Source organism: Caloenas nicobarica, chromosome Z, assembly GCF_036013445.1.
Source record: "Caloenas nicobarica isolate bCalNic1 chromosome Z, bCalNic1.hap1, whole genome shotgun sequence".
Classification (NCBI taxonomy): domain Eukaryota; kingdom Metazoa; phylum Chordata; class Aves; order Columbiformes; family Columbidae; genus Caloenas; species Caloenas nicobarica.
Window position 1 is genome coordinate 52,516,383 of NC_088284.1, and position 144,179 is coordinate 52,660,561.

Consider the following 144,179-nt stretch of genomic DNA (forward strand, 5'->3'; position numbering starts at 1 on the left):
CTTTACCGTAATAACACTGAAGAGAAAGAGACGGATTTCCCCAGTTTAAGTTGCTCATAGCATCAAGATTTTTTGCATATTCATACCTCTAGGTTGCCTGTGATAGTCTAGCTGTGAAGTGAGAGGAAGCTCAGAGGTTTATCAAGCTCTGTTTTAACTCTCATTTAATAACATTGTGATTAGTGTTGTGTCATGTAGCAATTACAGAATTGCTACAACATTTTCAGCCCCTTCTGTGCTGTCACCTCAGACCTTATGAATCCAAGATACTCCAGCATTGTCTTCCTGAAAGGCTTGCACTGACCTGCATATTTTTTGAATTTGTCCCAATTTCCAGCAGTTTCTTCAAGGTTTGCTCAAACGAATAAGCATTTGCATTGTGAGGCTGTTTCCCACAACAAAAGGAGACAGTCTCTGAATGTGGTCTTTGTGCTTTCTCTTTGACCCCAGTTATTTGTTGCACAGACGACATGTCGCTGTTGCAGTTCCCTGGCATCTGTAGTTACTGTCACCACTAATCCAGTAATTTCTAGTGCACATTTTTGGGCCAAGCCAGCCAATCGCTGTTTTGTAATTTCCTCCTTTTGCACACCACACACTAACCAAGCCTGCAAAACAACACTGAAACTCAAGCTCTACACAGCTACATTTTCTTAATTGAATCATAGCAGTTAGAATTTCCTTTGTTTCATTTGCTCTCCATTTGGAGACATTTTTTACTAGTAGTACATATAAACTACATAGATGCAACACCATCTTTGATAATTGCAAATATACAGCCTCCTGTAGATTGGCTTTATACTGGTTACCTCATCTAGCTTCTCAAGTGGGACACAGCAAGCGTCAATAGTCATTCAGATAATTTTAAAAGTTCTCACAAAATGTTTATATGTCACTACACTACACTTCAGTCTTTGAACCTGATTGCTTCCCATATGTGCTGAAGAGTACATACAAATTTTGATAAGTAACTCAATTTGTGGTACTTTGGTGATGTATCTGCAGAACAGCACAGAGAAGGAATGAGAGAAAATCTTTCCACTGGAGGCAGGCACGCTGGATTGATGTGGGATCTTTTGTTTTTTCCACACAAGACTGGAAGCCTAGCCTTCCTGATGTCAAAATGAATTTTGCTGTAGCTTACAGCTGCAGGTCTTGATTATTACAGCATTTTTCTTCCCTCAGGGTTCTACTAGAATAAGGCTTAACAGAAGCAAATCCCATGACAGATGTGTGTCCTACCGCAGAGGCCCTACTTGACTTTTCACTGCACCCAATAATATTTCCCATACATGGTTAAATGTTGCAAAGGACTTTGTGGGAAAAACTGGTCAACAAGTATGTTAACTTAAACAGTAAAATAGCCTTTGAGATCAGGATGGTCTCTAGACAAGGCACCTCCCTACAATGAATGCCCCTGATAGTCACCTCAAAGAGAAAAGGAGAAGCTAATATAAGCATATTCTACAATTGCCATATCATTAGGCACAGACACAAACTAAAAATTAATTTGAGTTGGAGTCCAGTGAGCCGACCTCACTGCAAGTGCAAAACTGACAATTGGGAGGTGATGGAGTTATCCTGAGGAGACACAAGACATTGCAATTGGGAGAGAACTGGCCGTCAGGAGTGGAGGTAAAGGGCCAGGATGGAGCTGAGGACCTGGAAGATGTACACTGTTGGTGCTGGATAAAGGGTATAGATGAGTTTAGAGCAGTAACTGAGGCCTTCCCATAGAAGTACCAAGATGCCTGCTGTTCTCTGAAGTTACAGAAAGGTGTACTTTAAACATTAAGAATACAGGTACTTAATACTGAACAAAGCCACAACATTCCCTGAAAGCAGTTACTGCTTACAGACCATTACATACCTGTGGCAGAAAATCGTCAACCTTTCGGTTCAGTGTTTTTCTCAGATTTAATACATATATTCTGAAAAAAATAACAAAAGGTGGGGTCTGGGAATGAAGTAGAAAATAGAGCAAACCCTTGCAGTGAGTAGAGAAGCAGAATGCACAAAAAGCCAAGGAAGATGAGCTGTCTTTCAGGGATTTCAAACTTGTGATGGTTTTTGGTGGTGGTGGTTTTGAGTTTTTTTCTTTCATGATGCAGTTATGTTTTCCAGTGAACATGACTGGATTCATGAGAGTTATTCTCAGTGTTTAGGAGATTTTAAATTATGGATATACAGTGTACATAGAACACTGTCTTCTCTTTTCAGCACTTCTCTCTTTCACTCACCCCTCTGGCACATTTTCCTCAGAGCTTCTCACTTCAGCAGTTGAAAGGCGTTTATTGCCAGGATCTTCTACCCTTCTTTATTTGAGCAGAAGAAACACACCTTACATCTGTTGCCCAGAGAGAAGGAAAACCACGGATGTGAAAAACGTGTTTCCAAAGGGCTACAAAGCCTCACTGCTTAAAAGTCTTGCAAACCAGAAAATAACTACCTGGCATGAAGATCGAAGAGCAGGCAGTAACGCTTAAAATCCCTAGGTTACTGCTTCAGCCTGTGTATAAATTATCCCTCTAGAGGCCAGCAGAGTATCAAAAAACGGTTAGCATGAACTAGACTGTAATACCACTGTAGACCTAACTTTTCCCCAAATTATTGACATTTAAAACTTCTTCCAGTGGTCCAGAGGCTGCCTTTTGCATTGAGACTGCACTGTCCTGGAATTAGAGTAGGAATGTAAAAAAGCATGCCATAGTGTTGCCTTTATCATGGATCTAAATTCCTTACGTGGTGTCACGGATATTAGAAGAATGCTCACTAAAACAGATGCGTTGCCTTCATTCGTATAGGGAAGATCTGCTCATTTAAGCGCTTTGTTTGAGATTAGCACATACTTAGCAGAAACAGCGTGTATTGTGGTCAGACCCAGGAATGGGACTCTACCATACTCCTGCATTGATTTGCTGTCTCTGAACTTTATGTCTCAGTTTTGACATCTGTAAAACCGATACTGCATAACTTACAGTGCACAGCTGACCTGGGAGAAACACCTCCTGCCTCACAGAAGTGATGGCAAGATTAGTCGCTGTAATCAATTACATGGAAAAGCCTCAATAAAAAGTGCAATGGGAATGCAAAGCAATGAGACATTCGGCAAACGAAGCAGGTATACACATGCCTTAGTGTTTTTTTCTAATGAGTGCACTGATCTGATGGTTTCACTTTGAGTAGGTCTTACATTAAGGTTTGTTCCTGCAGCCCTTACGCAGCCACATTCCCACACAAGTTTGCTTGAGGAAGTCCTCAAGATTCAGCTTTGTGTGTTTTGTCTTGGTGCCAGGAAATATTATCCTTTTAATTAGCAGGTCCATTTCTTTGATAAGTGTTTAAGTGGCTTCACTGCATTTCATCTCTTCAGTTGTCATCCAGCACCTGGGAGGTAAGGAAAAAGGAAGCAAGCCCTGAATTTTTCCATCATTTCTACAGAGGGATATTTGTGAGACACTCTGCTTGTGTGGGTGGGCGGATGGATGGATAGACAGACGGAAAAGGGAGTTTCCTTTATGGGATTCCAATAATTGGTATGTGGTTTACATTCCATTCATCTGAAGGACTCTTATTTTAATCAGAAACAGGCTTGGGCTACTAAACTACCTCTAGTGTTCAAAACATGCCCTTGCTTTCAGCCAGTGACTTTTCTCACATGCATCTTTGCTTTGACACCCGCAGGCCCCAAGGAGTAATGTGGTCATTTACCATCAAGAAGTCAGCATCAGGTCCTATAACAGGAGTTGGTTCAGAGCCCTCTTCCAGGCAGAGGTTTTCTGATTGCTGGCTTCACAAGCAGAAGCACTTTGCAGTGCATTATTTGAAATTGGCATTGATTTCTCAAAGAGGGTTTTGTTTTGGTTTTGTTTTGTTTTTTTTCCTAGGCTCATCCAAGTCTGGGAAAGCCTTGTCTGGACAGTGTCATGGAGGTCTGGCAGCACAGCTTGGTCTTAGTAGCCAGACGCTAATGCAGACAACTGCGGAGAAAAGCCCCATATCCAGCAGCTGGACTCACTGCTGTGCATTAAGCACAAATGAATGAGGGGCTAACACCTTGTCCAGAACTAGTCAGACTAAATAAACAACAACACAAGACAAATTTCAGCTTTGGAGCTATTGAGAATGTGGAGAATTTCAACATCAACTGCTGTGATCAAAGGGCACAGAAAACATTGATGACTTTTGTAGTGCATTGGTATGCTGTTATTCAGAATTCTCTCTGGACCATTTGTGATAGGCCTGTAGTAAACCCTAAAAATTTCTTCAAATCTCACCTTTGCTTATCAGCTAAGTTCTTCTGCTGCCCAGATTTGTTTACCCTTAACTTTTAATTACGCATGCCCAGACACATATATCTTTTCTGGGCCTATGTTGACTAACCTGTCTAGATTGTAACTGCATGCACTTTGGATATTTCTATACCATCCATCCTTGACCACAAAACGTGCTTCATGCCACAGCCCCCTCCAGGGCGCACCATTCAGGCAGGTCTGTCAACCAGCCCAGCGGAAGATCTGCTGCAGGATGCTACACAATGTAAGAAAGGAAGAACAGTTTCGCAGCTCATGTCCACAGCAACCTGGGTCCATCACAGATGTTTTGCATGCGCCATTTACCTGCCTTATGCCTCGGTTTCCCCATGGGGAGAGGGTAACTAGGGACAGATGCAGATCCAGCATGAAAGGGAAGGCTAAGCACACCCTCTCCTTCTCACAGGGAAGATGTGATGAGGGAGGTATGTGGCACTGGGCTGTGGACAGAGACAAGAACTGCACAGTCTCACCAGTTCATTCTGGCTCCGTGCATCCTGAAAGGACATGGCTTTGGCAATTTATCAGTCTTTGGCCTGCACTGGGCAAGTAAGAATTGCTAATGTCATGAAGAGAGCAAAACAATCAAATTCCTCTTACTTCTCCATTGTGATTCAGTAGCCTCTTGGCAACATTCATTTATCCACTGTTTATTCACAATGTGAGACTCTTGGGACCCAGTTTAACATTGGCATTGGCAGGTAAGAAGTACTCGAAGTTGCATTCTGGGTTGCAAAGGTCTCAGCAAAATCTTCCATCTACAAGATGAGTGTTCCTTCTCTCACACTACAATGAAGCAGGAACGTCTTTCCTTGGGCAAAGGCCTTTAGCCCTGCACTCTGCTAGACCTCCAAGAGGTGTGTGTCCATTCTGTGCATGCCTGTCACAGGATGCCTTAACCAAATTACGTTACTGCATTTTGCCCTGCCTAGGCTTTCACACCTCCTGATCTCTCAGGCTCTGAGATTTCTGTCCGAGATTCACTTTGAAAAAGATCCTTCCATCTTGATTTAGCAATAACAAAGTTAATCTTGTAAATACATGGGTTGGACAGTTGGGGTGTTGGCTTCATTGCTAATTTGGAGTAAATCTATCAAGATCGGTGATATTCTCATCACTGAACTCTGGATTGAAAACAGAATTCGCTGTAACTCAACCCTGTTCTGGCCACATCATTTCCAACTAGATGAACAGATGAATAGCAACATTTTGTAAGGCTCCCTAGTGCTGTCCTGTCATTTGGGTTTCACCCACAGTTGCTGGTTTGGTTTATTAACATCCTGACTGCATTCTGCGATATTTTTTTTTCCTGCCATGAAATGAACCATAATTTATTTTGGATGCTGAGATTCAGTACAGAGATAGCATTTGCTACAATAATGCTTTGCTGCTGGACACTGATGGTTTTCCAGGGTAGAGCCATTTACTTATGTTGGACATCAAAACAGCTTGATACAAGAAGTCTTTAGATAATCTTTTTGAGGGTGACTATAATGAGTTTGCACCACATTCGATTAAAGGAAGATGAAATGCTGAATAAACTATGACTAGCACACCGCGGGGGACTCCGAGCAGCACAGTCAGTTCATTTAAGCATTCCCCAGTGTTCTCCCTGAACTGATCAGACAGCACCTTCACACACCAACAGCTATAATCCAGCCTTTAATGTTAATTAAGGTGTGACTGCTTAAACTTCTGTGTGTTTTGTTGGGGTTTTTTTTCCCCTTCTCTTCCCTTGGCTGGCCACAACTGTTCAAGTGTTGCTGAAGGTTATTCTGTTTAAGTATTAAAAAATGCTTAACTAAATAGGTTAGCTTATTTGCTTTTGCTGATAGTAGCAGTCCACCCACAGAGCTCTTTCAAATCTCTTCAGTGTTTTGGAAACTGGATAAGGGACTTATTCAGTGACGTGCAAGTTTTGCCTGAGCCAGGAATGAAGCGTGCATTTCATGAAATGAGAAATAACCTCAGACCACACACACAGTGTAATTTCTGAACTCCAGCTCAGGCTCTCTTCCCCTTGTCCCTGCACACACATACACACGCTCCTGCTAAAAAACAAGATGATGACTGACATCCCTTAATCCTTTAAGCATTCTTTTACAGCTAAGAGCAGAGGCAGGTTTTCAGAGCTTAGGTGGCTCATTATTAGCAATAAGCTGATGAAAAAATGGATTACTACAGTATGTGCATACCATGCCAAAGAGAAATAGCAAAAAGCCTATGCCATCTAAACACAGCTTTTGAGGGAAGAAAATGCTGATGCAAACATATTAAAGCTATTTTTACTGCACAGGGAGATGTGGAAAAGCCCTCCCCACAATTTTCCTAAAGAATAACGTTGGTTTTGTCACTCCTTGTTTAGTTAAGCTAAAATCACTGAGTGTTTCAAATATTATTTGCCATTATAATCCAGTGAAGTAAAAGAGACAGGTAAGTTAAGTGCATATACAAAACTCATATCCTTCTCTCTCCCAAGCACAGGAATTATGCCGCATGGCTGGTGAGAACAAACTACACTCAGAATAGGCAAAGGGCAACCTTTTCCATAGCTGTAACTCCATTGCTTCAGTATCACCTCCAGAGCTTAATTCTCACAACCTTACAGCAAGTGAGTGCACTTAAACACTGAGACACTCCTGCTCAGCTCTCCTTAAATAGTTCCTTTATGCTGGTCTAAAAGAAGTAGCTTCATTGCATTCAACAGGTAAAGAAGTTCTCCTGCATTGCAATTGTAGCACCTTTGCTGAACTGCTCCTGCAGAGCTTAAAATGAGCAAGTAAAGGTGCTTACAAATTAACTTCTGTACCTCATTCATGGCTTTGCACCTGATCAATAATACCATCATCCAACTGAGACACTGATATCTACCATCCTGTATACGCTATACCTGCTAATGCATACAAATGTACATCTATGCTTGTATTATAGGCACTGCTGTTACTTCCACCAATAGTTAAGCTTGCTTAACACTTTCCATTATAAGACCTTGTTTTCAGTTGTTTATAACTTTGCCAAACTCTAAGTGCTCAAGCTGAAATTTTCCATGCTGAATGTATGCGTCAGGCTGAATTTTTCTGGTAAGTTTAAACTAAAATAGTACAGCTGTTCTGAATATGGGGTTAAAGGAGAGCAATCTCCCTTTTCTCTGTTTTTTTCTTACAGCCATTTCCCTGAGGATCTGTTTTGTCTGTATGCTTTGGGAGAGATATTGGGGGTGAGAAAAGGGGTTAACTTACTGTAAAGGATAGCCTGTCAGGGTTGTGCCTGGTACTAGCCAAATTCTGAACAAGTTATAAAGTTCTAAAAACTGTGTTTTATCCATGCTCCGTGTAAGTCCCCTAGAGAGTAATACCATTATTTTCTGAACACTCCAATGAAATAGAAGATGACCTTGACCTTCCACACCCCCTCTACGTCCATCACCAGACCGTGTGCACATCCTTCCCACAGATGCACTGAGCATCCTCCCAGTTAAAAAAGGGTCTTTTGGCAGTTTGGGACTTTTAATGCACTTTCTGGTCCTGGCCCCCAGGAGTTGCTGTGACACCAGAACTGACTGCTGAGAAATTCTGCCCTTTGTACCATCACTACTCGTTGATGCTGCCCATGAAGTACACTAGAGAAAGCTTGTTAGCTTGGAGACAAGACAAAGAGTTTGGAGTAACAAGAAAGAATTGGAAAAGCAGAGCAGATTCCAAAAGACAGATGCGACAGACCCATGGCATAAAGATCCATTGTGTTAAATACACAAACACTATCCCCACGCTGTAGAACAGAACCAAGAATTCACAGAGGCCAGAACTCTCTTGTTTTCAACCAGTTTCTGTGACATGTACAAGCAACTACACCTTTCTTCACCTAACTGGCTGCTCCACAAAAGAGACTGTAACCTATTGCTTCCTGCTATTGCACTCCAGTCTGTCAAGTAACAGAAATCGTGATCCTAAATGTTGATGATGATCTATATGAGGATCAATCACTTCCAAGAGAATTCCTTTTACTTCTTGGTTTTATATGGAAGTTCTCAAAAAGCACATCGCCAAAACAACACTAGAAATATGTAAGTTATAAAAATACTCAAAATTTAGAAAATACCAACATTAAAAACACTAATGCAAACTGGTATAAAAACATTATTTTATCGTCTCCAACTACATGCTCACTGATACTAACTTTTTCCCAAGGACATTGCCCTTCTTCTGTGCAGAGGACACCACATTTCTGGAAAGATCCCTTTATTTCTTTCCCTTTCAGATTTGCAGTTTTCCCTATGACTGTTCAAGCACAAAGCCAAAAATTAAGAAATTCAGGTCGCACCCCAGATCATCTGCAGCCTTTGTGGCTGTGAAGAGGCCACAGCTGCACAGGGGCTGCCACTTCAACTCATCCAAAACAAGCTACTGGGCAGCTATAGTCCCTTCTAGTTAATTTCCAGTTCCCTGCCGGAACAAAAACAAAAGGTGAAGCCAGACACATATCACAGACTTCATGTTTGTTACTCTGTAATCCTGCAAGGCTAAAAATGGAAGCTGTCTGCCACCAGGAGGAATGAACTCACTGCAGCTTCCCAGAGGTTCTGAGCACCCATGTCTCACCTCTGAAAGAATAAACCAACAAAAGATAAACCAGTGACATGCTTAAATGATTGTAATTCAATTACAGAGGGTTTTATTGCTCACTCCAAGTCTTAAACACAAAGTCTTCTACTAGGATGACTCTTGGGATTTCCTTGATAACGAAAGTAAAATAAAACTGTGTCATTCTATTTTTTTAAGCTCTCTTTATGTTTCTAAAAGTATTTTCTTACCACAATATTTTTTCCCAGACATATCATTCCCAAGACTACCAGGAGACAGCTGTCTCTTCTCATGGTAGAGGCTAGGACTTCATGTATGAGATCAAAAAACTGTAACCACACTGAACCTACCACCACAGTCTAAATACCTAACCATGCAGAGAAAACACTGGAGCAATGCAAAAAGGCTTAAACTTTTACTTTTCTTGGGGTAATGGTGGCAGAAGTCTGACATTCTAGACATCAGTGTTCTCCAGTTGCAAACAAGTTCCATGTGGCTTTTTCAGTCACTAACTAGGATATTTCTGCTTTTACTGGTGTTCACAAATGTAAGGTACCTGAACCAAAGGGTAAAGGAAAAAAAATTCTAAAAAAACAACTTTAAACAGCTTTCCTCATTATTACTGAGGATTTTAAGCCCTCCATTACATAAGCAATAGCAAGAGCAACTTTTCTCTCCGAGTGCCTTCCTACACCTTCTATCTCTTTTAATGAAGTGGAATTTTTTGAGATAATCCCTTCGTGCATATCCAGAAATGTTTCAAAAGAAATACTACAGTCTAGGCCAAGCATATTTGCCTATTTAACCTCTTCTTCCTTCTTCGTGTGTGCCGCTTACAAAGAATCAGAGACATCACAAAATCATAGAACAGTCTGGGTTGGAAGGCACTTTCAAAGTTCATCTAGTCCCCCCGCCCTGCGATGAGCAGGGACATCTTCAACTAGATCAGGTTGCTCAGAGTCCTGTCTGACCCGGGCTTGAATGTCACCAGGGACGGAGCATCTACCACCTCTCTGGGCAACCTGTTCTACTGTTTCACCACTCTCAGTGTAAAGATTTTTTTTTCCTCCTGTCTAGTCTGAATCTCCCCTCCTTTAATTTAAAACCATTACCCCTTCTCCTGTCACTACAGACCCTGCTAATAAAGTCTGTCCCCATCTTTCTCATAGGCTGAAAGGCTGCAATAAGGTCTGCCCCAACTTTCTCAGCCTGGCCTCACAGCAGAGCTGTTCCAGCCCTCTGATCGTTTTTGTGGCCTCTTCTGGACCCTCTCCAACAGGTCCGTGCCTTTCCTGTGCTGAGGGCTCCAGAGCTGGACACAGGACTCCAGGTGGGGTCTCACCAGAGCAGAGCAGAGGGGCAGAATCACCTCCCTCGACCTGCTGGCCACGCTGCTTTTGATGCAGCCCAGGATATGATTGGACTTCTGGGCTGCAAGTGAACATTGCCAGCTCATGTCCAATCTTTCATCCACCAGTACTCCCAAGTCCTTCTCGGCAGGGCTGCTCTCAATCCCTTCATCCCCCAGCCTGTATTGATACTGGGGGTTGCCCCGACCCAGGTACAGGACCTTGCACTTGGCCTTGTTGAACCTCATGAGCTTTGCATGGGCCCACTTCTCGAGCTTGTCCAGGTCCCTCTGGATGGCACCTTGTCCCTCAGGCATGTCAACTGCACCACTCAGCTTGGTGTCATCCACAAACTTGCTGAGGGTTCACTTAATCCCACTGTCTTCGTCATTGATGAAGATATTAAACAGTACTGGCCCCAGTAAGGACCCCTGAGGGACACCACTTGTCACTGCTGTCCATCCAGATATTTTGTCATTGACCACTACCCTCTGGGTACAACCACCCAGCCAATTCCTCATCCACTGAACAGACCACTCCTCAAACTAACATATCTCTCCAATTTAGAGAGAAGGATGTTGGGGAGGACTCTGTCAAAGGCTTTACAGAAGTCCAGATGGACATCGTCCATAGCTCTTCATTTGTCCACTGATGCAGTTACTCCATTGTGGAAGGCCACTAGGTTGGTCAGGCAGGACTTGCCCTTGGTGAAGCCATGCTGGCTGTCTCAAATCACCTCCCTGTCCTCCATGTGCCTTAGCAGAGCTTCTAGGAGGATCTGTTCCATGATCTTCCCAAGCACAGAGTGGGCCTGACAGGTTGGTAGTTCCCGGGGTCTTCCTTTCTACCCTTTCAAAAATGGGTGCCATATTTCCCTTTTTCCAGTCACCAGGGACTTCACTTGACTGCCGTGACTTCTCAAATATCATGGAGAGTGGCTTGGCAGCTACATCAGCCAATTGCCTCAGGACTCTGGGATGTGTATGATCACGTCCCATATACTTATGTGTGTTCAGGTTTCTCAGATGGTCACAAACCTGATCTTCTCTTACACTGGGATGGACTTTGCTCCCTCAGTCCCTGTCTTGTAGTTCATTCACTGGAGAGGTGTGGGAAGGGAGCTTGCCAGTGAAGACTGAGGCAGAGATGTTACCAAGTACCTCAGCCTTCTCACCGTCTGTTGTTACCAGTTTACCAGTCTTGCTCATCTGGGCGGTTACACTTCCTTTGACCTTTTCTGGTTGACACACCTGTAGAAGCCCTTCTTGTTATTCTTTGTCAAGTTCAGCTCCAGCTGCACCTTGGCCTTCCTGACCCCACCTCTGCACAACCGGGCAGTGTCTCTATGCTTTTCCCAGGACACCTGTCCCTGCATCCACCGCCTTTGCGTTTCCTTCTTGCTCTTTAGTTTGACCAGCAGGTCTCCACTCAGCCATGTCGGCCTCTTGCCCTCCTTACCCCATGTCTTACACCTGGGGATCGAGAGCTCTTGTGCTCGACGGAAAGCAATGAATACTCTATAAAAGCAATGATGAATGCTGCTGATTTCTGGCATATGCTGTGGACGGAAGTTACAATTTTTCAGTGTTTTCTTAGCAGCCTAAGGTTTCTGAGTTTGAAACGAAGTGCCATCAGATGGTGAATTACCCAATTACAACAATTTGATAGAACCACAAAATTCTAAGCTACAAAACTATTCGACGTTGCCAAGGTTTAACCAACACTATGTCAAGTATGTAGGTAAAATACCTACTATTTGTTTTGCCACAGGCCTAAAATATGTATTTCATACAATCATAATTTCTTTCCATATATGCTAGAAGTCAATTATATTGTATAGATAATCTACAATACAACTCTAATTTATACTATATATATATAACATTATAGTATATAATATAGAGTATATATATTACATATAAGTGTATATATAAGTGTAGATATAGGTCAGTATATTATCTACCTCTAATGATTAGGACATGTAGTAATGTAAAGTAAAAATGTCCATTACAGAGTAACTTAGATTCTGGTTTTCTCAAATACTGCATAGAGTGTCACATCAAAAGCAGAACAAAACATTAATATTTGATTAAAGATAAGATATTGCTCAATATTCCCTCCAAGTATAAGACTCTTAAATTAGACGTAGTGTGTTGTAATCCAGCAATATATATAACCACAGCTACAGAACAGTGGAGGGCAGAGATGAGGAGTCTGAATTACTCTAGCTATGCTGGTGCGGCATCTGCATATAGAAGGACCAAGCCAAGTTCACATCTGAGTCTACTGCGGATGTGATGAGACCAAAGCACAAAAGAGAAGTTTTAAGAAAACTGCTTTCTCAGCAGTACTTAAATTACATTCCCAATTAGACCACAGTATGAGTTTGTTTTCTTTGCCATTGAATTATAAGCCAGAAGGACTAGGAACGGTGCTGGCACTTCCATCACTGCCTGAATCATGGAGAGGCCAGTGCTGCCGACGGTTGTGAGCATTTAGCTCAAACAATATAAATAGACATCTGGTATTTGTTTTTAAAGTAATTGGCACGGAATGATTTTCAGGGTGATATAGGAGATCATGTTTACATGAGTGTTCACTTGGTGGAAACAACCTAATATCAAACCATAGGGGAAGAAAATCCCTTTAGTATAAACAGTTCCGTTGAAGTAAAACACAGATTCATTCTGAGTTGAGCTGGTATTTGTTTAGCATCCAAGCTATCCCCACTGCTTTGCCATAGTCTTTAATGGGTGCAGCATCAGGGACTGCTAATGTTGATATCAGATATACAGCCAATGTTCATCCATTGGAACATGCTACAACAGACCAGTGCAAATTATAACATAATTATGCCGTGTGTGTGCATTTTCAGAACACAATGCTTTAGTGCAGCAGGCCTGCTTATGCTCCAGTTTCTGTCAGTTATGTGTGCAATCTCAACTCAGCCATATTGCATGTGGACACACAGACACAAGGTCAGGTTCTGACTGTTCGATTCCATCCTCTCAGCTCAAGCAAACTCAAAGAACAACTGAGATAATTTGTCCTCAACTATCACGCATATAAAACATACCTACACTCAATTACTTCTTTCATTTTAGACCACAGCCTTCACCAAGCAAACAACTCTGAAGCTCTCCAATCATCCTGCTTGGATGTACTTTCCTTCCCTTTCAGAATTACCTGACAGAGTCACAGAGGAGACACAGACACATTTAGCATCACAAGGACCCTCCTATGATCCACATGATATCTATAGCAAAAGCAGTATACCTCTTAAATACTCTGAATCATTGCCTACCTTTCTCTTCTGCACATCTAGATGTCCAGTTTAGATAGTATACGTTTAGTTTCCTGACTTACCTTAAGCCAGTTATCTACTTTTCAGGTGCCTTAATCAGGATGGTAGATTCTGGCACAATGTCTGCTTGGATGATCATTACTCTTTTTCTATAGGATGCACTCAGTCAGGATGTACTGAATTGTGGAATGGGCAAACACAAAGAGAGAGAGTTTTCGTAAGGATATTACCTCATTTGTTGCATAAGCTGGAAGGTATGCAGTGAATAAAATATGCAGGGCACTGTAGGAGCAGAAAAATATGTAGCAGCAAAGGCACTTAAGTGTTTCCTTGGAAGAACATAATTTTCTCCTTCTACTGCTGTTAAGATTCATAAGGAAGTAACTTAAACCATTTTTTTCATACATAGTAGCTGTATTATCATCTTTAGAGTATCCACTGATACTTTGATTATGCTGTTACCAATTTCCCTTGCCTCCTATTAATGCTGCAGCCATGGCACTGGCGTCAGTCTGCCTTCCAGTGCTTGAAGTCATGACCTGCTAAAGCTGAGCCAATACATCCTTTCAAACTGCCTTATTGTGTTCACAAAATATTTGTATGCACACTCTGACTTTCTCAAACATAGTCATTATCTGAAATTATTCATTCTCTCTCCTCCAGACCAAATATTAAATCTGTGTACCACATGGCTACTTCCAAATGTAGTTATAAGCATAGCTCCAGTTTGCAAAACATGCTTAAGATTCTAACTACACTGCAAATCAGAGCCAGGACACACACAGTGTTTTTAACTAGGTCTGGTGACAGTTTTGTAAACAGGTTGCTGACAGAGCCACATTTGTTAGTGTAGGCAGGGTCAGATTTCTTACTATTTCACTGGCAACCTATTTTTTTTTCCAGTCAAAGAATTTCCACTGAGGGCAACAGGAACTGGTGGTACCCCCTGTTAGGTCAGGGACCCAGAGCCGGACCCATAGGAACCCCATTGAGTAAAAGAACAAGGAAACTGCAGTAGGGAACAGTAAAAACCTAGCAAGCCATTTCCAGCTGAAAGCAATGACAAAAGAGACACCCTTCTCCTCCTGGCTGATTTATAGTGAGATTAGGTGATAACTACCACGAAGCTATTCCCCTATGCTGGGAGGCTCTTACGGTTTTCCTGTAGCCTGTATCTCCCTGCAACCATGCAGGAACCTGCGTGCAGAAGCTGTATGAACTCCACTCTCCCACAATCCTAAATACAGCATACCCCAGAGCCTCCTTCATTAGCAAAGCTAATTTGAAGCATATGCCTTCAAATATAGGTCAAATAATTCCTTTTTGAATTTGTTCAGGTTTTTTTTTTTTTTTAAATCATACAGACATCTTCTTAATGACAATAATACCTTATACACAGATCCCTAGGGCACTAAGTTGTGCTATTTATGTCTTAGGTGATATTCCCTAGTAAAATACATTAAATTTGCCCAGGAAGCTATGGAGTGACATAAATCTCACTTCAAGACATCTTCCTGTAGCTCAGTTCAATTGCAGATAACAAATGTTTCCACAAAGATATCACCAGTACTTGGCATACATGTGAATAAAACATGCACTTCTATGGAGGTTTTGATTTATGCACATCATCACCTTACAGATGAGAAACATAATTTCCTGATTACTTCAGGAAAATGATGAAGGTTTCATACTTGGCTACCAGCCCTGCAGTTCAGCATTCTATCCACACAGTTCCACTGTTCTGAGGTTCTTCTAAAAGAAGTAAAATGAGAAATCTTAGCTATCTCAATCAGATTTTGCCCTCCCCGGTATCTACTGATTCAGACCATGACTGACAAACTAGTGGTACCTCCCTCTAGTGCCCTGATATCAGCTGAATTCAACAAGGGTATTTAGCCCCTTCTGGCCCTCAGATGAGAAATTACCAGTCCCTCCTTCTGGCCTGAAAAATGGTCAGTTTTACCTATGCAACTTCCAACAGATAGTTGTCTCTCCTGTTCTTGATGATGTCCAACATTGGTGCTACCCAACCTATTACACAACACTTATCCTTTCGGTGTTTCCCTGTTATCTAACTTCAATTATCTTTGGTGCAGTTTAACTCTTCTGGTTTTGCTGTGGACATGAAGGGACTATTCCCTTTCTCAATGCAGCAGCCTTTTAGTGTATTTGGTGACTATATTCTTTATTCCACCAAATCTTCTCTTCTTTAGCTAAGCAGCAGCTTGCTTCTCTAAGCAGAAGAATGCTAATCTGTACATGAAATAAGTACTGATGCCACTGACAAAAGGCCATAATTTATGCCCTATTTATTAACATCAACAAGAAACGTGCAGATGTTCCCTGTTTTAAGTTGACTTCCTTCAGCTGTACACAATTCAAATGTACCAATAACTAAGAGCTTATGCTTCTTCTATTTTCTTAGTAGGGTATTTTTTTAAAAGCTGCTCCAACTGACTGTCCTAAATTTCACTTCGTATTTTAAATATCATTTAGTATACTACTGTGGCAACAGCATAGATTCAGGGTGACAAAAACAGCTAGGGAACATACTTATTTTACTTACGTTATCTGCCTGTAAGGACCAAAGCTCTTACTATTTTATCATATATGTTAAATACTGAGCTCCTTGTTCCAGGTAGTTAAGTTAGATTTCCCAGTTAGGTTTTTAGATAGCTTCCACTTACAAAAAGCACATAATGGTTAACACAGAGACAAAGCAAAGTCTACAACAGCTTCCCATGACCTAAAGTAGAATCTGCTCCAGATCAAATTTAAGCTTATTTTCCAATGGGCAGTCATCCAGACCACAAAAACTACCACCATTCACAGGCTGCTGCTGTACAGCTTCAGCATCCAAGGTTTTAAAATTTCATAACATTTACTCTTCACATTAAACAATTTATACAATATACTCAATGTAAAACCCTATACTAATACAGTACTACATCTGAGATGTCGAAGCTTGCAAAAATCAAAGATTAAGGGTTCAGGTTTCCAGAGCAACAGGAAGCCCTGGCCTCTTTTGATTATGTGTTATGATAAGGTACTCCTTTGTGTGATCTCATAGCATTGAGAAATACGACAGATTATTTGGCAAATGAGATATGACGTTCCTTGTCTTATAACCACTCCTCCAATCTGTGAAGAACAGTTTTCATATGGAAATTTCATTACAGCCAGCATTTCAGGAATAAGATGATAACTTGTCAGTTTGTAGAAATTCCTTATTCCATACGTATGGGATTGCATATTCCCAACAACTGACAAAGTGAACTGTTCCTTTCTGAAATACTCGTAGTATATTAAGTATTAGAATAAAAATGAGATCCAGTAGCTTTTTTTTTGCCCCCTCAAGTACACCTTGGCAAGTATTTATTATGTTCTCAGAGATGCCTAGATTTATCTATGTTTTGCGACCAAAATGCTAAGTAGAACCCTGAGGTCATATTCCTCACCATCTTAAGAGGAAGAATGAATGTGTCCCGTTACAGAAGTAGTTGAATGCGGTGCAGCCTGTGTATATTCACAACTGGGTAAAAAGCAACATTATTCTCTGTCATTTTATTTGATAACCACATGTATTTGATACCTGCATCAGAGAGGAGTTATGGTTATATTACAAATTTGATGTTCTGAGAAATGCTATGATCATAACCAGGCCCATTCCAGCTCCAGTCATGAGGATAAAGTCAAATGTGGAGGACACATGCAAACACATTTGTTTTGGCTGCAACACAGCAGCCAGAACAGGCACCCAGCAGCTGTCATGCCAAAACCAGAGGAACACACGATACCCGGTGCTGCAGACAGAAATCTGCCTTCGTAGCATAAAGCAGGGACTGGCATCACAGGTCTCCTCAAGCACAGACTGCTGGATGCACAGGTTCAAAGGGCAATGGAGTGAAATAGTTGGGACCAGGAACACAGATCATGTGTTCAATGGTAAAAGGATGCATGGTGCGCACATTCAGTGGGCTTATACAGCCATAGAATCATAGAATGTCCTGAGCTGGAAGGGACTCACAAGGATCATCAAGTCCAACTCCTGTCCCTGTATAGACCAACACCAAAGTTCACACTGTATATCTGAGGGGGTTGTCTAAATGCTTCTTGAACACTGTCGGGCTTGGGGCCATGACTGCCTCCCTGGGGAGCCTGTTCCAGTGCTACACCATCGTGGTGGAGGTGAAGAACTTTTTCCTAATGTCCAACCTGAACCTCCCCGGCACATCTTCCCGCCATTGCCTCGGGTTCTGTTATTGGTCACTAGAGAGCGCTTGTCCCTCCTCCTCCCCTTGTGAGGAAGCTGTAGCCACCATGAGGTCTCCCCTCAGCCTCCTCTTCTCCAGGCTGAACAAACTGAGTGACTTTAGCCGCTTCTCACACAGCTTCCCCTCCAAACCCTTCACCAACTTCATGCCCTCTTCTGGACACACTCCAGTAGCTTTATATCCTTTTTATGCTGTGTTGCCCAGAACTGCACGCAGTGCTCCAGGTGAGGCCGCACCAGTGCAGAGCAGAGCGGGACAATCACCTCCCTGCCCGGCTGGCCATGCTGTGCTGGATGCACCCAGGACACGGGTGGCCCTCTTGGCTGACAGGGCACTGCTGGCTCACGTTCAACCAGGACCCCCAGACCCCTCTCCACAGAGCTGCTCTCCAGCCTCTTGATCCACAGTCTGTATGTACAGCCAGAGTTGCCATGTCCCAGGTGTAAAATCCAGCACTTGCCCTTGCTAAGCTTCATGCAGTTGGTGATGGCCCAGTCCTCCAATTTGTCCAGATCCCTCTGCAGGGCCTCTCTGCCTTCGAGAGTGTCAACAGCTCCTTCCAATTGGGTCATTTATTCCTTGAACTACTGGCCATCTGCACAGATGAGATAATGGAGTGGCTTGAGGCAACGGCCTGACTTGAAAATGGGTGATGAACTGAACCTTCACAATTAAGTGTGACTGATTGCTACAGGAGTCCTCTAGCTGGCAATTTGGGATAGCAACCCTCTTCCTGCACTCCGCTCTCAGCAAGACCCTGGAGCACTGCAGCCAGATCTGGGGTCCCCAGTACAAGACATGCACCTGTTGGAGCAAATCCAGAGCAAGGCCACAAAAATGATCAGAGGGCTGGACTGAGAGTTGTGTTTGTTCAGCCTGGAGAAGAGAAGGCTCTGGGGAGACCTCATTGCGGGCTTTCAATACTTAAAGGGTGTTTATAAGCCTGAGAAAGACATTTTACCAGGTCCTGTAGTGACAGGACAAGGGGTAATGGTTTTAAACTGAGGATAGATTTAGATTAGACATGAGGAGGAATTTTTGTGTTTTTATGATGAGGGTGGTGAGACACTGGTACAGGTTGCCCAGGGACAGGGCAACCTGGGGCAGGTTGTAGATGCTCCAGCCCTGGAAGTATTCAAGGCCAGGTTAGACAGGGCTTTGAGCAAACCTGATCTATGGAAATAAATCCCTGGCGACAGCAGGTGGGTTGGACTAGATGATCTTCAAAGGTCCCTTCCAACTCAAACCATTCCATGATTCTATGATCCTACAGTTCTAGAAATTCCCTCAGGCAGCTAACTGCTGTATCTGGTCTAATTTGTGTACTTCAAATGCGGCAAACAAAATCCTCAGTGAAATGACCCTAAGACACTCGTAGCTTGTTCCTGCTGCAGAAACAACTGAAGTATCACACTGGAGCAAACTCATGTAGCACAGTAAGAATTACAATTATGTAAGTCTAATATGGCTTGACAAACCTTTTGACTATCAGCAAAAGCTTAATTCAAGCTGCAATATACTCAACAGTAATACTCTGTCAATAGCAGACTAATTCAACAGAAGATTACAGTTGATTTCCTCAAAAAGTTATGTCACTGGATTTTAAGATAAATTATGTCTGAGTTTCAAAAAATGTGGCCACACAAACGCCCATAAAATTGCTCATACTATGTATTCATGTTTTAAATAACTAAAGAAAAAGAAACAGCAATCTGCACATGCAATTGCATGATATCTTCTAAGTGCACATGCAATAATTCATTTGATTTTTTTTCAGACTACAATGCTCATAAAACTTTTTAAAATTTCTTAAGCCAAGCAAGAAATAAGTTTTCCCAGTATAAACCATATATTTTTTTCCTATCAGGTACTCAAAAGAATGAAATAAATTGAGACAATAGTGACTCTGAATTACAGAATGGCATTAGGTTCTTCCTGAAATTCACTAGAAAACAGTCTATATATTTTTTTTTTTTTTATTTTAAAAGACTATTCCCCCTCTTCTTTCCTTGCATAGAAAAGTGAATAATACAAATGTATTGTCCAGACCACATCATCTCAGAGACATGACAGAAGTCTATAAAAATAAAAAAAGGCAGATGAAAGCGTAATGAGAGATTAAATTTGACACCTAGCATCATTTAATGTGCTATAGGTCTTGCACTGAAAAAGAGCGGACAAACAAAAATTGGTGATTCTTCACATCAACCAAGCTGAGAAACTCACTGCCACAGGATACTGAAGATAATTGGAAGCTCCACAGCAAAACCACAGAGGTGGAAAAAAGTCGCCGTCAAAGGCTACTAGACACAAGACACCATCCCTGCTTCATGAAGTCCTTGAGTCTCTAGTAGCTCAAAAAATAAGTGGAATATCACTGTCAAATTCTGTTTGTATCATTAGGTTCTGCCAAGATGACTGAGGGTGTCCAAATCTAAGTAAAGGGGAAAAATGACTTGGTACTCCTACTGAGTCCAGGAATATAATCAGAATTCAAGACAGCAAAGTACACTGAGAACATTTTAAAAAGTTTAATTTAAAATTAATACATCATAGCTTACAATATATAGTACTTATGCACTATCATGCACATATGTACTATATATTACATACATAATTACATATTCACATCTGTAAAATGTAAATCTGTATCATCATAAATATGAATTCATCCCTTTGCCTTAATTTCATGGAGGTATCACATTTTGCTGCATACTGCTGTAGAAATTTTAATGTTCAACAACAATAACTACAGTGCAATCGATGTATAAAACATTCATTTTACTACATTACAAGATGTAGTAGTGGATGGTTCATCTGAATCATCTGGACTGTATTTTTTCCATAGAAAATTTTCATTTTTTTTCCAAAGAGAACTTTCACATACTTCTCTCTCTCCTGTCACTTGGGGATGAGCTGCTCGTTCACACAGCTTCTCTATGACTGCTACATCTGTGAGCTTTCTGAGGCTCTCCTGACTCTGCTCGTTCAGTATGTCCCAGAAATCTTTTGGTCTCTCCTTTGATTTTTCTACTTGCCCTGAAGTGAATCTCCTTGGTGATTCTGTAGACCCACTTCCATCATTTCTGAAGAGGTCATTGAGAATAGAGGTATCTCCAAGTAAGTCCACAAAAGACTTTTTCTTATAAGTCTGAGCTTTTCTCTCCCCATTTTCTGACTGAGACAGGGCTCTTTTTCTTGGCAGTTGTGTTCCTTCCGAGTCCTGCTGCCCTTCACAATCTTTTACAGGCAGCACCTCAATTATTTCTGATTTACTGCTTACTGACCCAGATGCCATAAAATCTTTGAATGCCTGACTGTTTCTCCTTTCAATATGTTGAGTAGCAACAGTGGGTGATTGTTTATATTTTGCATCAACACACACATCTTGCAAGTAGGAGTCATTGTGAAGCTGCTCTACTTCTCCTCTACAGCTTTGCCGGCTCTGTGTTTCTGTAGTTGCACTCAGAAGCAGCAGTCCTTTAGGTGGTGAAGATCTAGACTGAGATTTTCTGAAATTAACAACGGGTTTTCTTTTTCTGGAGTGTGTTGTACCCATTTCTCTTTCCTCATAGTCATGTGAAGCTTGTGCTGGCATTTCAACCGGGAAGAAAGGCTCCATCTCCGGATGCTTGGAAACGTAGAATGCCTTCAACATCTTCTGCCTTGTTTCTGATGTAGCTCTTGTAATATGTTCTGCAAGTTCTTCCACTGATCTCATGTTAAAGTGGGATACCATTTCCTCAAATTGTCTCCTGTAATTATCAGGAAGGAAAATTGTGTTATTTTGACACCTTTAACTGGAAACAAAAGCAGATTTCAAGCAATTCATTCAATTCACGTGCTTCACATATCCCAAAAAGTAATCACTAAAAGTAACTTCCTTATTAGGAATGCTGGGGTTTTTACTAGCAAAGAGAAGAAAGAATAGTGACCTTAGAATAACGGGAGTGACTTCTGAATCCCAAACTCCAGTGTGATTTCCTCAGCTTATGATCCAAAAACTTACTGCCTTTCAGTGTAGGTAAGATATTGTACCAAAGGAACAGATTTCAAAAGGTATTTAGCTACCAAAAAGATACAGATGGACAGATGGCAGAATATTTCTCTGTTTGGTTGGGGTTTTTTATTTTTATTTTTTTTAAAAAAAGATTGTTCAAACTCCTTTTAAAAGAAATACTAAACAAGAGCTGGATAAACATATTCACAGTAGACATGGACTCACCCTGCCATCCTATCCAGTAAATTATGGAATATTTTTTTTCTGCTAAGAGGCTGTCCTGGTTTTGGCTGGGATAGAGTTAATTTCCATTCTAGTGGCTGGTATAGTGCTGTATTTTGGGTTTTGTGTGAGAAGAATGTTGATAATACACACACATTGTGGTTGTTGTTAAGCAACCTTTATACCAAATCAAGGACTTTTCAGTAGAGAAGGCTGGACATACACAAGAACCTGGGAAGGACACCGCCTGGACAGTTTGGGTCAGCTGTCCTAAGGGGATATTCTGAACCATATGATGTCATGGTCAGTATATAAACTAGGAAAAAAATTATCCAGGGGATCACTGCCTGGGGACAGGCTGGGCATTGATCTGCAGGTGGAGAGCAATTGCACCGCACATCACTTGTTTTGTATATTCTATTATTATTATGATTATTACTGTAATTTTCTCTTCCTTTGCTCAACGTTTTTTACCTCTGCCCATGAGTTTTGTGCTTTTTTTTTTTCCCAATTCTCCTCCCCATCCCACTGGGAGCAGGGAGGAGTGAGTGAGCAGCTGCATGGTGCTTAGTTGCCAGCTGGGGTTAAACCATGACATAAAGCCAAGCTCTAACTAAAGAAGATCACCCTGAGTTAGCCACAGTCTGTGGTCAGGTAACCTATCTGGAAGGCAGGAGAGATGGGTTTATGCTCCCTTTGCAGAGAGAGGATGTGAAATGTGTTGACTTTCCTGTATGAGGACTCCAACAGGCAGCAAGATTTAACCCTATTTGGCCTCAAATGCCGCTTAACTGGTTAGCTCCAACTATACCCTTTCTGTGTGGTGGCTGCAGACATCTTCTCACTCCACCTTACAGCAACGCAGAGGCACCTCATCATCCTCATTCAATGCACAGCACATCCAGATGTACTACAAAGCCTAACTGTGAGCCAGGTGCTAAGAGATGACCTGCTTAACATTTAAGAGTGAATGTGCTTAAGCTTTTTCCTAGATACGGCTTTAGGATCTTCAAATAACATTCTTTATCACTTCATTGCCTTTGAAAATTTTACCTCAACAAATTACTGATAACTATGATTACTATCTTTGAACTTTTTTAGCATGAAGGCTTCCCCTTTACCTGCCTCTTTAATACTTAGAATTTTCAGTACCTATAATAGTCAGCAAGTGTGGCACTTCAACAATAACAGTTTGGATAGCTGAGGCCAGCTGGCTAACATGACAGATGCTGAACAGTTACAGGTATTACCTACACACCAACTCTCACATAGTAACTTAATTGCCTCAACCAGTAGGCAGTCAGAAGCTCACACATTAAAATTTCTTGTTTCTAAACAGTTTAAACAAGGGTTTGTAGTACTGCATGATGCACATACCATGAATACTTGTGGTGATGACATCTGCACAGTTATGTAATACATGACACATTGAATCAACATGTTAAAGTAATTTGTGGGTTTAATCCATTTCATTAATCAATTATGGTACACTTTGCATAGTGTGAGTGGAAATTTCCCATTAGTTCTGCTCTTGACATGAAAAATAATCAGTATTCCCTGAGTATGGCTGAAACAAAGACAAAAGCAACTGCCCAGAGGGATATTCATTTCAACCTTAGAATTTTACTTCCATCTCACCAAAAACAGTCTCACCTGCGGATTCCTTTTGGTGTCTTTCCAACTAAGAAGGTGGTTGAACCTACTCTGTGCACTTTTTTGCTTTTCTGGGTCACAGGATGCGTAACATACAGGTAATGTTGATTCCTGCTCACTGATACTTCTTGACCTCCCTTAATGTTCTTCTCTGCTGTGTCATCTTCTGGGTTTTCTTCATTTTTCTAGTAAAATGAAAAGTGGAAATTGTCAACAAAGCTGTGTCTGACATAATTCTATCACTCTTAGCTAGCACTCAAAGGTTTGAATGCTAAAGACTGGGATTCAGAGCTGCAGTGTAGACCCCCTACTTGGTCACAGGAACAGAAAAAAAAAGTAATTACGCGTTTCACTTTCATTATAATACTGATGGGATTAAAACACTAAACAATCACGATGCTTCATAAATGGAGAAACACAATTTTAAATGTAACAGTCATAAAAAGCTAATGTTTTAATGAAACTCAAGAAGATTGTGCTATGATCAACACATCATGCACTGACCATCAATGTTTTGCACAAAAATACAATCCTATTTACACCTTAGTTATTTTTCAGAAATCCTAACAAATTCTCACCAAAATTTCCCCTTTGCCAAAAGGCAAGCCAAGGGAAATATGAAAATGAAAGAACATGTTTGAAGAGTGGGGAAGAATAGAAAAACAAACAAACTAAAAACAGAAAGGCAACATTACCATTTTTTTCCCCAAGTGAGATCAGTAAAAAGAATAACCGCTTAGTGATGTCCTCAGTCCCCCTACTAATACCACTTCAGAGATGAAAACACAAACTGTGTTCACACCTTGTCATCTGCAGCTCAAAATTTGGTTTTGGATCTACAGTGTTTCTTCCCAATGTGTTTCTATTTGATCCATGCCCACTTCCTCTATTTCCATGGGCTGTTCACAACATTCTCAAGCTTTAGGATCTCACATCTGTTCTCAATCCATTACTTTGGCAAGTAACCTCAAACTAGCAAGCAGAGAGAGATGTTAATATTAAGGGACCTACAGGCATATATTTTCACTCCTTAAGCTAAATGCACAACTCTAAAGAATAAAATTTCACTGGACTATTAAAACTTACACTATACGAAACTGAAAACAAGGCCCCAATTAACATAAAAATGCTATTCTCCCAATAATGTTATGATGATAGTAACAAAATTAATGCTGAATTAGCAGATGTTATCTACAGCATAAATATTCTACAGTTATCTTGCTAATTTTGTATACATTTGTTTACATTTTTAAAAAAATATACATGGATAATACAGAACTTTACTTGGAAAACGTGTTTTAAAAGAAGAAAGCAATGCTAGTTTTAAAATATATTTATCTTGATGGAATTTTTGCATGAAAAATATTCATAGTATTCAGATCTCACTATGATAAGACCTAGTGTATTTGTCACTCTGTCAGGAAATCAGGATTGTATAATTTAATTTAAGCAAGCATAACTTGCATAGAATACAAGCCTAACCATGTCAATGCCTGTCTTAAAAGTATTTAAAACCCCCATAAATGTGCATCCATTTACCTCTTATTAAACAAGACCAAAGTATATAAGGCAGCAATACTTTGGTTTACACATCTGTTCAAACACAGAAGATTAAAAATCTTTTTGGGAAAAAAGCCAAATGTTGTAAACACACTGAAAGTCGTAAAATTGCTTGTCTTTGCAGAGAACTAGAATTAATGTAAAAAGTCCTGCTAATTGCAAATAAGCTCACAAATGGCATATTTAGTTCTGGAAGTACAAATCTTTAACTACATTGACCCACATTGCCAAATCCAGAAGAAGAACTCCAAAATACCACCATATACACACAAAGAGCTCCCTTTCTTCTGCCTAAATTAGCTGCTCAAAGTTTTTTCCTTATGGTTAAACGAGTTACCCCAAGAGCTGCAGAAGCTAATGCCAGTGAAACCTCATAGACACTTTGAGTTACTCCTGAAAACCCAGCTCCCTGGAGCAAAGCCAATTGGTTAAATGGCACCCAGTTAGGCTGAAACACAATAACTGGCTCTGTTGAAGTTGTGAACATTTTTGAAAGTTTGCCAACTTAAATTCAGCCCCCAACTCCCAAATCTACTGATTTTTTTTTTTTAAAAAAAAGATAAACATTTTGTGAGTAAAACTGAAACACTTACTTCAGTTTTTCTTAGTATACCTCCATGTTTGCTGAAGGTCAAATCTGAAGTTTGTTACTCTGAGTGATACATGGGTGAGACTCTAGGTAGAGGCAAGCTTTACATGCATAGATGAAAATATTCTCTGTATCTTTTTACTGGCATTACCATGAAAAAAAGTGAAAACTTCAGTCAACATTCCAGCACTGTCAACACTCCACACTATTTTGCTTTCTTTTGAATTTCACTTCATGCATTACTCTCCTTCACTCTTCCCTCTCTCAGCTGATTTCCTTCTGATTCTCTTTCAATGTTTGTCTACTAACTCACTGATTGAGATCTATTTCATTATGAAAATTTCCTTTCAGCAACTTTCTGTTTTCTGTTTCACAAACACTTTCTCTACCAAACTATTATGCGTGTCCCCCCATTATTTGCTCTTACATGAAATCCCAAGTTGACTTTACAGCACTGATCTTATTCACCCAAGTTATCATTTATATCATATGCATAAGACAGTCTCGCAAAGCAGATTGAAATGAATAAAATTTGATTCAGCTAGGAACCTGACTCTTGTTCATACGCTAGTGATACAAGCACATTTAATCTATTTATACTATTGCAAGTCAGACCCTTTATGAATTAATAAACGTTACAACCAAAAGAATTGAATAAGACGGGAAACCAAAGTCCTCCAACACAAGAAGTATTCTGTGCACTTTATCTTTGTTTAACTTAAAGTACTTTGTATTAATTAATGCACTTAGGGAAGTACAAGTGTTGCTGAACTTCTGGAAAGAACATTTTAATGATATAAGCTCTGACTACAGTATTTTCAAATCACTGTTGGACAACTGGAAAGACAATAGTGATGAGTCCATACAGATATCACTGTTTCTTTATAGTCCTGAGATTCAACAGAAAAGGGAGGGAGGGAGGAAGGAAAGGAAGGGAGGGAGGAAGGAACGGAAGGGAGGGAGGAAGGAACGGAAGGGAGGGAGGAAGGAACGGAAGGGAGGAAGGGAAGGAAGGAAGGAAGAAAGGGAAGGAAGGAAGGAAGGAAGGGAGGGAAGGAAAGGAAGGGAGGGAAGGAAAGGAAGGGAGGGAGGGAAGGGAGGAAGGATCAATTTTTTGTCAAAAAAATCCAACTATTTTGCCAAATAGCAAATTTGCCTTTGTTTTATGGCTCACCCATGTAACTACTGAAAAATGTTAACTAATTTAACATAGGGAGGAGAAAAATAATTAAAACCACTCAAATGGCACAAATAGCAGCACAAGTTATTTCTCCTGGAATTAAGATTCCACCCAACACCTAAATAAGTAATAGCACGAGGTTTTTTTCTGATGCTAAAATGTAAATATGCTTAAAAGTTTCAAATACATTTTTATGGGCAAGTTATTCAGACTGATAACTAAAATCACAGCATATAAATCCAAAAGGATTCTTGCCAAACATTATACCGTCATATACACACATCATGTCTGTTAAAACATATTCTTCACATACTGCAAAGCATATCTTCTGATCAGCCTTCTGATATACATGACACAAAGCTAAAGAAATACAGCATAAAGTATTGGCTATGTGTATTTTAAAATAATTTTTACAAAAAAACTTGACAGCAATCATGAAAACAGTTAGTCTTTACTAAATGTTTACTTTAATATAAAAACAATATGCATTTGAAGTGCATGTTATGAAATTTTCACTGTTCAAAGCAGAAAATTTTCATTAATCTTGACCACATACTTATCAGTTGTCTGATAAATTAAGTGCACCTATATTGAATTATTTGTAACACTATTAATGTATTCTTCACATTTTTTCCTTTCTCAAACCAGTAACTTAGCAGGAGAAAGGGTGCAGCAAAATAATTCCTTTGACATCAGAGACAAAAAAATTTCAATTTAATTATTCAATGTGACATTTTTATTACTGTATTAAACTTTGTGCACTTCCAATTTGGGAAGAAAATCTTCACACAAAGTTCAAAAGAAACAATTTATTTTCAAACACATACATATAAGACAAAGGCCACAGATGCAGGCTGTTTAGTAGAAGGCAACATTTTTTGTATTTAAAAAAAATATGAGACAAGGTTACACTAATTCCAGTAAATTGAAAGAAATAAAGTTCATGAAATACAGTAAAATGAAATTGTGAGAAGCTATTGCAAACTAGGGAAAATAATGTGCAGAAGTGTACCCATTCCTCCCTGTTTTATACTTGTTTTCTTACCCTATCCCCCCTTCATTTACTGCACTTACTCTGAAGAGGCTTCTCATATATTGCAACAGGAAAGACGAGGGCTTATTATGTAGTTGTACAGAAAAGAGCTTTTAAAGTATTCAGAAATTCCAGGGACTCTTGTCACACATGAAAAAATATTTTCCTAGCACAGATATCTTCCTCCATTCGTTTTTTGTTGTTGTTGTTGTTGTTGTTTGTTTGTTTTTTTCTTTTGGGTGGGGCGGGGTGTTGTTGTTATGTATGTCTCTTGTTCTTAAAAGTATATATCAAGTTCTGGATACCAATAATGAGTTTCCATTTCTTTGGGTTACATGTTATGGACAGGCCATAATAATGAGTCCAGCAAAAATGGAAGCATCTGCACATTTACAGTCCCACACAGTTCACATTTAAGGGTAATGCACTTTAAGAACAATGAGGACACGCAGCTAAGCATCAAACAAAAATTTAAGTGCCGCAATGCAGCCACCACTTCTGCTTAGAGACACCATCTTTAACCCGCAACAACTCTTGAATCTGTTAGCTCTGTGTGACAATGTCTCCTGCTGCATAGTTACAGAAGCTTTAAAAATAGTATATCCCTACCAAACCCAATTTTTTTCTGTCTTTGATGGTACAAAACTTCAGTATGTGTTCTTCCTACAACAAGCATAAAGAAGTGGCTCTACACTCTGGAGCAATGAATGCTAGTCCATGTATCTTATACATTCTCAGACATGACTGCGATGATTGGCCACCTTAAGCCTGTGATTTTCCTCTTCCCCTCTTTAGCCCCTTCAAGTAAGGCAAAAGAGAACAAAGTTCATCTTTTTTAAGTACAGCAAGATGAAAATGTACGGGAGGGTAAGTGAACACAAGCTAGGAGTAGGATGAGTAGAGAAAAAAAGATAAAAAGATTCAGGGACACTTATTTTTTTAATCTGTTTCACATTTGTGGCAATTGCTCAAGTCATCAGACTTTGAAGATAATGATCGTCCTTCAAAAGCCTGAATCTGAAGTTGAAAATATGTTTGCATAATTATTCTTCAGCCATAGTTGTACTGTGCCTGAGCATCTTCCTCTCTTTTATTGTCTGACTACCCAAAATCTCACTATATAAGTGTCTTGCCAGATACTGAGCTCTAGTCAGCAATAACCCTTTCTCACTTCTCCACTCACAGCTGAAACTGTTAACAGGCTTTTTCTCTTCGGGTATGCATGAAACCACTGCTGCCAGATATCCAGGATACTTTCCATTGCACAGTTTCATTGTTTATTTTCATTTCTAAAACAAACAAAAAAGGCATTCTCAAACCTCTAGCTGCCTTGCAGTCACTCAAATCATACAAAAGCATGAAACACAGTGAATTCAGTATGACTGTCCTCTTAAAACACAGCTTGGAAGCAAATAACAAACTCTTATAACATCTTCTACTTTATATTTTTCCCCTCCCCTCAACACCTGAGAATACACATGACTTTCCAGATATATTGTGAGTTGCAGCTGGTTTTGGCTGATTGTTTTTATTTAGATAAGGTGATACTTACTGCATTCCAGAGAATTTATCTACTTCAATTACAACTCTAGACTATTTCAGCTCATCTTTTTTCCCTTTGTAGTTTTTCTTGCTTTTCCCTGGGAGCTTTTCCCATAATATGTATGAATTACTATGACCTTTCTATATGCTTTTCTTGAACATATGCTATTCCTAGATTTTTTTATCTTACCTGTGTCTTCTCTACTTGTCAGGACATACATAAATACTCTGAAATGTTTGCTGCCCGACTGTGTGTTCTTGGTCTTGTTTCCTTTTCTCTTCTACACTTATACACGTAGACATGTCAAACAACAATTTCTTCCAATTTATTCTGCATGCCAAGGAAGACAAAGTATAATAGTAACTACATAAAACTTCATTGTTTTCTCTAAAATTGAGGCCCACATGGTCAAGATAGTTAAAAAGTTATCAAATAGTGAGACTGTCTCTACTTTCATTTAATTCTTAAATAAACCAGAATGGCTTTTCGACTTGCAGAGGACACACTACTGAACAAACTATGTATTTCAGAGAGTTATGGTGAGTTACACATTACATAGTTTGAAATAAGCCTGAATCTTATCGTATTTTAGAATGATTTCTGATGTGGATATTAATTTTCCCTCTGACTTTAACTTTCTTAATTGAAAAGACTCACTCAGACAGTATTTGTCTACTGCACCCAGCTCTGGAGCCCTCAGTAAAGACATGGACCTGTTGGAAAGGGTCCAGAGGGGCCACAAAAATGGTCAGAGGGCTGGAACACCTTTGCTGTGAGGACAGGCTGAGAGAGCTGGGGTTGTTCAGCCTGGAGAAGAGAAGGTTCTGGGGAGACCTTACTGTGGCCTTTCAGTACTTAAAAGGGGCCTATGAGAAAGATGGGGACAGACAGTTTAGCAGGGCCTTTTACGACAGGACAAGGGGTGATGGTTTTAAACTAAAGGAGGGGAGACTCAGGCTAGGCGTGAGGAATAAATTTTTACACTGAGGGTGGTCAAACAGTAGAACAGGTTGCCCAGAGATGTGCTAGATGCCCCATCCCTGGAAACATTCAAAGTCAGGCTGGATGGGGCTCTCAGCAACCTGATCTAGTCGAAGATGTCCCTGCTTATTGCAGGGGGATTAGATTGGTGACCTTTGAAGATCCCTTTCAGCCAAACTATTCTATGATTCTATGATGCTGTTCTAACAAAACAGGACTGTAGAATGAGAATTAGAGGCAACTGTACATCTAACAGTCAGTAGAAAACGAAGCTAACCAGCTTAAAATTTTAGGATACTCTAGGACAACCACATTTATATTCAAACTTTCTGAACTAAACAAAGCTACTGAGGATGTCAGCTATGACTACAAAGGCATCTAATATTTGATAGTATCACAGCAGACCAATATTCTTCAAGCTATGAGAAGTGTTAGACTTATTTTGGACTCTCCAAAATACTCTGCCAACAACAAGAGACCAGTATTTAGCTATACCTGCTGCTAAAAAGCAAAGAAATTTTACCAGAGTTATATGTTATCATTTTCCTCTGGTTGTCATACCTAGATTTTCTGCTTGTATAATCTGAGACCAAAGACATTCCTTAAACTCTAATATTTTGCTTGGTAGCAGAGAATTGACTACTAAGTCAATTGAGGACAGCTTGTGTTCTCTCTGTTTCGACTTTTGAGTCTGTTTCTTCCGCGATCAGGTAACAGAGCAAGAATTCCTCACTGGGATCAGTTTTATTTCATTTGTAGACTCTTTAACAAAAAGAATTTGTATAAGCCACATCACTGTACCAAAAACCTGAACATAAGTCAATATAGTTATTACCACAGTTGAGAATGAGGGAAGATAATCAGCCTGTGTCAGAATTCAGTGGTAAGGGAACTGCTTATTCCAGTGGAAGCCTGTGGACTGGCACCTACCTTCTTTCACTCTCTCACCCCTCCATCTGTAGGAGCAAAACCAAAAGCCATGCACGTACACCATAATGAAAATACAATGGAAAGCCATACTGAAATGGTTAATTACACTGCAAACTGAAACAGTAAACTCAATAAAGCATCATTACAGGCTAATCATTTGGGAACTATTATTTTAAAGCTGAATAGCATTCCCCATCCTAGAAGAGCAAGGATAATAGAACGTTATCTCCCAAAAGCCTACTCTTTGTAAGCAGCTATCTAAACTTGTTGAATCTGAAAGCTGTGCGAACACAATTCGATCAGAGTTACTATAACTGATAGAAAGTCTTTGTTTAAATAATCTACAAAATGTCAATGTAATACAAATAAGATAAAGAGGAGTTCTTAATGACACAACTTTTGTATTTACAGTATTCTCAACACCCCTTAAATCTGCATTGGAGATACAAAGGGTACGTTTTTTCCTAGGCTGACAGCATGCTTAGTTCTCTCATTTACACCACATTGCAATAACATAAAGAGGGGTTTACCATTAATCCAGGTTTTACTACAAAGCATCCCGTTATTTCTCTGTCAAACACCGGCAAGAGTGCCAAATGTCTGTCATCCAATTCAGAAGATTAAGTCTTCTTTTATAGTGTAATTCTTGTACAAATTTATAAAAATACAGATACAGTTTCTTAGAGCTGGTCACAGTCTATATTTTGGCCTGAATTCATGCCACAGAGGTTGAATATGACAGCTGGCAGGAAGCTGAGGGGAGAATACATCCTCCCCCTTTTCAGTCACCACATTTCTGTTGCCATAGTGATTAATCCTCAATTGAATGGCTGTCTTTGTACATTTCTTTTCAGTAAAACTTTAAGTAAACTTAAGTTGAAAACATGCAGCTGACTAAAAAAAAAAAAGACTCCATATATTCAACAGGTACAGTACAAGTTCTTGCGACTAATACTTTGCCACGTATTAAAATGTGCAAATTAGCTCTAATGTGGGACATTATCAGTTTTTCAAATTATTTATTATGTCCTGTTCCCATTTTTTGTATTTTTTGGTGAAACCTCGAACCCTTCTACAAAGTCTTCCTCATGCTCCAACTCCCCCACCAAGAGTTTTATTGAAGAAACACTACACAAATTCGGCTTTAAAGGAACTAGAGAAAGCCTATTGCAGACTTCTGTACTTGTGTAAGATGTCTCACATAGGCCCTTTTTGCCAATTAACACAGAAATTAATTAGAAAATTAATTAAGGAATGCAGTCATTTAATTCAGAATAGACTAGAAACATTAGAAGAAGATATTTAATCTTGCCTCTGGGAGGCTTCTATTTCTTATGGTAGCTAAGAAAAACCTTCACAAATAACAGTGCAAGTTATCCAAAAACCAAAGTAAAAAGCTCCTGCACTGAAAATCAGCCAGGTTGCTTTGAAACTTGGAATCCACAGGAAAAAAGAAGGATCAAAAAAATCAAAAACTCTAAAAATACTTAGGTGATTAAGGTCTTAGAGAAGTTGTTAACACTTTCATTTTTTCCCCCACATTAACCATGTCAGAATAATTTTGAGCAAAATATTACGTGAATGACTCAAGACTCATTTTTTTCCCCCCTGAAAGGCTGTAGGTCTGTTCAGAAAATTATAGTCTGGCTTTATACATCCACCATATCCAGTTTACAGGTTCATTTCACATGTTTTCTTTTACAAGCTTTTGTTTTCAATATCCTTCTTTCTGTATTTACACAAGAGAGTACTTCATTTTGTTATTCAGCTATCTTCTTAACATATTGTGATGGATTAATAGAGAAAATAATCTTCCATTTGTTTCATTAAAACAACAGTGAATTTTTAATCAAGTCTACTTGCATGCACATGTAAACAGAAGACTTGAATTGAAACTAAAATGCAGAACACAGATAACTCAATGTCATTAAAACAGGCTAAACCCAACAAAATAGTGCAGGAAAAAGCAAGTTATTTATTCCAGCAGAGTAACTTTTAATATAATCTTCTCTTGCAGTTGTACATGAAAGACCAGAAAACCCTTCTTACAAATAATCTTCCATGAAATAGCGTATCAAGTGTATTTTGTGGTCATATGCATAAGGAAGCAACAAAGACCAGCCCTCAGCAATTTATGCTGGAGTGGATATGTGCCACACTAAATCATGTCCATTTTCTACCCTCAGATTTTTAGAATACAGAAGCCTGGTGTGATCCTCCCTGCATCATGGCATCACAGATCTGACTGCAGTTTCTACCTTAACACTTATGACTTGCTATGAGAGATTAGAGAGATCCAGAGATCTTTAATTGCATAGAGACATGTGACTGCCTGAAACACTTAGGTTCTAGGATGTACAATATATTTTTAGAACTACAGAGGAGGTTGAGATGTATTATTAACCTATAATACAGTATAATCTGGATCTGCAAAATTTCTTCAAGAACAGCTGTCTGACACACTTCTGCATGGAACTACAATCCATGGCTTTGCTTTGATTACTGAGGCTCCTAAACACCTCTAATTATTGACCCTTCAGTGCATTCTACATAAGCAGCACTATCAGAAACATCAACTGTTTGAGGGAAGGTTATCATACTGCTCTTATGTCCTTTCTTCTCAAAATCTACATTGATCTGGCACTGCCAGTTGTGGTCAATGGTCAGAATATGGACAATCTTCAAACATAAGGTAATATGTGCAATTCAGGAACTGTCGGTAGTAAGTTAAACTATTTTTACTGTTACCCTAAATATTCTACATTTAAGGCATATCAAGTATATAAATGCCATGTCTATCTAAAAAAAAAAAGTTTAAGTACCTCTCTGGTTATACCTGCAAAATAAAGCGTAACCAGATCTCCACTGCTGTAGATGACTATGAAAGCCCCCTCCATAACAAGACAACAGTATTTCTTTTAATTGGAAATGGTACTCCAGCACACCTAACACCTACAAAATGTTCTTTTACTTTTATGCAATCCCATGTACTTCCGTGATAAAGGGAATATGTTCCCCCAAACACAGTTTATTTTCCTCTTTTCAGGATCACGTGATAAAAAACGTTTCACATTTGTTTGCTTCTACTATTCTCATATACAATCTTCAATCTTTCTTTTAATTCAGATACTGCAACAGATTTGGACTAACAATATTCAAGCAAAATATGGTTTATTCTCTTGCTTGTACAATTAATGCATACTTTATACTGCTACTTTTGCTGCTTTTAGATTTCATCTCACATTTCATAGCTGAAAAGTTGTGAGAAAGCTCTCATGATGCCTTGTTTTTATTTCTTGACAACCGACTTCATATTCTGGTTGCTGTTATTGAACTGTATTTTCAATAGTCATATAGAATTTATGGAAATACACACTAAACAAGCATTCAGCACTATAAATGAACATTTTAGCTGCACTAGTCAGTTTTCGCAATTACTTTTAAAACAGAGTATGACTGCTCTCACTACTGCCTCTGGAGAAAGAAGAGTCAAAGGATTTGGAGCAGTCTTGAAGTCAAGTACCAGGACTGTCACGGAACCTGGAGCACAAAGCATGTAAGAGCAGACAAAACAGTAGCAAGGCCTATTCCTCATAAAGAGAAGCAAGATTTTGATCCCTCAAGTCTTTGAAGGTACAGAATAATAGCAGGTTAAAATAATTTGTTCTATGAATTCAGAGAAAAAGTAGCTGGGGAATATGAATGCAAGCACAGGTAACACTAAGGACAGAACGACTACTCACTACTGAATAAAAAAATAGGCTTGATTGAAACCTACAGTTTAAAACGTTAAGAGAGATTTGACTGTGAATTACATCGTGCCAACCATCCAGATCCAATACAGACCTTCTGAACTCAAATTGAGGAAAGAAATTACCATCAAGACAAACACCTTTTCTTATACCAAAGTTCAAAGTTTACACTCTCTATAACCAACTTATCTCCAAGCTTATTTATTTGTTTAAGAACAGGAGTAACTAACAAGATGTTCTACATACCTTTAAAGTTCTCTTTTGAGGAATAAAGCTCCCTGCTCCCTGTCCCTTCTACCTTGGCTCTCAAGAATCTCCTTTCCACACAACCTCTCACTTTGAAGGCAGAGTCCTCACAGGTTTTACAGTCTGCTCCAGCTTTAAGCAATTTCTACAACTTAAGTGACTATATCAGTCTCCATGCTTCAGCAATAAAGGAAAGACTAATACACCTAATTTATACTCCTTTTAGCTTCTGCAGGCAGAAAACCAGGAAGAAGACATTTTTTTTATATTGCTTTCTAGTAACTTATTTTTGCTGTTACTCATATTCACCTAATTTCCATAAATTAGCTACTGAAACTAAAGAGCTTAACCTGACACGCGAAAGTTCATGAGAATTTAGTAAAGCCAAAATGTGTTTAGATGACTAGTCAATAGCAACAAATCAACAAAATGCCAGTGTTCTCACAAGGGGTTGTCTTAATTGATTACTTTTGCTTATTGTTTGTTACATTTTCCTTACATCTTATTGCTTATTATAACATTGTTTTTTATGCCCATCGTTCCAGATTCATATGTAAGCAGGAAGCAAAAACATTTCAATCAGTCTTCAACCAAGATTTGCAGGAAAAGCTGTATTTCCCAACTTACAACTCATCCACTTCAAAAGAATACTTTGTTAGTTTTTAAGTATTCTTGCATCCCTTTCCCAGAGATATTAGTAATTTATTGAAAAATGTACTTGAACTTCATTAAGTCATAAATGTGTTATTACAGACAGATCACAGAGCAAACCTGCAAAACAGGAAGACAGATTTGGCATAGGGAAGATGAACAAAGGATATTTTACTTTTGCCCTAAGAAGTCTATCTATGAAATGAAAAGAAGAGATTCTTTTTTGATCACTCCTACTTAGAAATAAGACAATTCGATTGTGTGCTTGAAAAGTAACATAAATATTATCAGGGCATTATTCAGAAGCCTTCATAATGCAATCAAATAAAGCTTCAATATAGGTACACCATTAAAAAAAGCTTCTAATTAAGAATGTGATAATTGATACCCAGAGTGAATAGAAACAGCTACATGACAATTTCTGAGAAACACTGTTAGACCAACAATGCTAAAAAGCAACATCAGTGCGAAATAGCAGCTGACAAAATTTTTTTTTTTTTTTTTTCAATGGCTATCAGTTTACAATTAACATTGCAGGATTTAATACTACTATTTACCTAAAATATGATGGAAATTTAAACTGTTCAGTTGTGTTTTTAAAATTACTCAGAATACTACTTCAATCTGTTGAGCACAAAAAATTCAAAGCTCCACATTTAAGAATAGGCAGCCATCTAGAGATTATTTCTAGATTAGTGCCTCTATGTAAAAGGAAGAATAGGAAGCAAAGGAAGAGGCAGTCTTCTCACAATTATTGATGTTTTTCTTCCTACTTGGATCTCCAAGGGAACTGATGCTACTGTTGCTTCTGAGTGAAAAATAGATACCTTAGAAAAACAGACTCACAAGTTAATAAAGATAAATTCATTTGTAATACTTGCCGTCACACAAACTCTAAATAATGAGAGGTAAGTTACATGAACAACACTAATGAACTCCCACAAACTAGTTTTGAACATAGGTGAATCAACAGACATTTACTCAAAGTGCCCTCTTCAAAAATTTCTGTCATGTAGATTTAGTTCCAATAACGTGGTCAGCCACTGCCATTAAATAACTACCTTTCTACAGTATTCTTGAGTATTTTTGACCAACTTTTCTGTTAAAAAATGACATTCTAATGTAAATACGTTAGAATTGAAAAGACCTCACTTTTACTGGTTGTCCTGGTTTGATCTTAACAATGTAAAATGTCTTTGGCATCCCTGGTAATGCTTTGATTAAATAGAGTACATCAACAACACTGTAAGAAACTCTTCTAGCCAGTGAGGGTGTTCAACATCCCAGAACAACATAGTCTGATGTCTACAATTTCTATAGTGATTGCTAAAATGTTTGTAAAGACTAAACTGCACATTCACCAATTACTTACTCTATGCGTGTGGTTTAACTTAAGAATTGGTCTAGGAAACTGCACGTTTATTACAAGGCAAACAACACAGTGTCCAGATAATCAGAATAGATTAAAACCACTGTGTAATAAAAACAAAAATCTGGAAGCTGTACCTGAATTTGTTCCAGATTTGTATGTATTCCAAATGTAATTAAACAAGATGCATGACCAACAAAGGCATAAAACATACCTGTTGCTGCAAATGAGCACTCCCAATAAACTCTAATTTCATGTTTCAGACATTAAGCATAGACAATTTAACTCATTATAGTGACTGCATGTGTCCACCTCCAAAAAAAAAAAAAATATCTGTAAACTGATGTATGTTTGACCTTTTACACTACAGAGATTCCAGCAACTGGATTTTTCTTAACTGGATCCAGGACAAGTTGAAGTTTTTTCAAGCCTCAAATGAGAAAAACATGGCACAGAATTTGGTTTCAAACACCCAATCTTTAATCTTACCTTTTCCCTCACAGAAAAATCCCAAAGAGGGTGCTGCAGTGCTTAATTCCTAACTCTTTCAGAACTGGCCAATGTAAAAACTACCCCAAAAAACAAAACACAAAAGTAATTTATTAGACCTCCATTTGAGCCTCCTCCTCCCATCCTCAGCAGCTTTGATCATTCATGGTGGCCATTAGCAGAAAAACAAGTTTGTTAGAGCTTTTTAAGATGAAAAATGAGGATTAAAAAAAGTAAAGACAACATTTCCCAAACATTTCTCTTTACCTTGGCACTACAGACTGCTACATTAGCAGGGAGCTGGGAAAACTGCTTCAACTCAAATACATCTCGCACCGCCCATCGGCTCAAGCGATTCTCAGCCTTGCTGGATCCAACCACATTCTGATTCGAATGAATATATGCCACTTCTTGAACACCATCTGAAATAACAAAAGAAAGATATAACCAAAGATGTTGGTTACTTCAAAATCCTGAAGGTACACAGTTGCACTGAAGGATATTTTAATTTTTAAAAAAAGTTTTATATGAAAGTTGTAAAATTTGTTAAGATTTCACTCAACATCAAGTTTCTCAACTCTATGAAATTAACAACAATCATTAGACTTATTCAGATTTATCCAGACAGTTTAATACTGCTTCGTTTTTTTTTTTCCAGACAGACAAAGAAGTTTCAAAGCACCTATGATTTAATGCCTGCAATATTAACGTTTAAAGTTAACTCTCTAACAGAATTAAATCTTCTACATGGTATTTCAACATCCCAGATCACATATTTTTTTCATGTACCTACATTTTTATTTAACAGCTGTGTCAAGACTTTTAAGGTTTTACAGTTCAAATATTTAGATTCGTGAATTCTTAACAAATTCTTCATTCTTAGCATTTTTCAAAAGAAACTGTTTAACAAAATATTACAAAGCAGCCAATCACCCCAGAAGACAGGACAGCAAGGCTAATAGGTAAAAAGAGAGATGCAGAAGGACATGACTAAATAATTTAACAGAGCATTTATTAGTATCTTGTAACAAAAACATGTACAGCAGGAGGGACTCAAAACCTGCCAACAATGATAAATTAAACATATATTACTACTTCAGCTGCAATAAAATCAAAGAAATTAAATTAATAGCTACCTAAATATCTGTCCATTGATTCCACTTCTCGTTCTTGATGTTCAAATTCAGTTTTACTTGCAGAAGTGCTATGCACAGCATAACTGCTAGACTTCATTTGTGCAACAGAGGTATCTTTAACAGGATGAAATATTTTAGGCCCAAAACGAACTCTGACTCTCTGGCTTTTACACTTATATCTTTGCTTTCTGGCATGATTTTTCTCAACTGGTACGTTATCTTCAGAGGATGAAAATTCATCTATATTCTGAGAATCACTTTCCTTTTCTTTTTTATTGGTCTTCTTTGCTTGTAGCAGAGATTTGGAGACATTACCCAGTCCATTGTTATGCACATGTCTTTCTTTCCATTTTGGAAAGTTGAAAGTTCTTAACTTTTTTGTTTCAGAATTGTGGGAAATTTCAATATCATCAGACTCATCACTTACGTCGTTTGCTTCTTTTAAATCTTTTGTGCTTTTCTTGATATCTTCAAAAGACCTGACTGCGCTGGAATTTGACTCAGCGCTATGGAATCCAAATTGCCTACTGTCTCCCTTAAATACAAACCCATCTTTTTCTTTTGCTAACTCTTCACAATTTTCAGATGTTGACCTGTATATTTCAACTTCTTTACTAAGCATTGGTTGATGGCATGATGGAACTTGGGTAGGAAAGATGATGTCATCATCCTCTTCAGAACTGCTTTCAGTTTCCATTACTATATCACTCTGCTTTGAAACACCTTGATCCTCACTTTCTCTGTCCTTTTCCTCCTCAGAGTCTGATAAAATGAGCCAGTCTGTCCTAGGCATATTTTGTTTATCAGTTACATCTGTTGACTGAGCAGCTTTTCCATGCTGCAAATCAGGCAGGTGGCTTTGACAGTTCTGAAAATCACTGCGCCTGCTATTTATATTTGTTCTTATATTCTCGTCATCAGAACTTGAATGATTAGAGTTATAACTATTGCGTCCTTCCTTCATAGTTTTAGTTTCTTTCTGCAACAACTTAGAGAATCCACATTGCATTAGGGAAAGCTGTCCCTTTGTTAACATTAAATTATTTGCATTGGAAGGCTTCCTTCTGTCACATTTTTTCACAGAAGCTTCCAGAATATCATCATCACTAAAGTCCTCACAAAAATCCATTTCTTCTTTCTTCACTTGTGCCTGAATGCTTTGGGGATCTCTATCTTCTTTACAGTCTGTTTGTTCACACTAAAAATAAAGGTATTTAAAACATAAATACTACACGAAACACACCTAATTTCAAAGCTATATGAAAAGATGGGTTTTCACTATGTTAGCCAATCAAAAAATATACAAAATAATATTACAACACAAAAATAGAAAGCAAATACAAAACACATCATAAAGAGAAATTATATTAAAGTGTTTGGCAGAACAAAATTTTTAGCAGAATAACAATAATAACTAAAAATATTACATATTTGAGACAAGATATGCTGCGTGATGCTAAAACAATCTATGGCTTCACAATACATACCCATGGGTTTTTTTGTTGCAACTTTTCATCTTTCAAAAGTAGTTTGAAAAGCAACTTCATGATTCAAACCTTAAGACTGTGTTAAAAAAATCTCACAGCAGTGGTCAACCTCCTTGTATATGGGGGCTAACACAGTTTCAAAGAGCTATGAGTACATAACATTCTGCTCTAAAACTAGTTGAGGCCTACTGTAATCAAACAAATTAACCCCAGACAAACTTAAAACATTCTGAAGATACAGAATTCCAGGATATATCTCCAAAACTGCGTACTACTGCGGTAAGTATTATGACAATATGTAAATGGAAAGTCAGAAGGGTAAACATAAGCTAAAAAAGTTACTGTCTGTCACCAAGTCCAATGTGAGATCATGATCATACAGTGAAGTTTCAGCAATGTGAGGTTATGACCAATGTGATGGCATACTCATTTAAATTAATACCGTCATTTACCCACAAAAATCTCCAAAAAGCATAAGACAGAGTGGCTAATTTTCAGTGCCATTCAGTGTGATCTAATCTAATGATATTTTCATACTTAGAGACCATATTGTACACCTAACTGTTGATTTCCCAAATCACCTGAATACAGTGTTAAGTCGAAAACATTCTTAAAAATGCTCCCATTAAACACAAGCTCTTCAGGGAAAAGAAAATATTCTAGAAGAAAACATTAGCTACATTATTTAAAAAAACAAACAAAAAAAGAGCGTTGAACAGACCATTGATGTGGTGGGAATCACTGTCTGATTACAGGGAATAAATACCCCATGTCTTCCGCAGAGGTCCACAAAACCTGAAGCAAATTTTCGATCCTCTAAACCAGGGGTGTCAAACTCATTCTCACTGGGGGCCATATCAGCCTCACGAATGTAATTTTAGGGCTGTATTCGGCCCTTTGAAGGCAACCACGAGGCTGATGTGGCCCCCAGTGAAAATGAGTTTGACACCCAAGCTCTAAACCAATGGCACTCCTTTCCACCATTTACTAATCAAAATCATCTAAACAACAGTAGGTGTCTGATTCTCAACTGACTTCTTGATCAGAAAGCTGTCATATCATATAATGTCATATATTATATCATATCATAAGGCTGTCACTCTTAAGACACTACAGAGCAATGCTTCAGTAAACAACATTGCTCTGTAATAAAAGCATGGTACTAATAGCAAGTGTTGCAAAGGTCATAGAATACCATATTACCAGGTGTTCAAAATCTTGCATTTTAAATACAGAAATACTTACAGTATGACATTAACTAATGCTTTATTGTATGTAAAACCTGGGGCAAGCAGACAATAAAAGACAGCAATTGCAACTATGGTAAAAGTATTCTATTATCACGCTAACAAAATACTGTCCATATTTGCCACTGTAGTATCAGGAACTAGAGGGACAGTCATGCTTTAGTCTGTAGTTCACAAAGACACCTCACCTTTTCTGAGTTGCATGGAAGAGTCTCTTCCTTTAGCCATGTAGCTGCTGTCATGACTCCTGCTTCTACTCGCCCTTCCCTCTAAAACAATAAAGACCGTATGTAATAAAAACTGTATCTGTTCAAGTTAACAAATGCAAGCCCAGAAAAAAATAGTTTTTCTTTCTACCTACAGAGGTGTAAGCACCAGATATACAGCCAGCCAAATCCAAACCAAGACTTACATTTTGGCAATACACTTAACTGCTCTTTAATCTAAGGCATAACCTGCAAGAAAAGTAACATACTGCATAAGTTGGGAAGATCTTATGCATACACTGTTTCAATAATTTTAAACTTTTTCAAAAGCAGAATAACTTGTACAGTGTTCAAATTACACACCATGTTTTAATTTAATTTAGAGAAGTTTTGAGCTTAATATGCCCAAAATACATGTTCTTACACCACATTACTCTTTTGGCTATGCAACCTTTATACTTCACATTCAGTAGCCTCTTCCTAGCATCAGCAAAATAACGAAATAAAGGAAAATACAGAAAGAAACCTAGAATAAAGCTGCAATAAATTCCAAGATGCAAGTTGTCTGCAGCAAACATGCTGGACAGAAAAAAGTGTAATACTGCATATACGTAAAATCAGTTTGCACTATAAGCTATGGAACTGGGCCAACAGTCTTTTTAGAGTAACTAAGAAATTAATCTTAAAATATGAAGTGTCAGTGATTTTCTCCCACCCTGTAACATTTTTAAATACAGCATTATAAAGTATATTTTATTAAACTGTTTTGATATCTCAAAATGTACTATAAAAGGTTTACTATGATCATAAAAGACATTTTTATGATCAGAATTCTGGCTTTAAAAAGTCACTCTAAGCTAGTGATGAATAAACGGTGCACAAAGTTGACAATACATTAAAGTATCACAAACATAAGCTACAGCATTTTTATTAGGAAAATAAATACACTAGCAAACTTTTGAAAATTGTAATCCAAACTCTTCCCAGTTTTTTGTTTGACTTAAGGAAATTTATCTGGTCTACATCAGAGTGATAAATTAGCATGCCTGTTTCATTTAAGGCACTTCATAGACAGGTATTTCCTAAGTTCTATCATTCTGTTTTATAAAGTGATTCCATTCAAAATTATGACAAAATTTCTCATGAGGAAAGGAAAAATGTAAAATTCATATCCAAAAGTAAAAGGGTAGGACTTCACACCTCCAGGATCTCTTTGGTAAGACAGGACCCATGAGTCCTAAGTTTGAAAAGGTTATGGATCCCAAAAAGCTCTCCTTGATGTTCCTTTGATCCTTGCACTGCCTCAAAATACCGCTTGGCATTTTCACTTCCAACCACCGCACAGTGAAGTTGCTAAAACAGAACAACACAAGAGATTTCAGAAGTGTTTTCTTGAACAACATGTCAGAATTTCCTGGCATCTACATTATATAAACAGCTTTAGTTGGAGCAGGCAGAAATTCCTAAGGGAGGATATTTTGTTTTTGTTTCCTCAGCAGATGTTGATATAATAGATTGTGGCACAATATGAACTTGCTTGGGTTTACTGGATATAAAAAAAAATATTCAAGACTTTTACTTCATTGTTGTCTAACATCAGGCACCTACTACACATGCTACTGACACTCTTCTGTATTTTGACTGCTCATCTTTCCTCAGTATTCAAATATTACTATTCATATGTCTTTGCATTGTATGTTTACTCAGTCAGGACAAAATAAAGCCACAAGATTACTCCTACTGATCTCTGAATATTTTAATTATCATGCACTCTTGCTAAGAAGACTTAGCAAAAGTGATTTAAAAATCTTCCAGGTGAAAAGGAGAGTAAAGAGTCAGGCAGAATTAAAACATTTTTGAAGTCAAGCAGGTTTAGCTGCATTCCAATGACTGCAAATTTTCAATATTTATACAATTGGTCTATTTGACTTTAAGTGGAAGAATGTGAAAATCATGGTTTTATGGATACCAGACCTGTAATAGTTTTTGTAACTGTCTCTAAGCAGTTCGTAGCTCTTCAGTTCTATTCACGACCAGTTCTAGCACTGAACAGGCAAGTTCCTAGAAAGCACATCTCTTGAATTATGTAGGTCAGTAACTATACAGTCATATTCTAGTTTAACTATAGCTAAACACAGTTTACATCTTCCTTGACTTATACATGGTATTTACAAAAGTATACTTCGGGATACATACAGAACTTATAGAGGCTGCTATTATGTTAGATTTCAATTTTATTTATATCAGATTATTCAATCATGTATGAGTAGGTCAGACACCCAAACACTACTAATTCAAAAAAAAAAAAAAAATTGGCAATTTTAAAATCAAATAGATCCTTCAATAAGAATGCACTACAAATATCATAAAGCATTTTCACATAAATGAGTTTCACGAAAAGTATGGATGACAACATTTAGCTCTCTGAGAGCACATTTGTATAGATCTTTACCTGCTTATAAACCTGCCGCAAGTACATCATCTCCTCCACAGTTCCCAAGGATATCAATCTAAACACTTTAACAGCTTTGTATTGGCCAATCCTGTAAGCTCTGCAAGGACAGTGGCATATTAAAAACATTTTTTAACAGTAAAAAAAAAAGAGAGCGCTTTTAGGGATGTAAAACAAATAAATAAAAGCATTCCAATAAAACAGGAGTACTCTAAATCATTATTGCTTGGGTTTTGATTTTTGTTTTGATTTTTACTTTCCAAAATTTTCCTCAGTATTTCTCTCTCTTTTTGTTTACCCTTAGTTTTCTATGTTTCTTCCCAGGCCAATACAGTAGAAAAATCTTTCTCCTCAGTTTGTATCACAAGGCCTGTCTCCCATCTCTCTGGAAAACACATCTCCCACTATGTTTTCTATGTTTTTGTTTCCCTCTCTGTCTCTATCTGCTCTCACACAAGACATTCTCCTATTTGCATTATTTAGGAGTTAGATCATGGATTACTTGGGGCAGTCTGTTCTTTCCTAACTTTATAAAGTACTTTGGAAGTTACAACATCATAAAAACAACTCATGAACAAGCAATGTTCTACCTAAGTGGTAAATTCTGAGACTTCAAATAGATTATATTCCAAAAATTCAGGAGAGGTCAAACCAATTTATAGAAATGTGATCTTACGAAGATTTTTAAAAGACAGTTCCTTTCAACGATACACATTCCTGACACATATTTCTCTAGAACAGGTGCACATAAACACATTTTAGAAGTCAGAAAGACCCTTAAAATAGAGGTACATAATTGGATGGGACAACAGATACAAGTTAATTTCTGCTCATGAAAATACATAAATCGACTGAATTTTGAAGGCTTCCGATATTCTTTACGTCAGCTATTGAAAAATCTGTCCTGAATTCCCAGGGAAACATCCTATGGTCAAAAAGCCTTGAAAGAAAAATCCAGATTCCTGGAAATACTCCAATAGCAAAATATCAGAGATGGAACTGAGTGCTGAAAAGACACTAATCTCCACAAGGGTGAAGCAGAAAAAGAACATAAATGTTTTTCTTTAAGGATCCTGGAATTCAAAACATCACTTGAACTAGGGTCAACTACAACATAGCGTGTCCTCATAAACACAGGAAAAATGCCATCCAGCTACACACACACACACGTGCCAGAGATCATAAAAAGCTGCAGTAATTATGTGTATGTTTGTTTGTTTTTTAATGAGCCCACCATAAAAATAAAATGGAAAATAAGAATTAAAATTCTGGGTTAAAAATAAGAACGTCAAAACTACAAAATAATTTAGCTGGACATTTCTTACTGTCCTGTGGACAAGTCAGACTACGTAAAAAATTTCTTCCCCGAGGAAAATTTTAGTTGGACAATCATATTACAGATTCAAAGCAAAAGAAGAGTACAACATGGATCAAGGTCTGTGTTTTGAGAGTGTACCTGTCAATAGCTTGAAGATCATTTGCTGGGTTCCATGTAGGATCAAACAGTATAACAACATTGGCACCAACAAAATTAAGACCCAGTCCACCAGCCCTAAAAATGAAAAACGAGAACAGTTAGAAAAACATAATTTTTAATTTTTTTTTTAGTGTATTAGGTCCATATCGGTATACCCTTCACCAATAAAATAATAATAAAAAAGACCACAATAGTGATACTGAAAACAGCTGGGTACAGCTTTATGTTACTGTTGTTTTACTAACTACCAAGAACTCAAATAACCACTGTGTAAAATGTAGTCTTGTCACCTAAGTATCAAGATTACAAACTGTATAAGGAACTGCTATCACCTTACTATAGTAAAAATTCCAATAGCTACTTCATACCCACTAAGCCTTACACAGGTCAACTCCCCCAACGACGATACTGAAATTCATAATCACCTTTATACCATTTAGCATTACAGAAACAGGAAAACCGTAAATAAAGAGTCTGCATTAAGTTTTACTTCCTCTAATCCCAGTACATGGTTTTGACAACAATGCTAAGCAGCTTCCACTAAAATGGTTACAGTTTAGGATAAGTCATATCTGTAAGAATTAACAACTATCACAAGTATATTTGTACAGCATGTAAGTCAACTGTTAAAAATACAGTTGGCCACACGACTGCATATGAGCAGCATTTATACTGCTCGTTACAAGGAAAAACGTCAATGTAAGAAAATTGTCTACTGTGGAGGTTAGGAGTCACAGTGGTACCAGTTATATCATCTTAAAATATTTAACAGCTCTAGTGTGCTTTCAGGTACAGCTGTAGTGTGCTGTCAGGTAAAGCCTGCAAGTCAGTAAAGAATTTGAGCATTTGCCTGACGTGAGGTAGCTAATGCCCTGCTGAATCCAACAAAACCGCTCAGTTACTTGGAGTTTGGCATGTGCATAGCTGAATGATCTGATGGGAACAAAAGTGAGGAAAAATTCACTTCTCATTCAGCTGCAAAACAAGGAAATACTGAAAATTCTTTTCAGCTGGCTTAACCAACATTCCTACAAAAAGAGACAAGTTCCTATACAAGCACATGCTAAGTACTATTATTAATTAAACTATTAAAACAATCATTCACATTGGCATAGGCAACACGGATTTCAAGTGTGTCTTCTTCCTGAAAAATTGCAAATTGAAGAAGTTAATACCACTTAACTTACCAAGCACCTCATTTTAACAGATTCCTTTATATTCTGCTGGTTTAAAGCAGTGGGAAAGGTAAAGTTGCCAGGTATAAGAATGAATGGGACAGAAACCAAGAGCTTATGGAACCCCACCACTTTTTGGTCGTTATGGAATCCTTGTCAATGTAAATACAGTTGTGGCCTCTTCCAGGTGTGGTGTGGTGTGGTGGTGGGTTAGTTAAATCTGGAAAGGGAAAGGATGCGGGGAACCTGCCAATATTAACAGAGGTTTCTGGAGGATGAGCGTTCTCAAAGTTTGAAATGCTGAATAAAAATCTTTGTATTTTTCAGAATACCTTACTGTATTTTGGAACTTTAGTGTATTTCTTTTTTGCGAAGACAGAAATCAGCCTCTCATCTTACCAAACCAACACTGCAGTCAGACTGAACCATAAGTCAGTATGTTTTTCCAAATGCTTTCTCACAAAAAATTGCAATATTTGGAACTGAAATATGAATTAAACCTCAGTGCAAAGCCTTAGTGCAAGTAAACCAGACTGACTATAAAAACTAACTAAACAGGATACTTAGCTTTATAAAGATTTTACTTTTCAATATTTTTAGGTATGCCACAAAAATTCAGATACTCCAAAACAGAAAAAGAATGACTCCTATATCCTTCATGGACAGAATGAATGCAGCAGTTAGTTTGTGTACTGTAAAGAATACCTTCCTTTTAAATATAATTTTAAAGAGTATTTAGTCAATACTGCAAAATGGTCAACGCAAATGAAGAGCCCTGCATGAAAAGCCTTATTATAGTTCTGTTACAAACAGTTTTCAAAATATCATCTCATTTAAAACTGTACACTGTGTTAAATAGATAGCTTGTTATTACATCCTGTTGCAGACAACTTAATACTTCAATGTTCAGAAGTTACAAAGCAATAGTGCATTAGGAAAGTTTCCAAGAAAGCTTTGACTACGTAATTTTATTTACTGAGGTAAGTTTTTTATAGTTTATTAAGTTCTCTGTTTCAGTCAGAGCTTGTGACTGAGAGTTCCTTGAATATGATTACATGCACATTAAAAATTATTTGCAACATAAGTTCTGAATAATTCAAGTTAAATGAAGCCCTGTAAAAATAAAAAGTAATAGGCAATAGTCCAGTAATGGAGAGTAATAGAGAATGCTGCAGGTAGAATAGAAGTGCATATGGTAACCTTTCACGATAAAAAACTGTCTACGTATTTCTGCAACCATCATCTCTTGATCACCTAAGCACTTCTCTTTACATGATAAACTGAGAAGCAGAAATAGATTTTCATTTATAACTATTCTGAAGGAATAAATCTAGAAAAAGACTGGTGTGGAAAACCCAAATCCAGTGATTTAGCTCTAAAGGTGGGAATACTCACTGCTCTTATTTCTTCCAGGACAGTACAATGGAACGGGACTGCACAGACTTCAGTATTGTACATGTAAAGTTCCCCTTCTTTTTGCTAAGCAGCATCAATGAAGTTGCAAGCTCTGACATTTTCCTATCAAGTTATAGCAACTCCAACAATCATTTTAATGTTTCTAAGCATGTGCAAAAATCCCCCTCTCTTCTTCCAAATAACTATACATTTTCCCAGCAACCCCAGCACAGGACTGAAGGATTCTGAAACAGATTTTACTTCATGAGCCTTAGAAGTTCCAAGAGATGTATAGCTATTTTTCCATAGAGTTCAAGGCTGCAATTCATGATGTATACCTAGTAGTTCTGGGGCACAGAAGGAGAAGGGTCTCTGCTGTGACTACCCCACCTTTCCAAGTTCCCCTGCAAAATAGGTATGAGGTTCTGCAAGTGGAACCAAACAACAGTATTGAGGAAGGTGATTTAACCAAGTCGGAGGTGACCCAGAGGATAAGTCAACCTGCACCCCACATCAAAATAGCTCCCACAAAGAAAAAAAGGCAGGTCATGGTAATAAGAGACTCCCTTCCAAAGCGAACAGAAGGCCCTATATGCAGGCCTGATCCACTTAGGGCAGTCTGCTGCCTCCCTGGGGCCAGGGTTAAAGAGGCAAAAACCTCCTGCCCTGGTTAGGCCCTCAGATTATAATCCTCTAGCAATTTTTCAGGTAGGCATTGATGAGCTTGAAAAGGGAAATCCGAAAGTAATCAAAAGGGACTTCGGAGCCTTGGTATGACTGGTTAAGGGATCAGGAGCACAAGCAGTGTTCTCCTCTGTCCCCTCAGTTGCAGAGTATGATGAGGGAAAATACAGGAAGACCCAGCAGATCAATACTTGGCTGTGGTGTCACCAGCAGAATTTGAGGTTTTTTGATCATGGGTCAGCTTACATGACACCTGGCCTGCTAGCAACAAATACAACATACCTTTCTCAAAAGGGGAAAAGGATCCTTGGGCAGGAGTTAGCAGGACTCATTGAAAGAGCTTTAAACTGGATTTGAAGGGGGAAGGGAAGAAAACCAGGTGCAGCAGAGACAAACCCAAGGGTGGCACACCAGCCTTTGAGGGAAGGGGTGTTAGCGAGGCCCTTTGGTCTGCTGTCTCTGTGGAGGCAGGGGATGGAGAGCCATGTGGTAGAAGAGACACAAAAGTTATAGATGTGCTAGAAACTGTCGAAGCTCCTGAGAATGTCCACAAAGGAATTGGGGCTTCTCACTGCAAAAAGATTAAGTGCATCTATAGGAATGCAGCAGCATGGACAACAAACAGGAGGAACTGGAAGCCATTGTGCAGCAGAAAAACTATGATCTGGTTACCATCACTGAAACACAGTGGGATGACTCTCATAACTGGAGTGTTGCATTGGATGGCATCAACTCTTCAGAAGGGATAAGCAAGGAAGGAGAGGAGGTGGGGTAGCCCTGTATGAGAGCAAGTGTTTTCATTGTCTGCAGCTTGATGAGGGTGATGATAGGGTCGAGTGTTTATGGGGAAGAACCAAGGGGAAGGCCAACAAGGCGGACATCCTGGTGGGGTTCTGTTACAGACCACCCAACCAGGATGAAGAGGTAGATGAAATATTTTGCAGGCAGCTCCAGAGAAGTCTCACAATCGCTAGCCCTTGTGGGGGACCTCAATCTACCAGATGTCTGCTAGAAATACAACAGAAGAGAGGAAACAGTCTAGGAGGCTCCTGGAGTGTATGGAAGACAACTTCTTGACACAGCTGGTCAGTGAACTGACTAGGGAAGGTGCCCCACTGGATCTGTTGTTTGTGAATAAAGAAGGACTCGTGGGCAGCATGTTGGGTGGAGGTTGCCTTGGGCATAACTATCACGAAATGACAGAGTTTTCGATTCTTGGACAAGTAAGGGAAGTGGTCTGCAGAACTGATACTTTGGACTTCCAAAGGGTGGACTTTGATCTGTTTAGAAGGTTATTTGGCAGAGTCCAATGGGAGGCAGTCCTGAAGGACAAAGGAGTCCAGGAGGGCTGGTCACTCTTCAAGAAGGTAATCTTAGAGGTGCAGGAGCGGCTGTCCCCACATGCTGAAAGACAAGCCAGCAGGGAAGAAGACCAGCCTAGTTGAATAGAGGGCTTCGGCTGGAACTCTAGAATAAAGGGAGAATTTATAACCTTTGAAAGAAGGGGCAGGTAAGTCAGGAGGACTACAAGGATGCCGTGAAGTTATGCAGGGAGAAACTTATAAAGGCCAAAGCCTAACTAGAGCTGTGCCTGCCTACTGCTGTAAAAGGGAACAAAAAATGCTTGTATAAATAAATTAGCAACAAAAGGAGGGCTAATGAGAATCTCCACCCTCTCGTGGATGCGGGGGGAAACAGAGTGACAGAGGATGAGGGAAAGGCTGATGTACTAAATGCCTTCTTTGCCTCAGCCTTTAACAGTCAGAACAGTTGTGTTCCAGGTACACAGACCTCTGATGTGGAAGACAGGGATGGGGAGCAAAATGAAGTCCAAATAATTCAAGAGGAAATGGTTAGTCACCTGCTACACCACTTGGACACCCACAAGTCTATGGGGCCAGATGGGATCCATTCAAGGGTGCTGAGGGAGCTGGCAGGGATGCTCACCAAACCACTTTCTATTATTTATCAGCAGTTCTGGATAACTGGAGAGGTCCCAGTTGATTGGAAGTTGACAAATGTTACACCCATCTTCAACAAAGGCCAGAAGAAGGATCTGGAGACTTACAGGCCTGTCAGTCTGACCTCAGTGCTGGGGAAAGCCATGGCGCAGATCATCCTGAGTGACATCACATGGCACATACAACACAACGAAGTGATCAGGACAGTCAGCATGGGTTTATGAAAGGCAGGTCCCGCTTGACCAAACTTGATCTCCTTCTATGACAAGGTGGCCCACTTAGTGGATGAGGGAAAGGCTGTGGATGTTGTGTACTTAGACTTCAGTAAAGTCTTTGACACCGCATCCCACAGCATTCTCCTGGAGAAGGTGGCAGCTCATGGCTTAGATGGGTGTACTCTTCGCTGAGTTGAGAACTGTCTGGATGGACAAGACCAACGAGTTGTGGGGAATGGAGTAAAATCCAGTTGGCAGCCAGTCATGAGTGGTGTTCCCCAGGGCTCAGTACCGGGGCCAGTTCTGTTTAATCTCTTTATCAATGATCTGGACAAGGGGATTGAGTGCACCCTCAGTAAGTCTGTAGATGACACTGAGTTAGGTGAGAGTGTTGATCTGCCTGAGGGCAGGAAGGCCATACAGAGGGATCTGGACTGGCTGGATCACTGGGCTGAGGCCAATTGTATGAGTTCAATAAGGCCAAGTGCTGCATCCTGCACTTGGGTCCCAACAACCGCAGGCAGCGCTACAGGCTCAGGGAAGAGTGGCTGGAAAGCTGCCTGGGAGAAAAGGATCTGGGGGTGTTGATTGACAGCCGGCTGAACATGAACCAGCAGTGTGCCCAGGTAGCTGAAGAGGCCAACAGCATCCTGGCTTGTATCAGCAACACTGGCCAGCAGGCCTGAGGAAGTGATTGTCGCCCGGTACCCAGCACTGGTGAGGCCCCACCTTGAATCCTGTGTTCAGTTTTGGGCCCCTCAGTATAAGAAAGCCATTGAGCTGCTGGAGAGAGTTCAGAGAAGGGCAATGAAGCTGGTGAGGGGCCTGGAACACAAGTCTGACGAGGAGTAGTTGAGGGAACTGGGGCTGTTTGGCCTGGAGAAAAGGAGGCTGAGGGGAGACCTCATCGCTCTCTACAACTACCTGAAAGGAGGTTGTAGCATGGTGGGTGTTGGTCTCCTCTCCTAAGTAACAAGTGATAGGATGAGAGGAAATGGGCTCAGGTTGCGCCAGGGGAGGTTTAGGTTGCATATTAGGAAAAATTTCTTAATGGAAAGCGTTGGCAAGCACTGGAACAGGCTGCCCAGGGTACTGGTTGAGGTACCATCCCTGGAGGTGTTTAAAAGACATATAGATGAGGTTCTTAGGGACATGGTTTAGTGCCAGGGTTAGGTTATGGTTGGACTTAGTTGAGTCTTGAGGGTCTCTTCCAAGCAAAATGATGCTACTTACAAGCTCTAAAAAAAAATTTTAAAAAAAATCATATTTTCTCTCAACATCTATAAAATATATTTATCCATATAGCTATATTAATCATAGCTATTGATAAAAGCATTCTGGATAGCTACATGACTGTGTTTCATGCTTACATAAACTACAACACTTGAGGTCAAGCTACACAGATAGAGACAGACAGATTTTTTTTTAACTTTATTGTTTAAGGCCTCACTTCTCAACTCTCCAACCAATTAAAATCAGGATTTCAAAATGTCTGTGGGCTATACTATAAGGCAATTCCAGTCAGAAGCAGCATTTTGCTGATATAAAAAAATGGAATATAAAACAGGACCATTGTAATGTTAACAGTGAAGTCATTGCCGTTGTATGTATTGTAAGTTGCTAATTTAAAGATCGGAGCTTCCTGTTTAAAGTTGTATGTTGACTGTGCCAGTGGAATATAATGGTAAATTCAAGATCACTATGCAGGGAATTTATCATTTGCAGAATGCACTTCTGCAGCCAAAAGACTGTGCAAGTATTTTCAGTAAAAATCAACATTTGGCTCTCCAAGCAATGGGACTTTAAGACATACAAGTTGACTACACAAAACAGACAGCCAAAAACTTTGCAAGGAAGTACAGACAGAAGAGTATGACCCAATTCTGTCAACTGACTATGTGATGAGAAATAAAGAATATACCGTAAAGTTCTAACACCTGAAATCTGAGTAAGAGGTAAGATTAACCTCTTGTAGAGTAGAACGAGGATAAATAACTTTATGATTTCTAAATTATTACAAAATTAAAGCCTCTTGTTATCTGTGATAAACTACACACAGAATTGCACCTTCTGTTTTGCTCAGTAAACACTGGTTATATTGACTGCAATTCCATCATTGTTGTCTCCTTCCATTTACTCAGTAATATGAGAAACACTAAAAGTAACAGAATCAAGACTCTCATCTCAAGCACTACCAGCAGGCATGGAAAACTTACCAGTCTCTGTATTTACAAGTTCTCACAACAGAGAGGAGAAAGTCCATCTCTACTTACCTGACCATTTTTATTTCTATGCAAATTTGTAGAATCATAGAATACCAAGTTGGAAGAGATCTCAAGGTTCACCTGGTCCAACCTTTCTCAGCAAAAGCACAGCCAAAAAAAGATGGCCCAAAATCCTGTCCAGCTGAATCTTAAAAGTGTCCAATGTTGGGGAATCCACCATTTCCCTGGGGACATTTTTTCAATGGCTGATTGTTCTCATAGTGAAAAATTTCCCTCTTGTGTCCAAATTAATGGAAGAGAACTGGAAAGGTTATAATTAAGCAACTAAACTAGATTGATAGATGCGCAAACTAGGGAGTGTTTCCTAATGCTATGGATGCAGGAATTCCCTGCTGTCTTCAGAGACAATGACTAGGGACTCATGAAGGTCAGAGGAAGTTGATGGCCAGATTCCACAGTTGATGGAAAAAAAAAAAAAAAAGAGTGCATATCCAACACCACAAATCTCTTCACAACCCTGCCCACATTTACCAGAGACTGAAGATGGTTCTGACACACACTTGCAATAGTCTTTTAAGATTATGTCTGACTTCTAACAGCCTATTTGTATGTTGCATCACGTTTCACTGAGTTTTTCTCTGGGCAGGAAGAAAAAGTTTCTCTTTGTTCCCTTTCTGCCCTTGCCTGGTAACAAACTCCATCCAAGATGAAACATGGAAGTATCAAGAATTAAGATCATCATAGTTTTAGTTGAGCATATTGTTCCATTTCAAAAGAATTCACTATCCATCATAAATAGATAAGCAGATCTGATAGGTAAATACATTTTTTAAAGACAATCAAGGACTGTTCAAAGTATTTTAAATAGACATATGCAATTAACATGGTTAACAAATTAGAGTAACACCAAGAAATATTTTTTCAGTTCAATATAGCACTTCATGTTCACACTCACTTGCTAGTTGTACTAGCACAGCACAATCAATTGAATCTGTCTACAATGAAATGAAAGTTTTTTGTGGATAATGACATAATAATGTTTTAACAATAATGTTTCAAAACTGTTTCCTCACTCCTACAGCAACTGGAAATTTAAAACTAGGATTCAGAAGACCCACTTGTTTCAGACCTTAGAAATCCTCATAAAGCAGAACAAAGGGAACAGAGAAAGTCTCCATATATTTTTAAGAAGCTTCATACCACAGCAGTGAGGCTATGTTTACTGACAGACAAGAGAACAACTTACTTTCTCAAAACAGTAACCCATCACAAGGTCATCAAGCAAAATGCAGAGTAACCTATTCACTAAGCACTAGAAAGGCAGAATGAAACAGACTACAAGTTAAATTTTCTTACATTGTAGATACAAGACATATGTTAATTTCTTGCGTGCTGTTGAACTCTCTTACGATTCTGGTCCTATCTTCTGATTTTGTATTTCCATCAAGCCTTCGGTAGTCTAGCCCAGATGCCATACAGTATTGTTCCAGCACATCTAGCAACTGGGTAGAAAAACGAAAGAAATAGATTAAGTGCTTACTACTATCTTTATAATGAAATATAATCACAAAGGCCACATTTCTGAAATGTGTTGTCAATAGACCAAGCATTCGAAATGAGAGTAAATCTTTGCCGTTTTGAAATCAACATCACTGACTCTCTTTAGCTGTGATTCTACGGCACTCAAGGTGACAGATGTTGGTCTGCTGTGGTCTCGCTCAGTCCTCCAACCCTGGCTGCCTGTCCCACCCTCTAAATGATGCTGATCAGTTAAATAGAATAATGTGAGCAGGCAACCTACAATGACTTGAAATATAGTAAACGAGCATCAGAGCCAGCACAGCGAAAGACACTGGTATACACAGTCGTACTTCAGAGGCTTGGAGTTAAGTACACTGCAGGAACCAGCAATCAGTCTGGTCTTAAACACTGTCAAGGGCAGCCGAAGACAGATGAGCATTGCACTACTGCATTTAAATATTAAACTTGCAGTCTTCCTTTAAGCTACAAATGTATTAAATATTTAAGACTCTGAACTGTCATTCACACTACTGTATTTTAATAGTTTTTAGTGCCATCATTACAAATATTTAAGAAAAGAAAACCATGTTATAGATGGCACAATTTCAGGAAACATTACTCCATAACAAGAAAATCAACGAGCAAGTCCCTTAAAAGTGAAAACCATGTACACGTCTTACTCCAATTAAACACTGTTTTAAGTTCAAACCACCTGGTGTAATAAGTCTCAGAGTTGAAGTTTCATCACTGCTGACAGTCAAAGCCAGTAGAGCAGAGGAAATTTACCTACTTTCAGTGCTAACACAAAGGTTATATGATACTTAAGTCATCCTTCGCTGTGACATGGCTCTAACCCGGGACATACCAGCTGAACTCAGTATGAGCTATCTACACCTGAAGTAACGCAACAATTTTTAAAAGGAAGGTAGCAGAGTGTTATATTTGTTTTGCCATCACCATTTTTATCATGAGATAACATAAGGTTTAAATACGCTTCTGGAGTATGGCACACTGTCATCAGTATTTCCCATAGTACAGAGAGAAAGGAAATATGGTTAACAGCTGCCACCTCACTGCTTTATGCTTCAGAACTTACTGCTGCAGTTAATTGATAAAAATCATATGGAGCTCACCTTTGTGGAAAAGGAGAAAAGAAGAACTTTATCTTTGTTTTTTCGGAAGTGATTTAAAAGCTGCTGAAGGACCTGTAAACAAATTCCAGAACAAATGAAGATACGTTATTGACAGGCCATCTCACACACACTTACTTGTGTTTTCAACCTTTAAACAGGCTACACTGTAATTAGTTGTTTGCAAAGTCAAACAGAGGAATAATAAAAAACATTAGAAACATAATAAATGTGCCAAAGGTAATGGAGACACTGGACCTACGCATTTTTCAGTGATCTACATTAAAATCCTGCTGTAAAAAGGCCATCATACCACTAATATGTAAATTCAGAAGCTATTTGTGTCTGCATAGACTGCAACAAAACGTTACTTATCTCATGCGCTAGCTCAGCTTGTGAATTTTTGCATTTAACAAACGCACACAGTTCCCCTGAAAACACAAAGGTCTGTTTAAATTTTCTGTAGCACATCTGAGTTCAGAACTTCTTGGTTCTTGTCTTCTTAAAATAATCAGTGAGATGTATGCCCCTCCCTGCTCCCACTCTCATCTGTTGCTCTGTTTACAGTAGGATCCAGCTTCCCAGACTCTGCACAGGCCTTGAAATGCCAATAATCTGCCCACACACAATGTTCTTCTGGTGGGGAAGCAAATAATCCAGACCCTTGTGTATAATAGTGATACTGTTATTTTCAAAAGAAGCATGTCCACATCTGGCCATGGCAGCTCCAGAGTACCGTGCAGAAGCAATACACAAAGGGGAGAGAGGAATTTTCTGTACCATGTCTGTAGCTTTCTCCCACTGGGCAATAACTATTTAAAAAAATCCTTTTTATTCAATGATAAATACATAAATGGCTAATCAACACTGATTTCACAAAAGGGCTAACAAACCTTTGACAACCAAATAATGATGAATGTTTATATTAATTTTACAGTTCTGGATAATATCTAGAATATAAAATAGTAATCATACATCACTTAAATCCTTTTGTATATGCTAGATAGCCAGTTACAAGTGAAAATATGGTACAAACAAAGTAATTTTTGCCTGGTTTCATTGTACAAGAACATATAAACCAGGGTTTGTTTTACTGCGAAAAAAATTCACATCAGGTAATTTAACAAGAGCTAAATTATTTGTGTTTGCATTTTACTTAGCCACATTAAGAAAAAGAAATAGAAGAAAAACAGTGACATGCTTTTAAAGTAGAAGGAATTTGGCTACTGTATTATTGTTTTTATTATTGAAGTATAGGTCAAATAATGAATTTCCTATAGGACAACACACAAACAAATCCACCCAGTTTGTTTAAATAAAATGCACCAATGTCACAACCATTGGGATTTTAGGTATTCTGGAGTAATGAACAGCTCTGACGACTAGGGGAAAGTAATGAATGGTTTAGCACCAAAGAAATAAATTCTATGCTTGCACACCAGAGTATTACCCTAAAAGTTGTCAGTCTGAAAATGATCATACTCAAGCAAAAGTAACATGTTCTTTGTAAGAGTACGCATGGATTTAAATACATATTTCCCCATTACTACACATTGTGAGTTGTCTGACTGTGATGAAATTGTCCCTCTCACAGATGAGAATACCTTGCTTGTATACAGATGTCCAAGTTAGCCTACAGTGTTTTAAGACTTCAAAACCACGTCAGCCTAGGTTTAGGATTATGTTTAACAGTGGAAGTTACTGTTATTTTCAAGGTGCTCTGATAGACTTCCATTTCCCTGCTGAAATAGTAATATAATACGCCAGGCAAAAATAAATTAATCAATCCAACATAGTTATTCCTAAGATATTTATAATAATTAATAACAGTATTCCAAAATTCCACAAATGGATGTCTGTGGAAATATTATACATGTAGTTAAAAGAAAAAGTTATTTCAAGTGTCCAGACACTCAACAGCCCTTTTCATTTAGAAAGCATATAGAGTCTCTCCAAGCCAAAATTTTAGCAGAACAGTAGAAATAATCACACAAGGTAGTAATGAGAACTACTGCAGGCTTTTAAAACTACCCTCATTCATCTTACTTCTTTTCCAAGCAGTCCTGGATACTTCTGTATGGACAATTTGCAATCCCAGTGTTTCAAAAGTAATGGAATCACTTGTCCTTATACTTTGCAGGTCCCCACTCTTACTTCATGATAGAAAAATGGTGGTTTCCAATCAAGACAGTACACTCTCTTCATCTCAATTCTCACATATTCAACTACTTCAAGTTAAATATCTAGGCATGAAGTTCACCTTGCAATAGGAAGTGTAAGCCAAGTATTCTGAAAATTCCACAGTATTCCACAGTATGATTGAAAATGAGGGGATAATTCCACAAAAACAAGTTGAAACTCAGATCCCGTCACTGTGTATTACCCACCTCCCACTGTAATGTGCATGTGTTAGAGTCACAGGCATACCATCAATGCTTGTATGTGTACATTTGGATTATAGGGACTGTTTTTTTTCCAGACTCTTGTTATAACCTTAAATTCAGAACAGAAAAACTGAGATTTCACATTGTAAATGCTACAGCTTGCAAAACACGTACAGGTGACTGCAGCCACAGCACGAGGTAGGACACAAACACCAATATGTCAGTCTCACACACTTACATTCAGGCAATTCTAGTTTTATTGGTGGAAGAAGGCATATTCCATAGCACAAAAAGCTCTACTTCCCTATGTGTTTTATCTCTGCCTGGTAAGAGAACAGAAGATTCTTTAAGCAGATAGGTTAAGCTTTTTGACTCTCAAAATAGTTACAACTGCTTAGCTAATAAGCTTCACAGACAAATCCCATCCTTCCCCCGCCTGCCCCTGAATAAATGTAAATAAATGCCACAAATTTTTCCTTTGCAAATATGGTCATCTACAAAAGAATAATCACCTGTGCCAAAGTTTCTGGGTATCCTGTACTGAATTTTAATTTAAAGGTCTAAAGAATACCTATTCAGTCTATACTGCCAGATGAAACTTACAAAAGTGTTTCAATTAGCTTCTAGAATTTATTTATAGAACAGGAAATGTAAAATACCACGGTGGGAAAAGGCTATTAAAAACTTTTTAATATAACTTGTCTCATTTATTTCCAAATAAACATGTTTAAAATATATAAAGTAGTTTTCGAGCTCAAGTATCTGTTCACTCTCCTCTGATTACTTTCTGATGGTAAGAAGACCTCCTAAATGAAGTAGCTTCTGAATTACTTCCTTCATTTCCAAAGCGCAAAAACCAAAACCACCCAAACAGCTTCCATTTTAAAATTCAGAACAGAAAATTTAAAAGTTAGACAACCTTTCCTCACAAGACAAACAGCCGATGCCATCAGCAGGAAAAAAAAAAAAGGCGCCACCAAAACACCAGATACCTTTGAACCATTTCTTGGCATCATAACTGTTCTGAAGTCAAAGTTAAGGGACTTAAAAACCACCTTTCTTTTCAGTGATGGCTACGTGGTCCACTACATACAACTCTTCCTTACAGGCGCAGAGGTACACAGTTCAGAATATTTTGTTTATACTAAGATATATTTCATAAACTGACACAAAATTCAAGTTCTCCTTAAAAGAGAAAGAAGACCAATTTCTCTCAAAGTAAGCAATTATTTCAATAATTCTTAGATAAATTCTATCCAGTTTGCAATGGATTGAAATAGACACTATAGATTTCTAAAAGCATCATACATAAAAAACCAGAGGTCATCAACATGGAAAAATACTCTAAGTCTACTGGTCTGTCACAAATGCAGCATTTGAAAATACTTTCATAATTCATAAAGTAAAAACCGAAACAAACAAGCAGAACTCCTCAGAATAATACAAGATCATAATCCCTTACACTGGAGGAAATGTTCATATTGCTTTGTACCTTTACCTACTATTTCTGCAGTGTGGTGTCTGATCTAACTTTAAGAGCTCAGAATAATAAAATGTTCTGTGAAAGAATTATAGCATTTTTTTAAAAAAAATTATTTCTTTTCTACAGAAATTCATATTGCACATCTCATCTCTCACCTACCAAACATACTGAAGAAATATTTTTCAACATAAATATTACTTCAAAAACACAAGATTGGATTTTAAAATCCAGTTTCCCATGATATACACTGCACCGGTTTCAAAAAACTGAAATTCTCCACATCAAGGCTCTTCTCAATAATATGTGCTTATTTAGGGTTTGGGTTTTGTTTTTGAAGGGGATTTTGGCTTTGTCTAGGTTTTTTGTTTCATTTTCTTTTTTTGTCTTGTTTGTTGGTGGGTTGTTGTTTTGTTTGAGTTTTTTTCTTGTGCAGTTACCTACAATCTATATTAAAAATACTTTGAAATACAGGAATATCAATCAATATAGACCGATAACAAGCTAAAAGCTCAAAAATTAAAAAGCACAATATATCAGGGAAGTCTCTAGAGAGAGAGAATTAAGATGAGCATTAGATGATTCACGAACAAAAAAAATATGCAGGAGTAACCACCATGCTAGTAGCTCACTGTTTTTAATCACATATTTGTCATTTCATTCTACTTATGTTTAGGCAATTTATCCAGAAATGTAAACTGGTCAGCCACTTATGTACTGGTAGCTCAGAGATTCATTTTTCTGACCATGTGAGTCTCCTCAAACTCCCAAGTAAACACTCAACCTGCCTGACATCTCATTAGTATCAGCGCAAGTAGTATCAGCGCAAGCTCAGTATACTTAAAATCACAGCCTCTGCTATTTTGCCACCTCAGTTATGCTCTTACTCTAGCACTGCAACAGCAGAACCTTCTTACCACCCCAGGCCACTGAACACAGCCCAGGTTACACCCAGCCCACACAGCCACAACCAGCCACACCCCTGAGAAGACACTGCAATCTACACTGTCCCAGAAACAACTCAGACTTGTGGCCACAGTTTGGAACAGGTTCCTCCCAATGGGCAGCTTTGTAAGCTGCAGGCTGTAAAGCCACATGATGTTCAAACCTCTGCCTTAACTTAGCCTTTTTTGCTTGCCTGTGTTGTTGTGAAAAAACACAGAAGGAAAATGTTGTAAGGCAATGCCGGAGTGACATATACAATAGCCCCAAAAGACAAATTTCAAGAGAAAGGAAAATTAGTTTTAACCAATAAGAGTTTCAGAAGCACCACTGAAGATCATGGACTTAGTTTTTACATGTATGTATTAAATACTTGCTGGTAGCTAATTTAACAATAAAATTGACTTTCATGAGATAATTAAGAGTACATAACAAAACTAATATGCAGGCCTCTCACATGTATACAATAATAGAAAATAAGTTGCTTGCATAATAACTAATCAAGAAAATGAAAACTTTCATTGCTGTTACAAAAACGTGGTCCTACCACCGCCTCTCCACCAGTCCCAACCAGCAATTGTGAATATCCAAGTTCATAGAGAGCAAAAATATAGCTTCTCACCCTCCAGTTACTCTCAGCTCAGGAACTCCTAAACCTAGTATGGTTTTCTTTTTAGTTAGCTACATTAGACATCTTTGTCAGTTATTCATCCTGTTCCCCTCAGAAACCAGAGAAATTCACAGTTTCTCAGGTAAGGAGTTTAAACAGGTTTACGTTAAACATCTTTATTTTGTTCATCTTTAGTGTGGCTCCTATTAGCTTCATTTGATGTCCAAAGGGTTAGAAAAGACAGCAAGCACTCAACACATTTTCAGCAGTTCCATGCTACTCATGATTGTTTAGGTCCCTCTCACATTCATCCTAAGACTCTTTTTTCCAGGCTGGAGAGTCCCAGCATGCTTGGCTGCTTTTGTCCCACAGGACTGATCACCTTTGTGGCCCTTCTCTGAACCTTTGAAGGTCTAACATAAGCTTTTTGAGAGGAGGGACTGGAACTACCCACAATACTGAAGGTGTGCACAAATCATTAACTCCATAACAATTTTGGTTTGCTCTCTTTTGACTTTCCCAAATGCTCCTGGCTGTCACTGAGTCGATGGTTTCATGGAATTATCTAGCATAATATTGCAACCCTAACCCCTTTGACTGGAAGGGTCATTTCTATGCCTTGTACTGAATGTGTGAAGCTAACATCTTAGGATACCTTAGCATCATAGAGCACTCTTATCCTGTCTTTGCCCAGAGGCACCCTAAGCCATGACAGGAGACACCTGCTGTGGTACCCACCACCATAAACAGAATGATTAAAAAACTACAACTATTAGATGTACATTTTCTTACATGCATTTACTGCAGCAACAGATTTATTATGATTACTAATACTTATTTTTCTTCTAAAGAACAGGTTTACCTTCATTTTTCCACTGTACTTTGGATCTGAAATTGTTTCAAAGGCTGCATCTTTGCTTAACTGCACAAAATCTGGAAAACTGGAAAATACCTGGCTGCACACCCGTTTGATATGTGCTTCCTGGAACAAAAGCAGAAAGTTTGAATAGGCATTAAAAATTAGAGCTACATTGGGATACCAGTAAGCCATACAAGCAGTTAAACAGATTGAAACAAGTGATGTGTTAAGTAACTCAAGCAGAAAGAGTTATGTGTTTTTATTCAGTTCACTACAGAAGCACTGGATAAAACACCTCCTGTGTGTTTTGACAGAAAGAGGATCTCAAGCTGAAACTGTGGATTTGAGATACTAGAGTAAGAGATGTCCAAAATTTCTTCTGAGCAGGGACTGCTATAGGACTAGCCACAATTGTCAGTCTCAAGCACTCGACTCAAGGTTTGCATTATTCAACAGTTACATACTGGCACTTCTCTTGACCATTTGGGATGATAAGACAATATGGGAATGACATATTGTCCCACTGATACAACAAACCTCAACACAGGAAATGCATTTAAACTGTTCAAAAGCAACATGAAGCTCAACCATTAGAATTTGGGTAGCTCTGAACTTGAATGAGATCACACACTTCAGGTTTGCTTTTCCAGAGGAGCAGAAAAGATCTCATCTCTCACCTAAGAATAACACATGGGATGGACTTTAATACTACAGGTAAGAAATACTACAAAATATCAGGGTTTTTTTACAGCAGATTTTCGAGAGGTTACTAATGATGTATGCTGTAAAAGACAATTAAGTCTCAAAATACTTACGTATTGTTATTTCAGTAGCTATTTTAACACTCAAAGGTTATTACAACAAAAACTACATACACAATATACAAAAAACCTCCAATGAAAACATTTGGGTACACAGTGCATAGAAGGGCCTGGACACTACCAGTAACATTTCCTGAAAAGCAAAAATGCTTTAATGGAACAAACTTGCCAAAATTAGCTAGGATTTTCTCATTTCCATTCTTTTGTGGTGTCTGAGAGGAAGTGGTAACATCCCTATAACCCTTTGCTCTTTCTTGAATCTGAAAGATCAAATATAAGCATTTTTAAAAACTCTGCCATTTGTGGGTCTTGTAGCTTACTTGCCACAGTAACAAGACAAAATGATACTGTTCTCTTGTTGAACATTTTCTACTAAAACATATTTGTTGTTATTTAAAGAAGCTCGGCCCTGAATATAAGGTATGAGAGGGAAAACACCCCACATTCTAATTGCCTATTATTTATTTACAAAAATATATTTCTCTTACCAGGTACTTCTGATAAATCAAACAGAAACTTCGCTATTGGAAATTACTAAAAATTACTCCCTCCCCCAAGCTCTTCAGCATTTCTATTGCATTTATTTTCAGATATGCATCAACTAAATGAATACACTGGTGCATAACATTTGTACCTGTAAGGGTTGTATTCTGAATTATTGAATGGAAAAGGAATTTTGCAAAACATCTTAATTTCAGTTAGTCAAAATTAAAAAGGAGGCCAGCAGCATCTTTCATTCAAGAGTTTTCATCCCATTTTCCATAAGTCCTTTATTTATATACTTCTGAAACTAACCTGTTGCTTGCTAGTGTTGTCCGTCTGCAGCAGTGCAGCATGATTTGCAACCTTCCGTAGGATAGTCAGGTAACTGAAGCGCAATGACTTAATTGTTTCACCATGAGCATTTACCTACAAGAGGAAAAAAAACCCAAAAGAATGTTTATGCAAACAAATGCTCCCTAAACCAAGAAATAATCTAAAATAAATGTTCTTAAAAAGTTTATGCATTAGCAATTCTAAGTAGTGCTATAATTGATGCCAAAGAGATGCACACTGTTTTTCTAACAAAAATAGAGCAAGTTTTTTTTTTTTCCTCAGCTTTGTAATCCTATCAATAGGAAACATTGTCAAAAAGAAAAAAAACCACACAAGCTATATTCATAGTTTGCTAAACATTTCAGATAGCATGATATCTACAGAAATTACTAAGATAACTAAGAATTCCTTGCTAGACAAAAAGACAGTAACTTTGTAACTGCTTTAAATGTATATCAAACCAGAGCTGTTCGAATGACTTTGTACCCTACAACTGCTAACTTTACTTCTCTACAGCAAAAATGTATAAAGTTTTACAAACATCTCAAGTAACATAATTCAACCAACTTCAAACATTATACAATGAAGCAGCAGCAACAGCATCAGCTATTTTTCTCATATGGTTGGCTGATTCGACCAACATTAATTTTCCTTTCCCTTCTCAAGTGACTAAATTTCCTGGTTAACTTTGGAATAGAACAGTCCATAAGAGCACTTAAGTATCTGCAGGCTTGCCCACTGCCCTTTGTGAAGCAAGTTCAACAGCATTTTAAATTTTCTACAAAATGTCATGAAACAGAAGCCAGCAAAGAACTAATGCTAGTATCCATGGAATATTAAACAGGGTGATAGGGGGATTGTTTTTAAAGAAAGATGCAGAAGACTGAATAAGCTACATCATTTGGAAGGGAAAAAAAAGCAAACAAAATAATCCAAATGAACAAAACAAAACAAACTAAAACCAAACAAAAAACCCCCACAACCAACACCACCACACTACACCGGAATCAAAACAGGCCAGAAGTAAAATAGGGAGTAGCAAGTATGACACATACGCTTCTAAATCTTTGAAACACATGTTTAATCTGAGCCTACTGAGTAACATGAAACAAATACAAAGCTAGACTAATCAAGCGTTAAAGAAATCCAGAGAAGAAATCTGCAAATCTGTCAATAGTGAAGAAAATTCTGCTTATGCTCTATGGCTACTGTCACACTTCTCCCTTCAGCGAAGCAAAGCAAAGAGCATGTTTAGTGGCACAGTAAGACACAATCCAACTGCAGTTATAGCACAAGAAAAACCCAGACAACCTGCTGGGTCCAGGATGTCTCCTATTTGCAGCTTCTGCATGGACCGCCTGAGGCACATGGGAGCAGCACACCTGCCACATACTGAACATCCCAATGCAACCTTCACCAACATTAACTATATCACAGGTGCAGTTATTAATACAACACATCCAGAATTTCCTGCATAAATAACAACCACCTGCTCAGTGCATGCAAAGCAGCTTTGCTGTAGTCCCAAAGTGTCAAATTCCCTCATACTTGTGACGCAGCCACCCAAGTCTCCAGTTGGGACTTCCCAAACAGGTGGCTTACAACCACAGCCATTTCAATCAACTCTTCAGCAGCACAGTTTCTCAAGAAAACCAGAAGGACTATGTTCTAAAATCCAAACAGTGCAAGTGCTTACTTTGTAACAACAGTTCTTCCTTCTACGGCCACTGTTGCAGCTACAGGGCTCTCCTGCTCGTAATACTAAACCTACATCCTCTGTCTCCAGCACAGCCTGGTACACGGCTTTCTGGAACTCAGTCAGGGAACAGTACACCATCTGCCAAAGAGAGAATCCCAAAAACACCATTATGTCCAGCACACAGTGAAAAGCAAAAGAGCGCTGCAGCAAAAAACATTAAACATAGAACATTGAAAAAAAGTAGAAAACATGAATATATTTTCTTAAAAAGTTACAGGAAATTATTCTACCACCAAATGAAAAAATGTGGATCTTGACACCAAAGTAGCATGAAACTGTAGCCAAAATATATGTATACTTATTTTATCCCCTCCCAAAATTCTACAAAGAGTCAAGCCACAAGAACCTGCTGTTAGGTTTCTATAAACCTTTCAGTATGACTTTTGTGGAGGTGTAGGAGGAAGAAGGAAAAGCGAGAGAAATAAATGCATAATTGTAATTATGGGTTCCCCTCTGCTTTGCCAATTGCTCAATTTGCCCTTTCCTCTTTTTAGGCACTAGCTTTTGTAGGGCACTGCCACAAGCAGGACAAACAAAATACGCAATGAAAAGGCAAGAATCTACACAGTGCTACGGCCAAAACTCTTATCCCTCTTCTTAGAGACCATGGGTGGCATCTCCATGACATCTTTAGTCTTAAGCAGCAGGAGACAGAAATCCCAAGATCATTCCTTAACCCAGGCCACCCACACAGCAGCGGCACCATGCTGAGCTGTAATAATACAGCAGTAACTTGAACATATACTCACATCAACAAGAGAATAAAAAGAATAAAACCTGCTAGATTTAGAAAAGCAATTGACTGACATTTGTATTAATCTTCCCTTCAGAAGACAGTTTAGATGACATCATTATACACTAAAGATGAAGAATAAATGCCAACTTTTGAAAACAAAAACAGCTGCGAAATAATATATTTGTCTACTTAGAAGGAAAGCACAAATATACGTAATAAGAATTTCTCAGAACTCTTAGCTATAGCTGAAGTATTATCATTTCATATAATGTTTACAATAGCATTAGATGAACAGGATTACAGACCTATCAACAATCAGCTTTAGGTTTGGAGGGTTTTCTTTTAGTGATTGAAAATGAGGGAGTTAAAAATGAAAAGCATACTGTTCCACACACAAAGTGTCAGGCTGCAAATTCAGAAGTCCTACATAGAATTTCAAGAGATTTACATACATTGCATTGGGTTTGCACACATAAGTACAAACATGCACATAAACCAGATGTGTAAATCACTAGTCAGAACTCTAGCTGAGCATTTTCATGCTTGATTAACTCCATTTCAACATGCAATCATAGTAATTATGTGAACAAAGCACACTACTGCATGTGCATTTTTTCCAAGGCTCTGGATTCTTCTTAAATTCATAAGTCCAAAATGAAACCATACAGTAATACAGGCACGAGGAAAGAGAGAAAACATGCACACATACACACACCAAAAAAACCCACCACACCAAGAAAAAAGAGAGATATTCATTAGCATTGTATTTGAAATGTGCAGGCACTCTTACTCTGTCTTCCTTTTTTGGCAACTGATCGCTGATAAGTGCTTTGGTACGTCTCAGAAACCAGCCAGACATTTTTCTTGCTAGCTTCACCATGGCCTTACGACCTGTTGCCAGCTCTCTTTTAGTTGCAGTGTGCCTCTGGCCATGCTCCACTGGATCAGAAAATTTCTTCTTGAAATGTATTCTGCTACCCAAAAGTCCTGGTACAGCCCTGTTAAAAAACAAAAGGGGGTAGGAGGTATGTGAAGAAATAACAGCGTTTTCTTTACTCCAAGGCAGACTATCCTTTTCCACTGATTAAAAGCATACCATAAATTGTTTCTGGCTAACAGCAAGAGATCTTAAAATAACAATTACTAGAGAAATGAATTTTAAAATGTGTATATAAATAGAAACATATACTACTTCCAGACATGACATTTTTTCATTTACTTTGTGTGACCCTCAAATGTTAAGAGATTTCCCTTAGGAAACTGGTTGCCATCTCCAGAAAAACAAAAGCTCAGCAGACCAATAGAAGTCACAAGTATACAGAACCTCTAAACTACCAAGGCTGCTACTGTTGAGGACCCTAAATTAGAAGCTAAGCAGTCATGTTTTCAATTTTTACTCTTTTTGTTAAAATCAGGTTGTGCAGATATTCCAATTTACTAAATAAAATCTTAAGAAACCCAATAGCAAAAAAGAATTTAGTAATCATTGGCAACAATACATATTGGAACTACCTATTAACAAGATCAGCATACTTTTAATGGACCAGATGCAACACTAAGCTTACTGTTAAAGTATTTTTTTCCTGATATTTCACTTCAATCTGTATATCCTTATATTAAGGTCCATTTGCTTTGTTCCTCCTCTGTAAAGCATCCATAGTAAGTCTCCTAGGTTAAGATTTATATCTAGAGTTATTTCTACCTCTCCATTAAAAGTTTCCCTGGACAAGACTGTGCTTTGCAAATATATGCACTTGTGCATTTCGAAAAGCAGCAAAACATTATTTCTTTCATCTTCCAAGTCAGAGTGACCTGCACATACTGCACAGAGCAAAGGCACAACATTGTTCAAAGTTGCACAATGATTTTCTATCTACTGTGCAGAGGACAGAAGAAGAAAAAAGTGTGTCTTTAGAAAAGAAAGCTAAACATACTGGGTAAAAAAAAAAAAACAAACCAAAAACGTTAACTGTTTCGCAGATTCCCCAAAGACGTCTGATAGCAGGAGTTCCAAACATATTAAATAACTGCAAAATTCATACCGGGAGCTCACCTCCATAGATGTATTGGAAAAACATACTTACATTTTCACAAAACATTATGGGACTTTCGGAGGGTTGTGGTTTGTCATTGTCATTTTTTTGACATGGATAGGTCCACATCATCCAGCTCTGTCCTAGCCCCATTGTGTGGTTAACATATAGAGGTGTTTAACCATAAAAAAATATATATTTTATTTACCAGTCCATAACACACCAAAGTTCCTTCATATTGTTTTGAAGAATGGTTCCAGTAAGACCAATGCGAACACTGCACTTTAACGACTTCATGGTTTGAGTTATTTGAGCCTTTGGATTCTTGATTCTATGTGCTTCATCCACTATCACAGCAGACCATTCTACACTGCAAATCAACAAAAAATACTGTATTAACTGGAACTACTTATCTCATCATCCCACATACATGTAAAAAGTGAAGTCAGACAAGTAGCCGTGATTATTATAAGATACTTACTTTCTGATTTTCCTGTTTTACATTGTATTATACTACTCAGTTCCTTTACATCCTGTTTATGCCATAGTTGAATACAATGGCTAAACTACATAGCCAAACGCATGAACTACTTTTAACTATATCAAATGCTTTCTGTGAAGAAAGTAGCTTTCAATCTCTGGAGCAATCAATATAGCACATCCCACTGGTGCTAATTCTACTCATAAGATTCAGAAAAACTAAAGAAATCCCCAAAGGTAAACTATTGAAACATGCTTAACACAGGTATGCTTCATTTTCCCAACCCAGTCTAACTAGAAGACTGAAAGCATTTCAATCTGTATGGTTTCCTACATGAAAGCATCACTCAACTTCTTTAATATCTATACAACACCAATTTGGCACAATTTCTGACTAGGAGGAACATACTTAGAAGCAGAGACCCAAAGATATTTTGTAGCCAGTTCAAACATAAAACTCAGAGGTAGAATGACCTCTATACTGTGATATTAATTTAAGTCATCAAGTCCTTAGGAAGAGACGTATCAACTTTATGAGATCATTTTATACATATGAAAATTTTAGAACAAAATCATATATATCCAATTTGATGGCACTTCAAACAGCAAAAAGCTGAAACAGGCATGTTTTGAAGGAAAGCTCTCTCCTGAACAGGCTGCATTTAGTTCACTAATCTGAAGGCTGATTTTGTGGCATTTTTCATGTCTGCTAAATACTTTCATTCATACCTGAGCTCCTTACACTCCTAAAATCTGCTAAGAATTGGAGTTTCTCAAAGGAGCCTAACAGATGAGCATGAGCTACTTCAACTAAATCTCTCATACTGATTAATATGCGTAACTGAGCCTGTGTATTCTTATTACTGACAATTAGTTTTTGAGGGAAATCCATCATTCTAGCTAAGCAAGACACATAGCCTCTTCCAGCGACAAGATCACAGGCCCAGCCAGTCACATGGTCTGAAGAGAGAATCTGGTAAATCTGTATGCTGAAGCAACATACTTGCAAGCAGCGAGTCACACATCAGATCAGCTCTGCACATGCACTTACTTCCTGATCACTGTCTATTCAACAACCAACACTGAAGGGTTCCTCAGCATGAATTAGGGCACTGCTAACACAACTGCTTCAGCCATCTCCTATCTGCACTTCTTTTTCAGACCTGAGCAGAGAAAGAGATGGAGATCTGACTGTTTTAGTGATGGCTGTCCAGACCACTAGGACTGTCTCTGGGGCCTGAACCTCTCCCAGTACCTAAACCAACAAGATCTGCAGATCTACTGACAACACCAGCTGCTAAGGGCAGGCTGCTACTACTAGCTCTTTACACAACCGGTAACCTACTTCAAGGATGACATAAAGGGACCACCAGGGTCAGATGGAAAGCTAAGTACTCCTGAAGACAGCCAAAGGAAAGGTAAAACTCATAGTTTGAAAATGCTGACAGCTATGGAGCAAATGAAGCAGGATTTCTCACACAATCTGCTGTCAGAAAGACCTTCATTCTACTAAGTCCATGAGATACTTAAAACTATACACACACACACCTTGTATCACAAAGTTTTTAGGACTCATGAATTTCATCAAGCTGGTGAAAAGTTCAAATAACAAGGAAAATATCTTTTGAACATTTGCTAAAGAATGCAGATTTTTTTCCTTTGCACTGTACTGAAAGATAGAAACACCTTCTGCATATCTTTTAGCTACCACCAGTTTTCAGGCAGGCAATTCCTGCATATTTTTGAGAACATTTCATGAATTGGTTAACAGCAAAGTCTAGCTTTATGAAAATTACTCAAACGCTTACTTCTGCCAAGCATCCCACTACAAAGATAGTATAGGGTAACCTTCTTGAAGATAGTTAAATGGGATTCTCCTCTTCCGCACAGTGGGTCATTCAATTTAACAGTAATGTATTACACAGAAAGAACAGGTAGTTGCAAAGAACAATTTAGACAGTTAAACTTCTGTGTGTAGAAGAATACATTAAAATCACTACCTGTTAAATTCGTCCAAGTATAGGCGCAGTATCTCATATGTTGTAAGGGCAACTTCACATTTCCCTTGCTTGATGCGACTCAAGTCATCATCTTTTTTACTGCCATGTAAGACACAAACCTTAAAATACCCCCATGTGTCTAACTCATCCTTCCAGTTGTACAGCACTGAAAGAGGGGCCACTATGAGGAAAGTCTGAAAACAAAGAGATAGATAGTATTACAGGAAAAACTACAACACAGCACTTTCTCAATAAGGAAAGTCAAAATCTTGATATTTTACTGCTTTGAACATTTTTAAATGTTTCATTCTGTCACTTCAAAGTATAGTATAGAAAATATCTGAGGAGTCAATATAAATTCAAAAGTAATCCGTTTACTCAGAGGATGTAAATAATACAGAAGAAAACTACTGTAATACTAAAAAAAAAAAAAAGATACCAAGTAGTGCTACTTACTCAAATTATACTCTAACAACTGCAATAGGACATGAGATACTATCACTTTGTTTTGTTATAGCATCTATATCTGTATGCCATAAAATGTTTTAGAGAGGGAGAAAACAAAAAGATGGAGAGTAAGCAGCTTCCTTCAATTCACAAGTCTAGTCATTATGTAACTTCAAAACAAGAAGACCTGGAAAGTGTTTAAAAATTTAAGATAGCTCATACAACTCATTCAATATCATAGAATAATAAAATCAATGAGGTGGGAAGGGACCTCAGGAAGTTTCTAGTCCAACTTTCTGGGCAAAGCAGGGGCAAGACTGAATTTCAACCAGGTCATTTAGGGCTTTCCCAACTCAGGTCTTCCTGAGGTCCTTCAATGATGGGGGGTGGTCCACAACCTCTCTCTGCGACCTGGTTGCAATGCTTAATTGTCCTCAAAGTGAAATAATTCTTCTCATATTCCCAGTCAGAAGCATTCCTTTTTTTGTTGTTTGGTTTTTTGGTTTGTTTTCACATGAAGTGCTATGCCTTCACCTCTTCCTCTCTGCCTGTATTTCCTGAGGAACCTGTATTCATTATTCACAGAGCTATAGCCATATGGACCATTCTGCTACTCAAATATTCCAATTAGTCCAATAAAATAAAAATAGCAATGGAAAACAGAAATTGTATGGGTCCTGTGATGGGTAAAATTAAAATGATCTTCAGATGTCTCTCATTCACATAGAACTTTTACATGTAACTTTATTTGCAGTACTGTATTTGATTACCTAGATTATCAGTCAGACTTACATCTGACATTATGACAGTCATTCAAGAAAATATGCAAGATCACAAGAATATTGGAAATACATTTTCCAAATACATTTGTTTACCTTAATTCTTTAAATATCCTGTTAAAACATACTTTTTGCACTTCAGAAACACAATCACACAAAACCATAGTTTTTCTACTCACTGACATGGGCTTTCCAAAGTAGCCACGAATCTCATCCAGATATTCCGTAATATTTTGTGTTAGTGCAAATCAACAGTACTAACAGATTAGACTATGACAGCTAGATAATGCGCTATGACACTCTGGAAAATTGAAGGCTTCCCTAACACTACCAGTATGGTCATGAACCCCTAATCTACTTAAGTAGTGGAATTTTTTAAAAGAATATAAACTTCTAAAGCAAACAAAAGATCAAGTATTGCCTTTTACAAAAACATTAAGCTTATATTACTAAAAACTGTACCTTCTTGGGGTTACATTTCAATTCTTTTTTCATTGTCCTCAGTAAAAATTCTGGCATATTGTTTTCAATATCCTCACGTGTTCCCTTTTTGTGCAATACTGCAGCCAAAAATGAAATGACCTTGAGAAAGAAAACAATTCTCAGTGATCATGCACAAAAATGCAAACAGAAATTGAGTTCCACTGAAAATAAACATTTAGGATGAAATCCTGGATGGGATTTGGTAAGGTGGTTTGTGAGGGGACTGGGTTTTTTGTTTGGGGTTTTTGTTTGTTTTAAATAGATCTGTTTTTAAAATGGGAACCCCTCCACTTGGAGAATCCTGAATTCATGACAAGAACAATTAATTGCTCTATTTTACTCTTTCATCCTCTAAGTGGAAAAGTCCCCAAAATAATGAAGATACTATTAATGAGCCAGGAAAAACTAGAGATGAGTTATGCCCTATAGTTCTTGTCCACTCTCAGGACACCTGAATCTCATACAAGAAAACAGAAAGAAGAGATACTTACTGACTATACTCCCAACACTACTTCTGCAAAAGGAAGAAGTTCAAACTAGAGGTTAGATTTTTACTAACGTGTCATCTCCCAAATGTTCCATTCCTTCCAGTTCTTGTTGTTAACTTCAAAATCTGTTTGTTCTGTTGTGTTTGGGCTATATTCTCTCATCGATCTCAAATCAGTAAAGGAGATTTCCCTTTGATTATGGCACAGATGTCTGGCCAGAACATGTAAATCCACAAAATCCACTTGGCATAAATGGCATCCATGGCGCTAAGTGGCAACAAGGACCAGATGTACCACCAGAGAGGTGCCCTTCTTTTAAAAACTCTACAGGCTCCCTTTACTTGGAGAAGGCAGCTCCAGCTACTTCACTTTGCACCTGCTACACAGCTGCTCAGAGGAGGGCAGAGGTAATACTGTAAAGTGTTGGCTTCCAAAAAAAGAGGAAATTTCCAGAGCTTTTGCCTTGTAATGATGGAGGGGAAAAAGAGCCAGCCAGGAGTGCAGAAGTGCAGGAAAAATACCTGAGAAAAGTAAAGCTAGATGAGTAGAAGAGAGAGGAAACCAATCACATTTGGGGCTACAAGGTGAGAAAGAGATGTGTAGGAGAAAAGAAAACCAACCATTTTTATACCTAATGTTTCATATAAACTGAGGCTAAGGGGAACTGCGAGTTTGCACATGTTGTTTGACTTCTTTTTTTTAATCATTTCGAGAATAAGAATAGAATTCAACTGAACATAAAATCTCCATGTGTCTTTCAGATCCTCCATTTTTGGAAGAATTATGCATGACAAATTCGTAACAATAGCAAAGGTTGTAAAAGGGCAACTCTGCTGACAAACTTTTGGCTCCTCCAGATAAAAAAGGAAGCAACCTAAAGGCCTAGATAGGAAACTAACTCACTGCAATCACAAAGAGAAGTGACATTATTCTACTTGCCTCCAACTCAACTTCAGCTTGAAATGAGACATACAGTCAAGCCAATTTAAGCAAAGGTCTGTTCAGAAGTACAAAGAATATGAAAATGCAAAAGTGTGCTAGAAAAATCTTTATCTCATAAATCCTGTAATTCAGAAACAATAGGGTTCAGCAAACTGACAAGCGTAACACAAGTTTTCTACAAGACTAAATCAGTTACTACAAAGTTTAACATTTATGCTTTCATACATACTAATTCAAGTGAAATCCTCTTTTACTTCATATCCACTGAACTGCCTTTCCCATACTTTACACGAATAAGATAAATACTGTGTTTTATTAAAAAAACCCACAATATATTCTTCAAAACCTCTACCTTTCTTCTGCAAACTTGACACTGTGATTAAAAGAAATAACCATCAGATGTGAATTCCACAAAACACTGTCACTATGTGATAAACATGACCACATCACTACAGAATATACTCTGAGATTCGACATATACAAGAGATACACGGAAGACAATGCTATTTTTTCCTCTATATTTTACTACTACCTTACATAGATGCTTCTTACTATATGAAATCAGATTATTTGCAGTTCTGACTAGAAACAAACTTCCACAGCTCCTGAGTTCTTCAACAGCCATAGACAAGAAACATAGCCAAGCTTAAGTAAAACACAAGGTAAATGAATACAGTTTAATAAAAGTCTGTTAACAGATCAGCAGCAAGTACACACTCGTGATGCACCTCTAAATGCTCTAATCCAGAGTTTTGACAGTTTAGTCTACTCACTCCTGTTGTCAAGTTTGCTACAAAATAGTACTTCTTTGCGCTGAAGAGTATCCATTGACATTCTTCTAAATGGAAGGGCAACAGACGCTACAGCTAGTATCTGTCAGTGAATGAATGAGCTTGCATTTGACACATGGAGGGAGAAAAGAGAGGAGCACAAAGACAAGCCACCGTAGGATTCAAGCTGCTAACTTAAAGCCAGAGAGATGAAAGAGAAATTTCAAACATAAAACCACCATAATTTTAGCAAAATAAATAATCATTTGGGCCACACTGATTCAAAGCATAATGGAAAAATTGCGCTATACTTTTGTCCTTTCATCAACCCAAGTTGTGTTTCCAAAAGAGTGATAAAAATAACATGGAACATCTAAGCACTTTTTCCAGAGATAGGAATAAATGTATCTGCTCCTTCTTGTTTCCAGTACAGTCAAACTATTTGTTTTCAGGATAAAAGTAAAAAGACATTTAGAGAGCTACAGTCAGATAAGGGCTGTAAGTACTTTTAGCATGCTCCAGTGCAAATTACTTTCACAATGCACCAGTAACAATTCTCAAAGTACATTCAACATAAAATGAATACTAATATTTTAACTACTGTGATTACTCATGCTTACACTAAAAGGGGCCATATCCCAGTTTTGCGGTCTGTCAGGAGTGAATCTTAAATCAGCAATGGCTCCTGGCTCAAGTCCTGTCCCAGAAAGTCATGTCCTGCCTCCTCCAATTCCACAATAGCAATGGGAGGTTAAGCTCCACTGAAGTGGCTTTTCTTAAATACAGTATTTTTTAAAAAGATTTACAACTCACTGAAAAAAAACTGCAAAAAATATTATCAATTCTCTCACTGTAAAAATCAAAAAGAATACCTGTATTGTCTTTCCAAGGCCCATATCATCTCCAAGAATACACCCCCTTCTATTAGCGTAGTGTCTGTACAGAAATTGGGCTCCTTCTCTTTGATAATCACGCAGATATCTGTTAATTGTATAAGGGATGAAATCACCATTGTCAGATAATTTAAAAGCAACTGCGGGACATGGAAGATTTTGGTCAGGAAAACAAGGTTTTTCCAGATCACCATCATCAAATATTAAGCTTTTGCAGGGTCTTCTACTGGCTTCGACTCTACGAAGTTTAGTTATTAGTATCTGCCTTTCTTCAGACTCCAAGAATGATACAACAGCAAATAATTTTCCATTCTTGTCCTTTTCAATAGAGGATATTGTTCCTTCATGAAGTTTTCCATTTTCAAGACAAGGAACAAGGCACTTCTCCCCAATATGCCAATTATCTATAAAAAGAAACAAACACACACGGTGATAAACTGGTCCAACGTGCAAAGTATTTCATTTTGTCACACCACTAAAACATTGAATATAAATTTATTTGACCAACTGCATACACTGTAAGACAAAACATTTTATTGAAGGTCGCACTAGAACCAGGATACTGATTACTGTTTAGAACCAAATCCTGAGCCAGACATAAAATTATAGTCCACTGAAACACTGCGATTTTATATCTGGATATCTGAAAATATATATATTTAAACATCCGGAAGTCTACGTGAAAAAATCTGATGTAAAGGCCAAATTCTAATGTATTAAGTTGCTACACAGTGGCTTCATGCAGTCCAACACTGATATACTGATGCCTGCAGGTTTAGCGTCCAATTAACAGATCACATGACCCAGTCAAAAGTTAGACATACTTCTGACCTACCCGAACCTCATACTGCAGTGTTAGTAAATTGTTTTAAAATTATAATTACACAGCAAAATGTCACCTTTCTCCTAATGAAGTCTGGAACAGGTAAAAAACTGATTATGTTTAAAAACAACAGAAGTGTACTTCAAGAACACACAGTAGCACATAGTTTGCCTATACGGTTCATCCAAGTGGATAACTACTCAGTAAACTGCTAACATAGATGTCAAGTCTGAACTGTTACAATCTGTTCCTCTGTGTGGCCTCACTACAGCCTTAATACAGGCCTTGATACAGCATGTCAATTACAACATATCAAATAATCACAGAGATGACTGAACTGCTTCATTTTCAGCTATCTCATTTTTACATTTCATGCACAAAGATTATTTTTAAATGGTGTGTATCCTGCTAACAGAGAAAGATGAAAAACAGCAGTGTATCAGAGTCCAAATAATTCACACCATACTGACAATAAATCCCAATAAAATACCTCCATCAGAAAAAGTAAGGCCTTCACTCTTCACAGTAAAAAGAGAAAGACATACATAATGGTTACACACAAAGTTTTCCAAATCTGAACTGAGGAAGTGTTGTCCTTCTGAGTTTATGGAAACAATTTCCAACCTTCCCCTGCTCAGCTGTTCCACAACACAGAAAGGGACACATGATTCATTTCAGTACTTTTATTGTTTACCTATTTGTTGGAATAGGTTCTGATACTTCTGAGAAAGTCATAATCAGAAGCAGTGAGAGGCACTTAAGCTTTTCATCCGAAGGAGCAAGTTGGAGAGAATCTTGGACCAAAGTATTCATACTTCATGCCTATGATCAGTGGTAGTACACCTTTCTGGGTATGTTAACCCAGTTACTTTTCAGAGGTAAGGAAAATAAAAGAGCAAGTCCTGAAGGCAAGAAACTTCACTTTCCCTCATTTTTATGCCTCAGTGCAAAAAACTCATGGAGAAGACAGGTTCTTCTCACCAGTTCTTGAGCTCCTGGAAGTGTACGCTCACAGGATTATTCTCCACAATGTATCAGTTAGATCAGTGATAACTATACTTCATATTTAATAATTAAACTATATATAAAAACTAAAACAAAAACATCCATGTATCCCGGTATTCTGCAACAAGCAGTGGCCGTAAGTTGACATCCAAGTAACAACAAAAATAGCACAAGCATAGAGAATACCTCTCTTCTAAAATTCTTTGGCCTGAAAGTATTCTTTTAGGTACAGAGATTTCCTGGGCCAGGTGTGGGTTGTGTGTTCAGCAAACCCCAGTGGACTTATCTCTTTCAAGTAGCTCCATTCCCCCTTCAACACATGCAGATTTCTTGCATTTGGTGTTTTCTGACTACAAATTTAGCAGGTCCGCTCCCTAATACCTGTCAAGTTTTTGCCTGCTATCAACTTGGATCCACAACCTAGATCGATGGCTCATGAGTTCCTAGACTAACAAAATCATAAATCATGACGCCTCTGTTAGACTCATTGTTTTGGAGATCTCTTTCATAATGCCCCCCATTCCCCTCACTTGAGAAGTTCAGTCCCACACCCTGTGACCTGTATGTAAGTCACAGAATCACAGAATGTTAGGGATTGGAAGGGACCTCGAAAGATCATCTAGTCCAATCCCCCTGCCAGAGCAGGAACACCTAGGTGAGGTTACACAGGAAGGCGTCCAGGCGGGTTTTGAATGTCTCCAGAAAAGGAGAATCCACAACCTCCCTGGGCAGCCTGTTCCAGTGTTCCGTCACGCTCACTGAGAAGAAGTTTCTTCTCACATTTAAGTGGAACCTCTTGTGTTCCAGCTTGAACCCATTACCCCTTGTCTTACTGTTGGTTGTCACCGAGAAGAGCCTGGCTCCATCCTCGTGACACCCACCCTTTATATATTTATAAACATTGATGAGGTCACCCCTCAGTCTCCTCTTCTCCAAGCTAAAGAGACCCAGCTCCCTCAGCCTTTCCTCATAAGGGAGATGCTCCACTCCCTTAATCATCTTTGTGGCCCTGCGCTGGACTCTCTCCAGCAGTTCCCTGTCCTTCTTGAACTGAGGGGCCCAGAACTGGACACAATATTCCAGATGAGGTCTCACCAGGGCAGAGTAGAGGGGAAGGAGAACCTCTCTGGACCTACTAACCACCCCCCTTCTAATACACCCCAGGATGCCATTGGCCTTCTTGGCCACAAGGGCACAGTGCTGGCTCATGGTCATCCTGCTGTCCACCAGGACCCCCAGGTCCCTTTCCCCTAAGTCACTTCATACCTTCAGCCATTCCCACTGATCTTCTCAGAGACTTGAAGCTCAAATGTATCTTCTTGAGGGGTGAAGTACAGACAGCATATTCAACAAACATACATAACTAGTCTCTTAAAGTTAAGGTATTTGTACTGTCTCTTGCACATGCTCAAGTCAATTTAAAAAAGTACACGTGGACTTCTCCCAGAAGCATAAAAGTCTTTAGGCAATTTCTCAAAATCAAGAAGCAAGACTGAAAAAATGAAACCTGCTGTATACAGCACACTGTTAAATATGCAAAACCAAGTTTAAAATAGTTACTTTCTTTTACAGTAATATCTGAAGTGACATGTGACTCTAGAGACTCTCAAGTTAAAATCAGAATTTGACAGTGCCTTTGTTTTTAACCAAGCATTTACTTGAGTTTAATGAGTTGCATACGACCTGTCAGAACGAAAGTCCCAGGTGCAAAGCGGAAAAAATTGCTTTGAGCAACAGTTTCAGTATTACCAGACTCCCAACCTAGGGAGAAACAAGGAACGAAATGATAAAAGGGGAAGGAAAAGCAATGGCATTAAGAACACCGTTGCTACAAAACCCCAGAAAACAATGCTATACAAACCAAAGCAAAAACCTGCTACTTTAACTAGCCTGATGCACTAACAAATTGGGTTTTGAACCAGAAGTGTAATTTATGTAGGATACTAACTTTAGAAGAAAGGAAAATTATCCAGTATGGCTTCCTAGCATGGGTACAGTACACTTGTCATCAATGAAGAAAGCTGATATTTATGATGCCCCTTTTACCACAGCTGAAAAAAATGTGCCATTATATGTATAAACTGCATGACTGTCACACAGTAGCTCCTTTCAACACCTAATTCTCTATGATCAATAAAGCAAAACAATCATTAATGCTAACTACTGAGGTTTGATCACTTAATGTAGAGTGCAAAGGATTTTTTACACTCCAATAAATGACTGTAAAAGCAAAATTCAAGGATACTATAAAGCATTGCGCTTCTTAAGTTGTAAAGCTTAGCAACAAAGTTGGTAAATAAGAGGCGGAAAAAAACCCAAAACGTTCTCTTCCAAAAGATGCCAAAGCAGGATATTTTGAGTTCACTTAACCACACGTTTCCACTTGTTGCAAGAAACGAACTCAAAATGCAGGCTCCTGAATAAACAGAAGCCATTCAGAGACTTTTCCCACTTGATATTTATAGAACATGTGCAGCACCGTACTTATGGCATTCAGACACCTCAGCTCTCTTGTCAGGCGAGGCCTCTCAGGGCCATGGCCCAGCGCTGTGCCAGCCAGCTCCCACGGGCCAGCCGCCCCACGGCCCGTGTCGGGGCTCTCGCCGTGGGTTACCAAGCACCGTCTAACTCCCACACCTGCTCTCATTCTCCACCTGAGCAAACGTGAATGCGCAGTAACGAGCGTGAACACCGCTCTGGAGAGGTACACGGAGGATGCTTACCTGGGTGATCATCACACATTTTAACCTCTGGCCGTGCAAAGCCCAGCAGGGCCCGTGGGCAGCGGCGCCCGGGGGCAGGTGAGGCCCAGACGCCACCGGGCGGCCGCTCTGGGGGCCCGCGGCCACGGCAGGGGGGCACGGGCCGGCCTGGCCCCCACAGCCGGACACCGCACGCCCCGCCCCGGGCAGGTCGCAAGCGGGCGGGAGCTGAAGAACCCCGGGGGGGGCGTCGAGCAGCCACCCGGCGGGCACCTCACAGCGCCGCGGGGAAGGAACCCGTCACCGGCGGTCCCCTCCACACGGCCGTCGGCCTCAGGGCAGCCAGGCCAACCCCTCCGCCAGGGCGGCCTCCCGTCCCCACAACCCCTGGCGAGGTGCGGGGCAGGAACCGTGCCCGGGGACGGGGCGAACGGCCCCTTCGTCCCCCGCCGCACCGGGCGCGGCCGGCTGCGCCGCGGCCCGGCTACCGGGCATTGGAGCGGTATCGCGAGAAGAGCGGCGCGGCGGGACGCGCTTCTTAAAGGAGCCGGCGGTGAGGCGCGAGGGGCGGGAGGTATCGCGAGGTTGGCCGGCCGTGTCGCGGGAGGCAGGGCGGGAGGGGCGCGGGTTCGAGGCCCGGCGCCGCGGAGGGCGAAGGCGTCCTCGTACGGCGCCGGCGCTGTGGCGAAGCCGTCTGAGGGGGCCGGGGCCTGCGGCTGCGCTCGGGGAGCCCAGGGCCCCAGGGCGGCCGTGGGTGCTCGGGAGGCGGGTGCCCGGGAGAGCCCAGCGCAGGGCTGGGAGCAAGTCGGGTCTGCGCAGCGGGGCCGTGTTGCCCGCACCGAATGATGTTTGGTTTTGCACAGGAGCGCACGGAGGGGACTGTGGTACCCGTGGTTGTGCTGCGCTGGTCTGTGACTGGTGAAGAACGCGGCCTTGCCCCCACTGAGCCGAGTCTAGCCGCTCCAGCCGGAACGGTTTGGCGTCTTGACCCGTGTAACCTATCCTGTAGCTGAGTTTTCTCCTAATGCAGCCTTTCTTTGTAGCAAAATCTGTAAAGGATTTAAAAAAAAAAAAAAAAAAAAAAAGCTCTGTGAAGAAATGGCACGGGTAAGGAAGCAGGAGGAACAACTGGTCCGTCTAGTGCTGATGGCGTGGTGGCGAGGAGTCAGCCGCAGCGGCGTGGTCGGAACGTGGTGAGAACCAAATGTGCAGCAAGATTTGGCGTTCGGAGAAAAGGCCTAATGAGAGAGGCCCACTTCCTAAAACCAGTCCACCTCCGCCCGTTATCAGAAGAGCTTAACTGAACGTGTTAACGCTTTGTAAATTGTGAACTCAACCAGTAACCAGCATCTTATTGCTGAAAAAATTCAGAGCCACCAAAAAATCTATCCAGATTGCATCGTATCTCAGTAGCAATTTTATAGAACGCTACATGAAGGGCGTGACTTCCCAGATCCTTGCTAGTGCTTTAACAAAATTCTTCCATGTACATTCAATAGCTCAATACTAAGTTTCACTTATGGAAGTTAGGCGTATTTGTGTAAATATCATGCAAGATCTATTTCTGAAGCACCTTTAATTACTTTTTTAATGGAGAAGACATCAGTTTGGGTTGAATCTGTCATCGTTTCTATCTTGTAACATCAGTCATTTTAGTGACATGTTAAGGAGGGTTTAAATATTAGAGGGAAAAAAGGATCCTTTTGGCATATGAAGTAAAATTGCATACAATGAAGATGGATAGACTGGCTAATCAAAGTTCTACATCCTACAATATTTTCAGAAACAAGGCAAGGCAATAAATTTTCTAGTATGTGGGTCTCTGTGCTGTTTCTGCATGCAGCTGACATGCAGGCAGCTACCTGCCTGCTTTAAGAGTAATGAAGACTTAGGCATTAAAGTGCTTCTTTAAGTTGTCTGCTGTTAGCCAGAATCTCGTTAGAAGTTAGTGAAAGATGGATGGTGTTTGATCAGCCAGTTATGCTAGACTAATGGGAGAACAGCAAGCATGAAAGCCCTCATAGAGTTGCTGCAACAATAAACTACGTGAATATCAGGTACCACATATATGGGGGAGGTTGTTCAGAAATTAAACTTATTATAATACCAGTAGATTACATTGTTTTAAAAATATATTATACATGTAGTCGTGCACTTAACTGTTCATTCCAAAGGAATGTGACAAGAACTACACCATCATAAAACCAAACCTGAAAACAGGATGGCATTTCACATTTTAAAAATCTGGCAAAATAAACACAGTGTAACTTAACCATGACCTGAGATACTTAATACACCTTGACCGTAGGAGCATCTTAGAAAAATTGGCAAGAATATAGGCTCTGATTTAAGGCAAGGTTTTAAACTGGATTGTGTTTGTAGACAAAGGTGTGTTTATACCACAAGGTGTTTATTTAATGAATACTATGTTGCACTTTTTGAGATATTTGTGCTTAATAGGGACTCTTAATGCAGAGTACAGCTGTTACTGTACATCACAAATACATTATTATGACTTCACAATAGAAGGAAGTAAGAAACAGATTAAACTCTTGCTTAAACACTGTAATTTTTCTAAGAAACAGGCAGTAAAATTGTGCCTGCACTCCATGGATCCCATTCTGCTTTTATGTCAGCAGTAAACCTCAGTGTCGTAGCTGGAAACAGAATTGCACCTGAAAATCCCAATGAAGTCCCTAGGATGAGTCTCCATGACAGTGCAGTACACTCTTGAAGCTCTCCCCTTCAGGAGGGAGAACCAAGGGAGGAACACACCTTTCGCAGGAACAGTTGGTTAGCTTTATGTCAACAGGTAGTTTTCCTCTTGCCATTAAAATTCCTTTTCACAAACTGCAAGCGGTTTCTGTATCTTTACTCCACTTTAAAAGAAAAAATCTAGAAAACAAGCTGGCCTGTTGAGATTAGGACTCTTTTCATGCAGTATCCTTATACAACCAGTATCCTTATACAACCAGATCCAAAATGAAAACATTTTCATAGGCCAGACAAGTCTTTAGTTCTGTCATGTATCTGCAAAAGTTTTTGGAATACAAAATACCTTTCAGGAGTCTTTCTAGCACAAGTTAGAAATTATTTGCTGGGATGTCAACAAAGTCTCATGGCAAGTTGCTTCAGGGAAAGATTTTTTAAAGGATTTCATTTTGAAAAGCTGTTGCCATTACTGAAAAGTTGAATATATCCAAACTCCATGTTAAAATTTGAACTCTGCTCATATTTGACTTAGTTTAGATTTTATAAGAGAAGTTTTAGACTCAGGTAGCAACCAAAATGAATAGGATAATCGGGATAAGGACTTTTAAAATAATGTGCTGTGTCCCTGAAAGCATTTCACATGGAAGATTGTGGCTTTCCTGTTCACTCTGAGAGAGAGAAGAAATAAATTAACTGTTACATTTATAGCATCCTCCACGTCAGTATGTCTGAAAACAAAGCAAGCTAGTGATTTTCAGATGCACTCAGCATTTGCAAGTCTAACTGAAACCCATGGAAAGTACGGGCGCCTAGAATTTTTGAAAATGTCAGTCATTTAATTCTATACTAGAAAAAAGAATAGGTGGTTCGATTCACAGGTGTTAATTAAGCATGGCAGGATTAAAAGTGCTACAAAGAGGAATTCTAATGTGATATGCACTGAATGAACATTTTTGAAGGCCTTTTATCTCCAGTAGTTCATTTGCCACAGTATTTTACATGTTGCCCATTAACTGGGTCCTGCACCAGGAGTGGAATAACCCTGTGCAGCAGTATAGGCTGGAGATAACTAGTTGGAAAGCAATTTTGCAGAAAAGGTCTTGTGGATCCTCAGAGACAGGACATTGGCCATGAGCCAGCAATGCACCCCTGTAGCACAGAAGGCCAGCTAGATCTTGGGCTAAGCTAGGAAGAGCATTGCCCAGTAGATCAAGGTAGGTGATCCTTCCCCTCTGTTCAGCCCAGGTGAGACCACATCTGAAGTGCTGTGTCCAGTTCTTGACTCCCCACAACAAGAAAGACATGGACATACTGGAGAAGGTCCAGGGTCATGCAGATGAAGAGGCTGGAGCATCTGACCATAGCAGAAGAGGCTGAGAGCTGGGATTGTGTAGCCTCAAGAAGAGAAGTCTCAGGAGAGATCTTGTCAGTGTGCACAAATACCTGATAGGTGGCTATAAAGAGGATGGGGCCATACTTTTCTCAATAGTGCCAAAGGCAAGAGGCTATGAGTACAAACTGAAACAGGAAAATCCATTTAAGGATAAGAAAAAGCTCTGCAGCTGTGAGGGTGGCTGAACACTGCCACAGTTTGCTCAGAGAGGTTGTGGAATCCCCATCCTTGGAGATACTCAAAACTCAACTGGACATAGGCGTGAACGACCTGCTCTAGGTGACCTTACTTTGAGAGAGAGGGATTGGATTAGATGTTCTGTAGAGCCTTCCAACCTCAGCCATTCCGTAATTCTTTGAAGAAGTCTATGGGACAAAGTGAGTTATGGCTAACTGCTTATGCTGTCTATTATTTAAAAAATAAGAGCTGTAGATACCAGGCAGATTGCTTAGCCAGAATCCAGTTTGTCCTGTAGCCCAGTGCCAAAAGACATGGCACCTGTTCTTACCTAGCTATATGAATATTTCCAATCTCATCTTCTGGTTATTCTTAATGACTCACAAGATCTTCAAGTCATTCTCTTTTGTATCCTCAACCATAAAATAAAAGCCTGAAAATGCTAACTAAGGATGTCTGGAAATGCTGCATAGCACTTATACATGTGCACAACACATACAAAATAGATAACACCTTGAGTGTTTAACTGGATAAATCAAATATCCCTAGTATTGTTAGCTCAGTCACTCTCAAGAAGATTCTGGCCAGTCCTAAATCTTACTAACTCTTAGAAGCCAGAGTAGTATAATTCTTATAGCCTGCTGCAAAATTGTCCTTTAAAGTTTGTCTGCCAGATGATGTGTTACTCAGCTTGAATAAACCTGAGAGACTGATTCCGCAAGTGTTACAAAGTATTGATTCATTTCCTTTGAGTGTCTGGTTAAAGGGTGACTTGAGGAAAACGTAAAGTTTTGTCCTTAAATAAATATTGTACATAGATGGATCATGTCAGCAACACTCCGATTTCATGATTGCCTGGAGTGGGAACTGGATAATGAGACTTGTCAGCTCCACTGGATTTGTAACAGGTATTTGTGTAGAACAGTTTTGAATGTTTCAGAAAAATACATGGACATTTGAAAGGCTTGTGAACCAGTCTCAGTTATGCTCTGGGTCTGGTTAAACCAAATCAGCATAATTGTTCTTCAGAGGACCTTTTATTATGTGTTACACATTTCACTTTACAAATAAAAATTATTTCAGAAATGGAACAGAGCTTTCCATTAGGAGTAGTAGTCATAGAAATGGTTTATGGAGATTACAGTTGAGTTTGGTTCCCGTAATCCCTTTTTTCCTTGAGGAAAAAGTAAAAAGTCTTTGCTTCCTCAGGTTTGATTTCACTTTTTTTTGAGTTTTGATTGACAGCAAAGCATGAAGGGAAAGACTTAAAAGCAGTGCACACACAGAAAGAGAGTGAAAAAGACTAAAACTGGAATTTTTTTGTTTGGTTTGGTTTGGTTTTGATGGGGGTTAGCATGGCGAGCTGTCCTCAAGAGATAAGAAAGTCATCATTTAAGCAGATGAGATGCAAATGTGATCTGGTGTGGAAGGGTGGGACATGCAGCTTTCATAACTGAAACCACAAAACCTGGAATACACAACCCTTGTAAACAGCCACCTGACTTAATCATCAGGTCAAACCTTGCCAAAGTGTCTCTAATCAAATGAAACTGTAGGGTGATCTTGGAAATATGATGCCAGGTATGAATTCCTAGGCTGCTACAGTGATCCAAAAATAAATAAAAACTGTATTTAGTTATCCTCTTAAAGGTAAAGCTTTTTTTTTCCTTTCCTTTCTGAGCTGTTTTAAGCAGTTTACTTCGTTAATTGTGTGAGTGATAGCCTGATGTGTTATACTTTTGTGGAAACATGCAACAGCATACACACATACACACAGACCCCTCCCATATTATTACACAGCTCTGAAGCTCCATTAGAAGATATGACTCCTGTTTAAACAAAAAAATGTTATTCCAATACTGCAAGTAAAATGCAGTGCTTTATGCAAGTTATTTCCTGTGTTTCCTCTTTGTGCTATCTATACAACACATCTAGCAAAATAGGGTAGCTTGATGAAGTGGCAATTTTTAGGGGAATGTTATGGCTGTGTACCAATATGTTAAAGATGTAAACTGGAGCTAGACAAGCTAATCTGAGGGCTTGTCAAACAATTCAGCAGTCAGTTCCCCTGAAGCATGTAAGAATGCTGCATGTTCATGTGGAAGACAGGGATATTTTTGCTCCTAGGGGATTTTTCCCCAACTCTGAAGTCGGTTAACCTCTTTTAGTAGGAGGATCAGACTGTCAGTGGTGCCAGAAACCACAAACGTCTGGGACCAGTATGTCAGAGATTACTTCTGCTGAGTCAGCTCTCAATATAACAAATGTATTAAACCAGTAACCCAAGCACAGACACATTTCATAATACAATAGGAACTACACTGTGAAGCATATCTTTGTTTTAGACAAATTCTGAGTCCCTGCCCAATGTTCACTATTAGGTAAAAAAAAAACCAAAACTTTTCGTGACACCAGCAACAGATTACAATATCAGTAAAACTACTGATAGACTTTTTCAATCCTTTGCTTATGAATAGAATTGAAGATAAAATGGCAGAAAAACCATGATATGATTTTTAAAGTATCAAAGGAATGACTAAGCCAGTTATATTAAAAGTTGCTTTAGTTTAAAACAATAATCAAAAATACATTATATATTAAAAAGTAAGCTGACATGCATACCTTTTATTGGGTTAATATAACTTAAAACTGTTGTCAGGTGTTTGATAACTGTAATAGGTAACATTTCTGTTAGGTGTATTCAAAACAATATTGGTTTGTACACACAAATGTACATGCATATGCTGTGCCACTGGCCTGCGAGCAAATTGAAGCCCATTCCTAGTTTATAATTAAGGCTGTCCAAATGCAAGTATCAACAATTAAAGCCTAATAAAACCACAAAATAGCAAACTTGATTCATATGCCATTATAGCTGGGTCTTACTATGCAAACCAAACATACATAGCTTCCTCATCTGTAAGCAAATTCTCGGTTACCTGGAACTGCACTGTTCTCTTTTTTTCTGATTCACTTTATCTGGTAAATTCTGAGTTGATACCACATTTTCTTCAAGATGCACCATATATTACAGAATAAGTTACTTATAAACCACAGAAAGAATATAGCTCACAAAAGGAATCACTGTTAAAAACATACCAGTTTTTTCTAGCTTTAATTTATCTCAAGAACAGGTAGTAGGTTTCCTTATAAAAAATTATTGAAAAAATAAACCCAAACAAATATTCAGTCTTACTCTGGGACTGGATCCTAACTTTAATGTTTTTTTCTTATCTTAAATAGGACAGATTTCTTTTTTTTTTTTTCCTCTTTTTTTTTGGTGTAATATTTGCTGTTAGTTTAGTTTTAAAATACTGGTTTTGCTACTGCGTTTTAAGGAACAGACGAAGGCCAAAGAAGGGGAGCATTTATTGGAGTTTGGAAGAATACTTTTCTTTCTGAGCATGATTGCTTGCTGACTTTAAGTGGACTTGTAATCAAGTTAGTTGCATTGCCACAGTGCAGCCCCAAGCAGTGAATCAACCTTCTTCAGAATGGTGCTCTCTCATGCTGACTGCTTCATCTTCCCCAGGATTCATGCTTGAAGCATAGTACGTAAATAAAGCCAAAAGCAGAAAAAAGCCAGAGATAAAGACAAAAATATAGAGCATTCAATTATTTGTGCTTTCTGTACAGGCCTACCAAGGTCTTCCCTCAACATTCAAGATTACTGTCGCTCCAGAGCTTACCAACTCCTTTTCACATTCAGCTGTCCATTCTGGTCAGTGCTAGGGGAAAATTATCCCCATGTGGGTCTTTAGTTGTAAGTATAAGGCACAACTGTCTACCTAGGCCAGCTGTCAAATTGACTTTCACACACAGACACACAAACAAAACAAAACAAAACAAGACATACTAAAAATCCAGATCTGCAGTCGCATGTATAAAGAAAAGGGGAAAAATGTAACAAAAAAAAGGTTCCTAAGAACATTCTTATCACAGCCAGTTACTCATATTGCATGTCTTTTTTTTTGTCTTAAAGAAGAAATTAACCCAGCTCTGTATGTGTAGGTGGGAGGGAATAATTCTATGTAAGACAGATGTGCTGTTATTATTACCATCTAACTACTACAACTGCTGGAACCATAAAAATAACTGGAGTAGCAGCAGCCACCATAGAAAATGAGGCAGAAGAGAGATCTTCTAAGCCAAATTATTGAGGTTCTGTGTGTTCTACATGGTAGGAATAATGTTTGCATTCATTTGCATTTGAGAAATATTTTCTTAGAATACTTCAGGCAAAATATAGACAGATTTAAAAAATCTCAATTAGTACATGAATGTTTTCATTTTTATTTGTATGTATATGAAGTTAGTATAGCTAGAACAAAGTACTCGAATGAAGTCAGTTTTCTACAGAATCTGGGATGTTCATTTACAACAGAATATCTCCAGAAATACACAGAAGAAAAAAAAACCAACTAAGTGCTGAAAGTTTTGCTTACTGCACATTTTCTGATCAGTAGCATCCTTTCACAAAAAAGAGAGCAAAACAAATTCTTTTAGCTGAATGGACTTAAGCTTTAGCTTAAATTATTTTCCAAAACACAATGAAGGGACAAATGAGAGCCTAGGTTATTATGTCATCTCAGAAAGACCACAGAATGCAGAGAGAATTCCACCTTTTTTCTAAAAAGCCACATAATCTTCATTACTTTGGTGGAAAAAAAGGGAAAAATAGAAAAAGAAAAAAAAAAAAAAAAAAAGAAGGAAGGCTACTACTAACTCTTGTGAGGTAATAGGTTGTTTTGACAACGTCATTATCCAGATTTACAGATGTATCTTTCAGCTTCACTCAAGATCTAATTCTCCTCAGTCACTCCAAAGGCTTGAGGACTAGTGATTGCTGGAATCCTTCATGGATTATCCCTGATCCTCAAGGACATGAGAGCAATTCCAAATTAACTTCCAAATACATTTATGTAAACCATGTATCCTGTCTCAGAAAGAATAATCCACTACATTCACATATAAACAGAACCTTTAAATATGCAACAGATGTTCCATTTTTTGAAAAGCTCTTGAATTCATTGACAGGCCTTTAGCTAAACTGATGAATTAATTTGTTCGGGGCAGATTTCATAAATCCTCTAATAATTCTTACCCTTACACATCTTGACTTGATTTCTGAGATCTACAGCATGTGTTTTAAATGTTTTAACCTTTACTACTTTAATCAGGTAACATTTATTTCAGACCCGGATGATGATCGGTCACTGAAAGATATAGTTGACTAGGAAATAAAATCCAATTTGTCAGTTAAACAAACCTCCACATCTGAAATAAGAAAAAATCAGCTCACACTGGAACAAACAGAATTCAGTGTTATTAGAGGTCATTTAAAGGTTATGATCTGGAGAAGTCAGTCAAAATCTCCTGGTGTACAATTTGTTTCATACGTCATATTGGGCACTCTGTTCCCACTTCATAAATGATGAGAAATGGTTATTCCTGAGAAATGAAGTGCTTTCATCTTACTCAGTAGACAGGATTTCCTACAGGGGAAATCTAGATTACAGTATTCTCAGAGATTAGGATCGATGCTAATGTGCTGCTCACATTGCAATAAGAAAACAAACAGATCTTGTCCCTTTGACTTGCTCACCAGAAGAAACACCTAGCGACTGGGGAAAAAGCTTAGAGGAATTTTCCAGTTTTTTGTCTGACACTGTATCTTACAAGTGCCAAACAAACTGCAATACATTATAGAAACAACGATGTGATTACCCAATTCACTTCACTCTATTACCAACTTTGGAACATACTAGTGCAAAAAAGATGACAGGATAAACCCGTAACTGAAAACCCAATGTACCATAAACTGCATGAATTTTTTGCCAATTAAAATACTTTACTTAATAGTAACAATACCTTCCGTCACAGCATCTTTGATACCTAATCACTAACATATTGCAGCATATACTGAGGACAGCAATCAAATATGAGGAGGCTGAGTGAAAGACTTTCCACAGAGAAAAAAGAATTCTTACAGTAGCCAGGAATAAAGTGTGCTTTGATGCTTAGTTTTGCATTTCTAAACTCCAGATTTGTACTGCTAAAACTCAAATACCAAGACCAACTTTTACTGGTAGTATGTTCTTTTCTACTAAAAAATTGAACTGCATGCAGAAGTCAAAGGACCCTAAACTTAACTGCAAGCTTAGCTGCAGAAATACAAAATGTACAAATCTGCAGTGAAACGACATTGTTCATGCCAAGAAAATCTTCTATAAACACAGAAGTAATTATTCTATGTCAACTAGAGTCAGTTCGGCCATTTCCATGAGATAACCAGAAAAGACTATATTTCTCAGTGATTGACTCTGCACTCTCTGTTTTGGAATGGATAGGCCTCTAAAATAAGAAATGGGAATACTGTTTTACTAGGTTTACAGACCATTTTAGATGAAAATACACCACCAAACCTAGCCACTGTCATTTGACAGAGGCAGTATCATTTGCAAAAACAACTAGTCTACATGTATACTGAATACTTCTCCCAATATTGTAATAAGTAATAAGCAGTGTGATTTCTAACAATACATTTTTACTAAGAAATTACTAAACTAGTTTGTTTAGGTAAATAAAATGTTATTCCCCTAAGAGTACTCTTGCCAGTGTGGGTGGTATTCAAATTAGAAGAGTCCCCAAGTGCAGCTGTATTATATAAATACACCAGGAAACGTATTCTTCAGCTTGTCTACAATGACCTAGCTTTAAGTTAGCTAATCTGGATATCAAGTTCAGCCACACCAGAGAAGAGCTCTGCAAGGATGGGCTTTTGTATTTTTTTCTGGTAGGCTTTGCAGCCTGTGTTGTGTTCTGTCTTTTTGAAATGATACTGATAACTGCACCCAAGCAAGCCAGTTTACAGGTAGCTTAGAATATTCGGTATACAGTCATAAGCAAACTTTTAGATGAGTATGCTAATATCTACCTAGTTTATTGATATTGCTATGTATTTACATTCAGTTGCACCATAACTATGGCCTCATAGAGTGAGTGAAGTCCCAGACATTTAGACAGGGGAAAAAGACTTGTTAATGTGGCTACCTCCTACAGAACTCCCATTTTTCCATGAGAAAAAAACCACATTTATTCTAATTGAACAATTGTAACTGTCTGCCACTAAAACATTGCGTTAACTTTGGAGCTGACAAAAAAAAATGCTTAAGGCACATGAAAATTGTTTCAGTTACATTACAAGGCTTTTTCTAACTTTTGAATAATATGAAATAGTTCAGTTAACTGGGATGAAGACATAGATGATAATCTCACTTTTATTTCTTTCTCACTTTACCTTTCGCCTGTTTTCCTTCTGACTACGGGAGGGATTCCTAGGACCAGAGGGGAGCTAGAATTAGAGACATAATTTGTAGACTGCAGGCTTTCAAAAACAGGTACAAGGAATCCCAAAGCTGAGACATATATCCATATGTATATTTGCTGACTCACTAAATTATTTATGTCCAAACTTCCTACAGATGGAGCTATAACGCAGTTTGTATGGCCTGTTTTCTTTCACAGCAGATAAAGGGATGGCATCTTCACGAGTGGGCATCTTGTTTAGATGCCTTATGTTGTGTTTCCAATTTACTTGTCTTTTACTGGAGTAAGTGTTTTTCAGAAAAGGTTTGTTTAAAAGGTACATCTTCTAGTAGGTCAAGTTTTATGCAAAAAAAAAAAAAAAAAAGTCTTCTGAGGTGGCTGAGCTTCATTTTCTGCCCAATTAATGCTAGTACATTTAGCTTATTACTTCTTTCAATCCTTTCTTCAATATGGCAGTGAATACAGAGGGAGATAAAAAAATTAAGAACATATTTGAAGAAAACAGACAAGGACACAGGTTCAGTGTCATTGCTGTATCATTCTACTCTTGTTGCATGCCTTCTACTATTTTTCCTTTTCTGTTATCTGCCTATACTGCAGGCTTTTAGGACCAAAGCCACTTTGTCTACATGTGAGGTTACACGAGTAGTATTCCAAAGCCTTTCTTTTAGAAAAAGGACAGATGGCTGCAATTTGATTTTTCCTGAGGTCTTCCACAGGATTAAAGAGACATCTTAAATTGTGTCTTTCAGACTTTATCCCTAAGTATTCATACTTTCTGATGTTCTATTCTGGCCACTTACCTGGCAGACAGCAAGCACCAGAGTGCCTGGGCTGGCACCATGGACAGAGGCCCCCTATGAAGTGGCTGGAGATAACAGACAAATCTTACTCGTCTGTGTAACTACAAGACTTAAATTATTCAATCAGGTTAACTGAATTAGCTGCATTGGTAGATTTTGAGGGTGAATAATTTTTCACTCAAAACTGGACAAAACCATCGGTTGTTCTTCTATGAAACATCTGTAGTTTGGGGGAGTTTCAAATTGACAACTGGCTACTGAAAGATTCTGCAGTTGCATTCCCTACCACATAATGTGAGAATAACAGTAAACACCACTATGAATCGATAGTCTGATCTTGTAGCATAATATTGGGAAACTGCTTTTTGGTAGTGGTCTTCTGCCCTCCAAAATACATTTTTGGCTCCCTGTAGTGTTCTCCACTGCTTCATCTAATAAACACATACAGCTCTAGACCTGGGAGGACACATTCCAGACACACTCTCAGTGGCATGTGGGGTCTTCTGTTTTTATTTTCCTGATGAGAAATGGATTGGAGCTGGAAGACATTTCCTACCCCCAAAGCACACTATAATTCAAACACAGCTTCTAGAATTTCAGCACTGCTCTGTAATTAGCCGTTTTAACTGACCTGAAAAAAAGAGAATAAGGGGTGCATGTGGTGTATATGTCTTAAAATTATTGTTATCATCCATTTCATGTTCAACAGTTTGTCACACAACTGTAGCTGCAGAGCACTTGGTGGTACACTGGGACTTCTTAGTCACATACGGCCCTACATCAGCCACACTTGTCAGATGTGTGCATGTGGGCTTTCAGGACTAGGTAGAGGTAAGGTGCTCCTGAGCCCTGAAACAAAGCACTGGATCTTAACACAGTACCACTTGTCAAAGCTTTTTGCTTATGAGAGTAGGCTCCTTTTCCTTATTGTTGGCTTCTATGAGGTTTAATTTTGTTCCTCGTGTGCAAAATACAAGCAAGAAAATCCTCTGCCAGAGGCCCTAGGAGTTCATTTTGGGGGACTGCTAGTTTTGCCTAAAACCTAAGGGCTGAGCAGAGATTCAGAAATGGAGAAGAGATTCTTGCTGATCAAGAAGGCATGGGGCTTCCAGAATAGCAGGGAGAATAATTCTAGCTGATTTTTTTGATCCATAGCGATGGTAATATTAGGCTGCAGTCCCTGCATTGTGTTTTATGGTAAATGCTTCTGTCTTACTGCAGAAGATGATCCCTTTGTGGCCAACTTCTATTTATCTGGCACTCTCCAAACAATGGAAATGCTCCTTGTCTGGCAAAGTAGGCCTCAAAAGTTTCCCCTGTAACTAAAAGTAACCAAAATGGTTCTCAGTGGACCACATATAAACCAATTTGCTATATGGGCCTATTAGTCATGTGGTCATGGAGCTAAATACAATAACACTCTTGCAGAACATGGTAGTTATTTTCTGTTGAAAAGCTCTTCAAGATCTAAATATCTGAATCATAAGGGGTCCTTGATTGAGAGATTCAGATGATAATTATAACTTTGTATAATGGTGACTTTGGGAAGTCTGAGGTACTGAGAAGACAAAGCCTATTTCATATATTCTGTCCCATCTGTCATAAGTTAAAGCAGTTCTTCCTTTTGACCATACACTGAAGTTTGCACTTGTTGCAAGCACCAGTGAGCCGTTTCTGACAGATATTATCAAGATGTCCTGGTTTCAGCTGGGGCGGAGTTAATTTTCTTCCTAGTAGCTGGTATAGTGCTGTGCTTTGGATTTAGGATGAGGATAATGTTGATAACACACCGATATTCTATTTGTTGCTGAGCAGTGCTTACACTAAATCAAGGACTTTTCAGCTTTTCATACTACCCTGCCAACAAGGTGGCTGGAACTGCACAAGAAGGTGGGAGACAACACAGTTGGGACAGCTGACCCCAGCTGACCAGAGGGATATTCCATACCATATGATGTCATGCTCAGTATATAGACTAGGGGAAAATTTAGTCAGGGGCCACTGCTCAGGGACTGGCTGGGCATTGGTCAGCAGGTGGTGAGCAACTGCATTGTGCATCACTTGGTTTGTATATTCTTTTGTCATTATTATTGCTGTTGCTGATTTCCCTTCCTTTTGTGGCCTATTCAACTGTCTTTATCTCAACCCACAAGTTTAAACTTTTTTCCAATTCTTTCCCCGATACCACTGGAGGGGGAGTACGCAAACAGCTTTTTGGTACCTATCTGCCCATCAGGTTAAACCACAACACAAGACTATAAACCAATGATAATTTGATGGTAAAAAAATTATGTACTTCTTGAAAGGCAGCTTGTCTTGATAATGTGTCCTTTTCTGTGTAAATAATGCTAAAATTTTATCCCCCAGGGACCTGCTTCCAATGTAGAACTGAGAGCATTCTCAAAAAAAAACCCCAAATTGATGCTACCTTCCAGCTAAAGGGAAAGCTGTCCAAAAAGAAATGGTTTATGCAATTGAGATCTTGGCTCTACAGTTTCTTGTGTTTTGTTTAAGGAATACCTTTTTCTGTGTTACAGGAATGCCTGAATATGATGAAGGAAACATTCTGCCTTTCCTCCTCCTTGCTGCCTGAGGCACTGTTATTTATAATTTCAGAGTTGTACCTTTCAAGTTCATAGGAAGGCCATACAACCTTAATGTTGTGAGGGCTAGTGAATCAGGCTTAGTGGTGAGACTGTGAGCTCTGTCTTGACACTGGACTATGTAGTGGACAGCTTATTTCTGAATAACTGTAGGAAATGCATTAAAGATTGTAAGCTCTTATGAGAGTAGAGTCAGGCTATACCAAGAGAGGATACTAAACTCAGTAATAGAATAGCTGAAACACGAGGAGCGGGTTGCATACAACTTCCGTGTACTTTGTCCTTATTTTTTTTGCATGTTAGTTGGGGAAAAGGGCTGCAAACTTCATCAGGTCCTGACACTGCTACGAGTCTTTTACAACTACTACTTGTGAAGTTTACACTGTGTGTAAACCTATTAGAAGGTTGAGTTCTGTGAAAAAGTAGACTGTCACAAAACTAAAGTAGCTGTCAGAAGAGGGAGAGGGTTCTGCTGTGCCAGATTCAGCCCCAAGGATTAATTGTTTCCCCCCTTGCTGACCTCTTAGCACCCCCTTAGTCCCTGCGATCTACTGGAGAGTTTGTTTGCTGTTTAATTAGAGAGAACTAATATACTGTCTATTGTCATTTATCCAGCTTACCAGAGTCTGACTATTAACTTTTGCAATTCTAACTGCTGTAGTCTTCTATCTCTCAGCTTGAATTTTGTCCCATAAATTATTTTGATCTAACACCTTATCACTTTGCATACAGGTCTTAATATAGAGGGCTTGAAGCTGCTCTGTGTAGTTAAAATATAAAATTAAAAGCAGCCTGATAATATCTGAAAATTAATAACATTTGGCGTCAGTGTAGTTCCAGTTCTTCATGGCTTCCTCAGTAGCTGAGAAGGATTCTTATCTAAAGTTTATTGGAAGTCACAGGGCCAACTCCTACTGATTTCATTTAGGCATGTTTCATTAGAAACCTTATCAGGCCCTAAACCCAAACTTTATACACACTGTTACAATCCCTATGGCGATACAAGTTTATAAAGATGTGCACTCAAGTGTTACAGATAAAGATTTGTCTTCAGATTAGGAACTTAAACCATACAGATTATTTCTGCATCAAATAACTCATCTTTCATATTCTGTGCCACATAGCCTCCAGAAGAATCCGACTCAGCAGCCAAAAGAAATCACTCTGCACTTGGTTGATATTTAACACCAACATCTGGGAGGGTAACCTAGGTGTCGAGTGAGAGGAAATGGCAACACCCCATTTAGCTAGAGTGCACCATCCGATTTTAGGTCTCTTCTTTGCTTCTTGTCAAGCAAGTTCTCAACTTTGGTTTGAAATGTCTGCTCCTTTTCCTTAATAAATAACTCCTGCTTGCAAGGTGGAGTGCTAAAGCACAAACCTAGACTCAAGAAGAAAGTCTTCCTATCCTCAGTGAGTTAATGTGAAGAGCATTCAAGTACAGGAAGATAAGGAGAAAAAGCTTGAAAGCAACCCTCCAGTGGATCCATGCCACATTAGTCTTGTGAAAGACACTAGATGATAAACAAACCATGAAAATGGGTGGAAGGGAAAAGTGCAAGGAAAAACCAAAAGCTTCAGCTGGAACAGAATGTACCTGGAATGGAAGATGTAGAGATTGCTCAGAGGTGACTGTTCCTTCAATCTTACTTTCCTTTCAGTCTGATACAGAAATAAAAGGATTATTTTTTAAAATTAACCATATTCTAAACCAACAACCAAGCAGAAGAAAAAAAAATAATAATTGCATAATTTAAGTCTCTTTTCTCTTTTCTTTCTCTAGATAGAAGTCTTGCCTTCAGCATGGGCATATTTTCTGTTTCAGCATATTCTTCTGATATTTCTTGTTTCTGCCTGCTTCTTCAAGGGGAAATTACACATTTAAAATACTTACTGATTTCAAACTGTCTCCACAAATATCAGTGTCTTTTAGAACAACAGCTGAAAATGGTGTCTGTTTCTGAACTGTAATTTCTTCTTGTTTAGGTATGAGACCACTGATTCTAGGGAAGAAAAGTGCTTGAATCATTAGGTACATTATGTCCAACTGCAGGATAATCCTGTCACATATGGCCTGCAAAGATAGCATTGTTAGCCACAGAAAGCGTGGAAGGCTGAAGCCAGGACCTGCTTCCAGGAGGTGTGTATATCTGAAGAAAAAAGAGAAACCTGGGGTATTCTGATGTACCAGTTTCCAGGGCCTCTTTTGGAAACACAGACTATAAACAGACATAAACTTCTCCTGAGAAATTCATTCAGTTTACTGCATGAACACCAGATCACAGAAAGCAAAGGCTTCATATATATGTCTTTCCTCAACTGTGCTTAAAACTTCATCGCTATAACCCAATATATAAGTCATGAAGTCCATATTCCATACATCTAATTAAATTGAATAAAATATTCATTAAGTATCAGATAATTACCCTGTTTCCCAAAAAATAAGACAGGGTCTTATATTAATTTTTGCTCCAAAACTTATTACTTTTTTACATGTATAGCTGCCTGGACACTATTTAAATTGACTTTTTTTAATGAACAGTAACTAGGGCTTATTTTTGGAGTAGGGCTTATATATCAAGCATCCTCAAAAATCCTGAAAAATCATGGTGGAGCTTATATTCAGGGTAGATCTTATTTTCGGGGAAACAAGATAGGTAGTCTTGACTGAGTTTTGGTCCAAAAGATATAGCATCCATGCCATCTCTTGCAAAAAAAGAGGAGGTAATAGATTCTTTAGGTAACGTAACTGGTCATAATGTACTGTTTCAGTCTCCTTTGAAAAGTGGTGTCCGCAATGGCACAATATTTGCAGTATATACACAGGATGTTGTAAATATGAATTATAAGATCACATTGCACTCCAGGTACTGGTGAGGAGCTGCCTTGATCTGTACAAAATCATTCCTTGGCTAAGAATACACCAAACACTTCATTCTCTGTGAAAGTTTGGGTTGCTTATTTTGTTTTGTTTTGTTTTCTACAGAGATTCTCAAAATGCTTGAAAAGAAACTGTTCTGTTAGTGAAACTGAGTAATGTTATGATACATTATGGTTCACGATTACATCACACATAGGAAGCAGCCAACCAACACTGGAGGGCCATTACTTAAATCTCTGGCCATGTTCATTATTTGAAAGATGTGTGTGTCATGTGTGGAACAAGGATAGCTTGGCAAATATGTTTAATAGTAATGTTCCTGGCTTCTCAGAACTTGTTCTTAAAATTGCAATACTTCCAGCTACTGTACCTGTCATTACAGAGTTGTCCACCAAGAGGAACAAGCATATGAGGCATTCAGTTGCATTTAAGAACCAACAGAGACATAATCCTGTTATCTGCAATGGAGTTGACACCACCAATATTCAGTAAGTCTTTCAGTAAGCAGCAAAATAAAAAAAAAATCTATACAATGGAGTTTTTGGTTTGGGGTTTTTTTTGCAACATACGTAGTAAGTTGGATATGGAAGTTACCCACAGCTTGAAGCACAGTTTTGCATAATAAACATTGATAGTAAAACTTCAGCTGTTAGGACCAATCAGCACAGTGGTGTCAAGAAATGCCAGACAGGTGGATTTTACTGCGTGGTAGAACTGACGTATGGAGTTTTATGCTGACAGAGTTTTGGCATATGGTTAGAGCTTTCCAGACCACCTTTATGTGTTAGTTCAAATTTACGGTAGAATTGGAATAGCAAGCAACAACCTCAGTATTAGAAAATCTTACCAGATCATTGCCTTTGTACACCTACCCTATGAACCCATACTCTTACCTGTTAGAGCTTTCCTGTCTATATCTCAGCTAACACCAGGATGAAAGCTGTTTGGTCTAATTACTGGCACGTGTCTACCTTTGTAATTTCCTTCATATAATGAAGTATTTGGAGTGCTTATTCCTCTATCTCTTCTTGCACATTCTCCCAGTATGTTTGCATATATGATCTAAATGCAATTTATATGCTTTAAGACAGTTCTTGAAATTATTTGCATCACAATCTGTGGTGTGAGCAATGCATGATGATGTAGTCTTTATTTTCACCTCTAGTAGAAACACCTTTTCCTTTGAGTAAAAAGGCATGCCATCTTTATTTTTCCTGAATTAGCATTCCAAGGTTCAGACAACTGTAGTGGGATTTGTTGTCCTTATATAAGAGATACATGGTGAGCCCCAAGAAGTCTTAATTAGTTTTGGAGTGGCTGAGACCAATATTAAGCTTCTTGGTGGATTCAAAGGGAGAAGGCTAGCACTGTTTTTTTTCGCTTAGAGGATGGAAAGAAGAGAGGTTTTTTTCATATGTTAACGTAGGAGTAAAAGCACTGGCTGAGTGCCAGGACCTAAGGAAGATTGCTCCTTGTGGAAAGGTAGAGCTTGATAGGAGACGATTACTAATTTAGCTGCCAAAAACCAACTTAGGCTTGCCTGAACCTAGGCAGGATAGAAGCATTTGTAGAGTCTATCAGCAGTGAAGAGTCTAATGAAACTCTGGGCCCAAAGTGGTGAAACGTTTTGGGGTTTTGTGCTTACTTTGGACTTGAAGTACCCAAGAAGGGACAGAGTTTTATATGACCCTGTAAGACAGCTGTTCTGGAGGCCAGATGTGTAAGCTGAAAGGTCAAGAAGGAACAAGAAATACTCACAGTGACGTGCCAAGAGAGAGAGTACAGTAAAAAACTTGTGCCCTTCTTCAGTGTCATTTTAGAATGCTGTGAATACCTATCCCAGCTGTGTGTGTGAGTGACATTTAGCAAGAAGGATCATCAGAATGATGATTTTATTTTTCTTTTCACTACTTGGATCTGATAAACACAGAAGACATCTAAACCCTTGAGTACTGAAATATACCATGAAGAATTTGTCTGTGTTCTATATACTGTGTGTGCTTCCATATGCTCAAATGTACATTCCCAAATCCATTATTCTTTAAAAACTGTCAAATATATACTTTTTTTGATCATCCGATAACATGGACAAAATACTCTTCTGTGACTATTCACGTGAACTTCTTTCCCATCTATTAAGAGCTATACATTGGGAAAGAAAAAGATTGCTTTTCAAAATCTTAGAGAAGCAAAATTCTCCATTGTTATCTGAATATACAGTGGAAATATTTATGCTTTATATTGACAAAGAATGACAATTTGTCCTGTGTTTTCAAGTTTAGTTTTTTGAAGTGTTTAATCATTATTAAGCCTAGTGTTTCAGTATTACTCTTAGTGTCTAATGCTGTAATAGATTGTCAACACAGTTCCCATCCTCATGTCGTATCTCCTGCCACTTTTAGTTGGAAACCGATGTGAATGGTGTTTTCACCTACAGTAGTGAGTAATGTTATGTTACTGGATTGAATTTACCACCATTACCCTTGTTCTGTCTTTCTCAAACTAGATTGTTACAAAAAATCCAAAAGTCATTAGAAAGCTTCTGTTAGCAGTGGTGCCATTTCCCTGGGGTGGAGGAGTGGACAACTGACTAATTGCTAACAGCTGCCCAGTGCTCCAGGCAGCTTATATTGCCTAAAACCTCTTACCTCTCCACAGCAGAAGAACTAAGGTTTCAGGAGCAAAGACTGTTTGAAACAAGGCTGTACTTTGAAAAATTTTAAGATGTGGCTCTGTCAAAGCAGAGGACCTTCAATTCGATTCAGTTTGCTTGCAAGAATGGCAGGCAAGACCAGTTTAATTGTGGAGTTAAAGTTGAAAGTAAGCCAAAAGTATATCTGAAAAATGTAAATGCAAGAGTGATGACATATAACAATAAGATACATGTTGGGTGGTAATTCAGACTTCCAGCATGATGTTTTATTATTATTTTTACTGTTTACACAAAAATTAGTTGGCCAACATGAACAAGTTTCAGTATTGTTGGAAACATAAACAATTCCTAAGGAAAAAGATATGCCCCCAAAAATAATAAAAATTGGTAAAAAGCAAAGCTTATATAAAATCTAGTGTATTGTCTAAACAGTAATGAAGATACAAGTCATATTCTTTCTTTAACTAAAGCTACACGTCATTTTTCAATGACTAGTATTTACTTTGTCTACTGAGGGGATTTGGAAGACAGAAGAAAACAATGCCATAGCATTCAGTTATAATGCCTATGTTTATGAAGTATGTGCATTTTAAAAGTTTAACCTTTACTTGTAAGAATTATGCTCCAGATTTTTAACAGAGAGAGGATAAACCACTTTATATTCTTTTTCTCTGTTCAGTGGTGATAGGATGGCAGCGAAATGAATGTTCATATATGTCCATTGGAGACAATATTAACTATGTAGTACTGCCAGGAATTTTGTAAATCATTGTCTTCTCAACTTCCTGACTACAAATTCCTGAGTAGGTGACAGGAATAACCTGAACAAAGACTAAACTATTGTCCAAGGTTCAAGTCATTCCGCTAGACACTGAGCTAAATATCTGTTAATATTCACATGAGGCACCTAGGATGTATTTCTCATATCAGCGAAGCATTCTTAATTCCAAATTAAATGCTCACAAAAAATTGATCCAGGAACATCTCTCAGAAAAGAGCATTTTAACTTCATTCAGTCTACCTGTCTCCAAAGGGAGGCAATTATACTGATCTACATTAGCACTGTGAAATGTAGTTATTACTAGTTGAAGTTTTGTGCTCCTAAGTGGTCTCACTTTTGACATGAGATATTATTACTCTGTTAAAATTGTGCTTAGTCATCTTCAGTTGATACAACCAAAATTTTAACCTGGAAATCAATTCTCAACTTGCTTTCTTTAACATGAAAGATTTTCACACTCTTCAAAACCACTGGACACATTTTCCCCTGTTGCTGATGAGGAAGAACTTATCATTGATGACAGTTCAAATTGCAAGGATTCAAATTAAATCTGACATTTCTTTCTGCTATGGTGGGAGCTTTTTGTATCACAGACAATGTAAAGGTCACAGTAGGCTTTCTTTATTAGCAAAATAGCTCCTTTTGTGTTAAACATTGTCCAGAGTCTCCAAAAAGAGGAAGTCAAGGTTAGCCTTAATTCCATACAAAAGAAACTCTTAGACATGTTTAAAAATCCCTAACATTGAACATCTAACTTCTGTGATTCTATTTTGAAAAGATTTTCCACATTACAGAGTTTGATGTGGCTAGAACTATTTCATCAAATACTGAACACATCATTAAAAAATTCAAGGATTAGGTGAGAAATACAAAACTTTGATTAACTGAGGCCTGAATAAATATTACAGGATGGGGTCCTATCTATAGCAAATTTTTTTTAGTCAATTTTTTCATTATACAAAGAGGAAGTGGAAAGAAGGAATCTGTGGTAAGCACCATAGAAAAAAAAAAAAAAAGAAGGTGATTCAAGCAATACATTTGAGACCATTCCAACTCCAGGTTTAATTATAGTCTTGTCTTTATGTCCACCTCTTCAATAAGAACTTTTCTTTCTTGTCCTCATGTATACAGACATTAGGATTAAAAGAATATGTGCATATGATCTTTTGTTTGTGGCATGAAGTCTTGTTTTAATGCTGAGGAATTTTATTCTCCCCACCTTGTCATGTGTGGGGAAGCTGCAGCTGCAGGTTCACTGTAAATAACACCAGTGTAGAATGCTAGGTGCTCTGGGCTGCTGAAGGAGCAGCTGAAGGAGCCTGTAGCATTGTCCAGAAGGAGGCATGATGAGGGTGTCTTAACGAAAGTGTTGACTTGGAGCCTGCTGCCAGCAGAGCTCTCACAAACAGCCGATACCCCTCCACAGTGATGAATTGCCCCCTCTGGCACAGGATGGTTGGCTGATGTTAGGAAATGCAAATTATATCTCCCTGTGGCAGCTTGTCTAAATCTGAACCTTTAATTGTAATTAAGTGATGAATACATTCCCTTCATTTTTGTTTTGTTTTGATGAATTCAGCTCTGATAAAGGTGACAGATTAATTGCATTTGGGAATGAAGTCATTGAAGCTGGTTGAGAAATGTTCAAAATGTATTTCGTTACCTTTTTTTTTCCTTGAATTATCTAAAAAATGTTTCAGCTGTGTCTAAAAATCACAGCCTCTACCTGCATCCAGATATCTGTACCACACCTTGAAATGCTCCTTGTGTAACACAGCCGGCCACAAGCCACATGGTTCTGTCTGTGTTTATAGGACAAGAACCTCAAAACCATTTCAGAATGGCCAGACAAATGTTCACATGGAAATCTCTCCTTCTGATGATTTACAGGATTTTCCTGTTCTTTGGTGAAAGAGAAAAATCTCAGAAAGTTTTCAAAAGCAAATTGAAATGACTAATAAATATAAATCCATGTTTGTGAGGCTTGAAAGTGGTGTGTGGCAGAAAACTCTCTGCAGTCTCTGGTCATTTAAGTTGCTTTCCCCTGAAGGCTTCAGAAGAGGAGAGTCTAGCAAAGATCTGGTGGCCTCCTCTAGGGCCTCCCCTGGAAGAAAACATCATGCAGGCATGGTGCTTTTTCCCTGTTCTCAGTTACCCCAGAAGAGGTGTCACCCCCCACTACTTTCAAACAGGGAAGGGACGTTGAGAATCATTAAAAGAAGCTGCCATATCCTAATCGCTAGACTTGGACTTATTATTATATCTTTTGGGGGCTTCTCTGCTGAATAAACTAAGCAGAGAAGGAGAGTAAAGACATGTAAGCAAAAAAATAATGATTTAGAAATTGTTGTGGATTACCTTCTGGTCTTCTAATATTACATCGCAGAGGTTGCTTTTCATATCAGAACAATTTAACCAGGAGAAATATATAAGGATAAATAAGGGAACACCTAGCAAATTGTACTAGAGCTGATAAATAAAGTGATAGTTCCATGCGTGTAATGTGAAGAGGCAGGTCTGTGCAATGCAGTGGGGTTCTTTGTCACACAAAGTAATGGTTGCCACCAAGTTAATGCTTTTTGTAATACAGAATTCTAGTTCAGCACACAAAGTTTAGATAAGTGACAAAGGATCACATCTTTTATGAACAAACATTTCTGTTAATGTATATTTTCCATCCTATCTACTCCATTTCTTTTTTTGAAGCAAGTTGTTTTTATTGGACTATGAGTAGCAAATTCCTACAATTTTATAGCCATGTGACATTGTTGTCATTGCTTTTAGCACAGGAAATGGTACATCTGTTAGTAAAGAGACCGAAAGAACTCTCCCATGAGTCACCAAAAGCATTTGCCAAAACTAATTAAACTAAAGCCAAATATGACAAGTCAGTTTAAGACCTGTAACAATTTACAGTACACTTACTTTGTGGGGAAAGGGTAGAATATGGGGATGAAGGCAGTGGGAGGTTAGGGTAAGGATCTGAAGAATAATTTCACGGAAGAGGTAAAGCTCCCTTGTCTGAATTTTTTTCTCAGTAATTCACCTACCTATGTTGAGCTTGCCCAAGACCCATTTTCAGAGCCTTTGTTTTCCAGTTTTATTAATTTACCCTTATATTGCAATTAACAGGAAAACTGCTCATTCTGTTTGAACTTATATTTTATATTTCTCCAAGTATGCAATGTTAATAATTATTCTGAGAACTGTATTAAAACAAAATTTAATTTATCTTTGTATGTAACATTTCCTAGGAGTATCTCTAAACTTCATGGGACTATCATGAGAATCTTTAAAGAGATGTTTTCATATTGATTTTTCAAGGAAGTTCAGAATGAAATACAGAGTTCTTTTAAGTATTAAGCTAAAGAAGAGCTTAATGTAAGAGCAATGTAAGTTCTGATAATAAAAACTGAAGAACTAATTTTTTCTCATTATGCCTTCAAAACCAAAATATTAGATGTCTAGTTAAGGCCTGCAGTCTGATTTTATGTTCACAAAAGCATGTAAACAATGCATCAAGGAAACTGAAGTATCGATGAAAATCAACCTGATTTCCACAAGCAGTTATTTATAATACTTAAGAAAATTACTCCTTTTGAACTAAATAAGTAGCCTACTTATTGGATGCTTACAGTTTCGGAAATGAGAAATTTTTTTCTATTTGTATAGCAACTTACAGCAGTGCAAGTAAAAATCTTTCTTTAAAAATAAAATCTGTAGAATAAAGCACACAGAAAAACTGCATGGCAACATCAGGAAAATATGAGACATATTCAGAATTTACTGCTTGCAAAAATAATTTAGGAGTGTTCACTCTATATTTGTGCTGCACATTGGTAATGGAAATATCATGTGATTATATATGTCCCGTATTAGGCACGGCAGACTGCTACAGTGATACCCACATGGTGCAGCTGGATATTCACCCTAAATCTTTTACTGCAGAAGTTGTATGGTTGACAGTGCATGTAAAGCAGTAGCCAGGTTTGACCCCGTATGTCCTACTGTTCCCCAAACTCCTTCCACACGTGGTTTTTAAATACTTAAGCCTTTACATACACGTATACCAGAAATTTACCCCAAATGCTGCAATGTTGCTAATGTTATGCAATACAAATATAATTATTCAAATGTAGCTATAAAGGTATTTGTGCTGGGTTTGGCTGGGATAGACTTAATTTTCACAGGACATTGGGAGGGGACACAGCCAGGACAGCTGATCCAAACTAGCCAAAGGGATATTCCATATCATATGGTGTCAGGCTCAGTATAAAGTGAAGGAGCTAGCTGAGGAACGAACACGTGCTGCAGGGGGAGTTGCTGGGGTCTAGAGGCTCCTTGTTTTCTCCAGGGTGGGTGTGGCATGGTTGTGCTTTGAGTATGGTCCAAGTTTTCACTCTTCTGGGTTCAGCAGTACGGGATCAGTGGTCATGATCACTGCCAGAGGGATTGCCGATTGGGAGTGGTCTGGACATCCTTTTTCCAAATCGGTGACTGATTGCATTGTGTATGCCTTGCTTTGTATATTCATTTATGATTGTTATTGTTTATCTTTTTCCCTTCTGCTGTTCCATTGAATTGTTTTTATCCCAACCCACGAGTTTTGCCTTTTGTTTCTTAGTTCTCCTCCCCATCCCACCAGAGCTAGAGGAGGAGTAAGCGAGCATCACCTGCTACTCCAAGCCTTTTATCAAAAGAGTGTAGAGAATCAAGCCCCTGTTTTTATCTTGCCTTGCATTTGTCCCCAATGTCTGTCTTAACTGCCAAACTTTGTGCTGCCAGTGGTATGAACCCTTTCTCACTTTTCTATGACAAAAGCATTACTTTTCCTGATATTTTTATTGAGAATTAGCCCACCCGGCTAGCCCTGTCAGAAATCTCTTTACTAATAAATATTCTATTCCATTCTTGCATAATTCTATTGGCACTTTGGTGATTTATTGCCCTCCATCTTTGTTTCAGAATAACGTTGTGTCCTCAGCCTTCCTGTTCATGTTGATATATCTGCTAATTAACTTCAGCAAGTCCAAACAATTCTTGTGAACTAGTTTCTTCTCTCTTTTCAGCCTACTTTAAAACCAGTGTGGTAGGTCTTACTTGTTTGTACTTTTTCACTCAAATGAGGATTTTCTAATATCTGAAAAAGTTCTTCTCAGAAAGAAATTTGCAAGCTCTCATCACCATTACCGTGAGCTGTTGATCAGTCTTCAACATGAATCATGTGATAAATTTCTGGTACAAGTAGTCGGCATTTGCGGGTGTCACTGTAGCACTCTGAAAAAAATTCTTGCTAATCCAGAGTTTTCCACGATGGCACAACTTCTCTCACTGCTGCAACTCTGTCTTGGACAGAGATTTCCTGTTCATAAAGTGAACATCTTCTGACAATTTAAGATATTTAGTGTTCCTAAATTAATATCTAATCCTATTATGTGGGAGGAAGTATGTCATACTACTTTCATTAGCTAAATTGAAACATCTGTGGCCCAAAGCTCCCTGGCATGGAGTCAGTGATCAAGATCTCCTTCATCTTTTTGGTGGTTTATGATTATTTTTATCTGATAGGAACTCCCAGTGCTAACACCTCCTGTTTGCATTACAATGGTCATCTTAACCAGGACTAAATGATGACATTCATTTAAAAGATACAGCTAGTTCAAAATATAAAACATTTTCCGTGACATGGAAACTACTCAGAAACCTACAGTAATATTGCTGTAGACATAACTGTTCATATCCACATTCAGTTTACTGTATGTAGGTTAGAAATTTTGTAATGTCTTATCACTGGTTTCTGAAATGACTCCTTTTTCTAACCCTATAATTTGATGATGCACTTATTCTTCATCCTTTTGTTCCCAAGGGTATTCCAGGCTCACTGACTTCAGGAACATGAGGTCATTCATTCCCTGAATTTCTCTTGAAAGATGTGATAAATTAATTCAGTTTTTATAGCAATGCAAGTCCACGACTTAAGGAAAGGATAAGCCTGCCTACTGGATTTAATTTTTAGTTAAGAAAAGCTATAGGGAAAGAAAATAAGGGAGATAATTACAAATGTTAAAGCTACAATATGAACTGATTCTTCATCTCGTTTCAAAACCAGTAATTTTTGTTCAAGGTCAAAGAGAAAAATCTATTGTCGTAAGAGATAGAAAATTATTTAAATAGGGAAATGCAACATTTTATACAGAAATAAAAGCATTAATACTCTAAATGGAAACTTAGGATTAATGTCCGGCATTGACAACTTTTGGTTTATGTTTTTTCTTAGAAATAGAAGAGATCTAGAACATTTCCTTAGAATTCTGTGTAAGGTATAGATGGCAGAGTAGCTTTAAAAAGCTGTCTTATCAATCACACCACACGTATAGTTTGTACAAAGTAAAAAGTCACGGCAGTGAGGCAAAGTCCCCCATGGCTGGAAAAAGAGAAACATCATATCCATTTTTAAAAAGGGTGAAAAAGGAAGACCCTGGGAACTTACCAACCAGTCATCCTTGCCTCTGTACCTTGTATCTGTAAGACAATGGAGGAGATCCTCCTGGAAGCTATGTCAAGGCATATGGATGACAGGAAGGTGAAGAGAGACAGGCAACATGGCTTCAGAAAGGGAAGATTATGCCTGACTGATCTGATGGTCTTTAAGAGGGAGTGGCTATGTTGGTGGATAAGGGAAAAGCAACTGATGTAATCTATCGTGACTTCTGCAAGGCCTTTAACACAGTGCCACACAATATCCTTGTCACTAAATTGGAGAGATATGGGTTTGGTGGCTGGACTATTTGATGGCTAAAGTATTGGCTAGCCACATACAAAAAGTTGCAGTCAGTGGCTCAGTGTCTGAGTGGAAATAAGTAACATGTGGTGTCCCTCAAGCATCTGTACTGGGCTCAATATCTTTATCAATGACATAGGCAATGGGATCGAGTGCACCCTCAGCAAGTCTGCAGAGGGGTGCAATAGGCTTGAGGGAAGGGATGCCACCCAGAGGGACCTTGACAGGCTTGAGGGGTGGGCCTGTGTAAATCTTATGAAGTCCAACAGGGCCTACTGCAAGCTCCTGCACCTTGATCAGGGTAACCCCTAGTATTGACACAGGATGGGTTATGAAAGGATCGAGAGCAGCCCTACGGAGAAGAACTTAGGGATACCAGTAGATAAAAAAATTACATATGAGCTGGCAATGCTCTCTTGCAGCTCAGAAAGCCAACCATACCCTGGGCTGCATCAAAAGCAGCGTGGCCAGCAGATCGAGGGAGGTGATTCTGCCCCTCTGCTCTCCTCTGGTGAGACCCCACCTGGAGTCCTGTGTCCAGCTCTGGAGCCCTCAGCACGGGAAAGACACGGACCTGTTGGAGAGGGTCCTGAAGAGGCCACAGAAATGATCGGAGGTATGGAACACCTCTCTCCTATGAGGACAGGCTGAGAGAGTTGGGGTTGATCAGCCTGGAGAAGACAGGTCTCCAGGAAGACCTTATTATGGCCTTTCAGTACATAAAAGGGGCTTATCAGAAGGACTGAGAAAGACTTTTTACCAGGGCCTGTAGTGACAGGACAAGGGGCAATATTTTTACACTGAAAGAGGGTAGGTTTAGATTAGACATGATGAAGAAATTCTTCACCATGAGGGTGTTGAGGCACTGGAACAGGCTGCCCAGAGAAGCTGTGGATGCCCCATCCTGCAAGTGTTGAAGGCCAGGTTGCATGGGGCTTTGAGCAACCTGGTTTAGTGAAAGTTGTCCCTGGTGGGATAGGCGGCGGACTAGATGAACTTTGAAGATCTCCGCCAATCCAAAGTATTCGGTGATTTTATGATTCTAAATACAAGTATAGCTTAATATAGCAAGCAATTTTACAAGTTAAAGCCCCAGTTAATAAATTAATTCCTTGCTACTAACTTTATACAATAGTAGGCAGAAAGCGAGTGTTAATCCAAAAATCAGAGCAGTACAGAGATATATGATATATGGTGAATTTTAGGAGTGAGATTTTTATTGGGGAGGAAAATCATGCCTTGTGGAATGAACGACAGCCTAGGTGATTTTGTAAATACATGAAAAGCTTTTTAAATAGTTTTGACAAAATCACGATCCTCTCAAAACAAGAAGTACAAAATAAAGGCTCCATATAAAATTAGGACTAAAGTTGGGGGAAAAACAAGCAGTTGCTTTGAAGAGTGAGACATTTCTATTTGTAATTCTTTTAAATTATAAATTAAGATGTACTGATTATATCTATGTAAAGTTGTGTATAGGGTTTATATATGTTATTACTTCAAGTATATACTATTTGTTATAAAACATAAACACACAACGGTAAAGCCTATCTTGTTATACCTGTAAAACCAGAAGAAGTCAAATCACTTCACTAGGGTTTTTGGGTACTATACTTTATAACTGAAAGTAGGATTTGGCTTGAGGTATTTTTCAAAGAAAAAGAAATAAAATAATGGCATCTGTGTTACAAGCTACGTTCATGTATCATCCCCTTCTCTTTCTTCCAAATGAGAGCCTAATAAACAAAATGCTATAAAAAGGTATAGAATTAAAAGAAAATATAAAATTATGACAAAAAGCAGAGGCTATTTTCTTACTATCAGCTTTCAAAAAAATCCCCAAAGAGCATGTTAAAGTGAATTGAAACTCCAGTGAAGGCTATTCTTTGTCATAACAAGAAAACAAAAAAATTACAAAACACAAACCAATTTTCAAAATAAGGTTATGATTTAGCAGAACAAAAATAAAGTTTTTGGTATTGTATTTGTTTATTTGCTTTGGCACTAGCTTAATTTGTTGATTGTGCTTCAGAAATTCAGTTTTGTCCATCTCTATTTCTTGCAAGTTTAGTTGGGTTTATAAAATAAGAAATGTCTTCTAAACAGACTTTGGATAAAGTTGAATAATAAACATAACTATCTGTTATAGCTATCAGACAGACATTAATCTACTCCATTTGCAGTCCAGCATCTTGCCTGAAAGAAATACAGAAATACAGAAGTTTAGAGATTTTTTGCTCCACTTAGTCTTTTTTAAATTTATTTATTCCAGCTCCATTTGAAGATTCTAAAGTCCTCTTTTATGAAACAAACAATTCTCAAAAGACATAGCAAAGGTGTAGAACTTTTACAAATGTGGTATTAATGCATCCTGAGGAGACAGGTTGATTTCTACGTTTTGTTCCATAAAGATTTTTTTGATTCACCAGATAAGTTCCTGAGCGCCTTGTAAATAGAACCTTTTGACTGGATAAGCTGAAGTTTTACTTTTTTCCAGTTATGCTTAAATGTTAAGGCTTTTGTGCTCTCTTTGGCGGGGATAATGAGGGGATGTAGATTCATAAATGGAAAAGAGATGGTTACTGGAGTTTTCCTTGCAGTACTGTGGAATCAGAGAATTCATCTAACACGCTTCTTAAATTCTCCAGTACATCATGATGAATTGTCCTGACAAATCTCTGAAATCCTTAAATTTGACCTTGTCTTTGTTACTGTGATTACAGAGAGAGAATATTTTATACTGCAGGAGACATCCAGGCTCCCCACTCCCTCCAGGAAAAGCATTTTCTACCATGTCGGCTGTGTCACCAGTTAGAGAGGAGAAGCAAAGGCCACACCCACGTTCTTTTAAAACCTTTTTTCCCATCACAGAATCGTTTTGTTTTTAACAACAGTCAAAGAAAATAAAATCCCAATAGAAAACAGAAGTCAGAAGCCTCTCTGCTTTGACCAACCAGAGGAGGGAAGGGAGGAAGAGATGCCCATTCTCCAAAGCTCCTCATCTCCATTTTCTAATACAAACACAGCTACAGAAGAGCCAGATAGCAGTCTTCCATGCAACTTTTTTTTCTTTGACATGATGCCAGATGCTAAGCTATTGCATAATTAGAAAAAGCTCTGGTGGGTCAGAAACCACCAGTTCAGAAGAAGCAGAGATGGGGAACACCTAGGCTTGATTGATTTGTGAGGAGTGAGCAGGGCTGAAGGTTAGTGAGTTGTTTACTCAAGGAATATTTCATGTTCTGCCTCATTTGGTGACACATTTTTGAGGTAGCCCCTTGTGAGAGGTTTGAAACCCTACCATTATGCCTGGATCTAAACAGTGCACTACAAGTACAGGTCTCTGTTTAAAGGAAGGAAATTCCAACTAATTCCAAATAAACTATAGACATCAGGCACTATGACTTTCCCATCAGAGGTAGGAATGGGATTTGGATTGTCAAAGCCATGGGAAGATGCAGACATATTCTGGAAGTCCAGGAACAGAATAGGTGAAAGCATGCAAAACGCTCAGAACAGAGAAAGCACGAGAGTTATACTGAAAGGTACTGGTGTTTCTAAAAATAAATACTTTATACAGTAACCTGGCTGTATATGGCTATAAAGTACCTTGTTAATGTGCTGTTATGTTAGTGTTAGAATTTGCCAAGAAAACCTGTCTGTGTGATTCCTTACTTAGGAGCCCAATAGGGTATACCTTCCAAGGGCTTCATTTTAGCAATGTAGTTGCAAAGACTTATCTGATACTGGAAATGTGGCATCTGAAAATATTTTTCACTTCTACTGTAAGCTCAGACCAGCTTCATATAAAACATTCAGTAAGCACTTTCAGGAGAAAAAAAGAAGATACTACTAAGGTCTTTAGAATACTTACTGCAATTTCTAATCACTTGTTTCTGTGCACCTACCTGTAAAAATGAGGAGGGACATATATCCAGAGACAAGAACACAGATGAGCCAAAGCAGAACCGAGATGTGCCAAAGAGCTGGGATTATTCAAGAAGAGACTGACAAATATTTTCAGTTAAGATTTTTTTAATACAACAGGCTTCTTTAAATCCCTGTGCTGAAGAAATATTGAAATAAGGCTGAACAATTTTTAATTAACTTTTAATTTTGCTTTGCCTGTAAGTTGCAGTGAGACAGATGTAGGCATCTCCAGCTGAAAATAACAATTTGTTTATGCTAGTTTACAGTTTTAATTAGATGATTTGTAGGAAGTCTCCTATAATCTTCAATTCACACACACACAAAAAAGTGCCTTTCTGTTTTCTGGTGGTGTTTGTGAAAGCAAATATAATTTTGGAATCCTAAAACATTCTGTACCCTTATGTTTAATCATACTGTCTGAATATATTGCATTAACCCTCCTAAAATGTAGCATGCAGTAGTTCAAATCCGAAACTTCAACCCAGAAACTAGAAGAAATACGGTATTCTCAGCTAGTTTCAAAATCAAAATATAAAGTGTGTACAGAAGGTATCAGTAAAAAACCACTATGTTTTGCAAACCTGGATTTCTGGAGAAGGACAAAACTATGTAGACCAATTTGAAAAGTTGCCTTCTTATGGAAGAGCAAACCAACCTTCCTGTTCCCAGCCTAGCACATCTTTGGTTGGTGTTTTGCACCTCAGATTTTATGTACTTGGGGAAAAAAAACACCTTTGAAAACTGGAAGAGTGTAATTTTGAAGGACAAATAAAACGGGATTCATTCACATAATAATGTGTGTGCATAAATGCATCAAAGCTCAAAATCAAGATCAGCAATTAAGATTAAAGAGGTCAATGACAGGCATTTGACATCACATCCAGTGTCAAATATATCAGGAAGTCTGCTTCCCATGAAACAACAATGCCGAGACAACTGATGACAAAAAATATATTTATCCTCAAATGATGATGTTGCGAAGTGTTGACTTGAATTGGGGCGCTCCTCTTTGTTCTGCAGTGGGATGGAAACATTGAAAATGTATTTACAACTGAACTGCGGCTCATTATACAGTGACCTCGTACAGAGACCTTTTGTTTAGCAGCAGAGAAGGAGTGAGCATGCCAGCCAGGGACTGTAACTGCCTGCTTCTTCTGTCTGTGCATGAAAGGCTATTGAGTCTCCTTTGGCTACAGCTGAGATACAGTCACATCTGAAATCGGGTGGAATGCCATCGATGTGAGTGAATAACCCACACAAGAGCCTGCTAGGCTCAGACACGCTGTGCTCAGTTTATTCCTGAGGTAACATAAAAGCACTCATGAAATGCTTATCTCAAAAAGCTCCTTCATTCTTGTCCTCTCTTCCCTTTTCTCTCTCTCTGTCCTAGTTTTTTGGCACTGGCACGGGAAGCACAGGTATGGTACCTGGGTTGTATACACAAACACAGGAATGCTTCTTATAAGATCACTCCTTTTCAATGTCTTACTGCAGAACAGATAGTAGACCTTTCTTCTGTTCTTCTTCCAAAAGGTGACCTTTTGTGAGAAAGGAAGTTCTTATTCGCAGATGCTAAATGCATGACTTAACTTTTTTGCACTAGTGAGTTCATCCCATTGCTCTCAACCTCAAACTTGCCTAATCCTGTTCTGGTTCTGGTTCTCTGGATGGTTGGCATTAACCCCCACCCTACCTGGGGCAACAGTAAATGTTTTAACCTTTTTACCTGATAGTGATTTTGTAATAATTTTTTAAAAAATATTTTATTTATCCCTGGAATGGATTTCCAGAAATAATTCCTTTTATTTTGGCCAAGTACTTCCCCTTTCAGCATAACTCCTTGTATTCTCTTATTTAGTTAGTGTTTTCCACCTCTTAAAATTCTCATGTTAATCATATACCATTTAAATTCTGATATACCATCATACCAAATGTCTGCTGAATCTGGATTAATTAAATCTACCACCGTTTGTGCTTTAGAAATAATGGTTTTCCCATTAAAAGATAAATACTGAGTTAATGTGGCATGGCCTAGAGTCTCCATAAGTATAAACTAATGCTTGTTAAGCTAGACATGTCTAAGTGCAAAAAACTGGCTCTGCTTGCTAGTTTTCAGTGTCACTGATTCTACAAGTGCTTACATATAGATTGAACTGCAAAAGTGGTCTCACAGGTGACCGGGTTGCCCATGGAGGAATATTTTCCTGAAAGTTAAAGATGTGTGTAAATTCTTGCCAGTGTCAGGACCAAAATCATGTGGGTGAAACTTCAAGATGTAGCCATTGACCCTGGCCAAAAGAAAACAAAACAAAACACACACCTGCTAAAATGAACCTAGATGGATCTGTTTAAAGTAGAAGTGAGAACGAAAAAGGCCTATATAGAAATCCTAAGGTGTTGAAAGTGAGACAGATACAAGTTTGGCTCAGGCTCTCTAGGCTTTTAAAATCCAGATTTTGGTGTGTAGTATGGTGAACGAGATGCTTAGTGTGGCACCTTTCCCATCTCCTGCCCCTAAAAGGTAACACAGAATGCTTGCTTTCAATTAGAATTCCTACCTGTTTGATGAATTTAGCTCACTCTAGCTTCTGCTTCCATAAATTGCCATAACAAAAGTTGACATTGAACAAAATTTGCATTGGCCTTTGCTATGCAGAAATGACACAAATCCCCTAGAGGTATAAGATGTGCCTCCAAAAAGGGGCTTTTGAAGGGCTAGAAATTGGAACTTTTTTCTGTTTCCCAGCTGGAGGATTCACTACCTACACAGTTAGCCATCAGTTATGACAAGCCTTCTGAGGACTCTGCTGTACAAAGGAGTTGTTTCCCATGACTGAGTTTTCTTGTCTTTTAGCAACGTCTGACATCTATTTAAATAAAATAAGCTAGTTTCCTATGTCATTTATGCAGAAATTATGGCAAGAAATACAACCTTTTACTGAATTTTCTCCTGCCTCCTTAGAAATTAACTGCAGTAAAAGTTGATCTTACTAAATGAGACAATTACTTCATCATTTTTGCTGCTAGTGCTGTTACAAGCACACTTCAAGAGAACTTCTTGTAGGCTTTAACAAACTGTTTTATGAACATAAGATTTATGAAGGAAGGAGGGCTTATTCCTGAACCACCAATGTCTGTCTCTTCTCAGGGAAGGCAGAGAGGACTACAAATGAATGCAAGCTTTTCTGTCTGAAGTTGCTGCCCTTGGTATTGTCAGTGCCTTTTTACCCTGGCAAGTCAAAATCTGAAGATTTTGATAAAGAATCAGAGGAATCAAGGTCTTTTTCCATATCTGTCTCATTCTGTCTCTCTTCAGACTCCCAAGTGGAGTCCTGGATGTCACGCAATTTTAAGCATTCTTTTTTTAAAAGCTTTGCACCATTCATTAGTAACCGAGTTACAAGCACTAGCTGACTTTTTCTAACTTATCACACTATCAAATAGTTACTTGTCTTAGTCTTTCTGTTAAAAATTATATTTTTGAAGTTAAAGCAGCTCCGTGAAATATTTTGCTAAATGCCAGTTTTCTTGTATTAAAGCATGTCACCATTTTTGTTTTCTAAGTAATCTGTAATATCTGTTAACCCAGGCTAAAATTTATAAAATGTTTAAAGTATGGAGTAAAACTCAAAACACTTTTCAAAAATTACTTTGAAGTATTGGTGAGCAATTATCTATAAAAAAATGCAGATCTTCTGCCTTTTTCCAAGCTCTAATGTGGCTGCTTTGAAGAACACACATCAGATGAGCTATTTTTGTGCCCATGCTTGTGGGAAAGCGTGTATGGAAAAGATACTTCTGAGGGCACTTCTCAGCTCTTCAGTTGAAAACAGAGAAAATGCTAGAGAAGTCTGGAGTATTGGTAGCAATAATAATTAGATGAGCTGATAAAGTCCAAGAGTGAGGGGAGTTTTCAGTCACAAATCAGATCTGCTATTAATACCTGGAGTAAATATCCCTTGGAGTAGTAACCATTCTCTGAAAAGTATGGAGAAAAACATAAAATAAATGTATAATGTGCTGACTCAAGACAAATTAGCATGAGATTTAACTATTCACTGTTTTCTAAAGTATGTTGATGGTATCTGCTAGATTAAATGATACACGAATTTATCCTGTGAAGGAGGCACAGCTGTGCTTTCATTAGTGACCAGTTCCAGAATTTAGTCACTAAAATCAGAACCTCCTATTCTAAATCTCAGCTAGCTTGAAGAGTTAAATTGTTCATTTAAATCATTGCATTCTGGGGTGGGTTGACCCCAGCGAGCAGCTCAGGTAAGCTTTGGTTAGTTTGGGTCAGCTGTCTGGGTTGTGTCCTCATCTCCCAACTTCTTCCCCACCCCTGGCCTATTTGCTGGGAGCACAGAGGGGAAAAAAGAGAAAGCCATGACACTGTGCAAATACTGCTCAGCAACAACCAAAACACGGGTGTCTTACTGACAGTTCTAGCCACAAACCCAAAATGTAGCACCTATGAAGAAAGTTAACTCCATCCCGTCAGACGCTAGACATGTTTCTAACCACAGAAGTTTACCATACTGAATAAGTGCAGTAAAAATAATGACAGGTAGGGAAGGTGATAGCACAGGAAGAAGAACAAGGCCCTAACTTGTACTTAATTTTGCCATGTGGTTTCCTGAAGCCCTGAACTGTATTCCTTTAGCGGGAACTGTCATTTCACCAAGTGCCTAACTATAGGCATTGCTGAACACTTCATGTAATGCCTTTTCAGAAATTGAATCGGAGTTCTACAGCCCCATTAAAAAAAAAAATAAGCTGTCGTAGGCTGCCTGCAGTGTGAAACTGTATTATTCAGTGTGAATTCCTGAGTCACCTCAGAGCTACCTGGTAGATAAACACAGTGCAGCTCAGCACCATGCAGGGAGCTTTTGTAGGAACAAGCTCTTGAGCTTGTGAGCTCAAGCTCCAGAAGTAGTAAAATGCATGAAACATCACACTCAATGCTGAGACTCCCATCACAAGCACACAAAAGTCAGAAAAGCAAGTAAATTGTTTGGCACTTTTTAAAGCAAAATCCAGTGCAGTTATAACTTCCATGCGACAGGATGCTGATGGTCAGAAAACCATAGTGACTGACAGTTATGCCTTTCTTATTGTAAATTAAGCGTAGTTTTCAATGAAGAACCCATACGGATTACTTCTTCCTTGCTTGTGCTATATAACTACCATTGGATAAGCAATCAATCAGGACTACTAGCACGAGAAATTACTCCTTATATCCATACAGAAAAGAAAGTAGATCGAGGATAATTTCATAGTTCATATAACCATTGTCTACTTTTGTCCACCTGTGAGGTTTTTTTCAATCCAGGAGAGGGAAAAGAGCAAAATAATTTGAGAAAATACTTCATTTTAATAAAAATAAGCTTGAGAACACCCAGAGGTCTACCACCACCTAGCTAAGGAATTCAGAGCTCCTGGTGTGCCTGCTGGGTAGCTAGCTCCTGGGGCTATGGTGTTGCCTCAGAAAGTGGCACTTTCCTCACAGTTGAAGTGGTACAGATGTATTAAAGGAGCATGACAAATAGAGAGAAGTAGAAAAGCTTAAAGATAAGAATTTTGATAGATATTCTTCAGTTGCCAGCTCTTGCCTACAAGGTGTGACTCTTGTATACACTTAATGCTGTTCAGGAAATTCATAAAGTGCATTCCACAGTGAGGGGAAATGGACGGGTTGGTTCACTCACCAACAATTAAATACAGGTGTTCGTAGGGTAGAGTGAAGCTGCTATTTAACAGTGCATGAAATGCTACACAACCTTTTGGTCAGGGTGGGAAGGATGCAATAACAATTTGAAAGCACAGAGGAAGTGACAGACTATAATTACTCGCTGCAAACAGTAAAATGGGGCTAGTGCCCCACCTCTTCCACAAAGCAGTAAGAATCCTTAACTAAAGCATTTTATTATTTGGTTTTGTCTTGAAAGCAAAGAGCTGAGCAGTATAACGTTGAGGCAGTAGCTCAGTACTTACTCGATGGTTGCAAATGGTGGAGCAATGGGTTCCCTGCCACTGCAGTTCCAGACTGGTGACAACAGAAATGGAGGCTGTATTGAAGGGACAAATCTGCTACACAAGCTACACTGGCAGGTGAAGTGTATCACTTAGGTTAAACAGCAAAAATCACCCTTTATTATGCTGCATTTTCTACAACTGCAGCTACTATTCATCAGCTGTAATGGTGTAGTATAACAAATTACAAACCTGTAGTATAAACACCAGTGAGTGCTACCTGCTGAATCATCAGCACCACTTTTATCCACTATTTTTTACATGGATGGATGATAGAAAACATCTAACTTTATTCTCCAGATGGATTGGACTTTGTCATGAAATACAACTGCAAGCAAGCTGTATGTATGTAAACCACTAAACTGTATTGCATATAATACCAAAATTTTGTCCCTGGCTCCTTGTTATGGTGTGATCATAAACAATGCCATCCTTAATGCCTTATTTTACCTTAGCTGTTCAAGAAGCAGAACTATTTTTCAGGACATCTACTGTAAATGTAACAAAAATATTTTTTAGAATTTTAATAAATGGGAGAAAAACCTCTAAAATTAGCATTTCAGAGTTCTGAAGTCACTGTGAATCAATAACTTCATATCATATTTACTGCTATTAAATATAAAAAGAGTTATTTTGAAATGTGATAGTTAAGCTTGTATATGAACCTATAATAAAAACTTTTAAGTCAAAAGTAAGAAAGCTTTTTGATAGTGCAGTGTCTAGAAATGGCTACAAGTTACTCCGAGAGATTACTCTATATTTTTATTCCCTTTTGACAAGGTTAATTTTTTCCATTTCAATATGCAAGTCAGTTTCTGAGAGATTTATTTACCTCTGACTTCTAAAAATGCTGAGTTACTTCATTGGTATACTTTCAAACATAGAAGGATTTAGAACTGAAACGAAGTGCAGTCAGGTTTCAGATTATGACTCCACTGTTTTATTTTTATTTTCATTATTAAATAGTTTACATCTATGACTGGGAAGTAATTACCAGGGTGCCTTTCTTTCACAGTTTCTCAAACCGTAAGTTTAACTTGCCATTGGTTGGATAAAAATATTCAGTCCCAGTCTGCTTCTTTGTGCACCAGTTCTCCTCTCACAGGTGTTCTTCCCTGATTCTCTATGGTGAACTTTTCTTGATCTTTCTAAGTGGAAAAGAAATGTCTGGAATAAAAGTCCTAAGTCTCATCAGTCTGAAGGTACACAGACACAGACCACTTTAAATGTAGATGGCTAAGTACGTTCTGTGTTATCAAAAAAAAAAAAAATAGAGAAAAGTCGATGTTTGGGATCCATTGAGGTAATGGTGAAAGGACCTGAGTTTCCACCAAAAGCATTGATGCAATTTCACCAGCAGCTGTTGTGGTCTACAGCGTATCTATATTGTATTGGGAGGTGGACGTACTGGTACCAATTTCCTGGATGACTGTGCATCTTTCATGCTTTCTAGCTCTTTTTTCCTCACAAAAAGTAAGTGCTCTCTGTAGAGCTTGACATAGCAGTAAAATATGACAAGCACCCAGCTTTGGGAGGAGGAAGAACTTGTGGTTCCTAGCCATGTGCTTAATCATTTCAAAACAGCTTTGAGGTGGGTAACATAAATACATTAAAAGAGTCTGAGCAATCTGCCTTCCCAAACTGGAAGCAATATAGGCTAATGGAAAGCCATTAGACCATCAAGACTCTCAAATCCTTGTGAAAGTCATTTATCTTTCCTCTGCCACAGTTTCCCTGGCAGAAAAATGGGGATAAAACACTTACCACTTTTTGTTATCATTAAATTAAAAGAAAAATAGCATTCAATTACTATGTGTTGTACTCCGGAACAGCAATTACTTTTTGGACTACTCACAATAAAGTGGATAACAATTATCTCAGATTCCAAGATGGAAAAAATTAATTTTCAGTGTATTAACAGTGAACTTCATATGCTAGCAACGTTTTGACTGAAATTTAAAAAATTATTCTAAATTCTAAGAACAGCCAGATAGCTATTAGAGTATTGACCCAAGGCTTTACAGTGAAGTATAAAACGGCTTGCTCTGATAGTTTTTATGGCCCGTGAAGCAGAGCTCCTTTGTAACTCTGTAAGAAGTTCAGCCATGCGGTCTTCAAGGAATGAGAGACTTAAATCAGTAAAAAGTGCTGGAAAAAGAGCGGCAGAAGTGAGGGAAATTAACAAACAGAGGAACAATAGAGTGCAGGAGAGAGGAACGTTCATGGAAAAGCGGCTTTGGTGAGTGTTGGTGTAGTAGGGAACGAGTCTGAAGCGGTTGTGGTATGAGAAAAAAACAGCAGCAGTGTGATTCCAGTGCCTTGTTCCTCACTTGTCAGCTCCACCGTGCCTCTGCAGTAACATGAGGGAACTTCGGGCTGCTGCTAAGAATATGCAGCAAAACTGCAGAGGAGGGGAAGCAGAATGGGTGTATATAAAAGAAAGAATGGACAAATAACTATTTTGATTCTGCTCAGTTGCAGTAGAGAGATGTTTTCTACACAGGCAGAGAGGGTGGTTTTGAGAGCCTTCAGGGTAAATGGCACTCAGTATTCACACAGGCCACACATGGGGATTGTGCGCACATATGCACACGAACACTTGCAAAAACAAATCCTTTTCACAGGCCATCTCAGCAAACATCTTAGAACTCTGCACTTCATCCACAGTGCCAGAGGATGCTTTAGGACCTTCATGATTGTTGTTCAGGCAACACTGCCAGACGTCAAGAAACACATCATGTACAACAGAAAGAGATCAAACAAAATAGTGAGCACAAACTTTACATTAGAAAGAAACACAGAATATGCTTGCTGAGTATGCAAATTGTTCCTAAGAAAGGTGGGCTTCCAGGTGTTTCAAGACAAGGGAGATACATGTCACACCACTGACAAGTGGTGTCCCTCAGGGGTCCATGTTGTGACCATCAATGACACAGACAGTGGGATCGAGTGAACTCTCAGCAAGTTTGCGGATGACACCAAGCTGAGGGGTGCAGTTGACACTCCTGAGGGTGCCATCCAGAGGGACCTGGACAAGATCGAGAAATGGGCCCATGATAACCTCCTGAGGTTCAACAAGGCCAAGCACAAGGTCCTGCACATGGTTGGGGCAACCCCCAGTATCAATACGGACTGGCGGTTGAAGGGATTGAGAGCAGCCCTGCGAAGAAGAACTTAGGGCACCAGTGGATGGAAAATTGGACATGAGCTGGCAATGTTCACTTGCAGCCCAGAAAGCCAACCATACCCTGGGCTGCATCAAAAGCAGCGTGGCCAGCAGGTCGAGGGAGGTGATTCTGCCCCTCTGCTCTGCTCTGGTGAGACCCCACCTGGAGTCCTGTGTCCAGCTCTGGAGCCCTCAGCACGGGAAAGACACGGACCTGTTGGAGAGGGTCCAGAAGAGGCCACAAAAATGATCAGCGGCTGGAACAGCTCTGCTGTGAGGACAGGCTGAGAGAGTTGGGGTTGTTCAGCCTGGAGAAAGAGAAGGCTCCAGGGGGACCTTATTGTGGCCTTTCAGTACTTAAAAGGGGCCAATAAGAAAGATGGGGACAGACTTTTTAGCAGGGCCTGTTATGACAAGACAAGGGATAATGATTTTGAACTAAAAGAGGGGAGATCCAGACTACGGACATGAGGAAGAAGTTTTTTACTATGGGGATGGTGAAATTTTTGAACAGGTTTGCCTTGAATGGTAGTAGATGCCCCATCCCTGGAAACATTCAAGGCCAGGCTGGACGGGTCTCTGAGCAGCCTGGTCTAGTTGAAAATGTCCCTGCTTACGGCAGGCGCCTTGGGCTAGATCACCTTTGGAGGTCCCTTCCAGCCAAACTATTCTATGATTCTACAATATATCTTTTTCAGTTTCAGTTTTTCCATGCAGATGCAATTCTTTGTCATCATTAACTCTAACCTGGAGGCCCTAAGCTAGGCATGGCCTTGTGTTTGTGTCTGTGTATGCTATAACTAGCAAATGAAGTAAAACTGAACAGCCTGTTGCTATGTCTGTTGCATATGAGGCAAGTAAAACCAAATGCAAGAAGTCCCACAACATTTCAAGCTTTTATGTGGGAGCCCAATCATTTTATTTGTAAAATGACATTTTCTTATTGGCTTTTGAGACCAAATGCTTTATCAGAGCTACCTGAAATAAGAGATACAAAAAAGTGTTAGTCTGTGTTAGGCTTCTCATGAAATCTTGAAATCAGTAACTGTGGGTTGAGTGTAGCATGAGTTTTGTGTGTCTTCTGCATGTACCAGTCCTCCCTGTGTACTGTTCCTTCATTGTCTTGTTGTTTTGAATGTGGCCACATGATCTATAGTCAGCACTTGGAGAAAACCAGTAAGGAATTTGTTAATAAAATACATCTTTCTCTTTCCCAGAACATCCTTCCTGAGAGCCCAGCCCATGTGGAATTTTGTGCCTGAAGCAGAGAGCCCTTTGTGAACCAGAGCAGCCCACTGCCTTGCTGGAGACCAGGTGGGAGAGCACTTGGCACAGGGACATCAGCCTGAGCTTTTCAAGTGAGGGGAAGAGCTCTCAGTTATTCAATCTGGGGCTATTGCAACTAATAAGCAGCGAATATTAGTAACACCAGGACTTTAATCTTGTTTCCACACCTCAGTTCAACACCACAGCTTCTAAGGCTGAGGTCTTGCACTATTTCTGCCCTTTGTCATTGTTTAATTTAGATCAAATCTATATCACTCTTTAAAGAAAACTTTGAATGTACAAATTTTTGCCAAAGTGAGTGATTTAAGGATGGTATCTAATTGTTGCAATGATTTGTTGTTGCTGGTGCTGAAGAATTAATCAAAGACTGTATGGCAAGGTGGTCACCAAGAGGGGGTTTACTGCCTGGCTCTCATGCCCCCAGCCACCTGGGCAGTTAGTGGTGTTTCCTGCTCCCAGAGGTTATGGATGGTTGGAAGGTGATCAGGAGGTTAAAACAAAGCTCAGTAAACCAGGGAGGTAAACATAATGCTGTACCTACTTGTGTAAATGGTTGAATTCTGGGAAAATCTGCAGGTCTGATTGTCATCTGCTGGGGGAAGGGAGTGGGGAACAAAAACCAAAAAAACACACACCAAACCCCAGACTGTAGTGTAGGCAGTTGATTGCAGTAAGCAGATTGGAAACTACTTCTGCTCAAGCTAAAGAAGCAAAGAGGTGAACAGTGTGGAACTCCAAAACTGGTCTTGATCGCATCACAGCTATCTTATGGATATCAAAGGCCAGATTTATTTTCAGTATCTTCTCCATCTGCTGTGGGTACAGGAAAAATTAGTCTTATAAATAAGAAACCACCCTATAGTCTGTGTAAATTGGATTGCGCCATCATTAAGTTCATATACATATTAAAAAAAATTCAAGTTGAAATTCCCACAAGAGGTGTGATTTTTAGAGCGAGATATAGAATATGTACTTGATATACATGTGATATGTACTTTTTTTGCCTCATTTGATATGTATTTTTTTTGCCCCATGATACAGGCAGGCTAACTTTGCTAAATTATTATCAACAGAGAATTAGTGTTAGAGACAAGAACGAATGGTGCAGAAGGTGTCAATAGCACTCTAGAGTAACTCAGCCAATGCAGCTCCTCATGTTTGAAGCCAGTCACCTGCTTTTACTGCAGTGGTTTGCAATGCCTAACCTGAAATGCCATAATAAGCAGCCTGCTGCCAGTCTGCTCAGCCATGCTGATTAATGTAGTAGCAGTAATGTATCAGTTCTGGCTGGCTGTCCAGACACCAGAGAGCTCCAATCTTGACAGCGATGGACTGTTCCTAGCCATCTGAAGGAAAACAGGAAAACATGCAAACGATTTTTTTTAAAGTTCGTGTGTTGTGTATTCTTTCTGAATGTAATGAATGCCCCAAGAGTACCTGAAGAACTGCTCCACTATTTGGTATTCTTTCTGACTTAATTCAGTGGGGTGTCTTCTTAAAAGGAATCTGTATAGCACTTAATTAAAGATCAGAGTGGGATGTAAGTAGAGGTTGGATACACCACCAATTTAAGTGTATTTTTCTTTTTCATTAGTAAGGGTTGATGTTTCCCTTTTTTTGTTTATAAGTGATACACTGCAGTTAATGGCAGAGCTGCTGGTCTCTCCACCTAACTCTCTCTTTGCTGAGCTGGATCCTAAGAAGGACTGAAAGATAAATTAAGTCATAGTATTCTTCCTCCACAATAATGTCCACATAGTTTTGGGTAATTAAAAGCTTTCTGTACTCCCATCTTTAACAGACTACACAATTGTTTCCATGACATAATGAGCTTCAGCCACTGCTATCCTGGCCTGGATTCAAGCTGATGATCTGCATCTATTTCCAATTCAAAGCTATAAAATTTCAGTGTTCGTTATAAGTCCTTTTTTGCAACTGCATGCTCAAGGACACAGACTTGCATCCGGGTTTGCATATGAAAAATTCTGGACATTCTAGGGATATGTGTTTTGTTAAGACACACACTAAAAATTAAGTTGTTTGAGAACTAAGAATCCCCATGACTGTTTAATAAAATAAGTGTAAGACTTTGCTTAGGTTTCAGAAACTTCCTTCAGTTCCCAAGCTCCCCTCCACCTGAGTCTTACCAGGTTAAACTGAAATCTATGTAGACTCAGCACTTCCTGCCTGAATGCTCTTGAAGTAAAATTCCAGAGCTTCATCAAAGCCACATAGGATATTCTCACCATAAATTTTCAATAGTGAATATTTAAGGTTATTGCAATAAATCAGGGATAGTAAGGATCAGGAAAAGGTCCTTTGCTAGAGATTGGCAGGGAAGCAGATGGCTAGAGTAGCCTGAGGGATAAAGCCTCTTGTTAAGTAAAATAAAAAAAAATAGAGGCATAGAATCATCGAATAATTTTTGTTGGAAAAGACCTTTAAGATCGAGTCCAACTGTTAATCTAACACTGCCAAGTCCACCTCTGAACCACGTCCCTAAGAACCTCATCTATACGTCTTGTAAAGCCCTCCGGGGATCATGACTCAACCTCTTCCCTGGGCAGCCTGTTCCAGTGCTCGATAACCCTTTCATGAAGACATTTTTCCTCATATCCAACTTAAACCTCCCCTGGCACAACTTGAGCCCATTTCCTCTCATCCTATCACTTGTTACTTGGAAGAAGAGACCAACACTGTCCATACTACAACCTCCTTTCAGGTAGTTGTAGAGAGCGATGAGGTCTCCCCTCAGCCTCCTTTTGTCCAGCCTAAACAAGCCAAGATCCCTCAGCTGCTCCTCACAAGACTTGTGCTCCAGGCCCCTCACCAGCTTCATTGCCCTTCTCTGAACTCTCTCCAGCACCTCGATGTGTTTCTTATAGCAAAGGGCCCAAAACTGACCACAGGATTCAAGGTGAGGCCTCATCAGCACCGAGTACAGGGGGATGATCACTGCCCTAGTCCTGCTGGCCACACTATTCCTTATACAAGCCTTTTTGGCCTTTTTGGCCTTTTTGGCCACCTGGGCACACTGCTGGCTCATGATCAGCTGGCTGACAATCAACACCTCCAGGTCCTTTACCTCCAGGCAGCTTTCCAGCCACTCTTCCCCAAGCCTGTAGCACTGCCTGGGGTTGTTGTGACCCAAGCGCAGGACCCGGCACTTGGCCTTGTTGAACCTCACACAATTGGCCTCAGACCAACAATCCAGCCAGTCCAGATCCCTCTGTAGACCCTTCCTACCTCCAGCAGATCAACACTCCCACCCAGCTTGATGTCATCTGCAAATTTACTAAAGGTGCACTCAATCACCTCATCCAGATCATTGATAAAAAGATTAAACAGCTCAATACTGAGCCCTGGGGAACACTACTTGTGACCAGCCACCAGCTGGATTTGACTCCACCACAACTCTTTGGGCCCAGCCATCCAGCCAGTTCTTTACCAAGTGAAGAGTACGCCCATCCAGGCCACGAGCTGCCAGCTTCTCCAGGAGAATGCTGTGAGAAACAGTGTCAAAGACTTCACTAAAGGCCAGGTAGACAACATCCACAGCCTTTCCCTCATCCACTAAGCCAGTCATCTTGTAACAGAAGGACATCAGGTTGGTCAAGCAGGACATGCCTTTCATGAACCCATGCTTACTGGGCCTGATCACTTGGTTGTCCTGTGTGTGATGCATGATGTCACTCAAGATTATCTGCTCCATGACCCTCCCTGGCACCGAGGTCAGACTGACAGGCCTGTAGTTCCCCAGATCCTCCTTCTGGCCCTTATTGTAAATGGACGTCACATTTGCCAAACTCCAGTCAACTGGGACCTCCTCCATTAGACAGGACTTCTGATAAATGGTAGAAAGTGGTTTGGTGAGCATCTCCACCAGCTCCCTCAGAACCCTTGGATGTCAAATCCGTTGATTCTTTACAAATGACATAATGGTACAATGCATTCTGGAGGTTATGAGATTCATGCCCAAATTAGGCAAACACTTTCAAAACACAGTCAGCCATCAAAGAAAGTAGAAGGTACTCTTCTCAAATTTGAAGCTGTTGGAAGAAGCAGCATGAAAGGAGAGGCGGTGGATACAACAGGGCAGAACATCATTCAAAGTTCAGAGTACGAGACACCTTTAGGAAAAAATTTTTAAAAAGCAAGCTTGCCAAACAATTGTTTTTAATGTTCTTTTTTTAAAGAAACATGAAGAAATGTGAAATGTTCATGTTGTTTCCTCAAAGTATATTGCCTAGTACAACTTAATGTGTTCTTTTAGAAATATATGAAATCTTTGCAATAAAAGTAACAGTATTCAGCAATTTTCACACTTCATTTCTAGCCTGTAAATGAGCCTACCTTGCCAAAAACATTGTTTTATTTTGTGAATGTTTTAAAAAGGGCCTTTGCTAATGGAAAAATATCTCCTTTCCAGGAAAACTGAACTTCATCTGAACAGAAAGTACCGCTGAAATTAGAAAGGTTAGCATAGCACAAAAGCTTTAACCAGGAGAATTAGTAAGAGCCTCCTTTGATCCCTGCAGGTGCAAAGTCTCAAACTTTCATTCCTCAGCTAATTAGTGCAAAACAGAAATTTTCCTCACTGAAGTGCAATATGACTACCATTACAAAACAACATGACTTGCAGAATTGCTGGAACAGGTTGGATCCAAGTCCACCAGGCCCCATAGTATGAAAAGTGTCTGGTATATTTGTGGTGAGGGTAGAATGACCGTTTCTGCCATACATTGCCCAGCTTACAGTAGCCAGTGTTTTAGACATTTCTATCTCAAGACTCCAAGTTCCACAACTTGGAGGTGTGGAAAAAGTTGGCTTGATCCTGCCTCAGTCCTCACTTACCGAGCTGCAGAATCATTTTTAATCATCTTCTGTATGACCACTGTTTCATACTGCTCTTCATTCTTGTTATCTTCTGGGTTTTTTCCTTAATCTGCAATAGTTACTTTGAGATAACAGTACTAAAACTGCCCAAAATTGTCAATTCTGTATACATAATAGATTTCTATAGCATTACACTCCTTATGTCATCTCAACAATGATCTGAAAGTAAAACCTGAGAATTTAATTCTTAATTAACTTTTCAAGCAGTCATCTCAAATAAACACACAGTTCAAGCACTGTGCAGTGCTCCACTGGTGAATGGCTGTTTGCTGAGTATTAATACCAGTACTCACGCTCTGCCTAAGGAATGAAAACCAGTTTATCATAGCTGATAATGTGGAACAGTAAGATATACTTTCAGTGCTAAATTGCACTAACCTTGACAGCTTGTCATTGGATGTCTGCAGAGCTGTGTAACTACAAATTACAGCTTTCACAAGATTTCCAGGTGAGAACAGTTTTATCACACATACAAAATTACTTCGGGGGGCTGAAATTCTGAAACTGGTACAGTAAGCAATTTATGGAAAATTCTTCAACATAATTTTTACCAGTTGTGATTGTCAAGGGTTTATAGTAGATGCCTCTATATCACAAACAAGCTTTTGACCAGTATAATATTAGACTTCCTCTATTTTTGAAAATAGAATTTTACAAATAGGCAAGAATTCACACCCTTGACAATTTATACCAAAACCAAGAGAAGGCCAGTAGATATGAGTACAATTTCAAGGATAAGTTTACTGAAAACAAAAACAAGAATTCTGCTGATTTTTTTCTTGAATGAAATATGCAAAGCAAACAGGGATAACTGCATGTATGCAATTATTTCTCTTTTTCTTCTCTCTTGGAAATCAGTCGGTTCTGATCTTTGGGCTTAAGTAACAAATAGGAATGAATTTAAGTCAGTAGGAAATAGGGCTGATACTTGCATATTCAACATATTCCAATTGAATGGGTTTTTACATCATATATCATACCAAATATCCAGTTCTAGAAGAGGCTGATCACAAATAAGTTTCATTCAGATTAGCAGTGACAAAGTAGCTACTACTAAAGTTCTAAAGCAAATGCCTTTAAGGAATAATGTAGGAAATGTATAACTCTAATTGCTTCTGGAGAAACCTTTCTCTTCTTCTTTTTTCACCTGAAAAACATGTTTTTGCACTCATTTCTAGCTCCTTTAAACTAATAGGGGGGGGTTTTTTGACATTATTTTTATTGACATCGCTGGAGATAGATACGAGCATTTCCACACTAAGTGAGTATCTCTGAAGGCTATGAAATGACTTAATGTGGTTGACACCCTTGCATTTTTTTTTCTAAACTAACCCAAGGTTTCACACTTAGGCAGCAGAGTGAGGTAAAGATGAAGCAGAAAAGGCGAAGAAGAGATAGCATTATCTTTGACGTGATCTGGTAAACAAGAAGTATCACCTGCCTGCATTCTCTTTTATCCCCCCAGCACACATATCTCCCACCCCAAAACAGCAACTGTGACATCCTGTAGCTTGAAACCAATACTTCAAAGCAGTTGAGTGTTGTGTAAATTACAGAGTCTGCCACACAAATAATTTGCACTGAAATGTTTATCAGCTCTCTGACATAGCTGCTTCCTTTTATAGCTTATAAACTTTTTTTACTGGTTCCTTCACTTCTGATAACACGGCTTGAGAACAGGTGGTGCAAATGCTGGGCAATTATGAGAGCCTCTGTTTGTGTGTGTGTGGTCTCCTGGTTTGCAAGGCCACTGACCACATACGAAGGCATTGTAAAAGAGTCTCCAAGCAGATTATCAGCTGCTGCTGCTGAGCACTGCCCTAGCTGCAGCTGGAGGCTTTCTGGGCTGTAAAAAGCTTGGTTGAAGGGTTAAAAGTTCAGAATTATCAAAATCTACATTTAAGAACAAAATTTACTCAAAATAAACCACAAAATATTTTTAAATCTTACATGTGGAAGTAGTGTGGCTGAGTAATCATCCAGTATTCCAGTGTAAGGCTGGTTTCTTAGCAAGGATCAGAAAGTGATATGTTGGCCAAGGCAGGAGTGGTTATTTTTGTCACGTCTTACCGTTGCATCCTTAGAGATTTTGCAGCAAACCTTGCTGGAATAAATTGGCTATCCAGAGATAAATTAGGATCAAGCTAATCTTATATTACAAAGGTTGGAAGAGGAAGCGTTGTTCAGTTTTCTTTGCAGGCAGGGATAAAACCCTTCTGCAGTTTTATTTTGAAAATATCCACCAGGAAATTCCTTGCAAATTCTTCTTACTCAATAAGAAATATCCACCTGTAGAGGCAGAATTCTGCCTAATTCAGGATTCAGATTTTCAATTTGGCAAAACAACAATAAAGTGTTGTGATTAATAATCTCTGATCGAGTAAGGATCAAACTAATGGCAAAATCTTCTGAATTATTACTTACTGGTTTAAAGCCTTTTAGCAAGGGTAAAGGCTTTTTGTAATTTGAAATGCTTTCAGATTTTGATGCCATTATTGCAAAGAACTTGTTTGCCTTGGAAGGTGGAAGTGCTGCAAGCCTGTTTCTCACCAGTGAGTGTGGTCCAACTCAGAGTATTTTCCACTACTCTGCTGCATTTGGATGTGACACGTGCCGTTTGCCGTTATATAGAAACAAAAATAACTTCAAATATTTGCTGTACAGCCACAATAGGGATGCACATCTTGCATTTCAGCAGCCATTAAAATAATGTTTGTAGAACTGAAAGGAACAAAGAAGTAATAGAGAGGATATTCCACAGATGGTGCAGCCTTGCATTGCTCCTGCCATCACTGTATTCCCTCCCAACACACCTGTAACTGTCCAGGTCCTCTTCCCATTTAGTGTGCAATCATGGCCTCCAGAAAAAGAACATGTGCTCTAGTCCAGGATTTTCAGTACAATGTGCTCTCTTCCATCTACACTATGTATACTTTCAAGAGAAATTCAACAACAGGTCTATGGAGTTTATTTTATAAAAAATTCCAGTACTGTTGACCGAGTTGGGGAGAGGGTAGTAGGTCTGTACATAACAAGCGCGTGAACTGTAACATTTTGAAAGAGGCATGTATCGGAAAGGTTAACTAAATGCCCTTCACAGAATTGCTTTTTGAACCCAGTAGAGAACAACATATCCTGAGATCACTGTATTCAGGTTCCTAAGGACCAATTTTGCTTTTTGCATTTTCCTTTCTTGCAGTTTTTGTTGCAAATAGTTCTGAAAGTTAGTCAGTGTATGACAATAAACATTCGGTGTTCCTGTTAATAATTTCTAAAACTGAGGGAAAGAAAGGCATGCCTGCTGCTTACACTTAAACATTTTATAATTACTGGAAGGATCAGTTCACCTGTTCGGCCATGAAATTTATTAAAAAGCTAACTCTTTCTGCAGACTCATTTTTTGTTACATGTATATCCCAGTATCAAATTGGTATGTTCTTCTGTTTGTCTGAGTTTACAAAAATTAATGTGTCCAAATAAAGATAGAGATTTTAAGTGGACTATGGTTGTGTACTTGGCAATATTTTTTTTCAGTTTATATACTTTCAGCATGAGATTATACTAGAGTTTTAGCTTGCCTTTTCAAAACACATTTTAGAAAAGAGCAAGTTTTCATTTTCATATTGCTACTGACATAAAACAAAGACGTGTTATATTTTGTTTCATACCTGTGTCAAACAGTGTCTATCAAAAATATTTTAAGATGGCAAAATCACATGTCCAGACGTTAGTAAGTGGCAGAGTCAAAATCTGTCAGCTCCAGGTTGTGTGCCTTTAGGAATCTTTTGAAAAATTTTTTAAGAAAATGGTAATGTATTTTTCCACTAGATCCTCAACTTCGGCAGTGCACACAACAAATACTATTCAGTGAATGCAACACCTGCTGAAAATTTCAGAAGTCCCTAGAACTTAATGCTAACAAAATCTCTTTCCATTTCCATTGTCCATTACTTGCATGCTGGAAAGGTTGTTTTGTTGAAGCTTTTCTTAAAAACATTCAGTCTGCAGTGAATACTAGAATGGGAAATTTCAGTTGACATGAGTAGTTTATCAATGTCAGGAAATGACTGAAAACAGAGGGTTGTAACACAAAGTGTTAGGCTGCTTCTACTGCTTGTGCTATCATCACAGCAGTAATTATGTGTTCTTAAAGGACCAAATTCATTCATACAATTTAATAACTGATACAATAATAAACGGTGGCTTTGCAATGCAAGTTGCAGTTGTGGAGCATCCCCATGACCATTCACACTGAGAACATGTCCTGGTTAGGAATGTAGAAGAACGTAGTAGAGGCAAATGTGGCCTAACCCAAGTCCCTTTGCATCCTTGCTGCTAAGGATTCTGTGTGCTGAATGATCCAGTCACTTGCAGAAAACAAGGAAGGGAAAACAGAGATTTTCAAAGCCCTGATGTTAAATATATGTGTCTACCTGGGGGTTCCAGTGCAGTAGGACTAAAGGTGACATATGGACAGTCTGTGCTACTGCTCTTCCCAGTAACCTTGCTCATGACCTTTCTGTCATGACTTCTCTGCTTACTTTGATATCCAGTTCTGGATAAGCTGAAATATAAACCAGCGATGTTTACATTGATATACGCTTCTACCTAGTATGGCAAAATTTTTCAAGTTTTCACTCTCATTGTGCAACACAACCTGCTATGTCAATGGTATACATTGTAATTGACTTCTTAATACTTAAACCAAAATTTTCTGCAGACATCGTAGCTAACACTGAAGCTTAGCCAAGTAAGGTGGAAAGAGACCGCACTTTAAGTGAAGTTACAACTTTAACATAAGAAGAAAAAAAAATTGGAGATTTTTTGCTTGCCTTTTACCTTTCAAGTATTGGAGTACATTTGGGCTAAGTTTTCAGGCTTTCTTTGAAATTATGGGCAATAATTTTTATAAATGAAGCAGAGGATTGTCACATATTTGCAAGCTACTGAGACAGAAAAAGAGCCATCCAATATCATGAAGTCTGCAAATGTTCTTTAAGTTCAGCTGTCACCCCTCACGTTGTGGCTACATGATTGTAAAAATTCCTCCAAAATCTCTGTGAGAGTGTGTGTTTGTGTGTTTAGGCACTAAGAACTGGTGGAGTACATACAGAAAACAAATAAATTGAGACGTATTTGATATGGAACACATTGTAGGGTTACCTGCGAGGGCATTATAATTATAACTTTCCTGAAGAGAGGTTTCTTTGGGGGGAAAACCAAAACAAACCAAAACAAAGAAGCAAACAACAACAAAAATACCCCTCCCTGAAGTAAAGAAACCAAGCATTGTTTTCTTTTCCATCTATAGGACCTCACCCATGGGATGAGTGGGAGGGTGTTTTGTGTGTAGCCATAGTGTACAGCCAAGTTTGTCCTAAAAGCTGCATCAGTATAGGCTGCCCTCAGTAGAAAATGATGGTGTGAAACTGGTTTCTATGGACATCCCACCTTGCATCAGAAAATCAGTATAAAAATGTTGTATGGAACTCAGAAAATTACAGCGATCTGTAGGAGGAAGGAGGGGGTTGTTGCGTGGGGTTTTGTTTGGTTTGGTTTTTTTCTTTTCTTTTTGAGCCAGTTCTGTCTTCTGCTTCAGAACTTCTGCTTGTGAAATGAAGCCTAGCCATAGTTTACATAACTGTATAAATAATGCCAGCTGTACAAGCATTCACACAACATTGACAGCAATGGATAAAAAGATATAAAAGCTCAATAGCTTAAACATTGCCTTTTAAGTACAATCAATGAGCATAAGTTTTCTGAAACACGAACTGAATTGAAATGCAAATGTTTATAAAATATGAGGCTCCCAAGCAGATGGGCTAAGGACTGCTTGACCATTTGCATGTAAAAACATACATTTCCCAAATGGCCACTGTTCTGTTTCCTTTAAGCTGGAAACTGGCAACACCATGATCTGGGTCCATAGAACCACTACCCTATCCCAACTTCACGTGATGTTAGTGGGAACAGCAAGGCTTTGCCATTTTTGAAAATCAAGATCAAATGCCACTCATTAGTTGCTCAGAAATATACAGCTGCTTAATTACATTTGCCTTTTTGTTGTAGAATTGTCATTGATGATCGAGTTTGTTAAAGTGCATTTCCCATTCTATTAACATCAAGGGAAATAAGAGAACTTTCCTTCTGAAATTTGAACTGTTTGTATATTCACAGTAATCAATGACTGGAGGACATTTGTAATCTTGGTTATTATTATTATGAAATTTTTATTATTAAAAATTAGATGTATAAAGTGCTTTTTCCTTGTCTGATCTTTCTTTTCTCCATTCACAGTCCTCTGTTCTATAAGGCTTGTAAGGGGTAATGCAAGTTACTTCAGAAAATTCAAGGAGAGACCATAGGTCCAGATAGCTGGCAGTCTTGTCTGCTCTGCTGCATCTTTACAGCCCAGGAGTTTGCCAGTGTGGGCATAGTGTTTCTGTTGCTGTCCACTAAAATATTTTGAAGTCAATCAGCATGGTGAAAACAGGAATTAGCCAACAAGCTACATCTAAAGAATTTACATGTGATAGGGCCTCAAAATTCAGAATTTGCTTTTCTGTAGGAACTTGGGACTCCATCAGACTCATAAAAGCTGCAAACACAAGTATTACGAAAGGACAGGCAAACACAAAGGATCAAGTTTGCAACTCCTACTGCCCCACATAGTGACTGAAAATCAACAACAGAATTGAATTTGCAAGTAGATATACATGAAAATAAATATGACCAATTTTGCAACTCATACTTTCAGCCTTTCTCAGGATCTTCAATTCCTAACGTATTCTTCTAACAGATGGATAAAAATAAACTAAAATCTTATGAATCTTTAAACCATTAAAGAATTTTTCTTCAAAAAGTGGAGAAAATGGTAAGTGATTAGCAACACTCAAAGATCTGCTCTTCAGCTAAGTACCTAGCATGGCATAGTTTGTGATACAGGTTAAATATTTGCCTCTCGTTTTTACGTTTTCTTTACAAAAGGCTGCTCTTCTCAAATAATTACCCTTTAATGATATTACTGGTACTTACAAATGAGATGCAGTCATGGAATGTAGTGTATCTCAGTGCAGAGGCAGTTTTAAGATTTACTTTCTATAGTCTTATTAAATAATGCCTATATTATGTTAGTGGTCTTCCCCATTCTCTGCCTTATCTCAACCATGTGTTCCTGGCCATCTAAACACTCACCAGAAATGTGAGCAGAGCAGATCCTGTTTCCAATGAATGATGTTTTTATTGGTATGAATTTGCAGGGCTTTTCTGTTTAGCCTGTTAATGGGTAGAATTATGAGTTCTTTATAATGCTTGGTCATGTCAAAAGATTGCACACATGGAGGGAGCAGCTCTTTCTGTTTTCTGCTACCAATCTAATATACCTCATACCTGAATAAAATTCAATTTTTGGCTTTATTCCATTTTATCATTTAGGGCTGTTTATGAAACATGTAGTTCACAACTTTATTGAAACAGAGCAGAAATATTGAGGGTTTTGAATGAAGAGACTCTACAGAACGCTGTTAATTTCCCAGTGCACAGGAACTTACCGTCTTCCTCTTACACCATGTTCAGTTTTATGGTTCATTGTACTGATAGATTTCAGGGTAAAAAATTACTATATTTGCTCAATTAGTCTTACCCTGCAGCTATTACAGGCCAGAGCACTTTTTTCATGTTTTATCAAGGCCCAGATCCAGAACTTTTTTTTACGTAATAGGAGATAAGCAGCCTCAAAGACTTGTGTGAAGCCTGCAGATTTTGTTGGAAATTGGTTTTGCCTAAAACGAGGTACTACTCAACAGTAGATTGGGTCTGCTGCATTGAATTGAATTTCAAAAACAGAACACCAGGCAAAGGTGCAAAGACTAAAAGGTTTCCATAAGGGAATTACAATAAGGTGCAAAACTATCCACAGTTCAATTGCGATTGTACGGAAAGTGACTGGAAGTTTTCATCACCAACTGTATAAGAAGAGAATTGGCAGATTTCATCTAACCTCAAAGAGAAGCTGCAAAAAAGCCCCAAGTAGCAACTTCACTGAGTTTTAGTAGAGTAACTATCAGATGTCTGGGAAAATAATTCCTCAGTTTTTAAACTATCTACACAAAAAAATTGATTTAAATATTTTGGCTGGACAGTTTGACTTGACTTTTTGTTTGCTCTGGAGACGGGTGAGATTTCTTCTTCTTCAGTCTCTCACACTCTTGGGATCAAATTTGTATGAAAAGTTAAAATGGAAATAAAATTAAGAACAGTCATTTACTGAAGTTTGTATTAAAAACAACAACAAAAACAAAAAGAAACCCACCCCAAACCCAAAACCAAACAAACATAAACCAAAACCCTTAAATTTCTTCTGTTTTGGGGAGGGTTTTTTTAACTCGGTTTTCCTGTTATGAGACTCGAGTTTACAGGAAACAGAATGCCAAGTCAGCAGTGCACACCAAGTAAGTCTAATAAACTGTAGTTCAGCACAGGATAATGTGAGAGGTGGACAGAAGCCATCTTATCCCTTTTTCAAAATGAAAAAAAAAAAAAAGGAAAACTCTCATTCACGGTAGGACAAACAAAGATTATGCACATTTTTGCAGGAACATTAGGTGTTTTCCATTAGAACAGAGTTTTTTACACCAGAATAGCTGCTTAGGCCAGGAGACTTAGAGTGAAGGTTCAAGCCCTTCATGTGAACCAGGCTGAAAAGCCTTGTTTCCCGCATTGTGGGTGAGTTTCCTGAACATTTTTATCCAGTGATGCATTTCTATGTGTCTTAAAATTCCCCTTTTTTGTTGTTAAAACTAGCATATAATTGAAACTTTCATGTTTTGTAATTTTTTAAAGAGAAAACAGCTCACCTGAAAACATCTGAGTAGTTCTAATGAATAAAGTCAGTCTATTGATTGATGTGTGTTGAGTCTTAATATTTGTTAATGGCCTTTCATTAGATGTTCTGTTCATGTTAAAAGACCCAGTAGATTAGTTGCAAAACTTTTGCCCCAGTGGTCTAATCATTCCAATTAGCTTTTAATCAAATGAAAACCTAGTTTTACCCAGTATTACAATTAGTAGATCTAATTTGGCTTAAGGTCACATGTGGACAAGTCCTTTTATAGTACTATTTCACCACTATTTCACTATAGTACTATTTCACCAATCTTCTATTTTATACTGAAATCTAAAATTAATTTTAATGCATTTTCTTTTCAGAACTGTGCAAGTCATTAGGCATTTGAATTAAGAGGGTATATGGAAAGGCCTTATCATTCAATTTGTTAAATTTAGGAGAGGGAGGCTGTATCTTCTGTTTATATTCAAGGAAATGAATGTCAAAGATTGCCATGTGTGTGGTGTAAATAAGAAAGGCCACCAGTGGAGAGCTTCCATTTTTGTGATGAGAACATAAAAGTCAGTTACTTCTGTTCCAGAGGTGATATTTTACTTAGACATCTGCTCTGTTTGCAAAAAGGAGGCAGGACGTCTTTTGTTATTGATTTGCAGACTGAGGGGGTTTGAACATCAATTAAGTTTAAGCCTTTTGAAAGTCCTTCCATAAACCTTCATGTTTTAATGATACACTGAACAGTTCTTTGTAAAAATTCAATTTAAATGAGAGGCAGAGGGAATAATGCAAATAGCGGGTGTGGGTTATCATGAAAATAATCACACTAGATCCCTGGAACATTTCGCTGCTTGTCATTAATTTGCCTAGACTGTAATTCCATTATGAAAACTTTGCCATGGAGAATTATATCATGCTATTCTAAAGTCTTAACTATAGAAGAATGCAATTTTTGTGTATGTTTACTGAGGAAAAGCAGATGATTAATCTGGCCATTTAGAGTAGCCAAAGGTGACAGGATTTTACAGGAATTAATTCAAGGGATTTTACATACTCCATTCTTCTTGGCATCTTCAAGACAAATTCTTTATTCCTTGGAATAACTTTTGGGTGAATAAGAGCAAAGCCAGGGCTAACTATTAGGATTCTTATTGTAATCATGTTGCTCGAATATGTTCAAAAATGAAGTAAAAATAATTATATTCCGTTATTATAAATTCATCCTACACCACCATTCAACTAACCTATAGAGAAAATAATCTTTCCGTAGAATATGTTTTAGTCTCTGAACTCATGTTTAATGGCTAAATCGTCATGATGTACAAGGAAATGTTAGATGCTGGCTTGTGTTTGAACACAGACTTTTCTCTGAAGTCCAAGAATGAACAGTCATCCAAGACATGTAAGCAATAGTTAAAAAGAATACTTGAATTTCAACTCTTTACTGCATCAGTCATCATAAGAACAAAACAACCAGTTTAGGTTTTTTTCTATGCTGTGAGAATACTCTCTGCAGCCTGTTACTAATTCCATAACTAACATTGAGATCAGCCTGGCTCTTTCGTTACCTGAATTTCTTGAACTTTTGAAGAGTGACTGTAAGGTACTATGAAACTAAATGGTTTTATTCTAATAGCATCATTGCAATTGTTAAGGTGCAACAGAATCTAGACTAAAATTCATTTACATTTTCCCTGTTTATGCTCCATACAATTTTTATGTTATTATGATACATTAAAAAATCCATTATGCTATAGAGAATATTGATAGATGAAACTATCTGAAAAAATTAATTCCCAGATATATTATTCTGCTCATATTTCCTAATGTAAACAGTTGAGTTGAGTAAGGAAACACAAAACACAGAGAGAAGGACCCTTAAAAGATGCATGGTAAAACATTTGATGCTGCAAAAAGGTAACATGCTAGAATAAAAAAATGAAATGGAGGCCCTGGGACAATGACTCCTGATGCCTTGACAATTGCTTCCATTTTCTAATTTTGTGTAAGTAAGCATAAGGTAGCAGCACGTTTGGTATTTTTGATGCAGCTCAATAGAAAGTTGAAATTTGTATGCTTCCGTCCTGCGATGAACCCATAGCAATGTAATTGTGATAGGTAATTAGTAATATGTTCTGCTAAACTGCCTGGCCTAAACAAAGCCAGCAATGTCAATAGATGACCTGCTGCAGTAAACTCCCAGCCATGTGTTTAGAAGAGATGATTTGTTTGACATCTTTAAAAGTGACAAATGTTACTTAACAAAAACAAAAAAGCTCAGAATGTCATGCTTGATAAGCATGTAGAAAACACTTGCACCTTCTTTTAGGGGTGTTTTACAAATGATCTTTTAAAAATAGCAGAAAAATATTTTAACTTTGTTTTCTTCAAAGGAGAAAATTAATTTTGTTTTCTGTTTGGACAAGCTTGATATCACTCCTAGCTGTACACAAATCACACATAAAATCCTTCTCTTCACCGTTACTATGAAGCAGATTTTTCCTCAGTTGCAAGTCACGTTCTCAGTTCATAAAGTAGTACTTTACGTCAATATGTATTGGACTCTATAATTTTGGGAAGATCCTAGAGTTGAACTTGGTTATTTTATCTAGAGAAGAGTATTTCAGTGACTAAAATGACTGGTAAGCAAAATGGCTATAAATGGTTGCCACTATAATACCAAATAAACACCACTGACTTTGCCATTCATTGTCTTGTACAGGCTTTTTATAACCTTAAAAAATCATTTCTTAGAGCAGTGAATACATCAGTGTACACTAACACATTTCAAGTATTTTGTTGAAGACACTTAATTTTTAAAAAAAAATTCAACAAATGAGAAGCACATCCTGTCTTTCTGGATATATGGTTGCAAGGTATGCAAAACAAGAAATAAATGTTACTTGGATTAAATTAATATTCTTTTTTCATAAAACTACCATACAGACCTCCTCTTACAAAATTCTCCTTTTATTCAAAAATACCAAAGCCACCTGAATTTTCTCTGCAAAATGGCAAGGAAAGAGAAGTGTTTGCATTGCACATAAAACGGATGGTAAATGTAAATGGTTTGTCTGAATTTCCCAGGATTTTCACTACCACTTAAACTGGTATTACCTCTACAGTACTAGACAGCAAGGTAGATAGATAATACTTTGCCTTATGCAACACAGCTTGTTACCTGAGATCTAACTACAGAGTATATGATGATTAGTGATGGTGCAGGATACTGTGAAGTTGTCGAGTTTAGCAATGTTGAAAGCCAGGATAAACATTTTAATTTGTAATCTAAGTTTAACATGGAAATAACTGAGAAAGAATTAACAAAGAATGGTTAATACACCAGTCGTTCTGCATATTTTCCTGTTTTCTCCTTTTCCACTCGTCGGTGAGGTTGAAAATGCTTAACTAAATCTGAGTTTGGCTTTTAAATGTCAAATTAGTTTCGCAGTACGTTGTCATGAGCTGGTTTTGTAAAGCTTTAATATTAGCTCTTAGTTTTGTGACCTAAACCAAAACAGATTAAAGATTGTGATTCTATTTACAGCTTTTTAAAGTGGGTTGGAGGCCTCCTCTTTTGGAGCCATTTCTAGTTACTGTTTGTTATTACTGCAACGTGAATACTGCTGAGGATTAGGTTCAACTGGCATTCAAGTTCACAGTCCACGTTGTGGTTGCTTGAAACTCTTTCTTTCCTTCAGGGATTATTTTTATTTAATTGCTCAAAGCCCACAAATGAAACATTTCAAAGGAAGAGATCTTTCTAATATGGAACAGCAAATTCAGCCGTAAAAATGGAATAAAAACAGCCTCATGTGTCCAGAAGAACCTGAGAACAGTCCAGGATGAAAGTAACATGCAGGCTTCACACTGCAGAATTTTGTTTTCCCCATTCAGAGGAAAGTAAAAAGGCAGTGTGGAGCAGAATGCCACAGAGTTACTGTGTCTCTGCATGCTTACAAAGTGCAGGGCAAGGCAATTACCTAGAAAGGGCCAGAAACACCTAGAAATAAAGCACGACAGACACCAGACATACCTAATACAATACAACTGTATTTTATGTTTTACGAACGAGCTGTGTCATACTCAGTCACCTAGAGAAAATTAAATCATTAGTACGTGGTGGAAAAAAATTCACTAGAGACCGTCTTGCAGACTCAGCAGTGTCTACACAGAAGGCAAAGTCGCCCTGTCTGATCATTTTGAATCCAGACAACAAACTGCTGTTTTACGAGCAAGTGAAGATCGATTCACTATGAACACAAGGACCAGTATGGTATCAGCTGGGAAGTTCCCTGCTGTTAGTGTGTTGAAAAGGTTTTGGGACGTTTTCAAAAAATTTAAAGTTCTGCCTTTATACTCCAGCCTCAGAGAGGCCAGTGGCACACTCTACCTACGAGGCAGAAATCATCCATGGAATAATATCAGAATACTATCAGAAAGTCATGTTTATATACATCAGTTAAAATAAATGTAACTGCCATGCAGAGAATTTTCATTTAAATTTGGGTGAGTATGGTTATTATCATTATTTAAAAAAAAAAATCCAGAAACGGTCACATATTCAACATTGATTCTGATTTTTGTGTTTACACAGGGAAAATTTTTTATATGCATTCCCTAAAAAATCAGTTTGAAATCATCATTACCTCTCACTGGGCAGCACTCCTCACTCTTTTGAAATGTGTGAGACTACCAGTTTTGTAGTTCTCAGTACAACAAACTTGTATTTAGTGAGGCAGAACATTTTAAGTTCTCAAGTTCACAAACCATCTATGAAATGCAATGAAGAAGTGGAGAAAATTAAAAGCAGAAGTTGCAAGGTAGAAGTTGCCATCTATTGCCATTATGAGTGTACACTGATCTAAAATACTGATGTCTAAAATGGCTCTTTCGTGTCTAACACAGAAACTATGTTCTCTGAACTGAAAACTGAGGGTTCATAGCAAAAATGTAAAATGACTCTCACTTAACAGGGATGCATGTGTCTAATTCCATAGAGGCAGGAGAGAAAATGAATATTGTCTATATTGAAATAATTATGAATTAAAGATCTGTATCATCATAGTCAGTCTTAAATGCAGAAATCCTAGCTTGAGTATGCATTATTTCTGCAAGTCACTGTAGTTGGAGCCTTGCCACTGGGAAATCTCCCAGCAGTTCATATGGCTACTGTTTTACTTTGCTTGGCTCAAAAGAAAGGAAAAAAGCTATGTGGAAAAATCATGGGTTGTAGCAGGAATTACAGTGCTTCTGCAAACTCATGAAGTGCAGGGCCAGGCAATTACCTAGAAAGGCTGAGAAACATCTGCGAATAAAGCACGGCAGTTACTGGACGTACCCAGTGTAGCAGCTGCATTGTACATGCAGGCAAGGTGTGTCGTGACTGTCAACTTGAGAGAATAGGACACTTATTTTCACGTCCACGGTGGTGCAAGAGCCTCTGATTGCTGGTGGTTTCCAGCTGCAACATCACGAAGAAGTCGAAAGAAAGAGGAGATGATGTTAACCATAGTGGAAGCAGAGGTATCACTGTGTATGCAGTAGTCCACAACATAGTGCCAGAGATACCACAGGCAGAGTTTAATGAGGTGTAGCACATGTCAGATGCAATCTAGCTCCAGTTTGCATGGTCCATGTCATCTGGTTCTCAAGACTTTGTGGATATGTTTTCTTGATGCTGTAAGGACTCACGCTGTTAAGAGTGAAACCTATGGCCTAGGCTTAAACTCTTGTCTATCTTAGAGAGTTTCAGCTAAGAAGAGTACCTCATCCTGTTTTCCTCTTGTTAGACTGCTTCTAGTCTCCAGGCTAAATTTTTGGGAATCAACAAAAAGTATCTTCCATGACAATGGACATTTGTTGCGTAGGAATTAAATGATCTATCAGGTGGATTTTCTTTTTTGTCCCCTTTGTCTCATAAGTACCGTATAATCAACAGCGTCAAAGGCCAAGGAAATACAATAATTTCAGCACAAAGATGCTTTTCTTCCTCAAAAGCGGGAAAGAGTTTTCTGTCAGTTCAGTTCGTTCCTAATCAGACCTGAAGCCTAGGCAATGTAACCAGTATGGTAACATCCTAGTGATCCCTTCCAAATGAATTTAGTCAAAAAAGAGAGCTTGCAATGGAGTATAAGCTGTGAAGTTCACTGCTGTTTCATACAAGCTTTTCCAGGCATTCCAGATTTACGGGGTAACACACATCTCAGGGTATGTGTGTGGCTCTGTATGGGTTTGTGTGCGTATGGTTTAATTGTTTTCAGATCAGAAGACCTCTCTTGTAGCTAACTGTCACAAAGTGGAAAGATTCTTTTTATGAAACTCAAAGAGGGAAAAACAGCCCCACAAAATTATGAGGAGGTAGACTCTTGAAGCTGAGGTTTCAAACTGGTTTAATTGCTACTGTCACATTTGTCTCAGACTTTAAGACCATGATGTTTATAATTCCTACCCAGAGAAACATCCTTACCTCATAGTCAGGATGAATTGCATCCGTATTTCATGTTCATTTCGTAGGAAAGTTGTTAAAATGACTTAGCAGTCAGTTAAATTTCAATACTTTTACTTTGAAAGGGATATCAAAGCCCATGAATAGATTTATGTCTATGTGGTGCCAGAGGTTTGCTGTAATCTCTAACTACTGTTAAGTATTTTAGGTTTGACTTACTGAAAGGGTTATTTTATTGAGCGTTTATAAGCTGTATGGCCAGATATTACAGACATGTAAATGCACCTCCTATGCATACGAGGTTCATGCAATACCAACATACATAAGTGAGTTTTAGAGGCAAGATTGAAGGTCTATATAAATACGGGGTAGATGAAGGAATATGAGAGAGAGATACTTTTTCCCATATCCCTCTCAGTAAACATTTACTGAGAACACCCCATGCATTATATATAGTTCGAGTGAATGGTATCTGGTTTTAGCACAAAATCTTGGAAATATGTCTCATCCTTTACTGGATTAATGAGATGATTCCAGGAAAAGTGCAATTATCAACTGTCACTCTCTGGCAAAAAGTAAAACATCACCCACAAGCACAAATCAACCTACTTCCCAAAAATATGTCAGCAAAAGAAGGGAGATTTTCTTTTCCACATTAACGCTATGTAACACCTGCTGGCTTGATCAGCTTTCTAAAAAGGGTGGTGCTCATTGGTCACCAGCAGCTAAAAGTGGTTAAAAGCTGATGAACATGGTTTTACCACATGTAGCAAGTGGTGTCAGCAAAAGCCTGTACTGCTGGTGGTCCTTCAAGTTGGAAGAAAACTGCCACAGGAAGATTATGTATTTACAAGACACCATCCTGTATCAAAAGAAAAGAAAG

At 38.6% G+C, this 144,179-nt stretch overlaps 1 protein-coding gene across 3 annotated transcripts; it reads right to left on the minus strand.

Moving 5' to 3' along the window:
• Positions 1 to 20,374: 20,374 nt before the first annotated feature.
• ERCC6L2 (ERCC excision repair 6 like 2) lies at positions 20,375 to 81,094 on the minus strand. Of its 3 annotated transcripts, XM_065656466.1 has the most exons (19): positions 80,603 to 81,094; positions 76,031 to 76,455; positions 72,938 to 73,057; positions 71,250 to 71,443; positions 68,978 to 69,139; positions 67,527 to 67,734; positions 65,938 to 66,078; positions 64,221 to 64,334; positions 62,608 to 62,727; positions 56,333 to 56,404; positions 55,035 to 55,180; positions 46,003 to 46,098; positions 44,547 to 44,646; positions 43,295 to 43,447; positions 42,077 to 42,157; positions 39,155 to 40,352; positions 38,286 to 38,440; positions 23,696 to 23,880; positions 20,375 to 21,575 (listed from the first exon to the last, which is right to left on the minus strand). In XM_065656466.1, exons 1-19 carry the CDS (start codon positions 80,619 to 80,621, stop codon positions 20,597 to 20,599), a joined length of 4,668 nt encoding a protein of 1,555 aa, XP_065512538.1. In that variant the 5' UTR covers positions 80,622 to 81,094; the 3' UTR covers positions 20,375 to 20,596. The 3 variants fall into 3 exon arrangements, with proteins under 3 accessions (XP_065512538.1, XP_065512539.1, XP_065512540.1); XM_065656468.1 differs by lacking the exons at positions 20,375 to 21,575; positions 23,696 to 23,880; positions 38,286 to 38,440; positions 39,155 to 40,352; positions 42,077 to 42,157 and having other exon boundaries at positions 43,289 to 43,447; XM_065656467.1 differs by lacking the exons at positions 43,295 to 43,447; positions 44,547 to 44,646; positions 46,003 to 46,098; ... (9 more) ...; positions 76,031 to 76,455; positions 80,603 to 81,094 and adding an exon at positions 42,301 to 42,348.
• Between the last annotated feature and the right edge of the window lie 63,085 nt (positions 81,095 to 144,179).

Bases quoted from the DNA above. Each gene is read 5' to 3' on its own strand.
- ERCC6L2 (XM_065656466.1), bottom strand. The intron at 64,335-65,937 runs GTAAGCACTTGC...TTCCTCTTGTAG, and splicing joins GGAAGAACTGTTGTTACAAA to GTAAATGCTCATGGTGAAAC. The intron at 55,181-56,332 runs GTGAGCTCCATA...TTTTCTACCCAG, and splicing joins TTTTCTCCTTTTCCACAAAG to TTGCTAGATGTGCTGGAACA.